The sequence below is a fragment of the Corvus kubaryi genome, unplaced genomic scaffold (assembly GCF_017639235.1).
Source record: "Corvus kubaryi isolate FWS band 111438036 unplaced genomic scaffold, C.kubaryi_AGA036_p1.0 split1-131, whole genome shotgun sequence".
NCBI classification, from domain to species: domain Eukaryota; kingdom Metazoa; phylum Chordata; class Aves; order Passeriformes; family Corvidae; genus Corvus; species Corvus kubaryi.
The window spans coordinates 22,806,336-22,950,514 of NW_024582073.1; the positions used below are offsets into that span (position 1 = coordinate 22,806,336).

General features: G+C 38.7%; 2 protein-coding genes and 1 long non-coding RNA gene across 15 annotated transcripts in view; 1 reads left to right on the plus strand and 2 right to left on the minus strand.

Annotated features, from left to right (window-relative positions):
* Positions 1 to 3,309: 3,309 nt before the first annotated feature.
* RGS12 (regulator of G protein signaling 12) lies at positions 3,310 to 94,637 on the minus strand. 9 transcript variants are annotated; one of them, XM_042053766.1, is made up of 18 exons: positions 94,545 to 94,637; positions 87,004 to 88,950; positions 72,889 to 73,008; positions 52,993 to 53,014; positions 44,587 to 44,756; positions 41,429 to 41,521; positions 40,173 to 40,316; positions 35,225 to 35,404; positions 33,825 to 33,978; positions 32,496 to 32,572; positions 30,576 to 30,776; positions 29,704 to 29,777; positions 27,375 to 27,501; positions 26,340 to 26,436; positions 24,791 to 24,852; positions 24,118 to 24,271; positions 20,911 to 21,489; positions 3,310 to 8,496 (listed from the first exon to the last, which is right to left on the minus strand). In XM_042053766.1, exons 2-18 carry the CDS (start codon positions 88,858 to 88,860, stop codon positions 8,135 to 8,137), a joined length of 4,473 nt encoding a protein of 1,490 aa, XP_041909700.1. In that variant the 5' UTR covers positions 88,861 to 88,950; positions 94,545 to 94,637; the 3' UTR covers positions 3,310 to 8,134. The 9 variants fall into 9 exon arrangements, with proteins under 9 accessions (XP_041909700.1, XP_041909709.1, XP_041909708.1 ...); XM_042053775.1 differs by having other exon boundaries at positions 20,872 to 21,489; XM_042053767.1 differs by lacking the exons at positions 3,310 to 8,496; positions 20,911 to 21,489 and adding an exon at positions 21,844 to 23,002.
* A 114-nt stretch (positions 94,638 to 94,751) lies between these two features.
* On the plus strand, positions 94,752 to 97,594 carry LOC121676819. The gene is made up of 2 exons (XR_006020622.1): positions 94,752 to 95,160; positions 95,791 to 97,594. It is a non-coding gene; the product is annotated as an uncharacterized LOC121676819 (long non-coding RNA).
* A 9,625-nt stretch (positions 97,595 to 107,219) lies between these two features.
* The window catches only part of MSANTD1 (Myb/SANT DNA binding domain containing 1), a 44,947-nt gene continuing 7,987 nt past the window's right edge, over positions 107,220 to 144,179 (minus strand). The window contains exons 1-5 of one of the 5 annotated variants that reach the window (XM_042053777.1): positions 141,978 to 142,127; positions 141,049 to 141,141; positions 127,259 to 127,523; positions 117,143 to 117,427; positions 107,220 to 108,267 (exon numbers count right to left, since the gene is read on the minus strand). In XM_042053777.1, coding sequence (XP_041909711.1) covers positions 108,027 to 108,267; positions 117,143 to 117,427; positions 127,259 to 127,512 — 780 coding nt within the window. In that variant the 5' untranslated portion in view covers positions 127,513 to 127,523; positions 141,049 to 141,141; positions 141,978 to 142,127 and the 3' untranslated portion in view covers positions 107,220 to 108,026. Of the gene's footprint in view, positions 108,268 to 117,142; positions 117,428 to 127,258; positions 127,524 to 127,641; positions 127,734 to 127,943; positions 128,149 to 141,048; positions 141,142 to 141,977; positions 142,129 to 144,179 lie in introns of those variants that run through there. The other 4 variants (XM_042053780.1, XM_042053779.1, XM_042053778.1 and 1 more) reach the window with 4 other exon arrangements.

Here is a 144,179-nt window from a genome sequence, read left to right on the forward strand (position 1 = left end):
GTGCCCTCTGCTAAACCTGTGCCCTGTGCAGGGAGTGCTCCCATCCCTCAGGGTCACTGAGGCAGCTGCCCAGGGCCAGCAGGGCTGCTTGGACACTGCATTTTGCCATATCATCGTGAGGATACTCACCCTGGATTTGTCAGTCTGTTGACCTAGCACAGTGTTTGCCTAGGCTTTCCCTGGAGTTTTTGCATCCCAAATCTAATGGCAAATCTGTAAGAGACTCCTCAAGCTTCACCCTTCAGACTCCCTGCTGCCAAGGTCTTGTTCCTATGCAGGAAAAGGACCCTTGGACCTCAGTCCCATGCCTTGGGCTGCATTTGGGAGAGCTGGTGATGGATCAGGTAGGCAGAGAGATAAGGCTGCCTCCTGGAAGCAGGGACACAGTGTCTCTTAGCAGGGCTGCCCTCTCACTGCATACAAAAGCACCACTACTGATGCCTCTGTTATCTCCCTCTGCTCTTTCCTGTCCATGGTCTCATCCTGCTGGGGACTGCTGCACATTTTTGTCCACCATATCAATAGGGATTCTGTCCCTGGCAAAACTCCAGGACCATTTTTCCTGCACTCCTAAAGGCTAGGCAGGCAGAGATGTCCCAGGAAGAACCTGGGTTCCCTTCTGGTGAGCAGTCCTCTCCCCACTGCACAAATCCTGACTTCAGAAGTGACAGTGTACCACTCACAGCCTCAAGAACAGGCTCAGGCTAAAGATTTCACAACACGGTCAATATCCCTGCTGTATTTCCTTCTCTCTCTTCTTCCCCCCTCATTTTCCTGTACCTCCAGTGCCACTCCTTGTAATTGCTGCAGAAATGTAATTGCTGCTCTGTGTAATTGCTGCTGAAATAATCTGAGCTGTCATTGACTTACATTGTTCACAGATCAGGAGGAACTGGCAGATGAGAGTCACCCCACCTAGCTTCAGGGGCCTCCTGCATATGTGTTTACATCTGAGGTAGGTATCAAGGCTCACAGATTAAGCAGTGGAGACCTCAAAAACATAGAAGTGTTAAATTTAATGTATGAGTCACCCATCCAAAAGTATGTTTCAACAGAAGGATGAAACAAATCATTCTTTATATTCATGGATGGTATTAAACAAACAATTCTTTATATCCACAAACAGTATTAATTACATCCCTAACAAATACATAAAGTAACATCCATGTTTAGGACACAAAGGCAGTTTTGGAGTAGATACCTAAAGTGAGGCAAGATCCAAATTGGTTTCTCCTAAAAGAAAAATCATGACTTTCAGATCAGCTCTGCTAATTGTATTTTGAACTAAACTGGACTTTCTTTCACAAACAGGAGGCCAAATCCTGTTGACTAAAGTGTCTAGCAAGCAAAATTACATCTTGTGACATCACAGAGTAGGTACAAGCTGATGTCATTGCAATGAATGGCAGCAGAATCTCATACCTCTTTCTCACAAGAGCATAAAAAAACAGGCAAGATGCAATGGGAGAACCAGCTTTTTCCAGGAGATGGAGGTGGTGCAAGACCAGCAGAGCTTCACCCTCCAGCACCTTCCCACAGGAGATGAACATCTGCCTCCCTTCACAATCTCACAGCAGAATGAGGTTGCAGCATGTGTTACCCTGGATTTTCTAACACAAACTTTAGTCAACACTCAAATGAGCAAGGGCAAGATTAGAGATATGCTCCCACCACCACGGATTATCTCCTGCTTGCAAACAAGTTTCAGCTAACTGCTCTGCATACAGAGGGCTGATCTCAGCCAGGCATTGCTTCATCCTGGCCATAGCACTGACTCTGGAAATTTTAAAATCATGGAAGAGGTTGAGGTTATGTAGCTGTTGGTGGTGAGGGAGTTCATGCTGTTGGTATACTGGTAAATAATGGCAAATAGCAACTGAAAAGGATGGATGTGCAAGTCTATAAATGAGGGAGAATAGTAAAGTAATAGTAATTAAATTTCTCCTCATCATATGGTTTCATCTTTCCAGAAAAGATGCAAATCATTAAGAAAGACTCCAGTTACCTCTTTCAGGAATGGGGAGAAGCATTAGTTTCATTTTTGTGCCCTGGCCTAAGAACACACCACTCCAAGAGGGATTAGCTTTACTCAGATGAATTTCTAGCTGGCCTTTCATTTTTTATCAGTCTGCTCTGGAATTGAGGTGTGAATCTGCACAATAACTGAGTTCTAGACTATTTTGAGATTGTAAGCAGATCTTTGCAGGCAAAAAATACAAATGAGGAACAGGTTGGTGTCCCCTGGCAAGGCAGACACGAAGTATTTAAGAACACATTTCCCAAACTTGGACTCCAGGACCTTCTCCAGGAAGGTGGGTGAGTGCCCTTACAGCGCCCATCCTGATACTTGCTGCAGGCTATGGGCACCTATGGAAATGCTCCAGTGGCCTTGCAGCTCTGTGTACCTGCAGGGGTGGGATTCACATTTATCACTGGAAACTGGGATGAGATTATCACAAACAGCAATAAAGTGCTGGCATGGACTTGGAAAACTTAGGTTTCATCCCACTCCGATCAGTCATTATTTTCCACTATTGGTACTTAAATTTCTGTATTCCTCTTGTTCTGTCACAGATTGTTCAAAGAACAGAGAGGGATGTGGATGAGAAGGGAACCATTGAAGGACCATTGTGGCACTGATACAGCTTAGTTTACACAGGCACTGAACCCCTGTCACCTCCTTTTCTTCCTTTCTTCCTTCCTTTTCTTTCTTTTTTCCTTCCTTTCCTTCCTTCCCTTCCTTCCTTTCTTTCTGTTTTCTTTCTTTTGTAGATAGAACATCTGTGTATTTTAGTTGTGCTAGCAGCAAGGGCAGAGCAGTTCTGATGCACTGGTCCCCTCAGACCACCACACAGAGCTAGACAACACACCAAGACTATACAGACAAGAAGCCAGAGGAGGATTACACTGTACCTGGAAAACATTTGGCTATTCAGGCTTGCAATCCCTTTGTGTTGCTAGAATAGAGCAAAAGGAAATAATTAAAGGCTAAAAAAATACCCTACTATTATTAAATTCCAGAGGATGAGCTATTTTTAAGGTATATAAATATTTGGCAAGAATTCTTTACAATCCTCATTTAAAGGAATTTCTTTATGTAGGCTAGGCTTAAGAAGATATCTTTGCAGAATCTAATAAAATGCAGGTGATTTTTATGTTGTCTCATACTTCCATTTAAACTGCAATGTCTAAATGGCAGCAGGTCCCAGAATAACTGAAAAAATATTTTTCACATCTTTTCCCTACATTGAAATTAAATATCAATGAAACATTATGAACTCTAGTGGTATAAATTACTTACTTACTACATACATAATTAATATTTTAATAAGTTTGACACACTTAAGATTCTATAAACATTATTGTGCAGTACAGGATTTCTTAATACTTTGGGGAGATAAGGGATGAGAAAGAAAACCAATGTGCATTTTCACATTAGAAAGTAACCATATAGATATTTAAAGACAAAACCACAAATAAAACAAGGATACAAATCAAATTCTGTACAGCAGCATTTTAGACTGTATAACAGAATTATCAACTGGGACAAAAAAATATTAACAATTTTCTTATCTTTCACACAAACAGTTCAGAAAGCATGTTGGTTCATGTGCAACATCTTGGATTGCTAACATTTTGAGTAATGCAGGCAAGATTTGCAGACACGTGATCATCCAGCACTTCTCAGCACATTTTTTTTTCTGAAAAAATCAAGACTAACCCGGCTAAAAGTGACAGTTGGTCTACAGAAAGGAAATATTTCAGTAAGATCAATGAAATCTTTTCCTGTATTTTAAATGGCATAGGATTAGGGGTCACAAATCTCACGCTTCTTCATCACCCCACAATGCTACGCTTGGGATGCTATTCCAAGAGTGCAAAGAGAAGCACTTGGATGTGCCACTTGTTTTTGCTGCAGGGTAAACACCCACACTATCCACAGAGCAACATTGTTGTCACACAGGTTTGCTACAATCCCACAAAGCTTGGAAATCTACCTGTTCATGCAGAAAATAGGGTCATTTCTTAACCCAAGTCACTGAGCTGTGGTGGGGAGTTGGGAGGTGCCTCGGGCCTGCAAAGGTTTTGGCTTCTCACACCCCTTGATAAGGACCTGCTGTTGTCTAACTAGGCCTTTGTCTAACTCAGTCTTTGGAAACTTTTCAAAATCTCTGAGAAATTGTGAAAAGATGCCTCCAGGTGTTTGCATCACTCTGCCACACACTCTCCCTGTCTCCCAGCTACCAACTACCTTAGGAGAGTCCATTTTAAATGACAGTATTTCAGTATTTGCTGTCGAATCTGTGTTGGAGAGGGCAGAGATGAGCTGCAACGCTGCTGCTGAGAAACAACTACTGGCAAGGATTTCAGTTTTGTGGCGAAAATCAAGCTACTTCCAAAAAATCAAAATACGCTCATAAGTCCTGGTTATCTCTGATACAACAAGACAAGGAGGCTGCCAGCTGAGCCACATCTTCTAGAAGTTTTCTGTTAAGAACATTAAATTCCAGCATCAGAAGAGAAGCAGGAATAAAGCAATTCATGCTACAGCAAAGGCATAAAGAAGCCAAAACTTGCAGGCAGAGTAGTGCCAGAAGGACACAGCATCTTTGAAGGACATTAAATAGCCCCCAGAAGACTTCCAGAGGCATGAGAAAGGACAAAACAGCCAGGTATTGGCTCCTTCCCACGGAGCAGTAAAGCTCTGCAAAGCCTCTTTGCAAAGACTGTTTATGTGTCTTCATAACCCACTAGCTCTTTGTCACACAGTCCCCCAGAGCAAACTGTGCAGCGATTTATCTTGCGTGTGTTGTATCACAAACTTGTTGACAAGGCACAAAACTACAGTAATCCTATGGGGGAAGACTCACTGCAAGTTTGCCTGTATGCAAATTTTCTATTCTTCACAAAGCCTTTAAAATTAAACCACAACAAACTGTGACTTGTGGAACCAATGAGGCTGAAACAACTACAATTGAAAATCAGATACCGTGACAACAAGTGAAATATAAGGCAACTGCTACATTAAATAAGATTTGGAATGCTGCAGGATTTTCTGAGTGTTGGGGTTGGAGTTTTTTTGTATCACTGGGTGTTACAGTTTCAAGTACTGACACAGGTCAGTAGATCTCCCTCTTCCACCCAAAAGCATGGGATGACCCCTTTTATTTATTATTAGGGATTAGGAAGACATAAGAGTAACTCTGCACAAGGGGAGTTTCAACACAGAAAAATTGGGAAAAGTAAAAGAGAAATAAAACTAGCTAGAATTCAATTATCATTTAGGAACTGCCTGGCAAGATAAAGGATCAAGCTATCAAGCAGGGCTTCAATTAGGCTGATTTTTAATAGTAAGTAGATTTGATTAATAGTGTAAATCACAGTATGAGGAGGAAACTTAAAATCATGTTATAGTGTTGAAGTCACACAGTAATTAAAACTAGACCTCATCCCTAGTAAAATACTGGGAACCATCAGCCAGAGACAGGCTGCCCACATTCCTTTTTATTAACTCCTGATTCCAGCAGGTTTAGCTTTTATATTCTGCCAGATATTGAATAGGAAAGCTAATATTATTAATTATTTCTAAGTCTAAGGAATTAATTTCCATTAGTTCTAGCTAAGAAGTCATTCTTTTAAACAATCTGCCATTAACTGGCATGATAGTGTGACATGGGGAGGAACACTTTTTCCCATGTCCCTTTGTTTACAGGATTTCCAGGCAGCATGCCAGGATTTTTCTCTATGTTAAAGAAAACTCCATTCTTTCACATCCTTCATTTTCCTGCACACAGCTTGACTCCCATGCTGTCAAATTCCCTTTGAACTCTTGATACAGTCAAATCCACTTCGTTGCACTCAGAATTTATGAACAGCACTTTTGTTTGCTTGTTTTTCTGAGCACAGCAGGTTGGGGATGGAAAACAGGAGAAGGTGGAAAAATAGCTCTTTGATTTACACCTGGCTTCTATTAGCTTCATCGGATGGCCCCTAATCTTTGCATTAGAAAGGAGTGTGAAAGTCAATCCCTCTTTCCATGGCACTCAAGGTTTTTCAGTTGTTATTGCATCTCCCCTCAGCTATCTCTTTTACCAGACAAAGAATCCTGTATTGCTCACTCCCAGTCACTTCAGTGCCCTTGCACAATATAAGATAAGCAACCCTGTTTCATCTAAAATATTGATCAGGGATTAATAAAGACTGTAATGATTGCATTTGAATTTCAAGTTTTTATCTGTCAGATGTTAGGAATTTATTTTCCAAGACACAAAAACAGTGCAAAGCATATCCCAAGTCAAAAAGCCCTCTCTTGAGTTTGGCTGTTGTAATTTTAGTTTTGATTAGAACAAAGCTATTAATTTTCCAGATGATAGGAAAAAATTATGGCCATTTATCTGTACAAAGAAATATCTGCTCAAGGGACAACTACTATCAAAATACTACAAAAAAAAGGAAAAAAGAAAAATAAGAAATAAACTCTTTAAAAATATATAAATATTTAAATATTTTCACATCACTGGGCTATATTCTGCCTGCTGTATTTTGCTATGTTCTGCCTGCTCTGTTTCTCAAATCTGTAGTATCATTACACCACCATGATTTTATCATGATTCTCAAATTAGTTTAAAGCTTGAAAGTTTTGAAAAGTACAGCTATTTTCACAGCATATACCCTCATTTGGGCCCACACCAAGTTGAGCCTAATGTTAACAAGGATTTTCCTCAATATCAAAAGCAGAATCACTTACCAGTAGAAAAACCTAAAGTATTGAAGCTGATGGGTGTTGCATCCTTTTATCTCACTGGAGTATTTGATGTAATACTTAAGCATTAAGCTTTAGGAATCTTAATTTATGATTACAAAATCATACTTACTTTCTTTCTCACCTTACACATTTGAGTTTAAGAAGCTGAGCGACAGCATCCAGTACTCTCAGCTATTTAGAAAATTCATGACTCTTGGTATACTTTAGGAGCAGAGAAAGAGTAGTTAATCAACATCTACCTTGATGCTTTAGACCTACTGCCTGTGTGGACCTGCAGTCCAGGAGATATGCAGCATGACTTTTTAAGTCTCACAGTAATTTCAAAGCAGTGAACCCCCGGAAGTCTCTCTATACCCACTCAATATGATGAGCAGATGTCCAACCCTCTCAGTTCTTCGTGTACCCTTTTGCGTGTCCAGGCTTATAACCTCCCCTGAAGAAATGGTAACGGAGGAAAAGGAGCAGGTGGCAAAAACAACATGTTCAGCAGTCTTAAATACCTTTTCTTTCTCAAAACTCTACCTAAGGCTAGAAAATTAACTGAAACTAAAATGAACAACAAGAAGAATGAGGGGCACTGAACTCTTATTGAAAGAGCAATAACCCAATTGCCTTTCCCCAAAGTTAAAAGGCACTGAGAGCAGTGATGAGGAGGGACCCAATGACCATCACACCACTGTGTCATTAGATATATATTTCTAGTATGGAAACATCACCAGTGTTGGCTATGAAAGCAGCTAATATTCTCAGCATAGGAAATTTACACTTCGGGGTTTTGGGGTGGTTTTTTTTTTCTGCTTCTTGCTGCTTGTATAACAATGGTCTTATTGCATTAGACAAGACTGAAATCCACTTGGACCTCTTCCCAAATGTTAAGAGACAGACAGGAAGATATTAAGAAAATATTCCTAATCCTTTTACACCAGTAACTGATTTCACTTACACTTCAAAAGTCTACTAAAACACAGGGAATCCTGAAGACAAGGGAAAAACATTAGATGATTAAACTGAAATTATCTCAAATAAAAGGTTTGGACAGGGGAATTTAGAGTAAGTTTGTCTTGAATAAAGACAAGAAGGGTAGGGGTGGAAATCATAATTTTAATTGCACTGTTCAGTGGAATCATCCCAGGGAAAATAATACCAAAATGAATAAAAAGCAAAACCAAATAGCTCATTACTTTCATTAGAACACTATTTTTTCATTCTAGGGCTTCCAACTCAGAAGTCATGGTTTCTAGCAGGCTCTTTGAAGGCAAGTGGATATTGAAAACCACTTATATCTTGCAGAAACATGTCTCTAAGGCATATCTCCATTGCTGCTGATGCCAAGCAAAAATACCAGACAGTTTAATTAAAAGCAGAGATTTAAACAAAAGTAGCTTTATACTGATTCTCAGTGGCCTTATTCTTCTCGCTCTTGACAGCAATCAGAGATGGAAGGTCTGAGGTCCTGTAAACTCCAGTCCTCATCCTCCCTTGGCAAGATCTCAGTTCAGAAATGTAACCTTCAAAGCTGAGGTTCCCTTCAGAATCGTCACAGGAACGTATGCCAGAGTCCTCCAGTTTGACCTCATCCACATCGATTATCCTGTTTACAGGGAGCTCCGTTCCGGGGTTCCCTCTCGCACCAGGAGGATTAAAGTTTCTGCTGGGCTTTGCTTTGTGAGAGGTCTGCTCACAAGAATTTCCTGAAGTCCCTTGTGAATCTTTTTTCTTTCTGTTTGCACCTAACAGAAAAATTAAAAACAAAAGAAAACACAAAATAGGACAGTTACATATCTTCTGGTTTTAGCAGTTTTCAAAATTGCAACCTCCTCTGAGGCCCTAATGGTAGTCAGCTGGGATATTCATCCACCAAAGAGAGTTATTGATGTACCAGGGAGTAACTAAACATTAGACCTCAAAGATAAATGTGAAATACTAATATGTATCTGTCTTAATGTAGCATTTTTCAGTGTTTTTAAAAAGACTCCATTAAAAATAACTACTTGGTATAATTTTCTACATCTCTAGAACAAAAAATTCTCACACCAGCAAACCCAAAGGTGAAGGAGGAGAATATAGACCTTCTACTGGGGCAGAATGGGAGATGTTCCTTCAGTTGAACTGGCCTTCAAGACCCTGCTGAGACAGTATTTTTACTTGGCTAGAGCTTAATTCTCTAGCAGACTAGGAAGGGATTATTTGAAGTTGCAGTTCACTGTCCTGCCACAGAGCAATCATGGGCCACAGTTTACAGGACAAGAATAAAAGAAACAATTTCACAGAATCACCATATCAGAGGATGGGTCACGTTGGAAGGGACCACAGTGCTCATCTAGTCCTACCTCCCTGCCCAAGCAGGGTCAACCCAGAGCAGATGCCACAGGATTTTGTCCAGATGGTTCGTGAATAACTCCAGTGAGGGAGACTCTACACCCTCTCTGGGCAGCCTGTCCCAGTGCTCAGAACAGTAAAGAAATTCTTCCTCATATTCAGGTGGAACTTCCTGTGCATCAGTTACTGCCCATTGCCTCGTGTTCTATTGCTTAGCACCACTGAGCAGAGTCTGGTCCATGTTCTTGACACCCTCCCTGCAGATACTGACAGACATTGATGAGGTCCCCTCTCGGTTCGAGGTGAACATGCTCAGCTCCCTCAGCTTTTCCTCAGAAGAGAGACTCTCCAGACCCTTAATAATTTCTGTCACACTCTGCTGGACCCACTCCAGGATCTCCATGTCTCTCTTGTCCTGAGGCGCCCAGAAGTGGACACAGTGCTCCAGATGATCCTCACCAGGGCTCAGCAGAGGGGCAGGATCACCTCCCTCGACCGGCTGTCACTGCTCCTCCTAACGCACCCCAGGACTCCGCTGGCCCTCTTGGCCACAAGGACACACTGCTGGCTCATGGACAGCTTGTGTCCACCAGGACCTCCAGGTCCTTATCTGCAGAGCTGCTTTCCAGCAGGTCAGCCCTAGCCTGTGCTGGTCCATGGGCTTGTTCCTCCCCAGGTTCAGGACCCTGCATTTGCCCTTGTTGAATTTCAGATGGTTCTTTTCTGCCCATCTCTCCAGCCTGTTGAGGTCCCTCTGAAGGGCTGCACAACCCTCTGAGGTTTGAGGGCTTTAAACACTCAAGAAATACCCGAGTGACCATGGGCACTTCTGAAATCACAATTGCCAGGATTCAGGCCTATTCTCTAGACTACACACTTGTCACTATCCCAAGACAACTGTAGTTTAAACCCTTGAGTTCCCAAAAGCCAGTTTTGTGTTAGGTGTGACCCTGCAAACTACAAGGAGCTTCTTGAAGCTGGCTTGCCTGTGTCAACAGCAGCAAGAAGGGAAGGATGAAGAAGGAGCTGACTTCAGGATTCGCACCACAGTTAACAACATGGGTTCTCTAGCTGAGGTTCTCCCCATAATGATATAAAGAGGGGCAACATTTTCAGAGACAGAGAACTGCTTTTAATCAAACTGAGAGCCAAGGGAAAAAAAGATAAACTTTCAAGGCACAAAAGCAGACCTGAGTAGGGGCTTCCATTTCACATATAATTCCTTATTTCCATATATCTTCTTATCCATCTTTTAAAAAATACCATCTTATCCGATATGTTTTACCCAAAACATTCTCAAATGTTGTGCCACAGTACATGCAAGTGCCTGACCAGCATGTTTAGCCACACAAATCCCATGAGACTGGTGTGGTTAAATCCCACAGCTGTCTTTCAAATCTTTTATTTGTGTTTGTTCCACATAGTGAGTGGTACATTTTTATGCAAGGGAAAGAAATTTCCATGTATAATCATCGGAATCAAGAACTTTTTGATATGGAGAATGGGGGAAATGCAAATGAAAAAGACAAAAAAAGCACTTTCAATCAAATCACTGCAGGGTCTTCTTGAGGCTTAAAGCTTTCTATTTAAGAAAAATAAGTTAAAATCCTAAGTAGTGCAATGTTTGGTGTTTCAGCTACAGCGCAGCCCCACATGAGTAATGTGGATATTTCGCATCAGTAATGCTTGCCGTTTTTTCAGTGGAATTAGATCAAACTCCAAACAAATCAGCTGAGAAGAGAGAGACAGAAAGCTTTCTCAGCCCTGTTAGCCCAGCATGACTCCAGCCTACTAAATTGCAGCTCACATTTAATGGTACTAAATTACACTTTGTGTTTAAATCTCCCTGCTGAAGCTGAACATTGGCTTAATTTTAACTGCTGCTGGCATGGCTGTGCTGCAAAATGCTGCTCCTCTGTTCTGGAACGTTTACCTTAACATGAGTGTACTGAATTGTTCTCTTGATCTCTTTAATCTACTATTCTATGCCCTTTGAAGAAGATCTGTGATTCTCCTTTCAAGTTGCTTTAAAAGAGCTACAAGTTGCTAAAATGCCTACTAATGACAAATTACCACAAATACATGGCATTGACAGAGCATGAGTCATCCAGCTGTCCTAGCATTGAGAATACCTCCTCCTATTAAATGTCATGTAAAGGAACAACTTTGATTGGGGTGGAAGGTCTCATATACGTTGACCTGAACTAGCCTGAAACACTTTCCACAGTCTAAAGACACAGCCTGCATTAACAGGGTACAAGAGATTAAAGAGCTGGAAACTCCTGCCGAGGAAGGTGCAAGTACTGCTCTCTTTATTTGGATGCTAAGCCCTTCTAGAGCTAAATATAAGAAATGCCATTAAGTCTTGGAATTATGGTGTCACTGAGTCAAAACACAAAGCAACTGCGCGTGCAAGTTGTCTTATAGGAACACAGCAAAAATAAGGTCAATGTTTGCTCTCAGGCTTCACAAGACATAAGCTCATCTGTGAACAAGAACACATCCACATTATAGACGTGTTTTTCTATTAATGTCCTTTTCAGAAGCAATCTCTCTGTAGCATCAAATAAATTACTACTAGAGGCAGGGCAGTAATAGAGAACATCTTGTCTAAAATACCAGTTCAAAAGAATATAGAATTACTAAGGGATGATACTGTGAAGATGGTTTCACTTTTCCAGTCAGGGTAGAAAAGATCTTGGCTCATCTTCACCAAACAGGAAGATGATTTCAAGAGTAGCATTACACAGAAAAAAAATATTTTAATGTAATTTTTTTCCTCTTTTTTTTAAGAAAAAGCTTTTATGAAGCAAGCTGTTCAGCAAAAATAACAGGCGAGATTCACCAAAACAGCTTGTGTATAAATGTATCCCACAAGTTTTTAAGTAGACTCAAGATCTGCATGTATTCAGTGGAGCTGTATAATGAGGTTTCAATGAAGTTTGTAACACTTTTGCACTGGTCTCCTTCTCATATTTTCTTTTTGAGTAACAACTACCTGAACACACTTAGCTGTGCAGAGCACCGTCTAAGGTGCAGAGGGCCTTCACAAGTAAAATTTCTCTTCATATATTCTCGTACTGAAGTGATGAAAACCTCCGTGGACAGCTCTGCAGATTGCTTTGTCTTGTATAAAACACATCAGGAATGTTATCACATTTTCCCAAATCTAATCTGTCAAATGTCCTATCTAACTTCAGCAGGGAAAGGAAACTACTGCTTAGGGGAGTAGTCACACAGGTGAATTTCCAGGCTGGAATACCACAATCACACCTTTTGGAAATCTCCTCCTCCCTTGCTAAGCATTCTGCACAGCTCTCAGAGAATTTTCTTGTGCATCTGATCCTGTTAATATGTTCCAGCTGGTTTAGAGATGCGAAGATGCAGGTCATCTTTTGTCCTCAAACCAGAGATCTGCTGTGTTACAGACTCACAGCCAAATGACTGCTTAGAAGGCTAACTGCCCCCGTTTGCATTTTTCCAAAGGTGACTACAATCAGGCACTGTTTTGGCTGATCTCCTGATTTCTGTTACCAATATTTCTCTTTTTCTGATATTTGGATTTTGTATATCATTCTCAAGCACTCTAAATTTAACATTATCTTTATGGAGAACTATCTTTATAGAGGAAGACAAAGGGAAATCTTCTGTATAAAAATATTCCTCAAACTTTAAGATCTAAGCAAGAGATCACAAGATATTGTCTTCCAGGTAGTTTAGGAATGAGGGAGTATTTGGCCAAATTCCAGACAAAGTCGAGGTCACAAAAAACCTGGAAGTTTCAGGAGCAGCATTAACTGCCAAATGCAGATGATAGGATCATATAACCCTAAGTTTAATGCAGATGCCTGGGGATTTAAAGGTCCACTCACAGCACCTTGCAATTATATTGTTTCTATACCATAACTGATAAATTCATTTCTTTTCACTGTGCCAAATTTAAGTTATGATTTTTTAATAAAACCTCTTCCATGCAAATTGAGTGTTTCACTTATCATTCTAACTTTGCTAAAATCATACTGTTCTTGTCAAAATCATTTACTATTTAGATGGCTTTCAGTTCTAGTGAAAGATAAGAATATCTTGATGATTTTCATACCATTGATGCCAGGCATTTGACTTCTAATGTCAGAGAGGATTAGATCTCAGTTAAAGGGAATGAGCTCCAGATTAATGATTTTGTACTGAGTTAGAGCAGGTAAGAATCTGTTTGAAGTATATCATAATACTTAGAATATAGCTCTTGTGAAAAGAAGCCAGTGAAGTTTTCAGGAGCAATTCCTGGAACTGGTGATTTACAGACATATACCACCCCCACCTGTAATCAGTCATTTCCAGTCTCCAAAGCAGCAAGGCTCTGGAGTGTGCTGTAACAGGGAAGTCTGGGCAGACACAGCCTCTGACCCCATGGAGCCTGTCCCACGGTAGTACCACACTGCCTGAAAGAGCATTTTCTTACATGAGACTGAGAAAAGGAGCTCTGTGACGGTCACTCCTGTAGTGGGTGTTCATTTCAGGGTCCTGGAAATAAATCAGTATGAGTAACTTCTTAACGTGGATGTAATCTGGCAGTTTCACTCTGGGAAAGACACTTATCCCTTCCTCTCCTAAACTGTTAGGAAATGCTACTTCTACATTTTAGCCCTCCCACACATGGATTCTTTTAAGTGGTGGATGAATGACTTCCACACTGGCTGACATACTGTTACTACTGCAAGATTTTTTTTTTTTTAAGTTATTTATGCTTCTGCAGGGGAAAAGATACTTTAAAGCTTTAGAATTCCACAGGTCAAATTTTCTTTGGCAGTTTCCTTCTTTTTATCTCTTAATTGACACAGCACTGAGGAGAAAGCAGCTTTAATAAAAGATGCCTACCTACAGTTTATGCTAAATCTTTTCAAAGGAAATTTGACTTTTATGCTGAATTTCACTTGCATGATGAAACAGCAACTGCAGCATATGCTCAGTGCCTTGAAATCTGACTCAGTAAAATGAAGGCATCGAGCTAGAAAATGGGTTATTCTGCAAAGCAGCAATGTTCTACATTACCTTTTTATTTACTTTTGTCTTGGAAATTTTGGGAATACATTTGCAGCATCAAATTTAGAAAGGGCAGATGGAAATCTTTTCATTGTACTTATCTCCAAAGCATTCACAGAAAGAACAAAGCACCAAGCATTATTCAGAAAGACAAATTTGGACTATCACATGGAAGAGGGAGCTGGTATGGCCACTGCTGCTCACCAGTGGCATATAGATGCAAAAGAGGGAACACTGCAACCTGTGTTTGCTGAGGGCAGGGACCTTTCATGCACACAGCTACAACAGCAGCTGAAGGGAACTACATACGTTATTTAAAGGCCAGGAACAGTCCAAGAATAAATTAAATGAAAAGTTCTGAATTTTGATCCAGGCAGACATGCATGCCCTCAATAACACAGTCCAATTTGCTCAAACTTTCTGTTTCTCCGCTGCTAAAACTGAAACAATTTTTGACTACTTTCCAAGCAGCAGACATGATAAAACGCCTCTGCAGCAGCCTACACATATTCAGCCCTCAGTGTGATCTTCCAGCATTTATTGTTAACCTTCGTTTTGGTTTTCCACCTCTGGTCGGCAACAGCAGGTTTAATAATTGCAGAGAGTCCTGTGTTGGGAAATAGTGGATTGAATTACTTGAATCCATTTTCATTTAATCTGCCATTCTTTATGGTATTTTTCAACTATGAAAGTCTAAAATGTGGTTTCGCAGGGCTACTGGTTACATTTCAACCAATAATTCAATGAAGTTCATTTCATCATCCAAATGCTGCCATGGGCTTGCATAGCTCTGGGTTTAGCCCATGTGCATTTGGTTCAAAGGGCAGCTGTCATTTTTCTAACATTTCATCCACTCAGTGATAAAATTTGCAGTTCTTTCGAAAATGTTTCCTGTTGCTTGTTCGAAAAAACTTTACACTTCAAATAATCATCCCCCAAGGTGTTCCTTCCTTTTGTCTACTCTAAAACGATCCTCCTTTGTTTGTTGTTGATCACAGGCATATACTACATGTAATCCTCACATTTAATCATGCTCTGAGTAAAAGAGGATTAACAGATCCCAGCCTTAGTATTTCTGGATCCTCATGAGTACTTATTTATATTGATCCAGAATCCAATTATCTTCTATAAATTTACACAGAACCAGTAAGGATGTAAGATACTGCAAGAAAACATTCTTTGTTAAAAATAGTAATTGTTGGGGAAGATGAAACAGGAAAGCCTTATAAATATGATTGCCTGACAAAAGATTTTGGGAATATGAAAACTACAGGCAACATCGAAATGAAAGCCACTTTTGAAATACCAAGTCTTAGTTACTGAACAACTGGAAAACAATGGTATGGCCGACTGAAGGTAATCCCCTCTTGATGGAACAATACCCTCTGCTTGCAGGCAGGTCCAAGGGTCAGAGCAGACCCTACTAGCTCAGCAGAAGGGGTCCAAAGAGTAGTTTTTAGAAGTTAAGATGTAACACTCTATGGTAATATAAGAACTCTTATAGGCTGTATGTAAATGCTATAGGATTTGTATCTTGTATTAGATTGGTTAGTGACAATTAGAATATTCAGTACAGAAGATGATTTATTGTATTGTAACCAGGACTTCAGACACTCTTACTACTTCTTCTTCACTCTCTTTGCTCTTACACTCTCTCTCTCTCTCTCTTACCCGCTTGCTCTCTTGCTCTCTTGGGCCTGCTCCGAGCTGAGTCTGGGCAGCTCTGAGCAGTGCCCCTATACCCACGCCCTTTGCAATAAACCATGTGTCCCAAGATCTGCCTATAGAGATCTCCCGACTGAACCTCAGAACCTACAAGTAATTTACATTATTTTTACATCTTTTAAGTCATAATCACTTCCTTTTCTTAAATTTTTATTTATGTTTTCATTCATGTGGTTATCTTGATTTACACAGGGAATGCCACTGGACTGTCTCTAAAAAATGCTACATGAATTAAGAGATTATATAAAATACTAGTTATATAAATTATATAATTTATTACAAAAACAAAGGTTTATTTTCAAATTTTGAAGATGGACATGTGATTGCTCCTAATCTCCTTAACTATCACAAACTTTTTTGCACTTGGACTTCATTACCATTAGAATTGAAAAGTTTAGTAGCCAAAAAAGTGAAAGTCACAGAAAACCCACTGTTGTTATCTGATCTCTATTCCTCAGCTCTAGGGCACTGCATCCTCTCTGGGAATGATAATAAAGAGCAGTTGGAGAATTTTTTTTTTTTTGTCTTTGGGAACAATAGCCAGTCCCAGGCTCCAAGAGATTACCCTGCATTTTATTTCTGTGTAATTAATCTTTCACAACAAAAACATCCTAGCACTGGTACTAACTATTCTATTTCTGAAAAAAATCTTTTCAACAAGAAATGAAGCAAGTTTCTTTTGAGGGTACAGTTGTATACCTATTTCAGAAACAAAGCAGTTTCTTCCAAAAAAACAGTTACATAACTTTAGACTCTCTAAATTCATTCTTTAACTTCCACAGACATTTTACTAAAGTATAATTCCAGAGAGTTAACCATGCTTTTATTTTCCCTAGCTGGCTCTCTATCTTAACCAATGACATTATATTCTTATTTAAGGGGAGTTTTGAATAAACTCTTCTTTAGATTGCATTGCTGTATCCTTAAGAAAAAAAAAAGGACCTACTAAAAAAAAAAAAAAACAAACCTTCATACTTGGTAAAGAATTAATTCCATTGACTGTAATTGTAGTGTCATTTTAAGAACAGTTCTTATCCTAGCTGAAAAAAATGCCCCAAAAACAATAGGGAATTTTTTAAGAGAAGGAAGAACAATTTGACAGACTCAAATCTACAGTCTGTGCACTTCAATCTGGATTGCTGCAAATTGTCCTACCTCAGGATGAAACGGTATTCCATGAAAAAGCCCAACTGCTATCATGACTAAATGCCCACCTACTTTGTAGTAGAGTTAACAACCATCATGATCAACTCAGACTAGTGGAATATTGCAGAATGAACAATCCAGTGCAAAGCCTGTGGCTTAACACTCACAGCTCTTGAGGAGACTAAAGGTCTGGAAGGCTGTTTTTCCCCATGACAGATATTTTGCACTTGGGTAATGCACGTGCCCAACCCCTTGGGAAAAACTGGACAACATTCAAAGTACCCAGACCATATCAGCCAATTTAAAAAAAAAGAAAATAAAAAAAAAGCGCCAAAGAGATTAAATCGGCATTTTAACACTTTCAAAAATGAATGCATCACTTCAAGCCCATCACACCACACAATAATTATTCCTTCCACAGATGGGACCACCATTATATGCAGAGACATGAAAGAATGTCTTCAGATTCCAGAAACCTCTGATTTTTAAAGTGGGAAATTTGCCAGAACTAGCAGGCTTATTCAAAATAAAGACATTTTCTCTTAATGAGTAACACAACTAGAATCAGTAATGATTCCTGTGTTGCTAACTGATTTGCTATTTACTTCACAGCTAAGTATTAATACAGCATAAAAACATTTCCTTTATTTCAGAAGGTTAAGAACTGTGTTTGCAAATTTGTTCTCAGAAGCTCAGAGTGATGCAAGCCTTATTTTGCTGCCTTCCATTGTTCACATTTGGCTTTCTAGATCGTCAAGTGAAAAAACCCTCAAGCATTACCCATGACAGGGATGGACACTGGCCTGGCTTTGCTACACCAGCAATTGCCCCTTGCAGAACATGAGGGACCCCTTCATTCCTTCCAGTCCTTTTCCCAGCATTTATAAACCCATCGCGAGCAGGGTGAGCACACGTTATTTGTCTCTGTGCCAATTTGGAACCAAGATTACAGACCTCTTCAAATTATGTGGTCATTATTTTTCTTTACATCCCAACATTTTAATTGAATAAACCAATCAGAAATGCAATTTCCATTGATAGGAGATTATGAATGAAGAACCATTAAAGCACTTAAAAAAGCAACCATTATTAATGATTTAGTCCTTTGAGATTTGATTCTTGACTGGAGAGAGTTTCCAGAAGTCTTTATTAGAATTATGTACATCATTGAACAGCCTTTCCATGCAAACTCCAATCATGAAAATAGAAAAGTTTTGCTTCAGCCCACACTTTTTCCATAAAATCACCGTTGTTTTATAGAATACAGTTCCCATTAAATAGTAGTGTGTTGTGAGAGGAGTGTAGAATGCAGTTATTCTATGCAGTAAGATTGTAGCAAAAAAGAAAGGTGTTTTATATTTGTTTTTAAATTTTTGTTATTCCTAAAAAAAAAAAAATCTGGTTTGTCAAAAAGCTAAATAAATTTAGATTTTAATTTTGCAAAATTAGTTTGATTACTTACTCTCATGGGTGACTATGACAGAATAATAAGACACAATCACCAGTGAAAGTAGGGAACACTAGTTGGAATACATGTTAATTAAAACACATTTAAAAAATATTAAATTCAATATGAAGGGTATTAGCTATTTGTTAGGAAAAAGTCTGAATAATTTTAGAAGGGGAACTGCTACAGGACTTTCAACTGCTTTATTTTCTTTCATGGAGGCCCACGAATATGTGGGAACACAGTGACTTTTGGAAAAACTGGATTTTCATCCCCCAGAACACAATGAGACCTAGTTAACAGCACTACAGGCCTCTCTGCAGGTTTTTTTTTGTTTTTTTTTTTTTAATTAGGCCTCACAGTGCTGTTATGTAGGACCCATCTCAAAGAGTGAAAAGAGTAGTGTGGTCTCCAGCACCCATCCAACCACTCATTTCTTACCCAAGACCACCACATAAAGAGGTGGTTACTTTGGTTACTCCACATCAAATGAGCTGAGATTACCAGCTCACTTCTTAAGGCCCAGGGAAGAGTTGCTTTAGTTTAAAATAAGAAGGAAAGTAATGAATACAAAGTTTAGCCCAAGAACCCAAAGACAGAAGAAGTTCTCCTTTCAGGAGTTCCTGTTGTGACTAATTCAAAAGAAATCTCCTGTCTTATCTGCCTTCTGGAGCACATGCCAATGCTATGGATTTTACATGTGACCCGTCAGCATCTCAAGACAGCGTTTGCCCTTTGATGTCTAAATTAATAACAAATCTAACGTTTGTCAGCTTTGTCTCATGGTAATTGCTAGTTCATATCTATTAATCTGTTTGTTATAAGAAGATAATTTCTTAACTTGGGACTGAAAGAATTTTTAAAACAATGAAGAAAATGAAAGCTTAAAACCAGTTTGCGTAACTAGAGCTAGAATTTATTACTCCTGAGAGAACAAAGATACAAAATACATGTGAAAACTACACAAAGATTTCTACAAAGTAAAAAGTAGAAAGTGGGAAAAGGGAAAGCTACAGCTCAGGGTTACAAAGAAACTTATGGCATGCATTAAAATATTGTAAATTCATGAAGTTTTTTTTAAGTGCAAATGGTTTTTTAACAGTTCTCACTGAAAAATATGCAAATTGATACCTATGTTGTACACTTGTCATATTATCAGAAAGACACCAACACAAATCTATGCATATATACATCAATATGTCTGAAGTACATTATGTGGTTCTGTTATTCATAGGCACTGGTTACAAGTCCATCCAATACTCAGTTTCAGAAATTAAGTGGTAGCGCTTATAGAACATTTCTCAGATACTACTAATAAAGGAATTGGCTTTTAAAATACCAAGAGGATGGAATAATTTGCATTGCCATTTATAAGCATCCAACAACCAAAGAAGTATTTACAAATCATCAGCCATACAGATAAAGAACAGTATCAAATACTCTGTGTAAAAAGATAAATAATTAAAATGTATATTCCCACATCACAAAGAAATGTGATCATACAAATATGGCACTATATGTTTGTGAAACATCAAAAATAAATGTAGCACATAGATACCTCTTCTTATATTTTACATTAAAATGCACAGTACAATGACTGTAAAATGTCAATGTCACGACACCCATTGTCTTCAAATTCTTGTTTCTGGTAATAGCAATTATTATTAGAGTCCATGTTTATAAAGAAATTCCATACTTCAGCCTTGGGCTAATATTGCTCTGTGATATTGCTAGACCATGAAACTTACACCCTAAAAAAGTTACATATTTTCTTTAAAATTATCTAATAGAAAGCTACTTGATACATGAATATTCTGGGAGAAAGTGTGATAGATGCAATCTACTCTGTGTAGCAAAGTATTGGTTAAAAAAAATAACATTTTTATTTCTAGTCACAAATATCTAATTTATTAGTGAAATATATTTTAAGTTGAGGCTTATCCATTTAAAATTTTAATCATAAACAATACTGCAATTTTCACCACATAATTAGGATTTTTGTTAAAGTACTTAGACTTCCAAACACTAATCATGTATCTCATTATGAGAAATGGATCGGAGAATCTGGAACACAACAGTGCTATGGAGCTCAAAATGCTGATACCCTGTTTTGTACTCTGAGGGTGAATGAGATAATTATAGCACGTGCATGTATTTCAAAGATTTGCCTGCATGTGGCCATTTTTGGCTACACGCTAAATCCAAACAAAAGTATATTGTTAAAGGCAACCAGAAATATTACAGTTAGAATAGACTAAGGCAATTAAAATCTTTTTTCCTGCTTTTTTTTTTTGGTAAAAAAAAAAAAAAAAAATTAAGGTGCAGAGAGAATTTTCTTTGTGGTTTTAATGGGTGCCAAATACTGATTAACAGTGCTAAGGAAAAGTAGTTTTACACAAAAGGAAACACTATTAAAATCTAGAAATACCTGAATTGGATCTTTGAAATCCAGATTTTTCCTGATTACCTGCAAAAGGAGTTGGGGGTGGATAGTTGGCTTCCGTGAGTTTACTGATGTCTGACGGTGGCGTCAGCGGGGGTGGTGGTAGCAAAGTGCTGTTAGGGCTACTAATATCTCCTTCAGCCACAAGAGTCAAGTCTGCCACATTCTCATCATCTACCATCTGAATGCCTTCGGCTTGTAACTCTCTCGACTGCCTTTTCCATACTGTGGCACTGTTCTCTGGCGCGTGCGGAACTGGAGACAACGGAGGGCTAAAAGGAACGCTGAAAGTCTTCTGACTGTGGAGTGCTGCCAAAGCAGATTTATGTTTATTTTCTGAGTAACCCATTTTCTTTACTGAATTTTCATTAAAGTTTTGCACAGACTCCTGTTTTCCACTGGGTGATGTACATCCATCATTGCCATCACTTTTTGAAACTCGCTTGCTGAGGCCTTTAGAACCTGCAGGAGTAGATGAGGATGGTTCTGGTCCAGTGGGTGGTAAACGAAGAAAGTCAGGAAGAATAAGGTCTTCTTTCCTTAGCAGTCCACGTTGGTCATCTGCTCTGTTACTTTGAGCTTTGGATATGAGTTCAAAAAATTCTATTGGGGAAAAACCCAAAATTGACAAGTTTTTGTCAGAAAGTGCAATGCCATTAAAACGTACATTTTCAGCACATTTATTTTCCATGAAGATCTTCAATTCTTTCAATGCTGCCTTGAAATAAGATCCCATGTTAATTAGGAACTTTTTCAATTGCAGCAATGTTCACTAGCATCACTATAATTAAGACCATCAGCATTGCTATTGTAAGAGTTTTGCAGTTTAGAACAGCTGCAATTCACTGAGCCTTGAACACATCTTCTATTCTACGCAGTTAATAAATCTGTACACATACACAGGATTTTTTAATTCTTTATACAAAACAAGGCTCTAGTCTTACAGACAATGGGTGCACGTTTTTATATTCTGGATGGGTCTTACCCATCTTAACTCAAAAATAGCATGCCATTTGAACATTCAAAGATTCAGAATGTTGCAAACTTCCTCGTTATATTGAGTTTCTCTCAGTGTAATTATATTTTATCACAGTTTAAATTCAATTCATGGTGTAGTTTTAAACCAGGATGTTATCATCACAGGGTATGATCAGATGATTTAAGTAACCCCATTTTACTTGGAGCTGCAATGAATCAGTAGCTTACAGGTAGTCAGTAACCATCCAAGGAGCCACTACCAAAAGCGATAGGGCAGCTTTTTAAAGAGGTTTTAACACAATTAGAAGCGATTTTCTGATCATGTTCTTAATGATATCCAATGGTTTAATATGTTTCTGTATATAAATAATACTCATAATAGATCAACACTGTTCTAAAAAGTTTCAAAACTTGGCAACAAGAAACTTATCAATTGTAAGCTAAGAATTATACCACTCCTCAAAAAAGAAGCATTGCAACAATAAACAAACTCTTTGGTACAAAACATAGACATATAAAAATATGTAATTCTTAATATAGGGTCTCTGCATGTCCTAATTTTTCAAGAGGAAAGCACTTTAACTACAGAATATTAAAAGATGCTTTAAAAGGCCATCTCCAACAGATTAATTAAAAATCAACAGTTCCAACCCAGCTTATAAATACTGTTTGAAGCAAAAGCCATTAAGAAATAAAGCAACAGAATGTTAGTATCAGTTTTAACTTAGCATAATATGAAGTCATACACTTGCACTTGTATGACCTTATTCCTAAATCCTCTACTCATACTTGGCAGGCTTTGCAATGTATTTGTAAAAATGACTTTTTAACATGCTTTTTCAAATGCCATAAAATCTGAACGTAGCCAAGATGGAAGCTTCAAAATGCTTCTTATTGCCAAAGTTTTGCAAAATGGCAGTAGGCATATTAAAACATGCAACATTTCTAAGATGTGTCATACAAAAATGTCTCTGAAATTTCAAAGTTCATAGAACAGTTGTATGTTTCTGCATTAAAAAACAGTCTACAACATTTGGTATGCATTTTCCAAACTTTGACAAATTTCACAAAACTCAAAATAAAATGTGAAAGCCTCGAATTCTGAAGTTTTCAAATTATGTTAATGTTTTACTCAGTCCTAGGAAAAAAAATGAAAGTATTAAAATGTGGAAAAACAAGTTAACAAAAGAGTAAGTAACAGAAAATAATTTAAAATGCACTAATATTTTGTAGTAAAACTTACATTAAAAAACATCTATTTTAAGCAGTAGAAGTTTTAGTCATAGCATTTTTTTGTTTTTCAGTTCTAGTCAGTGGACATTTATTCACAGATGAACATTCAGAGGAAAACATTCATTTGCTGCATAAATGTGCATAACCAGGTTTTGGATATGCATATGGGGTGATTTCAGCAGTAAATTTTAATCTGTGGGTCAAGTATGTCCTTTGATTTTTGTTTTTCTACATAGGAAAATAAGGAGGAACGTGTAGGGCTGACAGACAGGTAATCACTTCAGTTCATGTCCTAGGGCAGAGGGTGTTACACCAAGACTTCTAGTGCTACATCATTTTTATTTCTCTTTCTCCCATGGACATCTTTCTATAAGAAAGCAAGTTCTCTTATGAGATTTTTTCTGATGATATCACCAGAACTATTAATATGTAACAAAGGTAAAAATAGGACTCAGAAAATGCAAGATTACCAATGGCCTCTTTGCTTATTTCTACTTCTAAACACCTTTTCAGTGCATTTGCTGAATGCAAGTTTTCCTGTTGCCCATCACGACTCCTCCGCAGTCAGACTGCACTGCCCTGGCTGTTACAGAGTTCAGCAGAAAACTTACAAAAATTCTTACCTGAGTACATTAGGGTCTACACTACTGTGCAATGCCTGTCAGTGAGTCAAACACTTACATAAAGGTGAACAGAAAGCCAGGATTCTACACAGCTCACAAAGAGTATCCAATGGGATGTTCAGCTGCAGTTGAGTAACTAATTCCTTTTTATTTTACAGGAATTAGGTACCCCTCACTTTTGAAAATCCCATTGGGCACCTACATCTGTGTTTAGGTATTATTAAAATTTTACCTTCAACTTAAGAAAACTTGACAATTCGAACACACCAAACAAAAATGTAATGGTCACGACTATGATTTTCACAACACAGTATTAAACACATGGTACTTTATCCTACAGACACAAAATTTTTCTAAGACTACTTATGTTAATATGTAAGCTATAAAGTTCACATACCCTCTGCTTCATCCAAATTTATTTTCTGACATTTTTTTTTCCCAATCTTTGCAATAGAGTCTTCTCTCTTTGACAGCCGGACTTCCCTAGCATTTTTTCCATTTTCGCCTTTCATTTTGATAGAATTAGACTTTCCTAGAGTTCTTCCCTCTCCCTGCATTAGAAGGAAAGTTAAGGTACTACTTACATTCAGGTTCTATCATTGTATACATAAAATGGCCTAAGGGAATGAGAAAGTTATTTTGGAAACACATTTCTCTAACACCACAAAAAACGCTTAAGTTTAGTCTTGATTATGGCAAAGAACATTTGCCACAGCAGTTCCCAAAAAAGGTAGAAATAAATATAATATTCTTTACTCTGAAGAATTCACATAACACAGGGCTTTTGAACTACAGAGTAATTCAATCATTTTCAAACATAGATAAGCCAATGAGACACAAGACAACAAACACCACACAGTGAAAGAGTTAACTGATTCATCATGAAGACAAAGTTCTTCACAAATAAATGCTGTTGACAGTGGAAAAATATCGGACGAGTTACAGCTATAATCAATCTAGTTACATAGTCTGGCCGATTCAAAATCATGTGTGAATGCAGCCTTTAGTCTAGAATTCTAGAAGGAAACAGAAGATGATCTAATGGAGAAAAATCGTTGCAGAAGACTTACAGTAGATCCTTGACTTCTCGAAGTAGTTGCAGTCTGTTTTACTAATACGCCTCTTTGTTTCTCTGTAAACATTGAACATAAACATACCTTCTGTAACTACCGATTTATAACTCCCCAAAGAAGCAACATTTAAGTGACAATGACAGACACAACAGATTTTTGCTCTAAAATTGCTCTAATATGTACTCAGAAAATAAAGACTGAGCACAGTTGGTATCTCTGATACTTTTCAGTAAAAATCTACCAGAATCACCCTCCCATCTTCACATTTTCCTCATACTAACATTACTTTTAAAGTTTAAAGATGCTGAAGTTTCACTTACACACTAAATTTTCAGTTGCTTTCAATCAAATAATCGTAAAATCTGAGCTAATAATTCAGTTCGCAATTCTCAAAATTAGAATTTAAAAAAGAAAATCAGCAGAAAAGACCATTGAAAGGCCATGTTGAGTCTTTTCCAAGCTGTTTCGTGCACCAATTGTTTTGTAGACACTGTCATATCCTCCTTGCCATCTTCTAGCTAAGCAAATGGCTCAATCAAAATAAATCTGCCTACAGCAAATGTACCAACACAGAATCATAGCCCTCTTTCACTGGTACATTGCCACAGAACCAATCCACTGCCAGAATGATCCTCTATGACTTAGGCTTTTACAGTTGCTGGCAGCACACTGGATTCAGGCAATTTAGACTTTACTTGTAATTCTTAAACAAATTATCTGTGAGAGTATTTAGATGGAAAACTTGTTTCAAAATAACAGTTGCTTCTGTTGACAAATCTGATTCTCCTCAATAAATACCTCCGTCTTTATAATGCCAGTTCTCCCTCAAAGAGGATCTCTGCTCTAAGTCTGCTTAATTTAACCATATCTAATACAGTTTTTAAAATTAAGTGAGACCTAAAAAGGTCTCCTAATGAAACCAAACCTTTACTCTCAAGGCTGCTTACATTAATCTAGAGTGTTAATTATGCCAAGAGATTGTCAACTGTTTAGTTGATATATTTTTATTTTTCCAATTATGTTGCCCAAGGTAATCACAAATTTTATCCTTTTTGGCATTATTTCCAGAAATCACCACTTAAAACTGGAGAAGCAGGCTCTGCTACTTTCTCATGCTAAAGAAGGAGATTATCATAGCAGTATGTATAGCTGCTGCACAAACTGCATCTGTTTTTCTTACACAGAATGTTCCTTACTGAGTAACTGCCAAATGCACAGAAGATATTTGGCTCTTTATTCTCATTACTGGGCACTATGTTCTTAAGTCTGTGTGTGGATCTATGGCTGAATGCAAGCAAAAAATTCAAATATTACTACTGCAAAATTTCTTACAGCAACAGTAGAAGTACTTGCTATCACAGATTAAGTTAATCTTTGATCTTCAGAAACTGCACTCCTTTTTAGTTAAAAAGAATATATGCCACACGTGATGTATCTAAATTTAATCACATTTGCCTCACCTTCACATCAACAGGAAAAACTAACCAGAGTCAGGGTTTATAAATCTGACTTGGAACCATAAACAAAAGCTTTTATACTAACTTACCTCTAGCCTTTGATGGTTCTTTTGCATCTAGAACAACCCGTTGACCATCCAGATTAGATATAGGGACACCAAGATCAAGTGGTTCCTGCTCACCACTCTAAAGTCGGATCACAGTTTGTATGCAATAGAGAAAAAGCTGTTTTTAGAACAAATTTATGCAGCCTGACATTTTTGAAAGAAAACAAGCAAAGCGCTTTTTATGCTTCAGAGTAGCTTCAATATAGTCTTCTACCATTCTAAGAATGTTTACTCCATTGGTGTAAAAATACCTTGATTTCAGTGAGTGTAACCCTTTTCTGTGAGGAGAATGGTATTTGGGGGAAAAAAGATACATGGAAAAAAAAAAATCATCCAATTTGTAAGTGTGCTCAAATACTCTAGGACCATTAGTGTGTATCTTCAGAAAATCATGTTTTTCAGAGGACATGGAAGATTATTTTATATTCTAAAGTGATTGTATTTTGTTAATTTTGTAATTTTATTAAATGAAGTTACCTTTATACCAACATGTTTTTCAGTTATCTTAAAAACTTGGACTAGTTCAGCTAAGACAGCATACATACTAGAAATACCACAAAATTAACTTTACACTCCTAGGTATTCCAGCATAATAGAAAAGAGAACAGGATAGCCAAGAGTTCAGTAGTAGAGAAGCTGGATCAGTCTGCTTTCACAAAAAGTTTCTGCACGGGGATTTGCGGCAAATTTCATAATTCCCAGGATAATGGAACAAAAGCTTTAATCCAACCAACTTTCCCTGGCTAATAATGGCAGTTGAGCTCTGGAAGAAGCTAAGTTCAGGCTTGCTTGTTTAGGATGTTGGATTTATTCTGAAGCAGAATATCAAACAGATGTAGACTAAATATATGAGGTGACTACTATTAAGCATAATGGTTATGACTACAATGCATTTTATCTCAACATGTAGCTATAGATACTTTAATGCCTAATTCTCAGGAGAGGAATCATTCCAGGGACTATGATCTTCTCCAGACAGAAAATGCTGCTGCTTGAATTACATCAAAAGATACTTACTAGTCTTGCCACAAGTTCATTAAGATTTAAACCATATTTTGCAACCACAGGCCTTAAGACCTCTGTTACTGGCTTGGTGGGTTTCGCCTTCAGACCAACTGACCGATTGATTGGAACAAGGTCCAGCCTAAAACACAGTAATTGTAACATTAAGTGTGAAACATTCCAGTAAATAAAGTGTCCAAAAATATACAAAATCCAATCTACAGCAAAGTTATACCAATTCATAGTTAGTAACTAGCTGGGACTGCAGTAGCACAAATCTGTCCTAAACTGAAGCGACAAAGAATTTATTATTTTATTTTTATTTCTTTATTACTATATCTAAATTATTATTATTTATGTTTAACACAAATGAAAATTCCACTGTTTCACTTGCCAGAGCTGAGTGAAGGCATGAGCCAGTCTATTTCAGACCAATGAAAAGCATTCCACAGCACTTTCATCTTTACAGGGAGATATACTTTGACCAGTCTGGTCCAGGAGTGCTTCCAAAGTGATTCCATGCCTGACTATAGACTTGGATGCAATAAAAATATTTCTTCTCAATTCCGCAGGAGAGACTCACAACCTCTTATTCAATTACCTGAGATGGATTTGGACACGTATTTTAATTTTTACACACAGGAACAAACACAGTAGAATTGCAGATGATGCTACTTTTTTAGGGTTGGTGATGCAACATCATGGAAACTTGGTGTAAGAGAAACTTATATAGCAAAGCTGTAAAAGCAATTAACTTAGAATTTACAGGCTAATGACAGCTCTCTTCAGAGTCTATTTTGCAATTTTGCATAAATTTATTGAAACAGCAAAGAATAATGAAATAAAAAACTAAAAAAAAAAACCCTAAACCCAAACAAATAATTCATTTGCATCTATTTCTCTGCACAGAGCTGTGGCCAGCTTTGGTTTGGTGCCTTTTTTTTTTTTTTAATGCTCTTTATCCATGCCCTGAATCCTCCACAAGCCTCATTTGACTGCAATGGTACTATAGTATGAAAATAAGGACAGGCTTATTACTAACAAAACAATCAGAAGAAATGTACATCAGATATTAAAATTATCAGTAATTTTGTCAGTCTCAATTAAATATAAAACTCATGTTTTCTATAAAAAAAATTACTTATGTACAAGATGTTTAGTCATGTTGACTTTTCCCTTCCACAAGAAGCCAGAATAACTGAAACTTTGTCTTTCATATTTTCTTTGAATTCAACAGTTACTAAATTGAAATGATCCATTTAAATCATTAGCTGGTAATTGATACAGAAGTGGCAAACATTGAGGTAACTAAGTATAGCCACATAATATTTCTCCTTTGTCTGAAAGTGGTCCAAATATTTGACTATATTTGCTTACATAGCATCTACCCAGAGAAGGGAATAATGTAGAATATTTCTACATTTTAATTAACACACAAATAACATATGGTACTGCCTACTTAAAGTTCCTTTTTAACTTGGAAACTCAGCAAGCTCACACCTAATAAAAGACTGCTCAATCTCAATTTCAAAACTGAATATGTTATGCAGTATTTATTAACCTGAAGTACCTTTAAATAGAAACTAGCCCTGCTTCCTAAGGAAAAGTAATATAGAGCCAAAATGAGGAATGCCTGACAAAATAAACTTTATTCACTTCAAAAGTGCAGGTCAGTAATGTAATATATTTTACTTCATTACTTTTTCCTGAAATAATTATTTCAGAAGTTTTCATAGCATTAGTTTGGATTCATTTTGGAAAAAAATACAAACATTATTTTGAAAAAAAGTATGCTATCAAATATATTACATAAAACTAAATATATCGTGTACTGCATTATATTATACCCATACTAATACTTTAACATTGACTTGTTTAAGACTCAGGGTTCATCAGATGAACTTTATTTATACAATTAGTCTTACTGTAATTTTCCAGGTAGGCATATAATTACAGATATAACTGAATGGGAACATGTCATCAATAAATATATCCACTTAACTTTAAGACTAGGAGACTCACAGTTCAATTTCCATCCCATTCTTGTGCTACTCCAACCAACTCTTCCTGATGTGGAAGGTCCCTCTGGACCCACAGATCTGTCCAGTGCTTTCACAGCTGCCTCAGCTTGAGCTGTTTGACACCGTAGTAATATTTAAATGTCCCTAAACCAGAACACTGGCATCAAGATCCCACTTGTATCCTAAGAGCAATCCAGAAATCCCCCTCCTGCAGCTCCACAGCCTCCACAGGTAACTGGCAACATTCTTTACTGCATTTACGAAAAGTAAAATAGAAAATGGAGTGAAAAATGCCAGAGGAAGATGCTATTTTTGACTCTTACCGAAATAAAGTGCGTTTTTCTAAGCGCAGGTCCCGAGACTCCAGGATACTACTGTCTTGGTGCAATACCAGAGGCTACAGAGCACATCAGGGAGAAGAGAAGAGAGAAAATTAATTTTAAAGTATGTAAAAAAGAGCAACTGTGTTGTTAATTCTTTTTAAAATAACTCAGAATATTATTACTATAGGCTGCATGCATTCTAGTGAGCATTCATTTACAACATGGAACATGACTGAAGCACATTTTCTTTTGGCTAGGTGTGAAACAATGACCACAACTCAATTTCCACTGGAGTCAGCAGGTATTCAAGAACTTGGTTGTTTAAAACAAACCTAGATTCTTCAACTTACGTAAATTATACAAAATGGTGCATTAGAAAACACAGCCAGGTCTTTAAAAGCTTTAAAAGAAAAAGCTGGTACCTATGACCATTCATTGACTTTTGTCATCATAATCATCTAGATGGATCAAAAGCATGAATTTAAAAAAATACTTAATGCCCACAGCTTGTCTTTGAATTGGAGATATTTCTGTTGGACTAAGAGCCCTCACATACACACTGCACCATCCACACAGATTGTTGTCTTGGAAATTTTCTTCAATATTAAAACCTGTACCTCGTTTCTAGCATTAATGCATCCCATTCATCTTTGAACAACTGAATGTCACTATGGTTTCGGGCTTTAATGCAGTAGCACCTACTACCACACATTTGTTTTCTTTGTGGATAATTCCCCTTATATTAACCAGCATTGCCAACGTAAAGCTATAGGTAGAACCAGGAAATACACGTCAGTATTGAGAGAACAGAATTCCTTATTCGTAAAATGGGGATGAAAATGCTTCCAAAAAAGCCCAGGAATATACAGTACCTTATCACCTCCAACTAGAAACAGGTCCACTGCAGCTATGTTAATGCCATGTTTCTCGCAGACCCCAGAGAGCACCTCTTTGATGGAGAACCCGGATTTCACAGCCATTTTGCTCGATGAGCCATCCGGAAGGTTTACACAGCAGTACTTGGGGGATTTGTCTTTATCTGGTACAAATGCAGGCAATCTTGAGGTTTCAGACTTAAAAGAAAGAATAAGGTCAGTGCCCAATGGGAAAATTAGGACTGGGTATAAACTTTTAGAGTCTGCACAAATCAAACCAAGTCAAGAACCATACTTTCCACCATGCTTTAGAAATCCTTCCAAATACCACAAATATCAGATAAATTTAAATCCTGGGGAAAAAACATTTAGATAAAGATCACAATACTGCACAAATATAAATTTATTTCAAGAACAGATGAAATTTTATACAGCGAGTGTGTAAAACAGTTACAAAATTTACTAAAGAACTCCTAATTAAAAAGTATAAAAGTAAGTAAAATCTTATTAAACATCCAAATAGTTAAATGCCTGTGCTCAATAATGTCCTGCTGATGTAAAAATTACCATCAACACACTATGAATCAACATTTAAGTGAGGAGCAATGCCTTTAAATATCAGGTTTCTCAATCTTTCCTCTCAAAATTTCCTCTTTTAACATAATCTGAATTCTATGCACAAATACACCACTGAGAAATTAAAATTTTAAAATTATTTGCTTTGTGACCATTAATTGTTTTTATTAAAGGAAACTAGAACTACGATGTTATGGGCTAGTCACTAACCTTTATTCTAGAGTAACAGTAGAATAGAAACACTACTACTAAATATAAAAAGTATCTTTGAAAACTTAACAAAAGTCTCACTTGTAACTTAAAAGGACACTAAAAATACTGGTTTTGTCAGCCTTCTAGGGTACTCATCATGCTTTTTAACTTGGTGCTTCTCATTCAAATCACAGTAACTTTCTGACTTAAATCAAGTGGGAGTGGGAGAGAAATGAGGGGTTGTTGCTTTAGGAAGGCTTTCCATTTTCTATTTCTTAAGCCAAGACTTTCTGCAACAGAAATAAACATGACTTCACCATGCTTGTTTCTCTGATCAATATTTTTAGCATAGGCAAAATTACACAGTTATCAGTTAGTAATTAATTACACAGAATCTAGTCAATTAGAGGGATATCAAAAGCACAAACAATTTTAAAATTTCCTTTTTTAGATTCTTCCTCCATATCAACATAGCTAAAATAAACTAATACATCTATGCTTTATAAATACTGTTTTAATTTTGCATCTCACTAGTTTTACACAGTGAAGGTAGAACTTGTTGGTTAGAAATCACAGTGTCTTCACTTATTTTATTAGTGTGACAAAGTGTTTGCAACAAAATTCCCTACTTCTCAGATTTTTAGGACCAAGTTAAGTCATAATGACAAGAACACACAACTTTAAAAGAAATAAACAGAGAAGAAGCACGACAGACACTGGCACAACAAAAATCAACCTAATTCAACTTGCATCCCCCTTAATGCATAGGCCAAGAAGAGGGAAAGCTTTAACTTGTGGTTGTTCAAAACAGATTCTCCCTCTGGTAGGTGGAACACACTGTTTTTAAAGAGCTATAGTCTTTAAAAGGAAAACTTTATTCTGGTAGTTCACTGGTGCCTGAAGTTAAGACAGACAAGATGCAAAGAATATCTTTCTGTTACAAGGATAAAATAGGAACTAATATATGAATGCAACCTCTATTACATTTCTAACACTCTAAAATTGCTTAGTATTACATCTTGTGCTCCAGCTTTATCACTTAAAGACCCGTTCCCAAGGCGTTACATCAAACATCACACATCTTAGAAAATCAGTAATTCACTTTTTTATCTGTTCCCCACTTGCTCATTAGTAAGAGGCAGCCATTACCAAGTCAAGACTAGCAGTGGATGACATGGAGCCTTGTGATTCCCGTCTGTATGACAATCCATTGGACTGAAAAGAATCTGTTTGTGGAAAGAATCAGCAATCAGTAAGGAGGCTTATTTTATTATTTATTATAATACAGAAAACTATTTCAAATATTAGCTTCTCCAGTCATAAATTTTTCTTTTTTCATTAAAAGGAAAAAAAACACCTTTGTACTGTGCATGGAAGCATGGAAATCAAAGCAACTCTTGGTCAAGTATTTCTTGGTTATGCAGCCCTTGAATAAACCCACTTGTTTTTATATTAAAAAAAGAAAAATATAATCCCTTTTACTAAAAAAACTTAGTTTAGTTAATTAGATCTAACAAGATTTCAATATTTCACCTTAAAAATTATTCTACCTCTTCGGATATTTTGAAGGGAAATACATCTTTTTAAAAGCGCAAGTATGGTGTTAGAAAACTAAAATCTGAGACAACTACTAGTCACTTTCAGAAGTTTGAGCCTATAATCTCAGTAAATGCCTCTGATGTCTTTTCACGTATGAATATACTAAGAGCACTCAAAGTATCCCAATGATCAAAGATATCTTGTAGGTCTGGGCATTTACCAGAAACAAAAACTACAGTAACAAATATGGACCAAAGTTGCTACTTCACTGGAATTTCTTCATTATTTTTAACTCAATAGAATAATTTACTGCAGAACTTTCATCTCCTCTAGAGGCCATGTACAGGTGCTTTCACAAGGGAACTCTTCCCTAAATTCTCAAACACAATTAAGTAACAAAACAGCAGGTTACAAGGGCTTTCACACCTCTGACTCTCCTTTTTTCATTTTAGTCAGGGAAGGTGAAAACAGATGGTGACTCTGTTCAAAAGCGAACATACCTGTGTGTTACTGATAAAAGAAAGAAAGTAGGATAACACAGATGGAGGAATTTTTAAATAGCTGTAACTATAGCACTACTTGCTGTACTGTTCCTGGACTTCTCTGTAAAGATTTGAAATTATCTTTCTACAAAAATAGTAGCTCTCTTATTGAAAAAGCAATTACCAGCACACAGAAAGGCAGAATGTGCCAAAAAGTAGGAAAAAAGTCTTTTGGAAGTTGGTAAAAACAGATCTAAATATTGTCATAATTTCATCTGTTTACTTGTACGTCTTCCACAAAACTGCAGCAATACTAGCCATGCTGTGGCCTTCTGACTTGACAGTTCTTTTCCTCTGCTGCTCCCAAGAATGCACTCAGATAGCAACTAATCATGGTAAGACTAATCACATCTACTGCTGAAACAACCTTGAAACAAAGTGGAATGTGAACACTCACCGTTTGGATAATCACCATTTTCTCTTCTCTTCTGTGATTTTCCCAAACTCTTACTTCTTGACCATGAGAAGAATGTTCCCCTTTTTTTCTTCTCCGTGTCCTCCTCTCCTGACTCTTCATTTAAAGATCTTCCTGACTTTGATTTACCACTTAGCTATCACCAAAACACAATTAAATCACTCGTTGGATCACAGTTGTGAGTATATTGTCTAAAATAAACCTTCCCACACTTCTTCCTAAAACAAGAGTGTGATGGCCAGGTTAGCTGCCTTCTTTATCCCACGCACAAGTGTCTGTGCCAACCAGCATTCCTCCCAGTAGCAATCAAAAAAACCCAAAAAACCTCACCAGTGGCAACAAAAAGAAATACATAGATGGAAATGTGCTACTTGGTAGGGAATACAAAACAGTAGCTGGAAATGAGCCATGGAGAGCTCCAGCAAATATGAAAGAACTGTCCCCAGCTCACCAGTAACGCCTAAGTTAATGTGGAAAGGCCATTTGCCTCGCTTTTAAAACACTGAATTTCACTTTGGTATTTTTCCTAGGTTAGGCTTGAACATGAACAGCTTTTAAAGACAATGACAAAGAACTGTTTAGCATTTACAAGTATAATCAAGTATTTATTAGAGTTGAAGAATACATATGTCAGGAATGTTTGATATTAAACTAAACTTGCTTTTAACAAGGTAGTATTCTTGTTAGATTATTAGACTATTCCTTAAAATGCCACTTTTTAAAGGTTCCTAGTCATAAAAATACATAGTGACAGATGGGGTAATCTGTAGTGACTGACGTGAAAAACGAAAAGTTATAATTTACCCATACAGTTATGTAATGCTATGGTGGTATTATCTACAAGAAGAAAAAAATAAACCCTAAATAATGTCAGGAGATCAGTCAGTAAGACTACTGGTCTAATTTTTAAGCAACTGTACTTATTTAACACAGAATTATCTTAGTTTAGTAGAAGCTAAGAAATTAAAAAAGCCCTCTGCAAAAATGAGTTCATTTAGGTTAAGTCTTCTCCAAAACTTCTGATAAAATGTCTGCTCTCAACAAAGGTTAAATTATCACATCTTAACTCCCATGTTCAACCTAAATAAGCTTCTGAACTGGCACATTAAAATAACTCTTACTTTTTATTTGTACACATTTATTTAAATAATAATGAAGATTTAAAATTATATTCAGAAAGTCAGTATCTAGGAAACTGATTCAAAGGCAAGGATAAAAAAAAAAGTCTTTTCCCGAATACATAAAAATATTGCAATTGTACTTGCCAGCATCTATAACCACACATTTTAATTTTATTTTATATATTATCTTTGATTTTCTAAAGAACTTGAAAAGCATTATTTAAAAACATGGTTTTCAGATAACAGGAATGCAAAGGTCACCTTTTTTGGTGTTGACATGTTGGACTTCTCTGAACTGACGCTGTGTTTGGAAGTGGGGCTGCTGGGAACACGCTGAGGATCAGGAAGAGGACGTCCTTCCACTTCAGCTAAGATGCATTCTTGGTAAAGGGGGGATTTGAGGAAGCGAGTATAGCTATCAAACTTCATCAAGTTAAATATCTGAAATTAAAACACAGTGGATAACGGTTACATGCGCTTCAGTAACACATCAAGAACATTAAGCTACTTTGCAACAGCCAACACCCACAAATTTTAGGACATTCGGTTGTAAACAGCATAGGTACGATTTTGTTTAGAGCTGGTTAATAAATACGCTGCACCCATTTAAAGTGAAACATAATTTGACCTATTCCCTTATTACAGGTTCAGAGAAAATGTTAGGATTTGTGCAAAGTGCAAGCTAAGATGCTGTAGAGTCTCGACAACACCATCCTCTTTTACAGTATTGATGCCATTCTATGTGGAACATTTAAAACATTTTCAGAGGTTATTACACTAACACTGTATGTGACAGGATCAAGTTATACAAGTGTGTTTTAAGGTAGCTGTGAACAAGAAAAGTTTATATTCTAAAACACACAAATATGATATAATCACAATATGCGATAGTACACTATGATACAAGACACACAAAGTTAATTGCTGATGTGAGGAGAAGCTGAGAGTCCTTTACAGTATATATAATCTCCACAGAATCATAGAATCATTTAGGCAAAGACCTCTAAGATCATCGAATCCAACCATTAACCCAGAACTGCCAAGTCCACCACTAAGCCATGGTCACGTGCTCAATCATAAGGAAAAAAAACCATCAGTATCTTTGGACAATTCAATAATCAAGATGCTGTAAATCTTGAAAGAGAACAGTTTACATTAAATGACCAACATTTATCTTTATCCACAGAGGAAGAAAGCAGCTCTTTACGAGGCCTAGAGCAAATATCTGAGGCTGATTTAACCAAAGCTAAATTTATGAAAGTGAAGAAGAGTTTTTTCTTAAATGCTAAATAATGTTTGAATTTTTTGTTCCATTTTTGCAACCCTGCTGTTTTAAGTAAATCCATACTTTTACTTCTATATCTTCTGCCATGATTCACTTGATCTGAAAAAACAGTTTGAATGGCTGCTTCTCTGGACATGACAAATTCCCCACAAGCAAAGGAAGGTATGCACCGCCCAACCAGTTATGGTATTTGTTGCTGCCGGCTCCGAGGTCACCCTTCCCCCTCCCCAAGACAAGCCAGGACTTGCCTTTGCCATGTGCTCTGAACTCCTTTGTTCCAAGCGTGGGCAAAACCAAACCTAACTCAAACTCTTTAGCAGTGTCTGATTGGCCGGTCACCCCGGGTCCGCCCCTAGTCCTCCCCCTTCCCCTTCTCTGAATAAAAGAAGGGCCTGAGAGGGGACCTGCCCTCTTGGACTTTGCAATCCTTCTGCAAACATCTGCGTCTCTGTCTCTGTTTGAAAGCTTCTAATTGCAGCAATTAGGCAAACCAGAAGCTCTATTTCTCCCTCTTTGCTTCTGCTGGTGGTATCAGCTTTGCAGCTACCATTTGCCACTTTCAGAGCTACTGAAATGCTGGATTGCCCGTGCTACCTCTCTAGGCTGCCCGAGGCTTTCTGAGGCATTGAACTACGAGCCTAGCCGGTAAAAGCTGTGAGTATTCCCTCAGGTATTCCCAGAAGTATAAAGGAAAGTCCATCACTGAGACAGAGTGGTCCATTTGCAGATCAAAATCATGTTTAAGGTTGTGCAGAGATGCCCTTCTCAACTGGCTTTAGCCCAAAACTTACCTTGGAAACAGCAAGATAAAGCAGAGAGAACTTGGTCTTGCAGAGTCACAGAAACCTAAATCAAACTGAATGCCAACTTCCATGTTCTTGCCTTTCTCCTCTGTACACTTCCATTCCTGCTTAGGTGCTGCCTGTCATCTTTGTTGGGCCTTCTAATGCACTGTTTTCCACGTGGTAAGCGATGGAAAAATACTTTCGTACATGTTAGCTTTGACAGCTTAACATGATTAAATGGCTCAGTGCCAAGTCCAATGTGCCCTCAAGGCCATGACAAAGAGACAATCTAGTACCAAAGATTTCTCACTTGAAACCTTGCTCACAAAGGGGAACATCTCTCTCACACCATCCTTCTCTGACCACAGGTACACTGGCAAAATTGAAAAAGACAACAAATTTCAGAGCACATGTAATCCTTAGGCCAAGTCTCAACAGACTATTGAGTGTACACAACACACACAGCTTTGAAACAATTCTTGAGTTCTGTTGAGCTCAAAGAATACTGTGGTGTATTGCCAAAACAGTGTAAAATACAGAGGGGCAATTAAAAGAAATCAAAATGCCTCAGTGTCAAGGACTCACAGAAGCACCACTGATACAAGATTACTGGGAGAAAATGCTAAGTATAGCCTGCAGGCTCCAACACAGATGCAAAACCCAAGCTAACTGAAAAATACAAAATATTTCACCTGTCCTTGAGCTTTTTAAGAAAATGAAACTTAAAAGGTTACACTCTTCAACAAATCACAGTACTTTCAACTGAATGCATTTTGTGCCCCAAAATATAAGACATGATTCTATGGCACAGCTTACACTAATACATTAAACTTAACACAGCATCAGGATGAAAACAAAGCTTTACACAGTTGCCCATCACAGAGTCTAGCGCCATTAAGAAGATAAAATAGTTATTCCATGCTAGGCAGGAAGAATAAAGGAAAAAATTGCAGGGAAGTAAGAGACACAAGAAAAGTTATAGCAGAGATGCAGTCTGCAAATTAAATATATTTAAAACAGCAAAAGAATTACAACCTTTTAACTTTGCTGGACAAAGTGATGAGAGCGTAACTAATTTACCTTGAGCTGATTATCATCTGTCCTACTATGTTTCTAGCTCACAGTACATCCATGATTTCCTATATTTAGCATTATTATCATATTTACATGTCTTAATGACTTATGCTTATTTGGAAAAGGCTAGTAGATGATAGTTCTTGTTCTTACAAATGAGAAAAGTATCTTTTAAAAGCATAATTTGAAATTTACAGATAAACAAGAGTAGAAAAATTTACATCCATTATCAACTCTACATGAAGTACTTGATATTTTATTCTTATTTTAGTAGGTTCAAGTGAGCTACACTGTCCTCCATCCACAAACAATCATAATGCTTCTTTGTATTCAATTTATAAAAAAGAACACCCCAACTAGCTATTTTGGCTGCATCCACACTGCCATTAAAACCTCTAACAACAAGATGAAAGACAAATTTCCCAGGATATGGACAGAAAGCAACTTCCAGGATTATTCCCAGCAGGCAGTGCTTGAGAGAGAATGGTCTGAAAGTGTTTCCAAGGCACTTTCCCACACACTTCTGCAACTCCTGTGCAGACTTACAGCCAACACTCCCTATTCCCCAGCATCACAGTCATCCAACAACCACCACAGAGCAGCACCCTTGCACTCTGTGGTCAGTGTTCAAATCCAAAAAATCTTGTGAAAGACCACAAATGCAGAGCTTTTGCTTTATTAAGGTTGTGGCACTGCCATGAGTTGAACTTTGAGAGTCTGTGGGTGTATGCAGTAACTACACAACCCACAGCTCTATGTTCTCAGGGTGGTGCCATCCACCAAGACCACAAACCGACCTCCTGCAGAACCACTCACTGAATCCAAGAAATTAAGGGCCATCGAGCAGCTGATTCCCCAGCGCTGACCTCAGCCAGGCAACACACCACCAGCACCTCAGACAGGCTCCCAGGCCACATCCTTCAGCAGAAGTAATTCTCATCCAGCTTCACCTCATTTTCCAGTGGAAGGAACGGGTCTGACTGAGGGATCTGACTGAGGCACTGACAATTTGAGATAAGCAGATCAGGCACAGACAGGCCTTGTGGCTGGGACTGGACCCAGAGCAGGACTTCTCACGAGCATTATGAGCCCTCCAACTAAGGATACAGCATTTCCAAAGGGAGAAAACCTGCATCAGCCCTGTCACCTGACTCATCGGGACTCCTTGTACTCCACCAAACAAATGGGAGAGGATGCGGAGGAATTCAGGCATAGTCTCCACAACACCAGGATGACAAATGCATGAAAAAATGTCTGGGAAGCTGGTGACTGGTAATTCCCACAGAAGGCTCATCTTAGGAGGTGCATAAGGAATAGCTATAATGCTGGAAGCTGCCAGACCAGCAGTCAGCCCTACCTTTCTATCTCCACTTTGCAGGAGGACGATACTATACCCAGCTGCTCATATTGACCAAAAGCATGCGGTCTGAGATTACGTCCTAAGATTGTGACCTGGTTCATTAAAGCTATGGCCTTGATTTCAAAATTATGATCTCAAAATTACTTCTACTAATAAACTGTTAGGGTGGAAGAGTTACCAAAGAGATGACTTAGGAGAAAAAATTAGAAACTTAAATTCTACAGGAAATGTAAAGTGTATGCTGTTGTTGCATAACTGTTCTGAATATCCGTAATTATTTAAAATACATCCACTTCAGAGGTCTTCAGACTCCAACAGTTTTAAAATCTCTTTGCCTGATAGTAGTATTAAAGCATAAAAGAAGAACTCCTTTAATACAACTGACATTTTAAAAACCAAAAGTAGACACTATTTGTGCACTCAACTTCCACTAAAGAAAACCAGCCATATGCCAACACTCTATGCAATGGTGCTGCAATACATAGACTTATTTACTCGCACTAAACCCTCATTTCAGTAACAGTACTTCTCAGATTATTTTTTAGTTATATGACAATTTTCTACACACAACAGAAAAACAGTCAAGCAGCCTTTTTTCTATTCTTCTAACAGAATCTAAGGTATACAGCATGTGAAACTATTTATATAGATTATAAAGGAAACGATAACAGACGTACACAGAGCATTCATGTTTACTACAATTACCTGAAGCTGTTGTTCCTTGAACATATCTGGATGGGGAGAATTGAGAATATCATCTGCCAACTGTGCCTGGCTGTCAATATTAACTGGGGTTGTAGCTTTGCTACACAAGAACTTACTGAAGATCTCCCGAGCTCTGTAAGAAAGCTACAGAAAAGAAATGTTAAATGTATGTTGATTTTAAAACTGTATTTTTAGCTAAGCATTTCTTACACTGATATATTTCACCCAAAAATAGATAGCCACAATTCTTTAATATATGTATTCTTCATAAGTCAGCTTTTGTTAGTTTTAGGCACATAAATAGAGTTTTTCCTTTAAAATTAGAAATATTCATCAACTATTTCTTAAGCAGTAAATGTTGTCCTCCAAATAAAAATTAAAATAATCAAGCAGTGAAGCACAGCAAGTATTTTTTAAAAAGGAAAGTAGATTTTTTTAGATTTTAGACCTTTTATATAAGTTACTATTTACATAAATCCTCTAAGATTCAATTTCTAGAAGTGAGAAAAAAGTAAATATATATATGAATGTTTACAGTCACAATCACTCATTTTTAACTTGTTTACTCTGAAACACCCACATCACAAAAATAATGAAAAACCCACCAAGCTGAGCCCACAGCCCTTAAGGGTGGTGTTCAGAAAATACATTGTTTGAAGACAGAAGAAAGTAGGAGAAAAAAACCTCATTAGTAGACAAAGGAGTTAAGAGAGACTTGGAAGATTAAACTGTTTCCACCACATAAACCTGACTAGATTTGGCTGTGGTGTAGACAGAAGTGTTGCCAACCCGTACAAAGCTCAATATTCACCCAAACTGCCTGACCAATTCCCTCAAAAGAATGAGATGGAGATTCTCATAATTTGTGAACAAACGTGAGAGCACTACACTTAGAGCAGCAGATAATCTAAGTTACTTAGAAACACAATCTTGGTTCGTGGAGGCAGTCTACAAAAAAGAGTGTAAGAGGCCTCTCCTTGACACGTTCAATTAACTTGCTCTGCACTTCCATGCACTGGGCTACCACTGCTGGCCATTTCCAACATCCAGGATACCTTACCTCATTCTTACAGAGCTTCCTCTGCACTCTGCTGCAGTTCAAATACACCCAGCATCTTAAATTTAGGTCATCCAACCCTATTTTAGTGACGTCACAGTATGAAGACCAAGCACAGCTCCATTAATTTCTATAACCTTGAAGGAGTAATAATTTTTGAAGAAGCAATGCAATGTACTGGAATACAACATTGACTTACCTCTTTTTTATCGTGTGCAGGTACATGGTTAAAATATTCACAGGCCTGCCAAAACAAAATATTTTCTTCACTAAATTCTTTCCGTAGAAATTCCTAGGGGGGAAAAAAGCAAATAAATAAATGTCTCAAAGAAAAGTTACTTGCCAGCTTAAACAACATATTTATAATGCTCAGAAAGTTTGCAAAAAGGTAACTTTTCAATCAGTCTCACAGTCCAGTTTTCTTCTACAGTAAAAATCAATGTATGTCCAATACATATGTAGTGCTTCCCCTCTTTCTCGTGTTTTTTAAATGTATATAACTGAGAAGAATCCATCAAGTTACAATCAAATCATTTGCAAGTACAAAGTTTGAAATGTCATGCTAAGTAGTGCATAAACTAGTGAATAAACTTTTAATAAAAATTTAAATAATTTATAAACTACATTTAAAAATGACACTGTAAACTGTCTTTAATTGCAGTTCCACTGATGTAACAGAGCAGATGTTTATCAAGCAATGCCCATAATCAGTTCTGGATTCATTACGGTATCTCTCTGCATCACATAGCAACTACAAAAGAAAAATCTTTTATCAGTGTACGCTGATGTGGTTGCATGGTATCTCTTTGGAAAATACTCACTAAGAGGAAAAAAATATATCTCCCAGTACAATACACAATAATCAGGACATTTATATTACAGGATTCTAAAGTCCAAATGAAGACTGGTACCAATTCAGCTGGAAAACTCTACAAGCACAAACTGTCCCATATTCAAATCTGTATAATTCAATGTTCTCTCTGCATCTTAAAAGCATTTTAACCATCAGGGGAAAAATAAAGATATAAAAAAATAATTTGATCCACCACAACCTTCACTCAGTTGTCACATGGTGTATCACTGAAGCTTCCTTACAATACAAGGCAGCCTCAGAAAGCTGTGTAAGAAGAACCTCCACAGAAATAAACTTTAGCTTATTTGTGCTTTTCAGATTTACGTAGAGTTTAGGGAGTCCAGCTGTAAGAAAGCAATTGAGATAAACCAGCATACAGGGAATCTAAATGCCCAAGCAAGCTCTGAATTTAAAGCTCCTCAGAGGCATCAGCTGAGACACCAAACGCATAAAAGACAATCCAGAGAGTAGTCAGGGGACATTTCTGCATTTTACGTGTAATTACATATTAAAAGAGAATCAAATTAGTGAACAGGAACTGGAACAAAACTGCCTACTTCTCCCCTGGCACATTCCCTGTGAATCTAGAGTCCATCTCCCACTTGCTTCCTTGTGGCCACAGGATTTGGGCACAGCTGGCTGTCCAACAACACAGCTTCACCAGGAAGGCCAAGTGGTGCCCCAGCTGGAACATCAGGCTGCTCAGCAGTCACCCATGGCTGGGAAGCTGGAGAGGTTGGTCTGAATGCCTTCAGTGGGGGAACCTGCAAACAGCACTCTCACCTCCTGGCTGACTGCTCTAAGCAGCAGCTCTTATGCAAAGTGTGAGTATTTGGAAAACATGCAAAATCTCTCCTTCTTACAGAGTAATTCCTGCTCTGTGACAAAGCTGCCCTCAGGAAAGGCAGAGGCTGGATCACAAATGCACCAAGACACTTACTATGAAACCATGATTTAAATGCTGGTGCCTCAACGTTCTTGGATACTGGCAGCAATCTGTAACTGCACAGTGTTACGACAACCAGGTTGCAAATAAATCTAAGCAGTGGTTCTGGAAATCTCCTGGGCCTCAAGAAAATGGTGGTGCACACAATAAACTTTAACATTCCCTAATTGTTTTTTAAAGTGGGTATTTCTTTAACACATGCACTTTTGCAGTGTTTATAAAAAGAAGTTCTAATTAGAATAAAATGGGGGGAAAAGTAAAACTTTCAGAATATCTGAGGTTGGCTTTTGCTGAAATGAAAGTACCTTTCACCTTTTAATCTGAAAATTTATTAAAATGATATGAACTAGTTTTTACATTTTTAATGTAAGTTTTGAACTAACATGACAGTGAAAAATTAATGCAGCAATTTTCTAAGTGTACTGAACATTTACAAGTAATTAGAAAAGTCAACTGAGTTTTCAGTAGCAGGCACACAAATTATGTCATTTTTCAGACGGACTCTAATATCAGATCAGAATTTTTCCTTTCAGCCTGACAAGAAGTCTCAGTATTAAAGCAGAAATGCTAATAACTCTCAGGCTACTCTGCTAAACCAGAGAACATAATATCCAAGATGCATTATTTTGTTTTCCTCTTCTCTGTTTCCTCAAATAGATGTTCGCTGTAAATGTGGGGTTTTGGGTTCCCCTTACCAGTTAACATGAAAGTCTGTTTATTAACCATTGTGATATCTTAATACTTTTGTATCAAGCAAAAGAGTCTGAGTTACTGCAGATTCCAATAATCTACCTCTCCTACACCACAGGTTTCCTTATATTCTCATTGTGAAAATTACTTGGGCAGCACAAACTGTCCCTGTGTAACACATTCAGAATCAGCAACATACTCTCAGTGCAGCAAAGCAAAAGTATATACCCTCAGTTTCCTTGCATGCAAAATAGAGATGATGCTATTTACAGCTCCATAAATGTGCTGTGCAGAACAGTATTTATGTATTGCAAAGTATTTATGCTTTGCAAATACTCAACATCATTCCTTCATGTTGCAGCTTTAACCATATGCTACTTTTAGCTACCATAACTACTTCCAAAATGTATTTCTAAAAACCTTTTTCAGGAAAATAAGCCGCTCTATCATTGAAAAAAATCTTCTATGTCGCTTCCAACGTTTCAGTGGAGATAGATGTGAATAATGACCCATTCTTAGGAAACTACCAAAAGTACTTCCTTCTTCTTGTACAAAGGCTACAAAACGGCATTTTACAAAATGGGGAAGCTTTCTGAAATGAAAAAGACAAAGCCAAATATAGCTTCCATTTTCACCTGAACTTCTGCTGTGCAGAAATGCATGGCAATCTGTACATTACTATGAACTCTTACTCAACTGTGAACCCGTGTAAACTCAGAAACATACTCATATAACAACTGAGCATGAGTGAACTCCTCTCTCTTGTCCTGTGCATGGATAGCATCAAGAAAATAAAAGAAAATACAGGAAAATCACTGTGGCAGTATCGGGTATTTTGGAAAGCCTCTTGCTGTCCCTCAAAACTTACCGAAAAATATTTAACACCAACAGAATCCTGAAGAAGACGCTCAAAGGAAACAGCCCAGCTTGCAACTCTCCTTTCTCGCAGTCGCCGGCAGCTCTGCACACTGGGAAGGCTGGCATTGCTGCTGAGGCTGTTTTCACTGATGCAGTCCTTCAATTCAGCACTATTCAGCTCTGTTAATAAAGGAAATTAAATCTGTCAACAAAGTAGTATTCACTTTTACTCTTCAACATTGTTTACTTATCACACCTCCTGCTCAAGCTCAGTGGTGCAGGTATCTAAATATCCCTCTCCATTTTTATTAAGAGCACCTGTATAGAAAAAAAACACCCCAAACACCGCTCAAGTTTCTTCTGTTCTACTGCAAAGAAAATTAAATGAGTGTCTTAAAAGCAGTCCTCTGACAGAAGCAAAATGGGCAGGCCCAAAACAAAATCTTTTTTATTGTTCCACAAAATAAAACACATTTTCCTGTTGATATTTCTCACCCTATGGACTGCACACCTTCATAAGATTACCCAAGGTAAGTTGATGTTCAAGAACCCACCGTTCACCAGAATGTGGGCAAAAACCTACTTGGTGATAGGAGACAGCAAAATTTCATACACACTTCAACTGGTAGAGACAGAAAATCTGTGAAATTTTACATGGAAATACAAGATTCCTGTTTATACTGAAAATTTAGGAAAGGAGTCAATTGTGGAAAAGAACATTAAGGAAAATGAGCTAGTAAGGGACGCCTTCCTCATCCACAGGAAATAGAGGCATCAAACCATAGATCCTCAGTTTATCATGGTTTCTGATAAAAATAGGGATCCCTTCCAGATTCTAGCCAACATAATGGAATCATCTAGAAACCTCAAGATGAGAAATTACCAGATTCTTTAGATCTTGAAAAAACAGAAGTGATTTTGTATTCTGAAAAACAAATTACCAAGAACCCACAGAGAATTCAGGGAAACACAAAAAACTCCTTGTGTAGCAGCCTAACAATTTCAAGTATTAACCCCAGATCATCTTTGTCACATGTTAGTAAATGAAATATGCACACCCAAAAAATCTCAAAGTGACCATTTGTTCACAGAAGTAGAAAGGGGAAAGAAATGGCTGCTCTAAGTAAGAGAAGGAACTGCTTACAATAGGGTTCTATTCACTCACAGATTTGTCATTTACTTCTTGCACACCCTTTTGTAGAATGGTCCTTCCACCTCCCAGTGTACACAAATGTAAAACTGGCAATGCTGAACTCACAGCTATACACTTCACAGAGGTGATAGAAGGTTTAATTCATTGTGAAGACACAACTAAAGCCTGAGCTACCTAGTCTGATCTCCCTGCTTCAAGCAGGACATGTTGCACATAGAAAGATGCCAAACTGAGTGAGATTCTGTGATGAAGGGATGAAAAAAATCACAGACATTCAATTATTTGAAAAATTTGAAGTAACAGATGTGAGAAAATAATACCCTCAAATTAAATAGATAGTATATTCATCAATTTTATGCCAAATGAAAAAGTATGCAGCTCACTAGGAATGCAATCTGTTTGAGAAAACTGAATTCACAACCAGTCAGAAATGGACTATGCTTCACAGGGACGTTTTTATGATTTTCCTCAGTTAATCACTTGGACTAACTAAAGAAATTAGTAATTTCACCAAAAATACCCTACTTTATGAGGTATCCCAGGGTCTCCTTTTATGTTAGAAGTATTTGAAAGCACTTTGCACTTCTAAACTTCACATTACAAAACACTGCTGTTCCTCCCTGGAAGTAAGAGCTTTGGAAAAAGGCACCATTCAAAAACTGCTATAAGCATAGGAAAAAGTTATGAAGATAGTTGTAAAGACAAGAAAAAAAATTTTCTTAAAGTTCTGAAACTTCATTTTAAAATTTATTTTTAGCTCAGAAATAAGATGTAATAGTTAACTACTCTGAGTTTCTGTAAGTAAAGCTATCTTTTAAGACAAAAATAAAACAAGTAAGACAAAGACACAGAAAAAGATTAGGGAAAAACAAAATGTAACTGTATTTTCAACAAGGATAATATTTAAGGAAACTAGTAACAAAACAGGTATTTACATCATTTTCTTTGCCTAATGACCATATTAATCAAAGCTAATTGCAAACATTCAGCAAATACTGCCAAATTTTCTCATAGAAATATTCACTTTTTCCTTTAAAACATATCTAAGAGCATAACCAAGTCAACTGTTAACTTCATTAGAGAATACCTGTCACCACAGTGAAACTATTGTGAAAGAAGCTAATGTGAATCTGAAGAGAATGATATCTAAATTTATTATCTGAAGTATTTTGCTTTAACTCTGCAGGTGGATATGTTCTATTTTACAGTCCAGGATACAAACAGACACCCACTTCTTGATAGATCTGGAACAGTTTCAGATACTGCCTCACTCCTGGAGGGTTCAATCCCCAGTGTTCTCCAGTGATGAACGATGAAAATTTCCTTGTTCCTTTCAGGCGGAGTCAGAAAGCCAAACTCATCCCACATACCAAACCCCTGAAACCTACTTGACTGACAGAGAGAAATTAGGGAGCAGCCACACCAAGAGCACAACTCTCAGTCCTGGAGTCACAGTGCCTTAGGACTCAGAAGGAATTGGGAAGTGGCAGGCACAGCAATCATCAGCCAGTCAGCCTCACTTCCCTCCCAGTGGCAGGCGTTCAATTTCCCTATGGCAGCAGGGAAACCAAGCTGCAATTACAGCCTCCAGTGTTTACACCAGTGGTAACTGCTAACTACCTTTAATTGCTACCAGCTGCCTGCTCTCTCCAGCTCCTCAGAGTTACACTCCTCTAAACTACTGGGTTCTCCCTTGTCTGATACGCTGCTGACTCTGGAGATCCCATGAAAACAAATGAACCAAAATAAGACTCTATTTCCAACAACCAAAGAGCTACTGGCACAGGTTCTCCAATGTGTTAACACAGTATTAAGGGATTACTCATTCCCAGTAAACTGTCTGTTCTGCTAGATTTAATTTAGGTAATGCAGATTTTTTTCAAAAAGAACCATTATAATTTATACTTAACCCTGACGCAGCTTTGGTTTCCCTTAATGAAAAAATTCAGTCAGTTTGCTTTTAAAATCTGTAGAGCTTTCTGCTGTGGCACCTGTCAACCTGAAAACAATACAGACCAAGGTTGTTTCCCAGAAAAGGCTTGGTTATTCTAGTTTCTTTTACCACCCAGATCATCAGTTGCAATTTAAACAGTTACAGCCTAGTGCAGATATACCATTTAGAACCAGAGAAAAAGTCAGATGGAAGGAAAAAACCTCCCTGACTCTAACATTAGTACCCAATTTATCCAAATCACACTTAAATGAAGACTGTATAAGCTGTAACTCCTGCTCCACTCCTCTTTCAGAGGAATGTTTCCAGTGTAAGACTTCAGCATCAGGTTTCCCGACCCTCACAGGTCATGCATTCCTAGGTACACACAGCCCACCTTAGAAAGCAGGAATGGAGAAACTTTCCAACTGGGTCACATATTTCATCTAATGAGCCCTCTGTGATGATCATCAGAGGAAACACAGAGTCCTGACTCCCGCCTCAAACGTTCTCACCACAGGGCTGTTGTGCAAAGTGAACTACTACTCCTCCTCCTCATAAAGTATTTTAAAAAACAAAATGAGCAATTGGGAATCTCAGGATGCCAGAGGAATTTAATGTGAAAAATCCCAGCTCTGCATGGATAACATGGACAACAGCAGTGCTGTGAACTTTCCAAATGTCTGCCTTCATTTGTCGTGCCTGTCAGAACCACCAACTCATCTTGCATTACCTGTAAAAGGAGGCTCCTTGCTCAAACATTCCAAATCCCAGGGACCTAACTTTATTTTTCTTCTGCTTGAAAGCAACGATACCTAGTGAGGAAAAACTACTTTGAGTGCAAACTCATTCCGTTTCATTTATTGCCTTTTGGAAATACAGAACTGACACAGAGTGCTATCTAAAAAATCCTCAAAACCCAGTATTTTGCGCCTTTTGTGTTTACACATTCCACAGAGGGTCTTGGTTTTATTTATTTTACAAAAACAGAATTATGCAAGAAAATACAGGCATTTAATCAACTAAATTGTGAAAGTATTCAGGGTAAGATGGCTTCAGAAGTTTTGGTTTAGATAATATAATGCCATAAGCCTGAATACAATTAATGAAGGCTAATTTGTATGTATTTTGTATACATTTTTCAGCCTACAAACCAAATACTTTTTATTGTTGTGAGAAGCTAAGCATATTCCTTGTAATCATCGGAACATACAATCATATCATTAAGATATTCTAGTTAGTTAATCACCAAATACATTACCTGGATAAAGCTGATAAGAACCACTGTGGTGCCACTTAATCAAATACTTCAAGCCCTTCACTGAAAGCCATCCTTCTGAATCCATACCAAGTTCAGCTGAAATGTTCCAGAACCCATTGGGTGTAGATTAGTCTGACTGTACAGCACATTGTTCCTCTGCAATTTTGGGATGAGGGACGCTAATGCATTTCCCCACAGCAATTCCTGGTAGCCTCTAACACCATTCTAAACAAATTGATTCCTTACCCTCGTGGCTTCAAGCAGGGGGAAGCAATAGTATACTTAACACAAAGCATTATAAAGTGCTACATAAATAATTTAAAGAAAAGACCTTTTGCCACTGCTGCTAAAGGAACTTGAATTATTTATGCTACAGTGGAACACAGCTACAGTGAGCATGCACCACCAGCAGAACTGACAAATAAGTCACATACCTGTTAAAGGAAATAATCCATCTGTATCTATAGTGTAAAAAGCATAAACAGTGTTTTATTTTGTACTTAATTGCGAATTTTTTGCCTTACCTTCAGTTACTTTTTAAAATACAGTTTTACATTATTTATTACTGCAAACATCAGATTCCTTTCAAAAAAGGTCTTTAGAAACATTTTGCCTTACGAAAATTCTTTCCAAGTGATGAACATTAAAAGCAAAAATCAGCAGAAACTACAGCAAAGTAGCATCAAAAAGATGTGCATATAATACCTGTTAGGCTGAAGTATTTGGAAATAACAGACTCCAGCTTTGTGGAACTGATCTCTGCAGGGAATAGCAGGTAAGAACTGACTCGGACATTCTCACTAGCTCAGATACCTCACCCTCTCTGTCTGGGAGATGAATGATGACGGCACTTCTGTTATAGATCTTTTGACCTTAAGGTTTTCCCTTTCTAAAGTGCCATCCAGGTATAAATAGCAAAGTCAGACATTAGCTGGAGACTATTGATCATCCCCGTGACAGTTCAGATGGCACAGTGCTCAAATCATCAGGCACAGCCTGCATGCTGTGTACACACTCCCACTGCTCCCACAGGCAGCAGCAAAGGACAGTTTCTGAGGTGGGAAGAGAAACCTGCTAATTACAGGTCGCTGTAGTAACATAAAATGGTTCCTGTACTCCTAGAGCATAGGTGCTGCAGATCAGTTGATCTACAGCAGTAATCTTGCATCTAAACATTATTACAGTTTGCATTCTGATTGCCTGCAATTCATTACACAAATCAATTACAGTTAAGAGCTGCCACTGGTCAGCACGTCTAGAAACAATGCTAATTTACACGTTTCCTATCTTGAAATGCCCAAGTGCAGAGTTTTGGCAGATAGGAACAACCCGGCCTTGCACAAGCTAGGATGTAAAATATAAAATAAACAAAACAAGGGGTAGATGGTTTCCAGGGCCAGGCTCTAACATAATAAAAGCCATATGACATAAAGCTTCATTGACTTTGGAAAGAAAACATACAGAGAACTGTTGTGCCTCCCACCATACTGAAGGGATGTATATAAACATATAACTGCTTTTTACACATGAATTTTCTTCCCAAACTAAAGGTTAACAACAGTATTTATAGTATCTAGTCAATATGTACAAACACTAATATTAATTAGTAATACAAAGCAGAAGAGAAGGTTCTGGAGAGACCTCAGAGTACCTTCCAGTACCTAAAGGGGGCTAAGAAAGAGCTGGAGAGGGACTTCTGACAAGAGTATACAAAGGGTCATGGCTTTAAAATGAAGGAGGGTAGATTTAGATTAGATATAACAAATTTTTCACTGACAGTGCTGATACCACTGGAACAGGTTGCCCAGAGAAACTGTAGATGCCCCATCCCTGGAAGTGTCAAGGCCAGCTTGGATGGCAGGGGAGCTGGAACAAGTTGACCTTTATGGTCCTTCCAACCCAAATCATTCTGTGATTCTTGGATGATAAAGATTTAGTCTAGGACAGGAAGTATGCAGTGCTGTACTAATAGTTACACTGGTGAAAATTTCTTTAAACTAGACATATCCTAAAATGTCTCTGTCTGTGGATCTATTTATGTATTAGTGAGTTTAAGGAAAACTGAAAAAATTTCAGTGCTGTGACATATTCAATGAAAGTAAAAGCTAGAAAATGTAATTCACACATGAATCAGAACTTTTTACTCCATGCAGCTCAAAATGAATTAGGAATTTATTTAATTTCACTTTTTCTGGTTACAGTCTCTCTGGCTCCTATTTTTCCAACCCACTACCAGGGTATTTAAGCATTGATTCAATATTATCCAATATAGTTCAACTACCAGTTTTCACACAAATTATACCCCTTCTTAAGAACCATTTAACAATGAAAAGAGAGTTCATATTAAATTCTGAAGTAGCTGAAAAAATACAGAATACAACTCAGCAGAAAATTGCACATAGCTTCTTGGCTGCTCTTTTACCTCTGCGACCTTACACAGCCCTTAGATTTCATGAGTTCAAAAAACTGTATAGAATTAATTGTGAAAATGGTTACCTACAGATTTGGAATAACATACAAAAGTCATATTGGAAGAACTGAAAATAAGTGGAATTTTAAAATAAATTCTCAGCTGGAAGGACAAAAAGATTGAAATTATTATTGTATGAGTACTATCACAGGAATTTCAAAGTTTGGATAAGCACCAAAATAACTTTCATTAACATAGAACAAGAACCCTGAGACAAGACACAAGTACATTGCATTTTACCCAAAAAAAGATCAATCAAACTTTTGGTCCTCAGCAACTATATACACAAACAAAAAGTCTGTGGTCTGTTTTGATTTTTATATCAAGCAGGTAACGTGCAGGGGGGAAAAAAAAAAGTATTTTTCCCAGAAAAACACAGGCTACATTTTAGAAATAGAAAGTGGAACAAACACTATTATTTTCTGTTTTGTTGTTTTGTCACTTTGCAGACAAGAGAGATAGAACACAGAGTCTATCTTCTCATCCAGACAGAAGTACAGTAAAGCATTAGACTGTGTCAGCAGTAGAGAAGGAAAATGCCTGACAAAGCCACTGGAAAACGGCTCTAGCAAAAGGACCAAAACAGTAATGTTTTTCTCAAGTGCAGTTTTAGTCTTGCAAGGAATCGGAAATTAGGACATGAAGAAGTTTTGTAAACAGTATTGCTAATTTTCATTTACATTTGCATGTAATTTAAAAAAATTATCCTTAGCATTCCAAATATTTTTTCCAATTTCACTGCACTGATTACAGCAACACAGCTTGTTCCCTTTTGCCCTTTCTATTTAATAAAATTGTCTTGTAATGTTGTCAAAGAATAGCAAATGCAAAAATATGTGAGTTTCTCTGCAGGCTCAAGTGAACCAAGTCCTGACAGAGAAGACAAGGAGAAAAGCCATCTCCTGTATACCCTGAACTATAAAAATTCCTTCATTCCATTAAGGAAGCATTTTTAAACTGTTTCAATTAACTTCAAAGCTTCAGAAAAATTGTCTTCTAATGTTTAACAAAGAGTGGACATCCTTTAAAACATTAAAGGCATGTTAAAATCAAAACAAACAAGCTTATGTGCAATAAAGAGGAGTTTACTTAGAAGTACTCCAGAAGTGCAAAAGCTCCATGCTGGGATTTTACAAATATCAAATTACTTACCCCCTTCTCAAAAAGGATCACACTTAACAAAGTTCAACCTCAACAAATGTACCAACACAGCTTACAACTTAGAAGCCAGAACATCTCTTCAAAAACAAAAGAGGTATGTAAAGGACAATAAAACAGAGAATGAGATTTTATCTACCATCCAATTATACAGAAGTCTACCAGCTCTGCCTCTTCATTATTATGAATGAAGAAGCCTAGTTATAATAAAAACGTGCATATATAAATGTACCATAAAAAAATATTATGCAAATAAACCAGTGAAAGTATGTGAACATAACCCTGCAATATTTTCACTGGCACAGTTCCCAAACCAGTCGCAGAGCTCTGCACCACCTTGGACTCACATCTTGTAATATATCACATAATTTACCACATATTATGTTGCTTAATGTGGAAAATTGATTACTTTTCATTATAAAGTAAAAACAAGCTTCAGCTTACCTCCATCAGAAACAGTTGCTGACTGCAATAAGAAAGAAAAAAAGAAGTGTTACTGAAGTTTCATGGCAAGTATCAGAAATCTTTGAGCTTCACTTAGTACTGGCAGTGCTAGCTACTTTAATCATCTTACTAATAACATAATATTAGAGAGGAAATTCTAAAGAAACCAGCTGTTATTTCTCACAGGTGTTTTCTCCCCACCATGAAATTCACCCCAGGCCTTTCAACCACTACTGTCCAGGGATTTGATCCCACTAATATTTACTGGAAGATTTCTGCTGTGGCAGCTACACTGCTTCCAAAAGTCCTTGGATGGGCAGAGACAATTGGCTGGTACTTGTGAAAAAGTAGATACTTAAAACTGACCTGCAGAGACTTAAAATGAAAACAATACCTCGTGCGCTTTAATTTGCTGTAGTATCTGGAGATATGCGTCATTAAAAGGAAAATTCAGTGTTTTGTCAGTCAGGTAACTCTGAAAACTTTCCCTATCAGTCACTTGTGACTGCCACAGACACACAAGGATATTCAGAGTGTTTGCAATAAGCTAAAACTAACTTCCAGTAAGAACTCCACACCACCTCTACCTGTACTGTACATCAGATTTTCAAGGACAACTAGTATTCTAGTGAAACGTTGAAGTTTATGCACTTATCTGCCCTAAACTTCTCAACTTTGATCACAAATTACCTCAAGGCATCTAATACCTCTGTAAATCCAAGTAGTGACCATTTCCCAAATAGGTACTCCAATGCTTGAAACTTGACACTCAGCTGAGTGTAGTCTGGAGGACGAAAGCTTTTTAGAGTTCAGTTTAGGTTGATTTTTTAATGACTACTAGAAAGTATTTTTATTTCAGTTTGGGGAATCTTTTCTTGGTCATAGAAAGTGTCCTTGAACCTTTAGGGAACCTTCTAAATAGTTAAAAAGAAACTCTCTTCTTTTGTACTGTCCATTAAAAAGGCTAGGAAAGAATGCCCTACAATATCTACAACTTCTTCAAGATCGGAAATACACAGAGGAAGAAAAGCACAAATATATACACAGTTCAAGTTAAGAGCTACCTCTTCATAGTTTGTATTTTTCAGCCTTGGCAAGAAACACTCCCACTCTTCTTCAAAATCCACAAAAACCTTTAGTAATATCTTCCCCTTTCTTTCTTTCACTGCAGGCTCTCAGACTGCTGTTAACACTCTCTGAAGAACTTGTTACAAATAGTTGTGGCCTCACCATTCGCATCACCACCAGGAGAGGATCTGATCTAGTCTTTGACACAAGTATTCTGGGACTTAAAAAGTCTAAACTAACCCCTATTGACATCATTTCTCTGGTGCTAAGTTCAGATAAACACAAATACATCTCTCATGAAAAAGATTTTAAAAAAACAAAAAAAATGGTGACACTTCTTGCTTAACTGCACAAAAATAAATGCTTCTGGATCTGTGAAGCATAATAATATAATGAAAAGTATATCCAAGCATCTCCCTTTAATAGCTTTGTTTCAGGTATCAATAACGTAGTTCTGGTTACAATTCTTCAGTGGGCCTTAGGACATCTTTTCTACTTCTATTTTGCACATAAGTCTAGTGATCATGTTATGCATTCAGAAGCCATAACTTAATTCATGTTTGTAATTTAGAAAATTTAATTTGCATTACTAAAATCTGGTTTATAAATGTGATTGCTTCTAATTTCTTAGTCACATCACGGTACAGTACAGTTAGTGAATAAACAACTTCAATGTAATTTCTCAAAGAACAAAGAAAAGGATGACTCAAAGTAAAGTAATAGTATCAGTTTACACATTAGACAGAAAAAAAAAATCAAAGTACTTTCAAAATATCTATATTTTAGGAACGGTCATTTACTTTGTCAGCTTTCATTAACCTAGATTCAAACACCAAGTACAATTCTTCATGCTTTTGAAAGGTATGAAGCAAAATTAATAGGATTTTCATGATAGCAGAAAGAATATTCATACTATTTTTATCAAAAACTGGGAAGTTTACAATTACAAAATATCATTTTAAAGGGGAAATGGTGCAATTTCATAGAAAAGCTCAATCATTAATGGACAATGAGAGTTTTACCTCAATCAATTTAGCATACGTTAATGCAGTGAACTTTCTACACACCACAGGTTGGTTTTGTGTGTTTATTTGAAATGTTTTGTCTACTGCCATGTTACATTACATGTACTAGCATCTTAAAATGTCTCAAAGAAAGGCCTTAGTAGATTTTATGTTAGATCATTTTTTAAAAGCACCTATAGGAGGAAATATATTTTACATTACAGAGTCACTAAATATACCTATTGTGTCCCAAGGATTATCTGTTTATTTCTATGGATCACAGAATAAAATCTATTTTAAGAACAGTTCTTTAAATTCATCTGTGTAACTAAATCCACCTAATTCAATAAAACCACCTAGAAACTGAAGCTTGTAATTACTGTGTAAGAATTCACAGTAATATGTTCAAACTACGTTTGTGAGTACTTAGAAATCTCAGTATAAACCTGTCAGAAATTGCATGCAGTCCACATTCAGACAAAGAAGTTTCTCTTCTAAACTGTTCAGCTGAAACTTGTCTAGATTTGTCTTTGAAAAGTATAAGTTGCAAGACCAGATTTTTTTAAATACTATGATGATCTCATTTTGAAAATACACTTTATGTTGGGGGCTGTTTTTCATTCTTCAGCACTCATGTTTCCCACCACTGGAGGCTCTTCAGGACAAAATTTGATCTACTACACCTAAAAAGTTTGATTATTTGATGAAATTTAACACTACGCACATATTAAGAACCACCTATTGAAAAGCATATGTATCAGAAAGCTATAAAATTGAACAGCTCCTGTAGGTAGCCATTTCTGAAACAGGAGGAAGGACAGGACATGACTCTGTGCCAGTTAGGGCTAATGTGAAGATTTTTTAAAAAGTATTTAAGCGTTTAATTCCAAATGGCAGAACACATATGTGGTGAATGTATATATGAACTATCATCCAGAGATAAAATCTAATGGCATGAAACCATCAAATCTTTCACAACCAGATAAGAACTGAAATTAGTTCTTCAAATTGCCCCAGTTACCAAATTGGTTTAGGAAAAAGCCCATGGTATATGCCAGGAGTCTGATTTATTTAAAAAATAAATCTAATTTAGGAAAGCTAAAATGTCTTCCAGTATATGCCTTCATGGGAACTGTGCCTGCTCACATAGCTGGATTAGCAGCTGAGTTACACAGACACACACCCCCCCCGCAAAGTTGGGGGATGCAACTCTCTGCTCCAGGGACTTCAGGGCAGGATCTTGATCCTTGTGATTCAAGAGAGAAGCTCAGTGCAGGGCCAGCAAGCTGAAGACTGGCTTTCCAGCTACCATACAGCATAAAAGATCCTCTAGGTCTCTGTAAACTGGCAAATGTTTCAGCATATATTTGATAGCATAAAGTTCTGAATAAGAGAAAACATGTTAAATTTCCCTTTGCATCATCTCTCTTTGCTAGGTGGAAAAACCAGAAGGGCCTGTGAGCTTTTGATGTTGTGTTCAGGATCTGCTTGCAAAAAGTCCAAAATAATTTAATCTTATAATAATTATCAGGGAGAAAACTATTTTGTAAGTACCTAATATTTTTTCCAGAATAGAAGTAGACAACGTAGTACCTTGCACCAACAACAAGGTACAAAGGGAGAGAGGGCATAGAGGAGAATAATTCATAAGGCTGGAAGTTCATAAGGTTGGAACAGGTTATATCTTTTAGCTCTCACAGCCTGTAGCCTGCTAGATGTGTGCACCACTGCATGAAACTTGTCTGGTGACATCTTTCAGGTGACAGAAACTCTTATCCACTTAGTTCCATCTTACATGTTCCATTTCACATGGATCAGGTCCCAGGGAAGTGACTAAGTACTGTCAAATTCTGCCATAACAATATCATGCAGAAAACCAAAAAATACCCTACATTATATTATGTATGCCCAGACATTATATTGAGCAAATAAATCCATGTGTACAGACTACCCAGGTAACACAATACAAAAATGTCCTTTTACTCCACCTTGAGATTTGTCACTCAAGTTGAAGTCATGCTCAAATACTGGAGCAGAACAAAGGGAAAGAGGGGGATACTGGCAGGGGTGACACATACTGGGAAATGCCAGGCCTTAGCAACAAAATGGAGCAACATGAAATCATCTGTGCTATTACAGTGGGGGTGAGTGCCTTCCTGAGTCAAAAAAGACGTCTCTGTTTCCCACTCCTCCTAAGACACAGAGGGTAAAATCTGTAAGGAGAGTGAGGACATATTTCTCTCTCCTATTCTAACAATGACAAAATCATAGACTAAACAGAAATATCTATTCCTTTCTTGGGCATCCAGAAAGATTCAGAAGAAAAGGAATTAAAAATGACCTGTCACCTTTCTAAAGCACACTTTCTTCTAATACAGGCATCGACTTCTTGCTGCATCCAAAGAATTCTCTGACTGCTGCCAGAGTCTGTTTTTACACACTATTTTACTATAGTCCCTGTAAATAAGCCTTTCAGGTTACAATAGCACACCTATCTCCACCAACCTTCTAAACTAATTTCCTCGTATTATTTCAGTGCAGAGGATAACTCCAGGGAATCTGTTGGGTTCTGAAGATTTACAGGCTGAATACAAAGAGCCAACTTTCAAACATTCTGTCACTTGTCTCAGGAAAGCCTATCACTCAGTTGACCGTCTGCTTGCATCTAACTTTGTTCAAACTACTTCTTAAATCACCTGAAGCAACTTCTCCTTTTGCCAAGGTATGAATTATGAGCAGATCCCAAGGTCTTCAGTCACATTACTCCAAGATTTACATGATATACACATACTTTTAAATATATTACAGCATCAACATAGTTCATGGCATGAACTCCAGTGTTCTCTGGGAGGGTGATCATGTCTCAAAATCATGTCATACAAAATATGGTATGTACAGTTCTAACATTTTAAATAAAAAATAAAGCCATATTACTCATCAATTATTGCTAGATTTTCCTTCTAATAAATAATCTCAAATGTACTTCTCACCTAAAAAGTAGCATAACATTACAGGCTTTTTGTCCTCATTTCAAAATATTATTGCAATTAATTTCATGATTTAGAATTCTTTGAGAAGAGTGCCCCTTCAGAATGCCACTTAAAGGAGGACTATTACACAATTTCACTTTTCAATTCTCTACCACCAAATTGCATTTATAACAGTTAACACTTTAAAAGCATTCTGCATGTAAGAGTTCTGAAGAAAAAAATACTGTACAACTACTGTACAATAACTTTATTGAATACATTCAGTATATTTTTGTCAAATATATGAATATATTAAAACAATAAATGAAGAATAAATGATGTGACATTTGGAATTCCTTTAAGAAATAAATGTTCAACTTTTTACCTCAAACAAAACCGATCCTATCACATATAAACACAGTGCCTTAAGTGCCAAAACCATGCCTAAAATTATTTTTATAAAGATATATACAAGATATATACAGTCTTACCTAAAGATATAATATTGATATAATGGTACAGAAAGCATATACAAAATACATTGCACATAATTAAAAAATAGGCACACATCATAAACATACCGGGTTTTTAGCTTTATACATACTGGGCATAGTTCATAAATACATATCAAAAGCTCAGTGTTAGTTGGTATAACAAGATTACTTTTCTCTGAGAATAAAACCCAATGTTTTCATTTACAAAGGAATTTTAACTCAAATATTTTAAAGTAAAAAAGCTTAAAGGCTAAGCAAAAAGCATTCTGAAGCTGATACCATTCTTCTCTAATTTCTTGCCAATAACAATAGCCTATTCTAATTCCTCACTGCAACAATGCCTTGCTTTAGCTAAACATAATTCATATCACTTACCCGCTCTTCGTAAGAAACAGCAGTTATTTTTCCTAGCAGTACTCTTCCTAAATTCATCTTCACTTAATATGGAAAAAGCATTTCCTTAACACGTCGGCTTCTCAAAGATTAAACTAAAAAATTCAACGCTGTTCCATGCCTGTACATGCCAGTAAAGTTTAAAGGCATTTCGTATGAAGTTCTATTTTACTCCCTTTATGTTACCAATAGCAACAGGCCAATGCAGGAAGCTGTGGTTCGTCAGGGATTCAGATTAGATCTCAATTATCTCTCACCAGAAAAGCTTGATCATTTTATATAAATCATGCTGATTGTATTTTAGAACGTTTCCTATAACAAATCAGGAAAATAAAATGACACTGAACTGTGTTATAGTCCTGTATTCAATAAAACAGATTTCCAAGACAGTTTCCAAAAAAACACTAGTTAATCCCCTAACGTTAGTTATAGAAACATTTACATAGTAAACCACTATTTTCAGAGCTTTACATAATGCAAGCCAGAACAAAATAGGACCTCAAACGGTCCATTCTGCTTAACTTTTCAGTGGTTAACACTATAAACTGCACAAAAAAATCTGCAATACAAGGAGACTTGGCGTTATTTCATTAAACCTAGGGGTAGCCTCTTGTCACTAAAGACAAAATTCGTCTTTCAGAAACCAACTGCTGTTCTGCCCTTCCTCCCTCACGACCTGAACCTGTGCTCAGCTGATGTCAAGAGAGTACTGTGCACAGAGCCTCAGGAACAGAGAGCAAAATAGGCTCCTTGTAATGTAAGAGGGAAGTGCAATTCACTTGCCTGTGACAGCAGTGTCTTCAAGAGACTCTATATGGAAAGTACAGCATTTCAGGAAGTTTGCTGCTGTCCACAACAGTGGTAGTACCTAAAGCATTTACTGCTGACATTTTTAAAGCAATCAGAACACAATTTTCTGCTAAAAAGAAACACCAGAACTGCAAACCGGGAGTGATTAGTGGGCATTTTTATGCTAGTGGGATATCCTTAAACCCTAGGTGGACGTACTAGTAGTCATTCAGGAAAGAGGAACTTTCTCCCTTGTTTAGTGAAGCATGTGGAATCCCCCTCATGCATAAAGTTCCTAGCTTGAGCCCCTAATATACAAACAACCCTGTGAAGAAGGCAACTATTACTTGGAACTTCTTATAAAGAGAGAAAATGAGGAAAGAAAAGAGCCTTCACTCAATATTCCATGGTGAGACTGACTTGCAACAGTCAGTATGTAAAAGTCTGCACATCTTCCCATTTCTGCATTTAGGATGAAGAGACTTGGTTAACAGAAAAACTCAATCATCTCAATTTAATTTACAGTGATCAGATGAAGCCTATTTTAACTAGAATTTTCGTGGCATAAGCCAATTGCTGTGGTGGACAGTTAATTTTTTGATTGATTATTGTTTAAATAGGCACACCTCTACAGTAATGAATGTTCCTACAAGTATTTAATACCATGACAAAATGCAATGGAAACAAATGGGTGGGTAGACAGGAAGAAATGTGTTTTGAAAATTATAAATTACACCCTCCGTTACTCTAGGATTTCAGAAGCAAGTGCCCTATGACACTTGCACAGATGAACAGTTTTACTGTGTGGATAAGTACTCAAAACGTAAAACTTCAGAAAGAAAAAAATGCCAGAGCTGTTTAAATACTGCATTTTGTTTGACACTAAACTGAGTGGGATGCAGAATGTATTTTCATTGCCAATACTTTAACCAAATAGCAACACCATTACAAACAATCAGGTGCATAATAATCCTTACAATGGATGAGTAAAAACCACAAATGGATCAGAAATGCTTGAAGAACTTTCCTGGTAACACCCTTTTGGGGTAACACAAAACAGGACTTTTATGAATAGCACTTACTCAACATTCAACCTAAATCCTCTAGGAATCACCTAGAAAGACCAAAAGTACTAGTACAATTTTAACAGGTGAGAATGTTGCCCATAAGAAGGAGTAAGAGGAAAATACCCCACACGCAACAACAGGATGTAGCTGCAAGACCAGCAGCTCACTGGAGCAACTGCAGTGCTGGGAACACTGTGGGTGGGCAATGTTTTACACATTCTAGGCACTCACACTCAGCATTATAAACCTAATAATCCTTTAGTTTAAACAGACATTTAGAACTGTTGATTTTGTTTCACTGAACTAAGCATTGCACATCCATGTTTTTTCCATACAGTGACTCCACTAACACTGAAAAATAACCTCTACCAATTAGACAGCAGCAGTTAATGATCATGGCTATGAACTGTCATGTGGCACTGAAAGCTCTGTAAAAATTCATATCCCTCTACATTTTCATAGCTTATTTCAGCAGCTACAGATATAAAATCTTGTGATTTTGTGTAGCATACTTGTATATCAGGCAGGCAACTCAGAGGTCAAAGGTCAAAAGCAGAAGGAATGTTAATTTGAAAAGCTATTAATGGAAAGTGTTAAAATATGGTACAACAGCTTTAAAAGCCTTATTCAGATATACCAAAGATGACATTTGTAAACCCACATCCATCTGCTTAGAAGCTAAACTGTGGGAAGGGGTAGCGACCCCAGATAAGGTTGATCTGTTTTTCTCTCCTACCCTCCCTCCACTTCCTGCTCATATTTTCTTTTGTACATTTGTTTTCAGAGCAGAAAAAGCTGAAGAGAAAGACAGAATGACAGGGAGCCTGGATAAGTTTTAACTTGTCAAAAGATGAACAGGATTTATTATATCCCTGGCTCCTAAAAGAAGAAAACACACACAAAAACCACCAGGCAACCAGAAAGAGGCAATCCCCTGGATCAGCTCCTCGTCACACTGAGTCCTAAGCTAAATGTGACATTCGCAGAATGCACCACCAAAAATCTTAAATCTCATCAAGTACTGATTTTTTATTATGTCATATTAAAGTAACAACAACTTGCATGACAGCCACATGTTAAGAATATGATTTAGTTCACTGACCCCAGTTACTGAAATAAAAAGCAGGAGCATCAAAAAGCCTACACATAAATTAAGAAAGCTCTGCCATAAAATAAAAAGCTTTTTCCCCTAATTTTCCAAATTTTCTGTAATCTGTCTAAATATATTTTTGTCAATGATTTGTCAGCTACTCAACAATAAACAGACCCCATATGTGCTACTGATGAGAAGAGGAAAAATTCTCTCATTTAGAACATTGTGGATTCCCTCTATGAATTTTGAAATAAGAGTCCTTCCTATTCCAATGCAATATTAACAAAAATATTTTGAAGCCAAACTAGCTGGAACTTGCTCGTGTATAAATAACTGAAGTAGAAGCTGCCTTGTCAGACACTGAGACTTCCCCTACAGTAAATCCCGCGAAGCAAAGGGAAAGATGCAAACGACTGCTCCGAGTGCCATCTGCTGTCTGCGGCGCTGCTCAGACTCCTGTGCATGTTTTCAAGGGCTAAGCTCAAGGTTTGTCATCCAGAAATCCACTCTAAAAACAAGTATTTGGTTCTACAAGCCATATTTTAAACTTCGAAAAACAATTCTACAGGACTGAAAAATGAAAATAAAAAAATACAGTTTTTCAAAAATGCTTGTAAACAATTCCATTTTTATTTTCCCCTTCCGTTGATAAACATTTTAAGGCAACTGAATTCTCCCCACTAATAAAAACATGCAGAAACAGCATAACTTGAACATGCAGATAGAAGGTAACTTGCAGTCCCACAGTAAACTAAACTCCATATTAAAGAGGATATGATTAAGTGACACATCACTGAAACACATTTAGTCACTTCTGAATTTCCTACTACTGAAGATGTAGTCCCTAAAAATTAATGGATTTTGAGGAAATCAATGTAAAAGTGAGCAGGAAAACTACTATACTTCAAGTAAATAATGCATATAATATCTTCCTATGCTTTGTAATTATTTACTTTCCTCCTCATTTTAAAATATGAAAATTTTGCTGCCATACTTTTAGCATTTAAAACAATTTTATTCTGAGATATATAGACATAAAGAAAAAGACTATAATGTCAAAATTTGATGATACAGCTAGGACACTTACTTCCAAAATAAGTGTTCTCTGAGCAAGAAGCCAAAACTGATCTAAGTCTCTACACCTCAGAAATTTTGTGTTCTATAAATACCTTAAACTTATTTTCAGTTATTTTAATAACTCACACCATCTGGATTTTGTTTTATTGGATAAAAATCCAGCTGGAAGAAGAAAAATCCCTTTAGGTGCACAACTTTAAAAAAAGCACTCTAACAATTAAAAGGTAACATATCTGTAACGACATTTTTGCTTTACGGAAACACGTGCAAGTATAATAAAAATTAAGTGAAAGATTTGTAAAAAAACTTAGAGAAATATCTGTATATCTACCACACTCATTTTAAAAACAACACAATGCTGCAAAAGAATTTTAAACATGGCTATAAAAAGGGTGTATTCTTAATTTCATAACAGAGCTTATATAGAAAGTCAACTTAAATACTTATACTTACAAACTTTGTCTCTTTAAAACCTCAATGAATCCTTAGAAGCATAATTTATCATATTTCACTGCAAGATTTCTTAGCTCGGAAGACTACTCATTAAACCATATTCCTGTTTTCTGCTCGCTTTAGACAAACAAAACTTTATACTTACAGACACTTGACTATCAGTAAAAGTTTTCTCCATGTATAAATAGTTTAATATCTCATTGCTAAGAAACAGTCCCTTCAACTTTATTATTACGCTCTTTCTGAACACATATTTACTTCTTCCAGAGTCCAGTAAAAAAATGAGGCTTCTCTGTCTGTTGCCCTATCAACACCTCTCCCATTCTCCTCCCTCCCCAGCACATTCCCCGCCCTCAGTACTGGTTCTGTATCTTCTCATCAAAAGGAACAGGCAGCTTTCAAAATGGTGTTTAGGCAGGTCCTGCGTAACAATGAAGCTTCTGTAAAGACAGCAGCACTGCTGAGGAATCTGCTAATGTAAAATACATCCACTGAGGGCCTACAGGACACTGTCGTAAAGGTTTGTCCAAACTTGTTTAAGCATTGAGTCAACATCGCTTTCTCATCCAAAGTATTCTCTGTTTTTTAATACATTCCCCTTTGATGAGCATATTACCTGAATGAACTAAGTCACCAATCTCTACTAAAAATAATTAAAATATAATCTAAAAATAATTTTTAAAAAATATTGTTAGAACACGTAAGACTCACAGCAAATTTCTACCAGTTTCTGGCATGTATGTACGTGTCTCTCAGTGTGATTACAATCACATGTATGCATATTGTGCAACCTATCTCATCCTACCAAAACTCTCTGTGTTCTTGTGAGTAAGCAGAGCATTGGCATTTACAAGGAACATGTTCCAAGCAAAACATTACTCTCATAATTTTCAATACCACACCTACTCTGTATACAGACCCACAATATCTGTGCAGTTTCAGAAAGAAATGCATGCACTTTCTGCCCAACAGTAATCCTTAAATATCATTCTTCAGCAGTTCCTTGGTCCAGAGGGAAGCTGAGGATGGGGTTTTTACTGTATTTTTTAAGTTTTAGAAGTACACGTGAGATGCTTTAATGATTTAATAGTGAATAAAAAGCAGTAGTAAATAAATAAAAAGCACCTAGTAGAAGCTATAGGTGATTCCTTTTTTCCTTTCTTTTTTTCAACTTCACTGGATGGATAAATACATGAGGACAGTGAAAATTAAGTGGTACGAACTCCTATCCAAAATCCCAGCAGTTTAAGCATGAGAGAGAATCAGAAACAATTTGCAGATGCTATCGTTTGTGCCGTATGTATTCTGTGATTATGCTCTAGAAATACCAATTCAGTTCATTCAATAAAGCCTTAATTCATTCCCTAACATCAACCAGGTCTCATCACAGAGCAAATATCCCTCCTTAAATATTATTTTGTCATGTGACGTGACAAAAAGACATACCAGGTAACAGGAAGAGCAGCAAGGGAGGGCAGGAACAGAGAGGCACCAAACCAGTCACGCAGTTCCTCATTCCCACACAGGAGCTGCCTGGACAATCTCTTCTGCAGCTGCGGCAGCAGCTCTCGGCAGGGCAGCAGAGCCACCTCCCACAGCGCTGCAGCACAAACAAGGAATGCTCCCAGTGCCCAGGGCAGGCACCCAGCACCAGGAGATCCTACAGCCAGCCAGCCCTTCACAACAACCTTCCACCAAGGGAAAGGCAGCACAGCTTCCTGTGCCAAGAGGACACCCACAGTCCCACAGCCAAGCAGAAGCACTGTCCACCCTCACATCTAGGAATATGACCAGTTCAGAACATGGGTTCATCAAACTCAGTGTTGTGTTTCCAGTAGTGGCCACACATGGAAGTCTACCAGCAAGCAGCACAGGGCAACAACTCAGACATTTCCCTGATTACAGTCACCCAGACTCCCGGTATTTTTAGTTCAAGAGATTTCCTGAACCTGGCATGGCTTGTCTCCTTAATAATCCCCAGTGGCTCTCTTTCCCAAATACTTGTCCACTTTCCCTCCAGGACATGCAAATTTCTTGCATCCACAGCACTCAGTGGTGAGGCATCCCACAGACCGACTCACCTCCTACATGAACAATCGTGTTCTCCTGTTTGTTTTGCTCCTGGCTCCAGCTATCTTTAATTAATGGTACCGACTTCTTGTCCCGAAGGAGAGAGTGAGCAGTCAATCCTAACTACTTTTCCTATCCCACCCATAATTTTCCACTCTTTCTTACACCTTTCTAAATTTTTTCTTCTTCTAATATATCAGACCATTTTAAAATAAAGAGACCAGGTATGGAAAAACAAACCACAGGTGTATGCAATGGAATCATTTATTCCATAATAATCCGTAGTACAGGATTTTGCTTCATTACTACTGTACTGAGCTGTTGTTTACATGCAACTCTCCCTTATAACTCAAAGACCTCACTTCTGAGAAGAAACAGTCTGCTAAGAAACATATATATCATTTGTTATATGAAGCTAGGGCTATTTCGCCTCATTTGTATTACTTTACATCAATCTGCGTATATTTTCATCTGCCATTTTGTTGCCCATTCATTCAATCTTGTAAAAGCTGCCTTGGTCTCATCTTCAGAGACTGCTCTTGTCCTTATTACCTGGAGTAACTTCACCTCACTGCTCACCTTCTTGGGAGGAGCCTTAAAAGACGCCCTTGAATCAACAAATGTAATATAAGAAACTGCAGCAAGGATCAGCCTTAAGCAGCAAATAATTCTGCATTTTAGAAACAGACCCCAGTGCAGTAATAGTAGCATTATTCTGCCATAATGTCACATGCCTCAGACCCAGAAGATGGAACAGTTTCAGTTCAAAGAGAGTAAGCCCAATTTTAGAAAAATGCTAGGTTAGGGAGAAAGACACCCCTGAGAGGTTGCCAACCAACCAAGAACTCCACTTGTGTGAGCATGGACTGTTCTGTCACTGCTCAAGGAAACCAGAACCAAAAAATGCCAAAGCCCAGGACCTTGTAGTGCTGATCTAAGGAATACAACCCCTCTGTAGCTTCAGATGGTTACTTGAATTTGCTCACCCTGGCTGATCGTTGTAGTTCCATGAACTGCAGAGGTATTTACAGCCTGTGAATTCATCTGTGTCCCTTTAATCACACATCTTAAGAATGGCAGTACTGGCTACTACAAGGAGATTAATTTATATAGAATACAAGTTTGTCTCTAGTCCCTGAAAGCACATATCGTGTCTCTGGTTCTGTGACAGAAATGGGCTTGCGTTGGAGAGCCAAGCCTGGAGGCAGTAAGGATTGGACAGCACATGAGTGGCAGGGTCAGACAGTCTATTGATTGCCTCCTCAAAAAGAAATTTCTCCATATACTGCCAACTGCCTTTGCACATATGGGGACCTAATTCCCTACGGAATCCATCCTAGGCAACACTGTTGGTTTCTTCTCAAGCACCACAGCATGGGGTGAGCACTGCCGTGATGAGCACTGCCATATGCACCTCAAAAAAAAGTAGAGATGAGATCCAGCTCTCAGCACATTCTCTGACTACTCTGCTTTTTACATGCAAATTTACATGGCAAATTCCTCCAGAATCTGAAGAAAATAACCCAAAAGTAGGAGAAAAGAGTAAAAAAGTAGCATTACTGAAGGACAGTCATTTTACCAATTGCAGTAACAGAAAATAAATCCCATTATTCTCAGTGTCTGGGGAAAAAAATCAGTTTCACTCTGGATTGTATCTAGAAATAAGTATCTCAAATTCACAATAAAGAGGTTGCACACAACTGCTCATCTGTTGACCAACCCAGCTTTGTCAGATACTTTACAAAACACTGTGAGGAGCACAAGAACCTTCCATAAAAAAGACTATAAATGTAAACTTGAGGTACTGACAATCTTTTAAAAGTTATGGTATAGTATAAAATACCAGCAAAAGCTTAACAGTAATGCTGGTGTACAATCTGTGAAGAACAATGAAATGTATACTACTAGCATGATGTTTCCTTCTTCAAAGAGTAACAACAGATATAACTAAAGTACCTGGTAAGATCCCACATGCCAAAGTAAAAGCCTGAAGATGATCCTCTAGAGAAGGCTGGAGAGTCTAAAATTCTTAATAGGGCAGTCTGGAGATCTAAATGTGAAACCAAAGGATGCTGCTGGACAGTGTGACAGTCCGGACAGTGCAATCCCCTGCCTGCCCCCGTGTCCTGGCAGTGTTTCACTTACCAGCACAGGTGGGTGGCCACTGTGCAGCCCAGCAGGTGAACAACTCCAGCCAGGACTGTACCAGCCCAGGGTCTGAACAGAGCAGAAGAATGCCTGGCACAAACCCCAGGATGCTTTCAATGTCTTACTGATCAGCTCCGTGACCACATCAGTAATTCAAGGTAAAAACATCAATGTGTAATGTCATGACTAATTTACACTATTTAAATCTAGATATCATGGTTCAGCAAGACAGTTTGAGCCAGCATAGCAAGAGACTCTGAAATCACTAAGCACACCTCTCACTGTTCCAGAAGCTGACCCCTGGTGCAAAGGGATAAGAGGAACAAGAACCTCATCTGTGGGCACAGATCCATGAGGCTTCCAACACAGCAGCATCAGGGGCTGCTCAGTGTCAGACTTCAGAATATCCATATATGAGACTGGATTAAGCCTTTAAGAACTCATTATCAGCACGCTAAAAATACAGTACTGCCTTTTACATACAAAAATGGAGATTTTCTCATGTGTGCACTGTTTTTTCACAACTGGCCTTTCCCCCACTTTCATGAAAGCTGACAGAAAAACTGCCTATTGATTGGTTATATCTTAGATAAAAATTAGGACAAAATATTGCTAAAGATACAATACCTAAAGGGGGTACACAGTGGAACACATATATACTGGCAGCCCACAGCAAGTTTTCATAGCTTTAACAAATTGGTGAAATCTAAGACAACACTATACATTCTTTTCAAATTTTAAATTCACTATTATAAGCTGAGAAGCAAGAGGCCTCTTGACTTAAATCATGTACTTATACTCGCCATAGTGGTGATGTCGTGGCCATGGTGATGATCTAAGAACATCAGTAAAGCAACCTCTGCAGAGAGAGTTAATACTTTTTATTAGATCATATGAGAGGGTGGGAAAAGTTTGGGGCATGTTTAGATCTTCTTGTCTGATTTTCCTACTAGCTGGTCTAATAGAAGCTATTATCTCCCTGTGTAAGCTTTGTCTGATTATTTAAATCAGTCAAACAAAAACAGGTACCCACTTAAAAACTCCTTATTAAGTCAAATGAGCATTTAGGGGGTTTTGCCACCCACAGATGCCAAAGCTAATATCCAGCAGAGACATGTCATTCATTAGTATAAAAACCTCATACCAAAGAGATGTGTTGTATGCTTTCAATTTGCAGATGAAATGCAAAAAGAAGTTGATTCAGTAGAATTAACAAAACAGAAAAAAAATCAAGCATTATTATCGATAATAACACCTAATAATACTACATTGTTAATGGTTATAATTAAGATGGAACATTCTAACAAAAGTCCTCACACTGCTTTTTAAAAAGAATACATGATACATTCCAACTTTGAAAACATTACTAAACTCTAGAAATTTGATAGAACAAATGATGTTTATCCTATACAATATAGTTTTAAGGTTTCTGAAACAGGATGAGAACAAGAAGAGTTGCAACAGCCATCTTTTCTTGTCCTGATACTTAGTTAAAAGAATTAAATCATCTTTAAGTTAAAAAATTTCTCTGCATTAAATGATTATTTAAGAATACTTAAAGAACTTGACACTTGTTTCCCTAAGAGATTATATCTCTCTTTATACTACTCTGCCCTATTTTTAACCACAGAGAAATACCAAAAGTACAAGTACCAAAATGATTTTCAGGAAAAAACAGGTTTGAATGTTCCTCTTGGTGAGGAGGAACCTAATTTTTTTGTCTTCAAGAAAATACTGCAAGGTTCCCCCATTTTTACAGACTTCAAGAAAAATTAAAAGGTAAGTGGAATGGGCTACAGTTGAAAGTGTTATGGAATCTGTTTCCAAAACTGTTGATGAGTAAAAGAATTCCAATTATTGTGGCTAAGGTAAATTTTTACATAGGCAGTGTTCTACTGTCTGCGGTCTCACAGAGACACCTTTAATGTGTTTATAAATTTATAAACATCTTTTCCAGAACTGAATTGTGCAAGAGAATGAGAGTAGTGGCATTCACCTACAGGGAAGAAAAGTGGGAAGAAGAATAGGATCATGCCCTCTCATTCAGCCAAATATTAAATAATCATAAGGTCCTTGTAGCTTAAGTTACACCTTGAAAATATGAACCAGTAAATATGCTAAAAAGTAAAACTGTGGTGCAAATCACAGAATGTTAACATGGTTGTTAGTGGACACTATTTCATAACAACAAATTATTCACATAGGAAAATTTATTACTACATAAAAGATAAATCTGTTCTTAACAAAACCAGATTTCTTATAATTTAATAAAGAAAAATTTCTAAATACCTTTCTTGTGAAAAGAGCATGACTGAGGCACATACTAGACATGCTCATTTTCTGAATTCAATTTACAGGATAATTAATCACAATCAGCCCTGCTGTGAACAAGCACAATTTCCACAGTTCAGAAATAAAATTGTGCATTTTCTGTTTTGTGAGACATTTTTCCTACCACAATTACAGCATAACTGCACCATTAATTTTTCACTCTCACCCCATTTTGATCTCTGCATATTTAAAATAATCTTGTATACTAGTTCTATTATTAAAAACAGCACCTAGATATTAATCCTAAAAACTTGTCTGTTTTTTTCTATGTGTAATACAGCTTCTGCAGGTAAGAAGAAAATGCTTAAGGAGAGGCAACTCTACCATTAGTTCTAACCTTGTAAGAATTCTGTCTGTGCATGTATAGCCAGACGTAATCTAACAATTTAAAATAAAAATGACATTTTTCTGGTGAAATCATGTTTTTATTTATTAAAGTATCTATTAATATGCTGTATTCTTGGACAGATCTTTTTAAAAATAAATAAATAACAAATTTCAAAGAAATCACGCCACCTTATGGCAGCAGTCGGCAACACGGACAGCTGGTACTTCACACACTGTTCGTACTTCAATAAAAAATCCAAATACAGCCTTTTTAGACATGTAAGCAATGAACACTGTTCAGCAAATGCCCATAAAAGAAACTCCATGGAACCTACTTACACTGCTCAATTTAGAAGATTGTGGATGCCAGCAGGAAGCAAACCCACAAGCTCAGAGAAGCATATTAACTTCCAAGTTTCATGTTTGGATTATTACCTTATCCATTCTGCTAAGATAACTGGAAAGAACACAAAAGCAAGCAAGTAGCCTATACAATATGTTCATGGTCATTATTCCAAAGGTGGAGTCTCTAAGAATTTCCTGCTATTGTTATTTCCTCTTCCAGCAACCCTAAATAGATGGCCTGAAATAAACTAAACATGTACTAACAATATTGTGTTCTACTACACTTAGTGTAAGAGTACTTGGGACAAGTGCTGAAGCAGCAGTGTTAAAGTTTGAGCCAAAATTAAAATACCCCAACACCATTTTTATTTTGACATACAAAGCTTTTGAAATTCTCCTCTGGATTGCTGTTTCTCCTGGTGGATGGGATATCTAGGAGTTCATTCTCTTACAGCACGCAGAGTGAAAAAAAGATTTCAAAGTGAAAAGAAGCAGTTGTACAGAGAACAGTCCACACCCACATAGCTACATGTAGTAAGGGCACTCATCCAGATACAGATTTTAATACAGACCATTCCTTTGTCCAATTCATATTGTGACCTAGAATGAAAGTTTCCCCTTCCAAAGTAACTGCAGTAACAATGAGGATGTTGGGACACAGATCGACTCTTAATCCCTCCTGTTGGTGCTACTCTGTTTACATACAGTAACCAGTACCAACTAGGACATAATGAGAGAAAAAAGAGCTTTTTAGGCCAGTAACTATGGTATCTTTCCAAAATTAATGGAAAATTCCAAGTGCCAATTTTAATGAATATTTATGCAATGTAAAACAGCTCCAACAACAGAAATTACATTTTATTCTTGATGTTTAAAACACTCAAAACACAAGATGTGCAAAAAACCTGCAGGAAATTTCCATGTAGAAGACGGTGGAATGAACCATGTTTTTCCTGCTGCATGTGAATTACTGGCACTAGACTCTTTGGTATTCTGAGAGAATTCACTCTTACTGCAACCAGAAATTCTGTCAAAACTGGTAATATATAGCAACAAGCTTTTTCAGTTTAGAAAAATCACCATTTGCTGATTAAGAAAGATGTTGTTGGATGGTTCCCAAACCCCTTTATCCAGAAGTTCTTGTTGTGTTTAATTTATGCACTTACTTATTACTGTATTAAAGTTATGAGTGCAAAGAAATGCAAAAGTATTTCCTCTGACTAGAAAAAAAAGCAAGACACTTAAAAACTTCAGACAACATAGAAATAGACCACTATGAAAAACAGAAAAATCTAAAAACATCTGAAAAATAAATAATTACAGTTCCTACCTGCATTCCCTAAGCATGCCAGAAGTTCCTCCATATATTCTGCTCCCCAAAAATCCACTGCACTGAGCTCCCTTCTCCTTTAGTTCAGAGTCACTGAAATGCCATTCTTCCTACATTTTCCCACAGCAGAAAACTCAGAGTGTCTCCTTCTTTCCTCCTCCCATCTCAAATGCTTTTTAAACACCTCCTTCCCATTTTGAGGGCTCAGTGTGCCACATTCCCTCCCATGCTGAAGAGTGGTATATAATATGTATTCCATGGCTCTTGTGCCAAGAGCTCTGCACAGAATTTGTTTCTCCCCAGTCACCAGCCTTCCTCCAAATAAGCACAGTAAAGGGGTTAGGGAAGAATTTGTCCATTCAGCTTCACATCACTGTGGGTCAGGTTTTCCTGAGGAGGCACGCTAGGAGAGAAAATATAATGAAGCCATATGCCTACAGGTGGCTCCTACAGCAGAACAGGAGGATGGCTTTTCATTCCTTGTTTTCACCAAAACCAATATGGTTTGGCCACTCAGAGCCAGGCATCAGCTGATGTTACACCAGATGTAAAATAGCATCAAACAAACAAAACCAGAATATGATGAACATTTGATTTTTCTATGTATCATGATACATTCATTTCTAAGACATTATGAACATTTTGATCAGCAAAAGTGTATTGTTTGTATTTACACAGGACCAAGTGTGATAGGAAAAATAAAGTCAGAATTCCGCACAGAAAGAATGGACACTGCTGGCACCAATGTAACCTATTAAACAAATATTGAAAAAGACAGGTTGATACCTCAAATCTGTACTCCCCTCACAAAAATATCATATGATAGTAAGTAACTTTATTACACTAATATATTACTAACTTTCTTCCAGCAATTATCAGCTTTATCTAGTGTAAGCTCTCTAAGACTCACTTCTAAATTTTAAGTGAAAGTTAATTACCTCCAGGTCATCCAGAGAGCGAGTAATACTAAAGCGCTTAGATCTTCCAAATGATCTTCGAGCAGAAGAACGTGGGGGCGGAGCCTGATTTAATCCCATTGAATGTCCAAATTTTGCACCCTATACAAAACAGAAAATACATATTAATTTACTTCTTTAATTCTAGTACATTGCTGATCATAGTGACAACATCTGAATTTTAAAGAAATGGATTTGCAAACCTGTAACAGGACCAAAGTTTCAAAACAAGTTGGTCATTTGCCACGCCCCTGTAAAATCACATACTAAAATTCAGTAAAGTTGACTTTTCCAGTCTCAAGTCAAATATCTTAAACGTTCATCATTAAGTTACTGTATAAACATGAGTGATCAGTTAGGTTCCTAAAATGTACCCATGATATATGTCCCTAATAAAAGTAAGATGATCCTAGCTCTATACTGTCTTAACTGGAAACTATTTAACTACAAAATATTTGGGTTTTCTATAGGAAATTACCATCCTAGAAATCATCTCGCCCAGCTTCTGTTGGAATGTTTCTCCACATTTTTAAAAATCTTACTTTCACTACTCTTGTTTTAAAGCCTTGGTACTGCGAAGTCCAACTTTTTAAATCACACAGTACAAAATTGCAGGAACTTTTGTTCGGAGGAAAGCAACTATCTCACTTGGATGATCCATTACTAGAATTGGTGCTGCAGTAATTAAATCTAATGGTTTTCTCTTGTACCCATAATCATACTCTTTCTCTTTAAAAAATCACCAGATGTCAGTTAAGCTACTCAGCATGTACATATCAAGTTTATGCCAAATGGCAAAGTGTAAGCTTAAACCTAAAATTAGGCACACAGTCAGTGACTGGTGCTAAGCAGATGTACATAAACTCACTACATTACAAAAACTTGTGATTATGTGCCTGAAATTTTGGATTCCTTTCATTGTAACATTCAGTGTGAGGAAAATTCCTCCCTGTCTACTGATCCTTTTTGCTTTAGAAAATAAAAGACTTTAAATCAGAGCAAATTCCCTTCTGTTCCATGTCAGCATCTTTCTTCATTATAGTAAGCTTAAAAATATATTTATTAGTACTTTTATAATTGCTCATTTGGCAGATTTGTAATATTTATTAAATTTTCTATTTGTGTTCATTTCTTCCTTTGGGCAAGTTTCTGTGCTCTGAGTTCTGAAATATTTTGGTCTCCCTCCCTTTGATCACTCATTGGAAAGTCTATACACGTCACTTTAATCAAAAGAACAACCACAAATTTCACATCCTCATAACCTCATGCCAGCAACCACTCATACAAAGCAGAGAAGAGCAGCCAGAGCATTATACAGCCTCGGAGATGTCTGCCTGTTTGCTAATTCCCATGGAGACAACACTGTTCTATAGCAACTGGGCTCTGGCCATCACCAGTGTTATCAACAGATTCTGTTTACAAGCTCAAAGAATTGTCAAGACAAAACAGGAATCTGGATCCAAAGTATGAAGCAGGGTTCATCCCCTCAGCAGGCTTGAGAGTCCAACTTCATTCAGTGATAAAAGTGATCCATTTTTCCATGAAATCCCTTTCCCTCCCAATTTTCAATTTACTAAGGTGGTTTTTTATTGGCTGAGAATTAAATTGGGCAGGTTCTGCCAAAGAAAGCTGGAAATCTGGTAACCAAAGATTAGCTTCCAAGGTTTTAAGAGAGCATTTAAAAGAACAGTATAAACAAGCTAAGATGGCTTTTGCTAAATGATCAAATCAATGTGAAGGGAGGAAAATTGCTCTCTGTAAATGTTGACAAGGAACACCCAATAGAGTGAGGACAGTTCCTGTCTTTCTGAGCAACTTTTAAAGTCATCTGTTCATCCAGGCAGATACTGCTGAGGTGGTTCACACCTGCCTCATCCCTTACAGCCACACCAGCCTTTCCTGTCTGAATGGAAAGCTTACACCTGATGCAGTAACCTGTGCCACACAGCGAACTTCACCTCAACCCCTGACTGAATTCAGCAATATCCATTACTGTTGCTGCACAGCTGATCAAAACATGAAAAAGGTTCCTCCTGTATGAACATGTTCCTGTTAAAACATGAATATATGTGTACAGCTACTCGATTTCACCACTATTCAAGGACAAACACACTAGTTCTGCAATTTATTTTTAATCTGAGAATTTGTGATAAAACTCTCAGACTAACAACAACTCAGCAAATTAATGGCATCATTAGTGTGAGTACAACTGGTACTTTGAAACAGTTACACAGTACGGGTGCTTAATGGTCTTTGATATGCTTCTTAAAAGCAGATGCATCCCTCAGAGAACTTCATCTTCCATTGAAAATAAAATGGTGAAAGGAAAAAGATGAAAAAACTAGCAGACATATCTATTCAGAATAATGAATACAATTCACTTTTCCTTCTATTTCATCCCAAAAAAGAATATGAACTGTCCAGTATTTGTTTAAATGGGAGAGACTGACATATATGACTCTGCGAGATTAAAACAAGCACCTGGAGAACATGCACTCAAAAAATTTTTCAAACAGTAACATTACAAATTGAAGGAAGAGGAACCAACTGCCTAAAGACAAATCTAATTAGATTCCACTGAGAAGCAGATTCTAGATAAGATTAATTATCACCAGATGCCCCAGTTTGGAAGTAAACGCTGCTTACCTATTTGTGGTCAGAAGAATAACAAAGAGAAAGAGGGAGAGTGGACAAAAACCACTTGTAAATTGTGGGGTATTAGAAAAGAGAAAGTGAATTAGCATCCAATCAAGATTTTTATTTATGGTTTTTGACATTCTTATGCAAAACTGACTAGTGAGTCCTGTGTGGAACAGTAAAGATAAGAACAGGTGAAAAAAAAAGAGACCCTGAGAATAAAACAACGCTTAAGCAATGATTACAAAATATAAAAATGCACTGAGCTAACCATTTCCCCAACCCATCTGGATAACAATTGCAATTAAGAAAATGTTTTCAACTGACAAAAATCTCTTCCTTGCTCTGAAAAATCAAATTCATAATCTAGGAAATTAACGAAGGCATTACTAAAAAAACCAAAAAGACTGCAATTCACAAGTATTTAATTTCCTGGGAAGTCTCCCTTTTCATCTTTTCTTGACTCTATTCCAGACATTCAGACTATGAAGGCAGACCTCCTTCTCCAGATCAATTTAAAAAATTGCTGTGCATAAACACATGCACACAAATAAGGAAAGAATCACGTATCTTAAGCAAATAGCACCATTTTGGCACATGTTTTTCATGGGACTCTGAAGAGCTGGAAATAAAAGCATCTATGACTTGAACAGAAAACAGCCATTGAAACTAGAATGTACTAATCAGCACGGCTAAAGAAATACATGGTATTTGAGCACAGAGAGATTGTTAGTGCAATGACTGATATTAATGTCATTTTTGCAGTCCGTTAGACATAAAGAAATTATCATACTTCTAAAAGCTTTTATTAGACTATTAAACAGATATTAAAAACCACTAAATTATCCACAGACATTTCAGAACAATACATGTATGACCAACAAAATGGCCAGGTTGGAGCAACCTGGTCCAGTGGGAGGTGTCCCTGCCTTTGGCAGAGAGCTTGGAACGAGATGATCTTAAGGTCCCTTCCAACCCAAGCCACTCTCTGAAAAACATGCTGTTTCATTCTCTGTTAGCTGCCAAACTAAAACACTGAAATTTGCTGCATGAACATTAGGCTGGAGGGTTGTTTGGGTTTTTTTTAAGTACAGATTGCCTATAAGCCCTAGAATTTATTATCCTACCTTAAAGATTCTCTTCCAAAAGCAGTGTTGCTAAACCTGTAAAAGAAAACTCCAAAAGTATCTAAATAGTCAAGAGAATCTAAGAAATTCTATCAGAGAACAGAATTAGAAACTAAAGTCCACCTGACATTTCACTAAGTGCCTTCATTTTAGAAATTTTAGGAATCCAGAAGCCCCAGCTGAAAAGCACAGGAATTTGTGAAAACAAGTTGATCAGTGAGAAGCATGTGCTACAGCAATATAACCTCTCCTATTTGCAATACTGATAATTGCAACCCTGCTACTACTATCTGTCATGGTGACAGTATAAAAGAGCATATCTCTAAAAGCCTTTATCTTGTTATGATTTGGCAGATGGAGAGGAAAAACAACAAAGGATTAAAGGAATTAAAGTACTGATGCTCTTAAAAAATCCATTCCTTTTTCTACCGTTATAAAAAAGTAAAAATTAGAATGGATTGAAATACCAGGTAAATGTACAATCCTAAGAGAAAAAGGACAATTAATGTGTCTGTGTCCTTTTGTTTTTTTTAATAAATTACTAGATCACCCCTTTTTTTAGGGTAAATGGAAATGGCAAGTGCAAATATCACAAGGAGAGCACTGAAAACAGGTCACCAGGGGAGGACTGATAGAGCAGCATTTTGTGAATGTGTCCAAGTGACAACAGTTTCTGTCTGAGAACAAGAGAGGTGTAGAAGTACAAATGAGAAAGTGGAAAATGTTGTACTTCACGTATTAGCAAGGCAGAGGGAGTGAAGAAGGACGTGACTCATGTTAGACTGCACACAGACAGACAGAAAGAACAAAAAGTATCCAATATAAGATGATTTCCACAACTCTAATTATTTAACAACAGAACGAAAAGGATGGGATCTTAAAAGTATTTTTAACTGATAAACAAGTTAGGCAGCAGTTCCATATAAGATTTTCAGCAGCTGTGGCAGCTTAAGGGCTTTGCATGTACCTCTGACCACTCCTGCAAGCTCACAAATTGCAGCAGGCTGTGCCCTCATCTCCACTAACAGTAAACTAGACTTCACAAAATGAAATAATCCTGTTTCTAAGGCAGATCCACAGACAGTTATGCCAGCACAAATCATGATCTTCACTGCCAACTCCAGCCTGAGCACAACAGGAGCTCTTTCAAGCTGGAACTACCAAACAAATGCACTGCGAAACTGACAGCCAGTATGTGACTGTGACCTGGAGCCTGAGAGCACAGAAGAAAGTCGATGAAACCTTATCAATTATTCAGAACACAAAGAAACATAACACCTTTAGAAAACATCTTCAATTATCTTAAAGGAATTCCCATCTATAGCACAAGCTGTACCATGCTCCTTCATATTCCAGCAAATGCACTTATTAAGTATAATAATTTTGTAACAAATTATCATATGCAACAACGTGAAATTTCCATTTTGTGCTAAGTAGTCTTTGTGCCTCTCTACAGTTTTTGTCTGGATATTACTAATAAATTTCCTCTCTTCTGGTACCCGTTATAAAGCTGAAGGTGAAGGAAGGGGGTAGCAAGGAAGGACACAGGCAGCTATTGGAATATAAGAGACTAAGGAAGGGGAAAATGTTTGTTAGTTCAGGCATTCCTGACAACAAAAAAATACAGTGAGCTGGCAGCAGGAATCCAGAAAGGGGAGAAATGGAGAAAGAAAAAAGCTGTGAGGCTTTAGGCCAGCTTTACAACTTCCAGCAAATTTACTCTTGAGGAAACTAAAGGGACTAAATCTGATGGGACAGAGATTTTGCCTGCTCTGTGGAAGAGCAGCAAGAAGGAAAGGTAAAATATAAGGGAAGATAATCAAAAAAGTTTAAAAAGCACTGACAAGCCAGATCATCTACATTTATAGAACTATGCTTTCAAAACTGTTTCAGAACAAAAGTTAATCTCACAAGATTTGAATGAAATAGTTTTAAAAGTTTAAATGTTTGATGAAAAAAAGTGCAAGAAAGTAATTAAATGTCATGAACAAAATTCTAGGAGCTCTAAGACAAAAATATCATTACTGGTATGCACTAATCTTTAGAGAAAATGTTCTTCCTCCTGTTCAGGTGGAACAAGTACACCATCCTGCATCCTGGCCACTTAAGAGAATACAAAAGGACCATGCACATGCTAGAACGGTCACACTGCTTGCCTCAATTTAAGGAGCTCAGCTAATTAAGGAGCTCAACAGAATTTGGTATGTTCTATGTGTCACAGAACTTAATCATACTAACTATAAAATCACCAAATTTTAATTTGTCCTATTTCCACATACTGAAGCTTTGAAAAACTCTTAACTGTTTTTAGGCTTCACTCTATGGCTTTGTATGGTAAAGTGCGTAACAGTTTGGAACCCAGATACACCGACCATATAACTTGAAACTTCTGTAGATATTCAAAATTTGCCAAATTTAATCCTGGCTGTTGAGCCCCTCAGCAGAAGGGTCATTCTGAACAGGCAGTTCATCTTTTAAAAAAATGCAGGTTTAAGACTTCAGAAAGTTGCTGATTTCGACCTTTCTGAAAAGGGATGGGAAACAAGGATGCCACAGTAATGCCAATAAAGCGTACAAAGTCTCAAAACATAATGAAAGGATCACAGAAAAAAAAGCAGCTGACGCAAATATTATACTGCCATCAATATTAGTCTCAAATCCTGCTCAAATCCCCTGGGCCATGGGGTTTTATCTTCCTCTCTTGTCCATCCCACCCTAAGCATCCATTCTCCTGACTACTGACCACCCCCCTGGAGCAGTGCAGAGCAGGCCTGACCCCCCTTTGCCCCTCATCCCACCTGCCAGCATCACGTGTTCCCCACCCAAAACTGACAGTGAAACTCGCAGTTCTTGTAAAATGACGGTCTGTGCAGCCTGAGAACAGGATGGATTAACATACGGGATATGCCAGGTGAGGACTTCTCATATTCTGAAAGAGATAAAGGAATCTGGGGGGAACTGGGAAAAGAACTGGCTGTGGTCCAGTCCCCTGGCCCGTAACAGGAAGCAGTAAATCCTGGGGTACAGGTATCTGTGCTGCTGGAGAGGGCTCCAGATGCTATGGACAAAACCAGAATGAATGACACCCTTCAGGCTGCCCTGCACTGGTGCCATCATCATGGAGTGACAGCACCTCACAAAACCAGATTAGGTGACAGAGGGTTAATTAGAAAAGGTCTATCCTCATTCAAACTTTACTGTCAGCTTTTCTGCAGGCTTTAATTACACTTCAATTCCTGTAATTTTTTTTTTTTTTGGTTGGGTTACACCAGGATGACAAAGAATTCAAATGCTATATTCACCAGTCCTGATCAAAAGATTCGATGACTTTTAAGAATACTTCTTTACTGATCAGATGATAATGACACATTTCACTCCCTTCCTAACCATTATAATGGCTTAAATACCAGTTTGGCCCATGATACAATGAACAATGTAAGATCTTTCATATAAAATCCATATGGACTTTGGGAAGACACAGAAAAGAGACTGTCCTGACATGAACATCCAAGTAAGTGAAATTTAATGCTAGTCTCCTGTACTAAGGATATTAGGCATAAAACACTGACCCGTCTACACTTCAGTACTATCCTAACCCCTTTACAAGGAAAAAAAAAAAAACCAAAACAACAAAACAACCCCAATAAATGTTGATGTTGTTTATGCAGATTAAAAAGATCATTTTCCCAGTATATATATATATATACATATATATATATATATATGTTTATAGCTAGTATATTTATAACTAGATAAAAGTGTCTTATGTAAGTTGGAAGCCTGGTAGTTGGAAATTGCAGAGGAACAGAAAGAACTTACTACACTAGGGGAAAATGTGGAGAAAAATATAAATATAGACATAACAATTGGTTTCAAATCATCTTGAACATTAGGTAGGCATTAGCTGGGAACATTAATTCAGTATAGTCCAACAAACAGTAACAATCAAAACTATGACCAAAAATCATCAGAAAAGAAAAAAACATCAAGAAATAAGTCTTACGAATATATTGCCTGACCACACATTTTTAAAACTACTTGTAACTCTGGTCAACCCATCTCAAAAATAGTATTACAGCAACCAATTATATTACAATTATGGAAAAACTTTTGCATGGGAGAAGACTAAGCTGACTTCTGATTGAAAAGTAAGTGATTGGTGGTTGAGGTTTAAAACAAAAATAACATCAGTAAGAGAAAGTAGAGTAAAACTGTTAGTATTTCTCAGGACAAATATTAGCAGGTATGAAATGGAACTACAGATAAAGTACAATTATGTGGTGGTGTTTTCTTTCCACACTATTAAACTGCAGAATATATAAGTCAAGTGATATCAGGAATGCCAAAAGTACAAGTTCAGGTAAGTTTTAGCAATTCCATATTTTTTTTTTTGTTAATTAAAGACCTTTATTCCATATTTATTCCATATGGATCTATTTCTTCTCCAGTGAAGAACTGGTATTTTACAACTCCTTTTCTCCTCTAAGTCTTCTCAACTTCAAGAAATTCAGATTTCTTTTTTTTTTGTACAGGCAATAACTTTATAACCTCCCACCTCAAAGCTTTTATGTTTATAACATAAAAACTAAGCCATTTTTCATTATTTCAATTCATTCTATCCTAATTATTTTTTCCATGCCATTTTCTTTCTAGTACACAAATTTGAAATGAGGACACTTCACAAAAGTTGACATCGCTCTACAGACATTTACTGTTCAGATTTTATCTGATTTATTTTTCAGAGAAACACAGCCAGCGTTATTTGGCCTTTTTATATGCTTTAAAGATCCTAGAACCATTTAAAAAATAATTTTAGAAGATTACAATTCATATGAAAAGGCTGCATGAAATTACTAAATATTTAATTGCTTTTCATTTTCTGAAAGCAAAAATCAGAGGACCTATTTCTTCTAAATGCCTCTTTGCAGATTAATTCACACTAGCACATTCTCAGACCTAGCTTGGTGTTTGGGATTTTTCTTGAGTTCTCTTTAAGGTATATAGGTAGATCTCAAATCAGATCAAAGTCTATAATTCCAAAAGTTAACATTAAATTGTACTGTGTAAGAATAGCAATCCAGATGCCATCAATTCTGCTTCAAAAACAGCTGTGGTGGAACAATTCAAGCTAGTGAGCAAACAGAATTCTAAAAGAAAGGGAAAAAAACATGTAATTATACAACAAAAAAACAAATATGAGAATCACAAAGCTTTGCCAACATTGTCTCTGCATCTAAAATCTCTGCTTTGCAGTTAGTTCACCATCCAGTTACCAACATTAAAAAACTGCAAGACTTGGATCTGAAGCAAATTACAGATTTTCACCACCAAAAAAAAAAAAAATCATCATTTTAAACTTGAACAGCATATCTTTTTCAGTAATACTTGCTTTGGAAACAAAGACAACTCTGAAGTAGTTACAGCTAAACCTCTGATCAAAAGAGAGTAACAATAATAGTTACACAAGATATAGATTAGCAAGGACAGATGCCTTAGTGAACCCCACAGTACTTACTCCTTATCTGTCTTCTCTTCTATGAACCCCGCAGTACTTACTCCTTACCTGTCTTCTCTTCTACATTTTTACAATATTTTCAGGAGCTTAAATTAGGAAGGTTACCAAGCAGCTGATATATTTTATGGTTTAAAAAAATGCATACATATTTGCAATACTATTGTCCAGTGAGTCTTATACAATAAGATTTTCTGTTTTGTTTTCCTCTAAGATCTACAAACAGGATCCAACTACAAATTCACACTTTTCATCAGCACAAACAATAATGTGATCAAGAAAGCGTAACAAGTGTGGAACAGGAAAGGATTTCTAAAAGTCAATACCCAAAATTTTAAAAAGCTCTTTAATTACCTTTTAATAGCTTTGTCATATTCTCTTGGAATAAACCCAGTGCCCAAATGCTAGTTATATCAGGCTCAGGTTGTTAAACTTCTTTTGATCTTCAGTGTTATACTCACTCCCACAGTATTAAAACAGACTTTCTTTTTTTCAGAAGAGATGGCGAGAGGTCAATGCCTAGGATTCTGTCCTCAAGTTTAGTCCTCAAAGACTAAAATGGCTGTTATGAAGCTTTCCAGTGGAAAAATGAGTATTTTCCCAGTTAAACTTAATTTAAAACAGTAATGGGTAGACATATTTTTGGCCAGGCACTAGCCTGAAAACAGAGAGTGAGGGTTGAACAAAATCAAATGTATTATATTAATTTAGTCTAGAGGGAAAGGAATGCTTCCCTGTTCAGCAATTTCTTAAGTCCCTTGCCAATTCTAACATCCCCTGATGTTTTCATATTGCTTACGATGCTTTTCATTTGCGTCACCCAAAAATCATGCACAAGAGTGAGTAGATAAGTGACTGGAACTTAGGGGGATGCTAAAGAAGGTGGAAAGAGCAATGCAACAGCAAAGGCAGGATAGTGCAATTGGAATTACAAACAAAAAAGCAGGAATTATTCCATTCCCACAGAAACCATAATCAGGCCCTTCATGTTAGTCTCACAGACCTCAGGAGAGCACACACCTCCATCCAGCATCAATCTTAGAGCAATTTAGAAGCTTCTTGTCACCAGAAATCCTCCTTAGTTGATCTCAAATTGAAAGGTACCTTGCCTTCCATGACTTTTCAGTACATTTCAGCAACATCATCAGGCCTCTCACTACTTGTTTTCATCTAAGACCTACAGCAGACATGGATACCACCAAAAAATGCTCATTAGGTGCTTCAATAGAAATCTGTTCACGTGACACTTTTAAGAAACTCCAGAAAGGTGAGGTTCAGGAAATAATTTGAGGGGTGCACAGGGCCAGAGATATCTTCTAGTAAGTCTCAGCCAAAAGAGGTGGACTAGAACAAAAATTTCCCTGATTTAGTTCTCCTCTTACCATGCACAGAAACCATTTTAAAAGGTTTAAAAAAAACATACATATACAGCAATTGTCAAAGTATGTGTTCAGTAATTTGGGGATAATTAATGATTACAACATTTTAAAGAAAACAAAAAACCTCATGCTATCCACTAACAACAAAATGAGGCATTTTTAACTATTTTCAACTATTTACACTTACACTGAATTTTAAAATGCCTTACAGCATCATAAAGAAAATTAGTATTTTAAAAGTGAATTTGCCAATTATCACAATTCTAGTCTGTGAGCTGAAAACATCATCATTAAAGGGAAAAAAAGCTCAAAAAATGTGTTAACTTGCTTGTGACCTGAAGTCTGAAATGCCAGACTCACAAGAAGCACTTCCCAGGCTAGTTCGGAAAGTGCAATTTTAAATAGATATGTTCACTAACACTTTCTCACATCTGCTCTTGCGTGCTGTGCAATTTGCAAATGTTTTGTAAGTGCAGCTATAAAATCTGGAAGTAGTTTATGCCCATCTTACCCCCCACTAGCATTGTACAGTACAGCATATTTTTTAGAATTACACGCTGTGATCATCACTGTTTATCTGCACAGCAGCTCTGCTAGAGCAGAATTGCATCCAGGAACTCATGTGTAACGAAAATTCCAAGGAAGACAGTGTTTAACATAGAAGTACAGAGTCCACCACAAGAACCTCTAGCTTTGATAATCTTTTCTCCCTCTAGTGGCTTCTACATTCCCACTCATAGGAGGTTTTATCTTCAGTATTGATGTAAAAGACAAAAACCTACCTCAATTAAAAGCAATTTAAGGACTGTTCTGCCAAATGAAGACTTAGACTGAGCCACCAAGTTGTAAAAATATGAATGTAATCCCATGTGGCAACTTTATTCACTTTATTCCGTGACTGGAATGCGTCTGAGCAAGCTGGGTAAAATAAGTCCTTACCACTTACAAAGGTCACAGGAAGCTGAGGATGTGTAATTTTCTAGAACACAGATCTAACGCACCTGAATAATGGTTTGTAATGGGCAGTTTTACCTCCTCCCTACACACAAAGTAAAAAGAAAGTCTGAATTTCTCTCTTATGAAAACAAACTAGTGCTCTAAAATGCAAATACAAATCTTCCCTATTTCTGCAGCACCTGAAGAAGTATAGAGCTATGTTCATCAGTAATGACATCCCCTATCTTCATTACAGATTTAAGATGAGAATATTGTACAATTTCATCTCTGTGAATTACTCCAAATAACCTTTATGAGCTTTTCTCATCAGTTTCAACAGCCTTCAATAATACTGAAAAATGAAATTAAAATGCGAAAGAGGTTCTGTAGCCTCAGTGAAGAGATTAAATGCTAAAGCCATGTAGGAACATTTTAAATGCATCTTGCAAACAAATTTGTCAGTAATCAAAGAACAGAATGCCTATTTTATTATCAAATAGACTTAAAAGGGAAGACTGAGATACTTAGTGTTGGTTTATGCTGATGTGAGTGATATAGTAGGTGAAATATTATTACTCTTTACCCACACATGGAGCATCTTTCATCTTGAAGTGTAAAATTTTCTATGAGAACTTAATTATTATAATCTTGACTTCCATGAAATAAGTGTTTCTTAAAAAAATCTAATCCATATTACTATCATGGATGACACTGCAGACACAAACTTATTACAGAGACCCCTAAAGAATTTCAGCAGCATCCAATGCAGTTGGTTCAGCTTCTAATGAGCACGTGGGACCAACATCCATCATGCACCTGCACCAAGTGCGGCATATAAAGAGGCCTTTTCCTTGGTCCATCAGCAAAGAGATCATGAAGCACACAGACTTCAGGGCAGTAGATAGAATCAATTCTTAGGTGGTTTGGGTGAGAAATGTTCACAAATTTAGTGTTTCTGTTTGGCTAACTTCTGTCTGGTTTTTGAAAGTGTGAATCACCTTGTATTTAAGAACATTTGAAATTTAATTTTATTGCAGGCCTGGAAAACATTGCTGCCTGTAGCAGTGTTCACCTTAACAATACACTAATGTGTAACTATTATACATACTAGTTTATTTTATTTTCAGCACAAAAAGCATACAGTAGAACGTATGCAAAAGGTGTTTGCTTTACAGTGCAGGAAAAGCAATAAAAAATAATTTCTCTTTCCACACAAAACCCAAAATGTTCTGAAGTTCCACAGCCTAATCCCCAAAATGTCTGTGACTGATTGTCACAGCACTGCAAAGATTTAGTTTCTAACAGTATGAAACAACTAATGAACCTCTACTGTCGTCCACTTGAGCAGGGGTTGTATATTTTTAATCAGGTGAGAAAAAAACCACAGTTTTTCAAAACAGATTTGGATAGCATGATGGACATCTGAAACAATCATATAAGCAATACACAAAATTTTCACAAACAGTATTCTGTACTCTTTTTGTGTTGAAAATAAAAAAAAAACCAAACTAGTATATTTAATATATACACTAGAGTACTGGTAAGGTGAACACTAATATAAGCATGGAATGACAAAGCTTCCTGAAGACTAATTTGGAGTATAAGATTCTGTCTTTCCCTGGAGTCAGCAAACATTTCAGATACAAAACTGCTACTGATTCTTTTAGTATCAGAACAATGGCTCCACTTTACTAGAATTCCAGTTATCAACAACAGACTCCCCTGAGATTAGTTCCCTCAACAGCAAAATGTGTGTGTCACAAAGGGTATGTAATCACGCTGAATACTCCTCCCACACCTTTTTTTGTTTTTTAAGTCTCCTCACTTTGTCTAATAGTAGACAAAACAAGTAGATGGAACAGTAATTTGGAATAAAATTTGAATTACAGGCTTACTGGCAGAATGTTAGATTTGTGACCTACCACTAACAACTAGGTTTTGATGTCAGTTTTTAACACACCTTGTATTGAGAGGTTCACTGGAGTGAAGTTCTGTAATAAAACAGTCTTATTCCGTGAAAAGTGTATAATCCAGGTTTTTGACTAATTATTATACCATGTCTCTATAAAAATAGATACCACTAAAATAACATTTGCAAGCCAGCCTTCTACAAAAAGGAACCAGACTAAAGATGCAGACTGTTTCCATTCTTTTGCAGCTGAAGGTCAGAAGAAACTGAAGTTGCTAAAATGTCATGCCTCCTTTTCATTTCAGTGCCACTGCAACATTTGGAAACAATGAAGAGACAAGAAGAAAAGTGAGAAAGGCCTAACAGACAATACTTCCACCAGAAGTACAATTCCAGAGCTGCACTCAAAGAGGAATATGCAGTGCCTCTGCAAACAAGAGAGAAACATATTATTTTCTTCATCTGAAATTCTGTAATTATATAATACATGTTTAAATTTTAATATGCAAATATTACTGTGTAAAAGTACCATAGGCAGATGGGTTTGGGTGTGGGGTTTTTTGATGCTGTTAAGAACCAATACCAACATATTCTTACCTTTTTATCTTCTTTAGATTTCCTGATACTGTGCGGAGGGCCAAATTTGTTCTGAATGCAGAACATTTTCTTGGACCATTCACTTTTGTGAGATTTTAGTTGCGGCTGACCAAAGCTGCCATCGACTCTGTACCTGTCAGCTGGAATCTTGCTCATTGGAGGGGGAAGGGTCCCACAGTTAACACTCGACCAGCCGTCTGTAGAGTCAGTGTACGACTCCTGGTCACTGGCATTTCCATGCTGCCACTCTTGTAACACATGCACAGGCAACCACCTCTGATTGCCCATGCCTGCAGCGTTTTTCTTTGATGGGGGTACTGAATTTCGGGAGGAAACCAATGGAACTTCAATACGAGCAGAAGGGCTCAAATGTTTGCTTACATTTTGGGACTTATCATTCTGAATTACTTCTAAAGGGATGTTTCCCTCTTGCTCATGACAGAAGCCATTCCAATGGGAAGCAGGCTGATTTTGTCCCCTTCCTACTGGATTTTCCCATATGCTGCTAGGAATATGTTTACTTGGATTGGTCCCCAAATCAACCACCAGAACTCTATTATTCTTTTCTTCTTGGTTGAAATTTCCAATTCCACTATCACTGTTACTGCTTGTACTATTATTCTGATGAGCATCTGCATCACCATCAAGGAAAGCCCTCACACGCATTCCCTCGATCAATTCCCCCATATCCCTGTACAAGACAGAAATAAACTGCAGGACAGGTAGAGATGATGTTGGAAACTCCAGACAGCCATTTGTATCTGGATCCGCTGTACATTCCAGTCCAAAACGCCTTGCTATACCCTGGTGAACTTTATGATGAAATAATTCAGGATCCACCATAAAAACATGGCAAGATGTCCTCAGGACCCCTTCATCTTCCTGCGCCAAGCTTGCATCATCATTTGTCTGCATTGTAACTAGTCCAAAGAATCTTCTATCATCCGGGCAAACAGCACTGAATGCCAGTTTCTCTGCAGGATATTCTGCCACAACACCTGATTTGTCACTGCAGAGCTGAATACAGTCATGCATTATCTTCATCATCACCAGGGAATGGATTTTTTGCTCTGCCCGCAGACGTCTCATGCACCCACGAATGGCCTGCAAACTCTCAGTTTCCAGATTCGAGGTTGTTGAAGGAAGTTCAATGGAGCCTAAGTAACCCACAATCATGGCAACGTTCAAAATGCTTGCATCTAATCCAAAGTCTTCCGCACTCTCCAGTCCAATTCTAAAAACTGAATCATCATTCAGAACTTTGGCTATTTCTTCTTTTGACAGTAGGTTTGGATTGCTTACACTTTCATTGCCAGTTTCAGATTTAACAGCAGCAGAAACTGAAAATGATCTTTGTTTTGGTGCAGAATTATCTGAGTTACCAGCACAAAGAGCAGGATTCTCAAAGATCATGTTGAAAATGCCACCAGACTGCATTTCTTCAACAACTTTCTCTGCTCTGTTTATACCCAGAGCTTTAGAGTCAGGTTTGGGTTTCAGCCACCCCTTCCCATCATAAAAACCAACCTCTTCATCACTTGAACATGAATCCATATGACTCATCCCTTCAGCAATGACCATGTGCAGGACTCCAGAACATTTCCCTATAAGTTTCACTACATCTTCATGGGAGGCTTTTTTCACATTGATTTCATTAACCGCAAATATCTGATCTCCTGCTTTAAGTCCAACGTAATCTGCAGGGCTTCCTTTCATCACACAACTGAGAACACAAGGAGCTTGTCCAGAAAGGGTAAACCCATAACCTGCTCTTCCTCGAGCAACTTCCACACTTCTTATCCGTGGAGGAGCGTGCATGTTGAGTCGACGTTTGACCGTTTCTCCTGGTCTATACATTTTGGATTTTTTTCCTAAAACAGGAAAATTTTTATTTAGTCCAGTTTTTTGTCATGTTTCAAGAGTATCACTCCTTCATCTGATGAAGCTCTAAAGAAAGAAAGAAAAAAAAGACATTATAATTCTCATTGTATTTCAGTCTTTTTAGTACCCAGTATTCCCTTTACTGTTCAGAAAAATTGCTAGTGAACTCTACCACAAGCTATTGCCAGAGAATTAACGAAACACAGGAAACAGTTTGAAAAGAACAGGTACCACAGTCTTAATTTTACTGATAAGAAAGGAGTTACAAATGCAAATAAAGTGTCTCTCTAAAATAACAACGTGACAAAATGGCAAAGAACAGAATCCAAGTCTTTTGATGTACAGCCAGTGTTTTTTATACTAAGCATGTTATGTTTTCCCCAACTCCCCCACATTACCTACTATTCAGTTACCTTTTGGCATACTGCACCATTGTAAAATGCACCACTCCATTTCACAGCACAGAGAAAATCTTTAATTAAGCTCATCCATCCTTTCCCAGCAAAATAAAAATGAGAGCTTGTGCCCATCTACTCAGCTACACTTCACCCCCTTTACACTCAGTGTACAGAAACAGGTACCACATGTATCATGTAAAATAGATTAATTACCCCTACAGTTGCCTGTATCTCTCCACTGACTGTAAAAGCAGCTTAAAATAAGTATCTCCAACTTCCTTACATACATTTCACTTACATATGCAATGACAAATGGGCATTCAGTCATGTATCAGACCAAAGGGATCCAAGATCAGATTAACTGTTACACCCATCAATTAATCTACTCAAAACAATTTGTCAGATAGAAAACACTGTAAAAATGCATTTCAGACCATCCTTCCAACATCCATGTGTTTTAGTTTATCTTAAAAATTTTAAAAAAAAGAGGAGTGAAAAAGACACATGCTGCCAGTATTAATCTAGCCATGACTTTACAATTAACATATAACAGCTTTATATGAACAGCAAGAAATAGAATATTTCACTGCATTTTGGTGTCAGCACTGTAGTCTGGATGTATTGTTCTAAATATACTCAGGCAAATTCCATTGTTTTAAAGAGGTTTCCCCCACTAAGCAGGTTAAAATGCATGAAAATGGCTCACACAAATAAAAGAAATTACAACTTTTTCAACTTTTGCAACTATCCCCTTCTTGCATGATATGAACCCTCCCTTCCGTATGTCTGGAGGATGACTGACAGAAATAACCATGGGACTGCAGCTACAAAAAGTTGCAATAAACTCCATCTGAGCAAGTGAGAACTAATCTGACAATAATTACTCTGAGTTAGTCCACAGGCTTATCTTTAATTCAGTCACACTGTAACATACTTGAAGTGTGTAAGGTACTTGAAACCAAGTATCTTGCATAGATGGGGAAAATGCAGGCAACATTTTAGATAAATACATTCCCATAAACATAAATATACATACACACAGAGACAACACATTTCTTTATCATATCTAAAGTGCTAAATTAGTGGCGTCCCACCCACTACTCACATGGAAGAAAAATGACCAAGAAATCCTACTGACATTGCTCTCAGCTACAGAAATAACAAAAAACACCACACTCAGAATGTGATTAAATCCACAGCACACTACTTCCACAGTATTTCTGCCTGGGTTAGAACAAACAAGGCAATTACTTCAAAAGTTTTACCAATTAAAAACCAAACCAAAACTCAAATACAATTTAGGATGATAATCTTAACTACATACAAGCTCTTCGATTACCAAATTTAAGAAACTACTGCTGTTTCTCAAATATTCTGCTAAATACACAACTGCAGGATGTAATTCCCACAGGACCCTTCCAAACCCAAAATAGGACAGATTTCAAGATGCCAGAAGACATCCAGTTGGCTTTACTTTTTGGGGTTTAGTTTTTATTTTTTTGAACAAAGGGACATCAGGTTTTTATGTCTCCATGGTGCAGCTGTGACTATTCAGTGTAATATGGTTTTTGCAAATTGTTTTAATATAGCAATTATCCAGCTTCATTAACGATAGTTTTCCTATAATTTGAGAAAAAAAAAAAAAAAAACAACTTGGCTTTAAGAAGTAATGAAACTTCACACTTAACCTTTGAATGGAAATCATAATATAGGAAGTGCTTTGCAAACATTTAACCAAACTTAACTCTTACATTGCTGTAAGAAACCCCCATCAACTTGCATCCAGTCTCATATCTTAAACGTAGTTTGACCCTTTCCTGATGGGGCTAAACTTGGGAACCAAGAGGTCACTGTGCATTCAGCTATCTCTAATTAGGTCTGGTATTTTTTGAAAATAATCTTTAAATATTTCAAGATATAGTTCTCTAACAAAAAAAATTTGAACCAACAAATGCCCAACAGTACATAAAAACCTGCTACCTATAAGCATGAATATATACATCTTTTAACTTGCCTTATAGTAAATATTTCTGTTCTCAGCTGTCTGGAGAATAGCCTAATGTGACCCCCAGTACCCTCCAAAATGCTGCTGTTAACCTGGTCATATTATAAAGCCTTGTACTATCTGGCACCTAAAACTGTGCTACTAGCTTGCAAGAGGAAAGGAAACAATTGAGAGTAGGAGATGATAAATAATCTCATTTTAAAAATATAATAAAAAAGCAGTTGTTACTAAAAAAATTGAGATTCAATATTGTAATATTGAAGTGGCTGGTAAGAAAAACAGATTTTTTCCAGCTATCTCTCTAATCTATAGAAGAGGCAAATCCCAATGCTGTCTTACCTCACAATTCCACATTTGCTAAGAGAGGTTTCTTTTTAACTCTATTGACAAGTCAATTTACCTACTTGCCTTCCTAACCTATGACCCTTACACATCAAGCATTTATTTTAGATGATAACCACTGATAATGAAACATCATTCAAAACCCAGACAATTATAAAAAAAACCCACAGGCCGCTAACATGTTACTTTTCTCTAATAATGATTTCCAGAGGTGTGAAGGCTTTCAGCTGTTACAATATATTGTAAACATTTGTAGGTGTAAAGTTAGGAAATAATTCAACATTAAAGGGTTTTTGCAATTAATGTGTCTATACACTAAAAAACCCAAAACAAACAAAAAAATACCAACCAAAGAAAAACTGTATTACTTCACTAAAAAAGTCACCTCTTCCCTCCCTCAGTACCTGAACATTACTGTACAATTTTTATGCTAATTACACCCATGTCAAACAACAGTTCACTAAATTTATCTAGGAAACTTCAAGACAAAGGACAAATGTATCTCTTCTGCAAGAACGCTCAGCATCCAACTATGTTTTACTGCAACAATGGCATGGAAATGGAAAAAATATGAAAACAGTGTTTCTCACAAGCAGAGATTAGTTGACTGTCAAACTGTTAACAGACTAGTCCAAAACTAAATTATCAAGTTATCTAATTGCTAACTTTTCTTCTAATTTCTTTGCAGATTTGAAGCCTGGATCTAAAGAGACATGACACAGAAGGGGCACAAACTTACACAGTCCCAACGTAATCATGTCTGAATATCCTTTTCCTGAAATAAATTACCAAATGTGTAGCATATCCAGTGAAACAAAAACATAATTTCACTTACATTGATATAAAGCTTTGTAGCTTTATAACTACAAAATATTTCACAGAACATTTCAGGCAAAAACACTAATACATACACATTAAGAGTTGTTCAAGTATAGGAAACAACATAATTTGCCCATACACATCAGCTTTGACACAGAACTGCAAAACAGAGCAAAACATTCAAGTTTTCTGCCAGCAAACATTCTGGTCTACCATTTGAATCAATTATTTGTGGGGTCTAAACCACCAAAAATACTAGTTATGGTTGAATTGTACTGTATCCCACAAACACTGCATTTCTGTATGCAATGTCTTTACATATCCATGCTAGCTTTTCATGTCATTTTCAAACCCTCTACTCCAAAGAAAATAACATGTATTTGCTTACTTTCAAGGGAGAGAGGTGGTTTGTTTCCTGCTTCTGCTCTTGTTATCTCATAGCAACAAAAAGAACTGAAACAGGAGGCACACTCCTGCTATAGTCTATGTTAAACTGTAACTTAGCAGTTACAGAGGGCAGCGAGGGAGCCAGTGAAGTTCAGGAGTACCTGACTGACCACCACTACCTTCCAAAAAGCCTCTGGAAATGAGCTGGTACTTGGCACTACAGGATCCATGTTAATGTGGAGAGAGACAGCAGAGAACTGTCTGGTTTCATTCTGTCTGGCTTCATTTTGTTTTTCAATACTGGGACTGTAAGAGAATAAAGTATGCAAAGTGGAAGTGCATAGAAGAAAGAGAGACGGTTCCCTCATTCCTCACACAGGTCTTACAGTAATGCAGAAGACTTTTCAGCATGGATGCCAGTTGTTGAGGCAGAACTGATGCCAAGTCCCTACAAAGCTCAAATGAAGTTATAACATTTGAATTCCACTAACTATTCAAATGTGGTACACGTTAATAGACAAGTTACACAAGAAATGTAACAGCACAACCTGTAGAAGACAGCTACCGGTTGTTTGAGAACTTGGGCAGGACAATGTCTTAATAAGAAAATCTCATCAGCATTTCACAATTGGCAAGACAGATCATTATGTTTCCTTTAGGGGCACCTAGTGTGATCATTCAAAAAATACCGACTGTAATTAGTAACAGCAGGCTAAAAAATCGTTCTTAATAAAAAGTCTTCTTCCAATGAAGACAGTGTACGAAGTGCAAGGAACACAAACAGGACTCTTGCTGTTTTGTCTGACAAGACTCATGCGAGTAAGGACAAAGTTTTCTAAAGCTAAGTTTTCTAGTCATGCGTCTACATTCAGACTAATTTATTTGCTGTATTTAAGAAGGTGGAAAGGCTTTGTTGGCAGTTAGGCACTTCCCCCCCCCTTCTTTACTTGCACATTCGCTCCAGAACTGTTGGGACGCCGCACAGAAGGGCGGCACTTGGGGCGGCAGCAGCGACACCCAGGCGGGATGGGCTCAGGGACAGCCGGGAGGGCTCGGGGCGCTTTGCCGGGGCAGCAGGACGGGCACGGCGGGCTCGCTGCATCTCTGTTCAGCCACTCTCGCAGCCGAGCTACCGCTGCCCCGCTCCCGGGCAGGCTCCCGGCACTGCCCTCGGCGGGTGCGGGGACATCCCGCGGGGACCGGGGGCGACCCGGGGGGCGGCGGAGCGGAGGGGCGGGCGGTGCGTCCGCCCCAGGAGCAGCGCCCCGCGGGGTTACCCATTAACTGCCCGGCTCCCGGGGCAGCCGCTTCCCGGGGGGTGGAGCTGCGGGGAGGGGAGAAGCGGCACCTGAGCCCGCAGGGACGATTTGAAAAATCAAGCGGTAAAAGACAGGAGGGCACGGAACGCCCGCGACCCCCCCGGCGGGCGGACCCGCCGCCCCCTCCGCGCTGCGCGCCGGGGGTCGCGGGCAGCGCCGCAGCCCGAGGGGCGCCCACAGGGGCGGTCAGGGGCTCCCGTCTGCCCCCCCCTCCCCTCGGCCCCCACCGTCGCGCTCCCCTCCCCCCTGGGCCCCCCTCCCGCCGTCCATCTGCCGTCCGCGCTCCTCCCGCCGCATCCCAGCGGGGTCCCGGGCCGGGCGCTCGGCGGCGAGGGGGATGGGAGAGCCGGGCGGGCTGCGGTGGGCGCTGCCCCGCTCGGACCCACTCACCTCTGTCCCCCGGGACTCCCGGCTACTCCGCCGAGGCAGCGGCTGCCCCGGTCACCGGGGAGACGCGCCGGGCTCGGCCGCACGGCCCTGCGGCCACTGGCTGCCCGGCGCTGTCAGTCACCGCGCTCGCCCGGCGGGGTGGCGGTCGGGTTCCCGGACAGAGAAAGGGGAGAGACAATACCCCGCGCCGAAGGACTACAGCTCCCGGCGTGCCCTGCGAGCGGCCAGCTCGCTCCGGCCGTGGGGAGCGGGCCGCGCGGGGCACGACGGGGCGCGTAGTTCGCAGGTCTCCCCGAGCCGCCTCGCCTCGCCCTGGGCTCCGGCGGGGCGGGCAGTGCGCAGGCGCGGGTTGGCGGCGGCCGTTCGAACGGGGCTGGGAGCGGCCCCGGGCCGGGAGCGGGACCCGGGCTCGGCCTCGCACCGCAGGCACGGCGCGTCCGGCCCCGCGGAGCCGGGGAAACAGAGCGGAGCCCGGCCCCACCCGGACGGTGTGAGGGGAGGGACTGACAGCCCGCGGCTCGGGAGCGCAGGTGGCTCAGGGAGGCGCTCGGAGGTGCCTTAGACAGGTGTGCCGCACCTTTGAAGCCTGGGAATAAAGTGAGACAGACCGGGCAAGGTAAAGGTACAAGAGGGAGGGAGCAGGGTGGCACTGCCTTTTATCCGGGGAGGCTGAGAAGGTAGGTGAGGCACTTGGTAGTAATTAAGCACCTAAAGGGCAAAGCGTGTGTGCGGAGGGGGAGTTTTGCCGCCGGGATGGAGCAGGGCACAGACAGAAAGTGCTAAAAGTACACCGGAGACAGCTCTTCCCTTCAAGAGGGCAACTGGTAGCCCTTATTTAAAATACGAGAAATAGGAAGAGGGGGGGAAAAGGTTAACAGCAGTTAAGAAATTTGTAAGGAATATGAGTTAGAAAAAGGGAAGAATTAACCAAATCTCTAAGATTTTTGTGATCTTAGCAGAAGAATGGGATCTTTAGTTGTTAACATGTACGTGTTGAAATACTTTGTATGTAGGGTATTTCATTTCATTTCTCTGTGTATGGGAAAACCAACACTGAACCTACCAGAACGAGGTGAAGGAGAATTCTTACCTTTTTCTGAGTTTTTGTTGGTTTTTTTTCCCAGTCTCCAGAGCCGGATATCTATCCCCCAACTCGCTGTTATGTCCATAAGATAACTTACAAATTGTAATACTGTGGCTTAATGGTTTAATTTCAGTAATTTGTCTAATTGTTAATCCAATCTAGGAAATCGTTTCTTAATAATTCCTTCCTGAGCTGAAATGCTTACAGTATACCAGCATCTTCAGGAAAAACACAAACACAGGGCAAAGGAAAAAGCTCTTTGGAAAAACAGAGGATCCTGCTCCTGTACTCTGGACTTCACCTTCTCATTCTGCTGGTTTTTTCTTTGTCAATCCCTCCCAAGGAGATTTCTTCCAATCTAAGACATTTCCAATTGACATAGATCCTAGTTTTGCTATCTCTTTCATCCAGTTTTATGGGAAAAGCTTCTGAAAGGAAAAATAACCAAATAAAATAAGCATTTATATCTTTTTCTCATCCTCACAGAAGACGTCATGGCAGATCAGTGTAAGACTTCCGAAATTCTTTAGCTATCCTGTGTCCTATAAAAGTAATTATTAATTCCTTAAGGAGGATAAAAATTCAAAACATAAGGAAGAAAATTGAGGGGTTGATTTTAAACCCCACAGTTGATTCTTTCAGGTGAGGTACAGAATTTTTAAAAATACTCTAGAGATTTAAATTTGCCCAGACAAGCTATAATTCTGTATCCTTTTGACTGGGAAGGTGTCACAGGCAAAGAATTGCATTCCACAAATCAAAGGTGTTGGTTTGGGCTGCCATCCCTTAATAGCCCAATTATTTCCAGCTTCCACATAAGGTTGTCAAGACTTTGTCTTTTGCCACTACTTCTGTTGCTGTGTTACCCAAACGGGTCTAGCACTGACTTGCACAACCTCCTTGCCTACAGAATGGAAAATTGATCAACCACATATTTCAGTCTGACCTTGTAAACAGCTGTAACTGAAGAAAATCTCTTGGAAAGTGACAAGTAAAGTGGAATTTCAAGCGTCCCACAGAGGTATCTGCAGGTCCTCCACTGCGTCTTTATGGAGTTAATACAGAGAAATTATGCTTTATTTTGTTTCAAAGAGGACAGATGCTAAAAAGTGCCATCAGCATCTGCTAACTATAAACTAATTATTCCATGGCAGTGTCAGATTACCCCTTCCAAATATACTGAACCTGTTGTATTTGTGATAACCAACAGAATTGCTTGCACTTCTGTAATAGCACAGGAGCATGTAATTAGTCTGGCTTCACAGAAGGCTATTTTGTACTACAGCAGAATTTCCTATGTCAGTAACACTCAGGAACGAAGAAGTGAAGACTGACATGCCAACAGGTGTGCTCACACACTCTACTTGCAGTCAGAAAAATCCAACTTGTCCAGAATGAATTTAGTGCTTTGCTTCAGTGCTTTCGGAAATGGTGATTAAGACTTCATGTTATAATCTGGAGCAAGGTGATTAATGGCCCCTCAAAAATCCACACAAGGTCTCAGCTGTAACTTACTGTTTTCACTACTGTTGGAGACAATAAAGGAAGAAAGAGTGTGAAACAAAGTGATAAGGATTTGTGGCTTTGGGGTGGAAAAGCTTTGGTTTATAAGCCTAAGTAGCTTAATGTTGGGCATGCAGACATCTCAATCACACCGAGGGTGGCTGTCACAAAACAGCTTGTCAGGTTTCATCTGGAGAGGTTTACAATGCATCCTTTAATGGAGTGTGATTATTGCTGTCACAAACACCAGATGAGAAGTCAGAAAATAAACATAGTCCAGCATCTGATGCAAAGTCTGTGGTTTTAATTGCCATTGTTTAATTACCTTAGTTAAAGAAATGGAAGTGTTGGTTGTTCCAAAAAGGTTTTTAGACATACAGAAAAATCCTCACATAAATACTACTTTTATCATTTAATGTTTTCAACCTGTTTAAAATAATAAAATTGTACATGATTGTCAGTATCGAATGCTTGTTCACTTTACAAACATGATTCCAGCTTTCCCAGCTTGACTTTGTTCTGAACAGCAAGGAAGATTATGTATCATATACATTGTAGTTAGCTTGTGTTGGCCAGTTAATAAGTAGTTGGGAGCAAAATCATCATTATAGGACTTATTTTTTAATTCCGAGAGCTTGTCTGCCTTCTGTTAACCATCCAGTTCAAAGGGTCAGCAAAGATCATGTTTTTTTGAGGACAGTATGAACACACAGCCATCAGGATCTACCTTGGTTTACTAGTTCATCTAATATCTAGAAATGCTTTTCCCTTTATTTTGAACATAGTTTTCTACCTGGTGTGAGACAGTCTTGGCAGTGGGAAATGGAAGAAAATATTTTTGTATAAATGCATTTTGGTTTGGATGATGGTGTTTCCCACCTTCGCATGCAGATGTACAAAAAACCCTTACAAGGAGCTGTGAAGTAGTAGATATAAAGGAGGGTGGATACTGATCCTGTTAAATCTTGACTGACCAGTAGAGGACATATCCTCCCAAATCCTATTTAGGGTTAAAAGGATTGATCCTTGTGCATCTACTTGGCTTTGTAATTGTGTCCTTACCTACTATGACATTTAAACATTTAGTTATATAGTTTTTGTGTTGAAAGGTTCTTTTGTGCACTTAAATATGTGAATGCTGCCACTTGCAAAATTGAAGGGTCAGATGGTAAACTGTCTGGAACATTTTTGGTGTGTGAAAACAGGCACAACCAGGTCATGGTCCTGACTGTGCCTTTGGAAAGCACCACAATATCAATATAATTATTTAATATCCTAAGAAAATTAATTCCCCTACAATAGAATGTGCGGTATTTATTTTCCCAAATTCCATTCAAATTAAGAAATTTTTGTAATCAAAAACTAAAAACACAAATTATTGTTCATTGGTGTCAATTTTTCTTTCCTTAACTATGGCTACAGGTTGTTGAAGCTTATGTCATGTTAAAACTTCAGTGCTGATGAACAACCCCAATATATAGAACCAAAACCTCTGCTAAAACATCTACTTCAAGGACACAAGCATACTTAATACATTTCTGTCAAGAACTGGAAACTCAGGAATTTTGAGTATCACAACCTGAGTTTGGCCTTACTTGTATCAGTGGAAGCACAGAAACCTCCACCCACTACTTCTTGTGGGCAAAGTTTCCTCAGTTCCTGATAAATGCCTTGCTGAGCCTAAATGAGTGTAAATTTATTTCGTATCATATCATGGACACCTTCTAATTGTTAAAACACATACACCAAAATGAAAAAAATTTCTAGTGTATTTCTTTCCCTTTTTTTTTTTCTCTAAAGGGATTGTTGGTTTTGTTTGTTTATTTGATCTTTAAGCCTTGAAGCTTTAATTTTCTAATTCAAAATTGCCTGACTAATTAACCTGGTCTGGCTTTGTGGCTCCATTGAAGCTGTGTCTCTTGTCCCACTGGGATCATTTAAGTAGAGTGTCCCATTGGGCTTAAAAATGTGTATCATCTAGCAGCTGAATTTACATGTTCTGAAGAAGTACTATGTATTTTTGGTGCTGTAAGGGAAAGGGATATCTCAGGGAGGTATTCCTTGTGCCTTCAAGTACCATGCCAAAAACGTCATTATTGTCTTATTTTGCAATACTCACAGAGCAAGCCAACTATCCGTGAATCTAAACAGCAAGCTAAATTAGGATCATTCATTATATTTTCCAGTGTTCTGTTCCTATGTCCCTCTCTTTTCCTCTTTGAAGTCATTTCCAGTGTGGCTCACAGGTTCACACACCGTACAAGGGTGACACATCAGGAATCTGCTGGCTGAGTTATCGCTAAGCACATGTCCTAAGTGATGAGGTACAAATGTCAGTCTGAAAATGCCCCTCATATCCCTAAACCTCAGGAAAAACATGCTGAGAGTTCTCCATATTCACATACAATTCCATGAAAAGAAACTGAGTGAAAATAAGAGCCTGAGGCACAGAAGAGGTGACATGAGTAATAGATAGAGAAATTGACTTTGCATATTCCTATTTAACATAATTCCCTTGATAAAAGACCCTGGCTCCAGGACAAGCTAGGCAGCATTAAAGTGAGGAGGAGGGATGCTCTACTCTCAGCAGTTAACCCAGGAACCAGAGAACACATTTCACCTTGCTCCAGTTGGTATGTGACAAAGTCAAGTCCAAGCATTTTTCCATTTCTGCATCCAAGCTTTTTACCTCCAAACTTTGGAGAAGACAGAAAGTCCTTTTGCAACAAGTTCAGTCTGTCTTTACGATACCAGCCAGAGACACAGCTCTGCTTGTGGTAATCTGTTCTCCTGAAGTTCAGCTGACAAGGCATGGCATGACTGCAGTAACACTTAGGTCCACCTTAGCAAAGGTGCTTTCAGTACAAACAGCACCGATTCCTCATAACACAGAATGACAGGATTCTGCCCCAGCTCTCAAATCTGCTTTAGCTCAGACTGACTTCATCTTCCCCCACCTCATTACTAGATTCTGAATGACTTTTAAAGTTAGAAGAGACTTGCTCATTCCAGATAAAAACCATCATGATTATTAGTATAACTTCATCAATTAAAACTCATACAAAATGCACTGAGATATACTTACATAAAAGAGGATTATTTTTTTTGTGCTCCACCAAAACTTTGGTTTCATCTAAGACTAGACTTGCAGTTATTCTAAATGACCTTCTGAAGTAGAAGTTCATTTATTAAGAGTCATTTTGGCCTTGACAGCATGTGTGGAATTCTTCTCAGTACCTTCACCATCGCTTCTTAAGTTTCTCTCAGAACTAGGTTAAGGTCTTGCCTCCTACTAAAATTTCAGTGCCATGGTAAAAGTTGAATGTTGATGGATTATTTATTTGAACATGTGGCAGCCTACTTCCTCTTTCACCTTTTTAAGGATACAACATCTGTGGTGACTTGCATGAGCCAGGTGATCCAGGCAGTTCCTGCTGAAGTCCTGGTGATTATGGCTGGTCTTCCATAAGCATTCTTACATTCTTTCCTTGATAACTGGCATCCTCCAAGTTATTGCCTAGCATAACATCCTAATTTCATCTGAAATAGAAAATTAGCCTACGATTTCTTTCATAAGGTATATTTTTCTTGATAGTGTACTTCAGCCACATACCTTACACATCAAATGCACTTCCTTTTCATTTGGAGTGGGCAAGACAAAATCACAAGATTTTGCTGTGTCTCCAGCTAAGAGACTCAGAGGCGCAGTTGTACCTGGAGACTGATGGCTGCCTATAAGAATTATCAGAGAGTCATTTTCTTCTAGTGCTGATGAACACTGCAGCAGTGTTGAGGCAGTTCAAACTTTCCCCAGGCACCCTGCTGTTCCTGGTGTTTCAGCACAGGGCTGTCAGCTGAAGATGCTGGTATCCTTCTGCAAGCAAACCATGATGCATGTGGGATGTTGCATGGAGTTCATTGCATGAATGAACACATACAGATAATCTTACAGAAGCAAAGTCTGCTTAAGAGTAAAGTTCTTCCATGTACACAGTATAGCATTTTTAACCAGCTTCTTAAAATAAGGCCACAGATTATTCTCATGAGAATGCACAAACCAAATCACAAGAACTTCTTGGCAGCAAGGAGACACAAACCAAGTGCATAATTTCTGGTATAATCTGTAGTATGCCATTTTAACTGGTGAAATTCAGTCTCATTTTTTAGTTTATGTTAACCAATGTGAACTAGATCTAAAATATGCTTAACTCCTTGAATAGATGATCTGTAGATGTAAACCCTATGTGGACAGTTAGTTTTGTTAAAGATTTATCACTGGGGTATTTAATCTTCATTTAGTGAAGTTCCAAGTTAAATGAAAAGGAAAGACATAAAACCTTATTCATGTAAGTTTAAAGGAAGCATAGGCATTATAGTTAACTTAAGTTCATGCAGGCAAGGTTTTAGGCGTTCATGAAAGAGATTGCATTTGATCTGATTATATTGAATTAAAGATAAATTATATTTAAACCTCTAGGGAGAAGAATGAGGATCATGGAGAGTTTTTAAAGTAGTTTTAATTAATTTTCTAAATATGTTTACTTTGCAGTTCATAGAAAATTGATATTCTCTAGCTTCCTTTAGTGAAACAAGCCTTCCTCAAGCTGTGATAAGTGCTTCTCAACATTTAAATCTGTTGGAAATTTTATACCTTTAATGGTATGCACCAATTCTTTTTTTTCCTTGCAATGCATAGCAATCCAGAACTTACCCCTAAGGTAACAACATACAATCAAGAATGTTAGCTCGCTCCAAATTCAGTTGGGATAGATTCCCTGGGAAGCTTCCATGGAAGATGAAGGAACTTGTGAGTGCTGTCAGTTTTTCAAGGACACTCTCCTGAAAGCACAGAACCAGTTCATGCCCTTTAAAGGTAAGGAAAGTAGGTGGAATAAGAAACTCTCTGGGCTTAAATGTGAGCTTCTGAGTCTGCTCAAAACCAAAAGAGAAGCGTATCAGAGATGGAAAACCCATTGAGAACTACAAGGGCGTTGCCAGGGTGTGCAGATGCAGTTAGAAAAGCAAAAGCTCAGCTCAAATTGAAATTGGCCAGAAAGGTCAAAAAAGACAAGAAAGGGTTCTTCGGGTACATAAACAACAAGCAGAAGGAAATACTGGCCCACCGTTAAGCAGCAGAGATGAATTAATCACCCACAATGCTGTAAAGGTGGAGATTCTCACCACACTCTTCACCTCTGTCTTCACCAGTACTGTTGGGCTACAGGTCCTGGGATCAAAAACCCAGGTTTATAAAAACACAGACAAACACTGTCAGTGAAAAAAGAGGTGATCTGTGAACTGTTACAGGAGCCTGACCCCTACGAATTGATGGGTCCTGATGTTACACGCTCAAGGGTTTTAAGAGAGCTGGCTGATGTCATTCCAAGGATGCTCTCCATAATCCTGAAGAAGTTGTGGAGATCAGAGGACATCCCAGAAGACTGGAAGAAGGCTAATGTCACCCCATCAACAAGAGGGCTTAAAGGATGATCCAGGAAATTACAGGCCTGTCAGTTTTACTCCACTCCCTGGGAAAGTTGGGGAACAAATTCTCCTGGGGGCTATCACAAGTCAAATGAAGCACATGATTGGGAAAAGCCAGCAGAGATTCACCAAAGGCAAGTCATGCTTGAGAAACGTGATCACCTTCTGACAACACAATGACCTGCTCAGTTGATGTAGGGTTAGCAATGGATGTTGACTCAAGGCTTTTGATATGTTTTCCCAGAGCCTCCTCCTAAAGAAATGGATGCACTAGGAATGCATTAGGATCTAGACAAGTGGTCCATGCAGTGGATGGGGAACTGGCTGCTCAGACACAGCCAGAGGATGGTGGTAAATAGCTCCTTTTCAAACTGGCAGCCTGTGACAAGTAGGGTCCCCCAGGGATTGATATTGGGCCCATGTCTGTTTATTTTCTTCATAAGTGATCTGGAGGATGGGATCAAGTGTATCCTGATGAAGTTTGTTGATAATACCAAGCTGAGGGGGAAAGTGGACCCTTTGGAAGGGAGAACCACCCTGCAGGAAGACCTGGATAGGCTGGAAGAGTGGGCTGACAAGGACTTTGTGAAGTTCCACAAGGACAAGAATTTGCACCTGGGGAAAATACAGTCCAGGAGTGCAGCACAGGTTGGGATCTATCTGGCTGGGGAGCAGCTCTGTGGCGAGGGAGCTGGTAGACAACAAGCTCAGTATGAGTGACCAGGGTGCTGCTGCTGCAGCAAAGAAAGCCAAGAAAGGCTGGACCAGGGTCCCTTCCAACCTCGTACTATGTGATACTAGGATCAGACTGAGATCTTACAGCCTAATTAGAGGTAGTAATTAGTCAGCCCTAGATAACTGGATGTCACTCAGTGTGGATGATTGATCTGTTTTTTAAAGAACATACCTGAAATCATTCACCCTTATTACGAATGTGGTTCAAGAGACACCTTAAAATAAGCTGTAGCAGAATGAAAAATTTCCAGCCAGAAAAATTATGCATAGGAAGAAAATTTCACATCCAAAATGGCAAAGTATTTCAAATGTTTCTGTTAAACACTAAAAAAGATCAACACAAAAGTTTAATGATGTAGTCTCAAGCTTGCAGACACAGGAAGCATGCTACCATAAAATCAGGGGAAATAGATTAGCAATCTAGAGACCAGATGGTTAGTATTTACTTGCTGACATAACACCACCAAATGCTCCTAAATTTCTTTTTTAAATTTGTCTTTCACATTACATTATCAGCATAGGAACTGATCTTGCAAACATACACATAAAGATTTCAATATATTTATTCATTTGAGTAGTCCCATTGACTTTAGAACAAGAGACTATTCACAGAACCAGGCTGTCAACTTAGGGTGAGTCTACAGAGTTGTAAACCATTTGCCTACACCAGACTGGGCAGGCTAAGTCTGGAAAAAATATTAAAATCCTGTATACATGTTTTTGTTCTGGTTTTGTTCTTTGCAAGAGAGAGCAGTTTATGGAGAATATGATAAAAGACATTCCCCATCCATAAATATATCTCCTGCTTTGGTGGATAACTGTTAAACTTGGCAGGGCCTGAAATAAACTGAAGTCTTAAAATGCTTCTCCAATTTGAAGTCAAGGAGTAAAAAAAAAAAAAAAATTACAAATATTTTTACCCAGCAAATTGTTAATACCAGCATAAGGAAATGTTGTTTAATTACAGCAGGATACCCCTACAAATTACTTAACTTCTCTCCTTTGTGAAAAATGTCCTTGCTTCTAAATATTTGTTCAGAGATGTATTTGCCTCTGGTGAGAAAAAAATGTCACCCCTTGCTCTACACTGTAACTTATCCGTCTATTCAAAATACACAGAATTTCACTAGTGTTAGCTTTTCATACTCTTTCTCCTTCAGCTTTATGCTTTTTCTTTAATTTTCACTTTCTAAAGTGTTGTGTTCTCTCATCCCTGTCATTACTGGGGTTTTTTTGGAGGCATTTACATTGCCCCTTTGCCCAACATATTTTTCCCCATCTTCCATCAAAATCTGCTTCTCAATTACTTGCATGTTTCTTAATATCTCCTTTTCTCATCTGCCTCCTCAGGTTCCTTTTCCTTTATTTTTCCATCACTTACAAAGTCACCTGCCTTCAGGCAGTGTATTTCCTCCTCTATTTAATTTTTCCATTTGCACCATCTGTGTGTGTATATGTAGTACAACCACTTCATTTGGTGAAAGTGATATCAAACTGAGTTGACCCCATTACTGCCTGAAAAATAAGAAATTGATTTTCCTATGCTACAGTTTCTTTGTTGATCACACTTCTAGAAGCCATGAGGGAGTGCCTTTAATGTCCTAGTTAAAATTATAAACTTGGGTAACCCCTCATGTGGTCCCCTTGAATACTTATTATACTCAACTCCGTACTCATACAGACACAGAAGCAGTGTCTCTGTTTTGCAAAGCCAGGAATCCTACCAAGAATTTTAATTCTAGGCAGGTCTTTCAAGTTATAATTTGTCTAAATATCACAAACATTCAAATATCTGTACCTGCAGCTAACTGTCACATACAGATGAAAAAGCTGTGAGTACCTTAACCAAAAGAAATCCCCACAAAAAACATTCAACCTATTTTTTTAAGTTAATGTTCAGTCTTTACAGGAACAAAAGAAACAAGAGCAAAAAGAAACTATGGGTAGGTAGGAAATTTTCAACCTGTTGTCAAAAAGCATTAGAAAAATTCTGTCATACATGAAACTAGTAATATTTGTCTACAGCTTTGCTGTGTTCACTCTCTAGGCAAAAACAGGGCTAGAACACAGGTAATCTGCAAGGATGGGAATAAAGCCTTTTGTTAAAGAGATGATGATGTAAAATTGAACTTCTAAATGAAACTACTAATAGTGACATTTTATACAGAAAAAAAAATCTTACAACTACCAGAAAACATCATTTCTTTTAATGCAGTTATGTAAGACAACGTTCAGAGTCTCATCTCGAATGCTTGTATCATTCTGGTCACTCCCCTTTAAAATAGATGAACTCAAAAGAGCAAAATTAGCAGAACAGTCATCAAAATCCTACCTTATAAAAGAGTATTATCCATCAGAAGAGTTGTATGGAACACAACCTCTGGCTCTCAAGAGTAAATGCTACATAAAGCAGCAAAATCAATGTTGATACAAGCAGAAGTTGGTATAAATTAATCAGGAATAATCCTAGAGGCAATCTTATAAACTGTAATATAAATCTTATATTACTGTCTGTAATGCAGATCTTCATATAATTCTGAGGACAAAACACCTAACTGATTTTAAGATACAGGTCCACACATTTACAAAAGGGAATGTATGACATGGTTCCTTGTGGTAGCAGACAAGGAATAAGAACGTTTTCTCCATTCTTGTGTTCCTACAGATTTGGAGCTGTAATAACATGAAAGGAGAGGGGCTACCTACTCAACAGTACAAAGTTCAGCTGTGCTGCCATTGTTATTGCTCATTAATTGGATTTAATTGCTCTATGATTTAAGTAGATAGTAAATACTATTAATTCCTGTGGAGTCAGGGGCAAGTTTCTTCCTATCTTCCTGTAAGCAAGTTAAAGTGTCAGGAAGCATGGAATATGTAGCTTACCTGAATCTGTGACAGACCTACATTTGAAATGCATTAAACTATCTTTGCAGAATCAGACACTTGACATTTTTCCAATCATGCAATCACTGTAGTAAAGAAGGGGTGAGGGAAAGTTACTTCACTTCTATTTCAGCAGCCACCATTTTCTCCAAGTTCAGTCTCCTACTACATTTGCCTTATCCTGTTTTCATTTATTAAACTCTGTAGGAACGGGCCACATTTATATATTTAATAATTATTAATCTTCATACCTGCAGGATCTTCTAAGAAATATTTCCACATATTATTAATTTGCTTGGTGAGTATAACCTTTATCCTGTTCAGCAAGCATAATTAGAGATTGATTTGTTATGTCTGGGTTTTATAATATATTAGCTCACCTTTGCAGAGGCAACAACACATTAAATAATATAGGAGAATGCAAACACCTTCAAAGACAAAGTTTCAAGAGGGGACATTGTTCAATAGCGAGAATGGAAAAGGCCTGAGTTTCTTGTACTAATTCTATAGTTTCTATACTGAAATTCAACCTTTGCTCTTGCCTGTACAGTAAAACCGGCAGAAATACGTTTTTTAAGGAGAACACAAAAGGAAATGGCATATAGGAAATTCTGCTGGCCAATTTTCGAATTTAAGTGAAAGATTATTTCAATGGCATGATTCATGGAGGAGCCAAACGCGTGCTGGTGCTTCATCTCAGCTCCCTGGGTAAAATCCTCTGTGCCTGCGGCTCCCTCGTGTGGTGCATCCCTGTCCATCTGCCTGACAGAGCCCCATCAAACATAAACTGCTCCCCCAGAGCCGTGCCCCCGGCAAATACTGCTGGGGAGCTGCTCAGTGTTCGCCGTGACTTCCAGTTCTACGTGCTGGGCATCAGCCCAGCGGATCTTTACACTGCAATTAGTAACTGTGAACCTCTCACTGCGGTTATCATTCCCAGTATCCTCTGCTGTCCCAAAGCATACTATCTGCCCAGCAATAACCAGTAAGTTTCTTCTTTTTCTTTATTTCATTTGATAGACATTATATATATGTATATACACACAGTACAATACTTTTGTGATAGAGAATAAATGAAAGTTTTCATTGCTGGTTGTTTGTTAAGTCAACAGATTCCAGTTAATAAAGAAAAAAAATTAGACGTTTAATATTAAAAGCAACTTCAAGTATCTTCTATACATTTTAGTATTCAGTATATAGTAAGGTGGTTGGGGGGGGGGGTTCTTTTTATATCAAAAGATGTATTTGAATAGACTAGTTTTACCGTTATAATTTAGAGTACTATTCATATCAGGCATGGAGTTTAAAATTATGTATCTCATGGTCCCAACTAGCTCTTCACAAGAACCATAGGTCACTTATACAATCAGGCAGATGTTTCAAAACAGGGTTTAATCATCAGCAAAGTCAAGGTGCAATAACCATGTTTAGAAATGCACTATTTCATTCTCCTAAAACAGATTAAGCTGCAGTCCTTGATGTGAAGCAAATGCAACACCACTGTTTGCAAAACAATACCTGACGTAGGCATAAATAGTACTTCAGTTCCCCGAGCTATTTATCCCTTAACCTTTCTGTATAAAAATAATTCAACTTAGGCATATATTGCACTAATTTTATCATACTGGATAGCTCTCGCCCTGCATTATCTGTTTTCTTTGCTGAACTAGGATTACACTAGGGTTTGGATTTCCATGGAAAACCTGGGAATATGGCAACAGACACACATATGGTGTGCAATAAATGGTTATCTATAATAGCAATAGTAATCTCAGAGGCATTCACAAAGGAACCTACACATTAGACTTGGAGATCATTTTCTCCAGTAGATTCATCATTCTCTCCTGTAATTGTAAGCTTTGAACTTGAATGATGTTCTGCTGATCCAGAATCCTGCGCACTTCTCTACAGGTTTCTTCCATAGCTCTACTCAACTTCTTTTGTTCTTCCAACATGGCTTCCATTAATTTTAGCTTCTTCTTTTGGAAACTGCAGTTTTGCATTTTTCTTTTCTTAACTGGTCTTTCTTCAGCTCTGAAATGTGAATATTAATGTTAAAAATTAAACTCATATTTATAAAAAAAGGACCCAAAATTCTATAGCATATTCTTGGGCAAGCTACAACCTAGTCATATTTTTAAAGCCCTGTGTTCTCCAATAAATTCCCTCTCAAGTTTGTGCCAAAACATAAGTATTTAATGTATTATTGCACAGTGTTACAGATTGTAAATAAAAAATAAAGAAGAAAAAGAGATTTTACATCTCATTGTTTTTAGTAAGAATTTTCCCCTGCAGAATACCAGGCTTTTATTTTTTTTTTATCTTGACAAGTCTTACACATTGAATTTATACACTGTTTTGGGAGAGACATTTTGGCTTATCTGGCCATTGAAACTCCAATTTTAAAGCTGCTATAACCATCCCAATCCAGACAAAGTGCTGCATGGTTACATGTGGTGGTATCTTACAGCTTGTTTTATAAAGCTTTGCATCAGTAAGGCTGGTCCCACTCCAGATACGAGTCTCAGGGTCTGTTGTCCTTGCACCAAGACACAGCAGTGACACTGACCACTCTTTTTTTCATATTCCATCTCAAAACATTATAAACAACATAAAAGCTGGAAAGGACAGAAAAATACCTGGGGGTGCTGGTTGACAGTGTCTGAACATGAGCCAGGTGTGCCCAGGTGGCCAAGAAGGCCAAGGGCACCTGGCTGGATCAGCAATAGTGTGACCAGCAGGACCAGGGCAGTGACTGTCACCCATACTCAGCACTGGTGAGGCCACACCTCGAATACTCTGTCAATTTTTAGGCCCCTCACTACAAGAAAAACATTGAGGGGCTGGAGCATGTCCAGAGAAAGGCAACAGACATCCTCATCTGAAATATGCAGAACTGCCATGTGGAATTTGAGGGATATTTTAAGAGTTTCCTGTATGCTTTATCATGCTGGGTTTCTGTTTTGGAAGAGAGATAAACATGGCAACAGAGACAGTGCTCTCAAGGTGTAAAGTTCACATGGCTGTTCTAACTTGGGGTGACAGTGCAACACAGTCGAAGTAACCCCACATGGCATACAAGTGAGAACACACACACACAGAGATCTGTGCCTCTTAACCTGCAACCTAAGAAGGAATCATGATAAAATATGAAAGAGGAAGAAGGGCATGTAGAAGGCATATGTGTAAGTGTACTGCACATCTGAGAAACCTCCAGTTAGAGCTGGATAACTCCTTTCCTAACTTCAAGTGAGAGTCCATGTCTTCATTTACACTTTTTGTAACTCCAGACTGGAGTCCCCAACATCAAAGTTACCTGATGATGTATCTCAAAGTCCCTTGACACAAACAGCAATCTCAGTCGTGTTCTGCCAAATGCAGTATCCTTTCTAGGTGAAATGCCATAATGAGATAGTACAGTTGTGACTAGTATGCCATGTCAACATGCTGCAGATTTTAAGACATCCTTGAATAAGGATAACTTGAACTCTTGCAGAATGGGTTTTTATTAATGTGAGGAAGGATAGTGGGGGTGAGGTCACTCAGCTGTGGCAGATTTGTATCATAATTTGCTTCATGTTCTTATCCTACTTGACAGGCTTTGTGCAGCAGCAACTGTGACATTCAGGTCTTTCAGCAGGAGAAACAATCCTTAGCACCTGAAAGGCTTAATGCAAATATAAGAAAAAGACACAAGCCCCTTGACATTTAAGCGTGCAGTGACCCAAAAAGGGTGAGATCTATGGAAATAAACAAGTAGATTAAATTAAATGCTATTGAATCCATAGAGAAAAAAACAAACAATCTTCCTTCATGTACATTAACAGGGTGAACAAAGACCATTGACTTTCAGAATGCCCAAGACTTTAAAGTTACCTGTACAACTCAAAGAACTTCATCAACATTATACTGGCACAATGGTGCTATGGCAAATGAGAAGTCATCAACTTTATGCTAAATAAAACTTTGGAAGGTATACAATAAACTCAGCTTTGCAGGTTCTATATAGCACATTTGATTTAGAGCATCAAATAAACGTGAATAAAATAAATACATGTGGCTCTGCTCAAACTGTGGGTCAAGCTTGCTGCTGATCACCAAAATCATCACAGTCTCACAATCTTGTGAGAATGGGTCTTGGCTGATGCTAAATTCTGTTTGTTCCCATTAACTCTAAGGGCCAGAATTTTACTTCAAATGTGGTCCTCAAAGAGGTCAAGCCAGTGGAAAAGATCTACAGCAGTCTAAAGGACAACACTGAATCGGTTATTCCAAGGTTCCCATCACTGCACTCACATTCACAAAGAATGCACGCTTTCTGGTAGGCAGAGCAAGAAACTTTCTGAAATTGTGGTATTATTTTAGCCAAAGTCACATTTTGAATTTAAACTTGTCTTCACAGAGGATTTAAATGTTGAAAACTTGATGATTCTCTATTCTCTTTCCCATACAGTGTTAGAAAGCAGCTGTGGTAAGATCTCTTGCCTGAAACCAGTAAGAACTCACTCCACAAGAGGGCTTGTGTGTTGTCAAAGTAAGCACTGGTGAGAATGGTCCTTAGTAAGGCATGAGAGAGAAAATCTGAGGCTTGTCAATGGTGCTGAGATACACTGAGTATTGTGTGTCTTTCTTGGTAACAGTAACCACCATTTGGGTTTTAATTTCAACTAAGACAACAACAACAACAAAAAAAACCATAAAAAACTCAGATGGAGTGATTTAGATTGAAAGATCTAAAATAAGCCTCATGTTTAGGAGAAAAGAATCTTTGAAGTGTTTTCCTAGAGTCTGTAAAGGATTTACCTGTTTTTCAGTTAAATCCATCAAAAGACTGTAAGACATGAAACCATACCTCCAAGACAGTAACTGCCTTGCACAGCTCCAGAGAGAAAAAAGCAGCAAATTTTTACTGTCAGCACTATCTGCAGTCTGCTAGTAACTAAAAAAGTATTCACTGAAGAGTGCTAGCTCAGAATTGTGTTTCAGCACAGAGAAGTGCCCCCAAAGCAACAACACAAGGATTCTTCAAGGTCTCCCAAGTACTCTCTACATTTGTTCACAGTAACAAACACAACTTGGTAATTAGCCTTCATTGAAAAGAAAGATTTATTTCAGAAATTTTCAGAAACCCCTAGCTTTGGTGATGGTCCCAATCTCCTTTTCTCTCCACTGACTGACAGTGAAAGGGTTCTGTGGTCACCCACAAGTTTGCAATAAGGACCTGGCACTTACAATCCTCTCCTCTTGCAGAATAGGTCCTGAAAGGGAGCTCTTGAGAATGGGTCTACAAAAGAAGGCTCTAAAGAATCTAATTTACGAGCAAAGAACACTCGCAACATGAAATAATGTAAAATGTCCAGTGATGCCTGAAGGAGTTATTTGAATACTGAAGTGTTTCCTCAGATACTGAGACATCTTTCTTGAGAAGTTCTAGGTGTCCTAGAGACCCCTCTCTGTCAATAACTTTCATAACAACGTCATATATACAAAAGAGGGAAGCAGGGATAGGAATATGGGTTCAGCACCAAGTAACCCGACCAGCATCACTATTCTCAAACGGTTTCAGCTAGGAGCATGTCTAGTTTGCCAATGTATAGGCACAAGTGTAAGAAACGACTGACAATTGCTGTAGCATCAATCAGCTCCTGTTGCCCATTCTCCATGTTGCATTCCTGTGCAGCCAACACCTCTGTGACAACAGGGGTGCAACAGATCCTGACAGCATCCACAACCTGCCCAAGAAGCACCTCCCTCTTTGCCAAGCCTAGTCTCTGAAGGTAGATTTTGAGGAAAATACAATTTTCTGCTGGGCTTCCAGTGTCTGTGGCAGGGAACCTACAAGAGACTGGCACTGGTATTCCCCTGACCACATGAACAAAGTGTGGAAGACCTCTGGCATTGGAACCATGTTTCAAGCAGAACCTCACAAAGATAATTCCATGCTATGCTCTAAAACAGACACGCAGAGTTCCAAGGAAGCAAACCAAGGGAAAGAAATTGCTCCATCTCATCTAAGAGACTGAGCAGAAAGGACAGTGTGTAATGGACATGAGGGGGAACAAAGCAAAACCTCCAGATAGAATCAGGCAACATAACAGGCAAGTCTCAACTGCATTTGCTGTCTGCCTACCTAATATAAATTTAATTCACTGTTCAATTAAAAGTTCCTTGATTGATTGCTTACACTTATCCAATACACCTTGTTTCAGGGACCTGTGTGAATATTTAATGAAGCAGGAGTTGAATACAAAGAGTTCTCTGTTTATCAAAATCTATTATCTCCACAAAACCCTAACAATAATTCCTAATTTCTGACTACTTCACAGCAAACAGGTCTCCAGAACCATCAGTTCCTGGAATTTATGGCTTTCAACACCAAACAGCTGTTTCTTGCTGTTTTGCTTTTTAGCATTTTTAGCTACATACAAATCCAAGCAGACCTCCATAACCCATGTCTTTATGAAAAATAAATTAACAATGATCTGGAAATAAACAATATTAATATTAGAGATGATACAAAGATCTTCAGAGCATAAGGACTGAGGATGGGGCAACTTGGATCTTCTGGTAAACTAGGCTCATTCAAGCATTCAGATGCATTCAGGAATTAACAAGGCTCATCCTTGAAGTAAAGCACAGAAAAGAATCACAAAAATAGCTTGGAGCCTGGGCAAAGCACCTTGCTAGGATAACAAGTCTGCATAATGAGCTAAGATGCACTACATAATGCACATAGCCTAAAGCTCAAACTTCTTTGTAGATGATGCCCATTCAGATTTAAATAGCCGTGGCATAATTTTAGAAATAGTAAAGGCTTTGCCAAAGCTGTTGTTTCCCAAATTAGCATCATCACCGAGTTTTAATGCACTTCTTTTAATTCATATCTTGGCTAATTCATGTTACCAATTCTCACTCTTTCTCCCTGTGTAAACCTTCTGGACCAAATTAATTAATCTACATTTAAAAATTTAAAAATACTAAAGACAGTGCAATCATGGCACACAACCACCTTGCCAGAAAGCAAAAAACACTGAAAGGTTCTCCGATATGCTGAAAAGAAAGGTAAGGGGAAGTAACATCTGAAAGTTTCATTCACTAAATTCAGATTAGAAAAAAGAGACTGTTTTAGACAAGGGCTTGCTTATCATGAGAAAGAAGGGAAGAGTGAATTCTCCATCTTCTGAATTTATCAGATCTAGACCAGACATTCAGCAAAACATTTCCCAGAATCAAACAAATCATAGAAACAAAGTAGTGGAGGACAGCAGAGACAGGGGGCTCCTGAGTGCAGCAGTGCCCTGCTGAGGGAAGGATGTGACAGAACCCTCTCCATAACATTTCTGGGTTCTGCATCAGAATAACCAAATTCAAATGGTATCTAACAGGAAGTCAGACTAGATGACACAGTGGTTTTATTATGGTCTTTTAATCTATGACAGTAACTCTTTCACCCCCATTTTCAGTACAATAGAAATGGCAGAACACATAATCTCTGAACCATTTTCACAGTCCGTACAATTATGTTCTGTCATTACTTTACAGTGAAAACAACGACCATAAATTAATCCACAGGGTGAATAAACACCGATTTTAATTACATAAAAAGTCACTTAGAGTGGTGTCAGGAATTTGGATTTTAAAAGTTTAAGCTGCAGTACAAGACTCCACCACATTGCATTATATTTTGTTACCATAATAGAAAAATTCTATTATTGTCAGATGTTTTGTACAGTACAATAGTGTTAGTGTTAGAACAATACTAAACAAATAGCAGGTGCCCCTTTAAAGGGATTCCAAATGTTTTTCTCATCTACACATTTGAAACAAAAATTAAAATTAATTTTATCTCACATTAATTTTATTATCACGAACTAGCAAAATTTGGGTTTTGTAAGAACGTCCCAAACTCAAAGAAATGCAAAGAAAACCAGTTTCAACTATTTTTAGCTCAACAATATGTATGTACTGATTGAAGTAGAAAACTTGACATTTTTTGCTATCATGAAAGCTAAACATTCAATTGAATTTTTTTTTAAGTTACAATTTATATAGCCAAGTAGCCTCCTGCTATGTTCAAAGATACTTTGGAAAACATAAAGCTGACACTCTAAAGCTGTGTTGGAGAGTTTAAAGGAATAACAGGAAAGTTTTCAGAAGTTTATAAGTTACTTAGAAAGAACTACTTTTGAAAGTTTTCTTCACTATCCATTGTTGCCATAACATTAGGATTTTTATTAAGGAAGAAAAAAGTCCCGTGGTGTAAGTTGTAAAATGTACAGCTGCAAAACACATCTGTATTTTACATATAGACGTGCGTGTATTTTTCAAAATAGGTTTCAAAGTAATTGTTTTGCATAACAGTAAAGTACAAAAATAGGGAAATTGAGGACCTAAAATGTTCTTTTGATTTCAATTCCCGGAATTGTCTTTAGTTCCTTTTTTGTACCTGTTGGATCAACTGTCTACTGTTTAGAGGCAAGAGATTTGATAAAAAAGCCAAGGTGGTCCCAAACTTTTTATGCTAATTCTTTTCTCTCTTGTTGGCTATTTCAAAGTGTTTTTCAAATACAGGATGACACACTAATTGCTTAAGCTGAAAATTGCTTCCTCAGTTCATAATTTTCCACTAGTAACTCTAAAAGAATTAACTTCCTTGTCTAACCATGGCAGCTCTAAGTGATTTTAACCCATCTGGTATCATTAGCAAGCACTGTATTTTCTTCTGGCTAAGAAAGGGTTCCCTACTCTGCTCTCATTCATCAGGCTAAATTAAACAGATGAAAGCTGGACAAGCTTTTCAAACCCCCTGTGACTATTGGAATAACACTTTTTCTCCTTCCAGACACATACCCCATTATCACAAGTGCCTTCTAATTTTTAATCCAATCACGATGCTCACCTGTAATATTACACTGATCTCTCATGTGGTATCTACTGCTCAACTTCTCCTTTTTTAAAAAACGGGACTATTTTAACTTGCAAATGTGTACCTACCTTGCTGTTAAATTATATGCACAATATTCTATTGCACAAAATTCTTTCGTAGTGGAGACTGCGAGAGCATGGCTGCATTCCTAAATTATGGAGGTCCCACCACCCTGAGAACTGCCCTGCCCTTCCCTCCAGCTCCCAGACCATCCTGAGCCAGCCAGTGCAGCCACTCCCAGCAGGCAACAGCAGCATTGCAAGGACTGAGTGCCATTACCTGCCCCAGACTTGCAGCCAGCTGAAAGCCAGCCTGTGCCATTAGAGGCTTGATTTAAATGTGCTGCAGTTTCTAAATTTAGCCAAGTAAAGTTAAAATACTTTTTACTAGAAGAGGTTAGGTAATTCCCTTCGACAAAGTTTAAAAAAATAAACTACCGAATGTGAAGCTGACTAAAGTGCATCATAGCCCAAACTTTCCAGAGCTGATCACTATAGAAATAATTTGGTTTGAGTGATTTAAGTCCACTTTAGCTGTAAATGAAAGCATCTACCTGAGAGTGGGGGTCCACCTGCAAACTGTGGCACAACTGATGTGGGTTTGGGGTTGATTGACTTCTGTGAGGGTTGTCCATGTTCTGTAGTGAAACCGGGTGTGGTGACCTCTGTCCTTCCTTATGGTACAAAATCTGTGTTGTCCTGGAATTGTCCCTAAGCTGAAAAATCTTAACATCCTGCATCTTTAAAAAAACCGATGTTATCAATTAGTCAAGTGAATAAACTCCGCAACGTTTGTGGAAATGTGACCTTCTAATTAAATATTAAATAATGTTATTGTAAATCAAATTGGAAATGAAGTTATTGCACCTGAAACATGACTGTGGAGTCTGCAAATCTTAAAGTCAATGAGTTTGTGTATCAGGAATATCAACTACTTACAATGAACTAGGATGAAAAAAAATCATTGCTTGTGAACACTAAGGTTGCTATAGTTCAAAAGTTACACATCCTAATAAATATTCAGCTGCCAAAAAAAAAAAAAAAGTTTTTAAAAATAATCAGCTATTCAAGGACTATTTGCTTGAATGATTGAATGAATTTACCCTAGTTTCAATCATCCAAGAGTGGGTCTGGAACTAATAATTCAAACTTGTTTGGTTGGTTCTTCTTCCAGCTCAGCATCTTTACAGTTGCATGACTGACAGGTAATTTTACTGTTACAGTTAAAGCCTCACAGACTCATGATAAGGATCTCTAGGATCAACTTTTTTCCTGCCAGAAAACTGTAATCAACTCTTATTTCACACCACTCTGGATGAAAAATAAGACCAGTAAAGTCTAAAACTTGTACCAAGAGTACAACCCTGCCTTTTGTTAAGAAAGCTGCCTTCCAGGGAACTCAAATCATATTAAAAACAAAAGAATCACATGTTTGCATCTCAAAGTAGCATTTACTCTGAAAAAAATTACATTCTCAATAGTATTTAAAATGTTGCAATGTACTTTCAAACTGCATTAGCAGCTTCTCAGTGTCTATAGAAATATTTATTTTGCATCTTTTCACCATTTTAATAATAACTGAAGCCAGAGAAATTTCATACTCGTATCAAAAGCAGAACTAGAGCAAGCCAAAAATCATCTAAGCAGTATGTTATATCTCTGATTGCACCGCGGGACTCTCTTGAACATGCCTGTACTGCTTTTATGAACACTCTCCCTGATGTGAGCCGTGACATGCATGCTGAGTTTTGGCAATAATATACAACTTTTTGTCCAGATCTCCTACTCCCTTCCAGTCTTTCATAAAGGAATAAAGAAAATGGCCTAATTCAGCAAAGTGGCTGAGATTGGGGAACAGATCTCATTTGCGATTTACAGAAAAAATACAAGAGCTGCTAGAGAAAAATGTGTGAGGGTGTTCCCTTTACACAGCAAATTCGGTTCATTCTGTAGAACACTAAAAAGAGGGGAAAATAGATGCTACCTCAGCTTGTAGGAAAGTAAGCTTGATGAGCTCTCTGAATGTTCATCTTCAAAGCATTCTTCCCTTCCTTCATATGTAAACTGGTTATATGGCAAATACAGAGGTGTAGACTTAGCTGATGGAGACTGTGAGGCCTCTGTCTGTGATGTAGAAGGACCTGGTTGCTGATTTTCATGCATTTTCACATCGCTGTGGTCTGTCACTTTGGATAAGATCCTATCAATGGTTTTGTAGTAAGGCCAGTCAGGTGCCACAGTTTCACTGTCAGTCATGCATTTTAATTTCCTGTAAGAAAAGGCACAAAACATTAAAGCTTGTTTTCCTATAAAAAGTACTTTTCATACAGATGTATCTCAAAACATTTGTTCTGGTCACATTTAGGAGTTGAACTGAATGCTTTTAATGAGAATAAAATTAGACACTTTTCTTCTTTAACCTCCAGTGAAGAAGCCCTTCAGGTTCTTTTCCTAGGTTTGACTTGTGATAAAAAGTTGCATGTAAACCCCAAATGAAATTCAGTACAAATAAAGAACATTACAACTTCTAATGGAAACAGGGTTGGTGGTTGAATAATTTTCTTCCCCTTACAGAATACCCAACCAACCAATCTGACAGCAGCCCCTGACAACAGGAGTAGGCAACACACCACAGCCTTTACCAAACTGTGGGCAGCCCTGTCCTTCCATGCTTTGAAGAAAGAGTATCTATTTCCTATAATGAATACAAGTGGCTATAAATATAATGCATATCCTTTTTCTAGTATTGCCTAAAAGCCCTGAATTGCCTTGGTAAACATCCTCGTAACAACCATAGATACAGATGTCTGTTCATTTGTTACAGAATAAAGATCCGTGTAAGCAAAAGTACAGAATTTCATTAATTTACCAAAAAAAAAAAATAAATAAAAGAGAGCGAGAACACCAACTAATACAGTTAATGATGCATTAGAAACAGCATGCACAAAAACATTACAGTGGACTATCAACCATGACCTTGTCTTTCACATGTATCTTACTATGAGATTTATTTTTCAGTCTGCAGACAAGTTCACTGCTATCCCAGTTGGTACCCACTGTTACTTTATTTTCTTTTACTGAGAAATATAAAATGAGGTATATAGACGAAGTATACATCTCAAAGAAATTCCAGAGCACAACTAGAGTCCCAAACTTTCATTTCATTTGCCTTTCCCAGTTCAGATCTTGTTACTCTAAATCAAACGGCAGGAAGGGAACACAACAGGAAAGGCAAGACCAATGACAAATGCTCCATTTTCATAAACCAGATTTCATTCAAATCAACAAAAAGCTGAACCAACTGTGATTCTCACAGCTAGAGGTTTGCATTTGCAGGAAATAAAAAAAAATTTAATAAAAAAAAGGATAAAAACTATTCCTGGACACCTGGCCCACCCTCTTTTTCTTGAAGCCTTTCAGGTTTTTCCTTCTCAGAATCCATCTTGCCCCCACCAGTCCTGCAAGGGATAGAATTAAATAACATGTAAACATGGAAAAAATGGTGCCAGACTTAAAAGTGAGAACTTGAAGTTCTCCCTTTTAAACCACTCTCAGCTTAGAGTAAGGGGAAATCCACTAGTGAGAAAAGAAGGCAGTAAGATTGCTTAGATTTTAAAGCCATTTGAGGATTCTTTTTTCCTTGTCCTTGTAAGGTCTGATGAGCTTTTCCAGCTATTTAGAAATGCACATCATAGTCCTGCAAAGCAAAGCCTCACAGCCATCCATACTTTTATGCCCTCTATGCATTCAAAATTTTAATTTCATACATATTTCACAACCTACTGCTGTGATTTCATAGAGAATATCAAGCACAGCCTACAAATACATGCATATCCATCCAGCACAAACAGAAAATAGCTAAATACAGGCCTGACAACAACCATCAATTAATATAAATTATTTTTAGTTCAATTGTTTAGGCCATTTGCATGAAAAACATATCAATTATGCCACTATAAGCTAGTAGCCAAGCCTACATGCCACATTCGCTTGCCTGTGTTGAAACCCCCAATGTGTTCAGGCTATGGAGTTTAAAACTGAATTGCAATTACGCAGTGCTTTCACCATGGTCAGTCATCCCCACGGGTGAGATGGCAAAAGCCAGGGGTGAGCACATCTCAGCCACTGCCAAGTCCAGCAGCTGCATTAAGACTTCTTGGGACATGGTTTGAGCCTTCAGGACTGCAAAACATTATGTCAAAAAGGACAGGACAAGCTTAGAGCTGATACTCTGCTGACTCTGCTCAGGGGACAGGCTTGTATCTAGCCTAATGTCAGCCAGGAGCCCCAGGTCCCCATCAGCAGAGCTGCTGCCCAGCCAGGCCGTCCCCTGCCTGTACCAGTGCAGGGCATTCGGCCATCCCAGGGGGAGGACTTTGCATTTGTCCTCGTTGAATTTGATGGCATCCCTGTCAGCCCATTTCTGAAGCCTGTCTAGGTCCCTCTGAGTGTCAGTCCTGCCCTTGCAGGTGCAGACTGCAGCCCCCCGGTTTGGCATCATCTGCAAAATAGTGAACATGCACTCCATCTTCTCCTTTGGATTGTTGGTATTAAACAGTTCCAAATCGCTGCAGTCCTCCACTGGGAATGAGCCTCTAGGCAGAATACAATCCACCAACAACTACTCTCTGTGCCCAGAGATCCAGACAGTTTTCTACCCAGCTGGTAGTCCTTCCATCTGGAGTATAACATGCCAGCAGGGACACAAGCATGTTCTTGGAGACGGTGTCAAAAGGGTTTGTACTGTCAAGCTAGACAATACATTGCTCTACCCTTATCCACAGATCTAGTGTTTTAAAAACAGAAACCAAGCAGGTCACTCTGGTAAATTCAGTGCTGGTAAATCCATTCTGGCTACTCCCAGTCACCATCTTTTTCTTTACATGACTGGAAATTGCTTCCAAGACTGTTTGCTCAATGATCTTCCAAGGAGTTGAAGGGAAGAACATTTAATTCCTGTTCCTGCCTTTTCTGAAGATTCAACAGCCTTTCTTCAGTCCCCAGGAACCTCCCTCAATCTTCACAAACTTTCAGAGATCATTCCTGACTCAGTCCTTTTCTACCACTGGTATTTCTGATAACTCTGCTGCAGGCACACATGATTGAGACATCTGGGCAGTTTATCTGAAATAAAGATATCAAGTATCCTCAGCCTTATTATCTGCATCTGCTTTCATTAAATCACCCACCCCTGTGGTGATTTTTGGGGCAACCCAGGTCTAAATACAGGCTGGGGGATGAAGAAATTGAGAGCAGTCCTACAGGGAAGGAGTTAGGGGTGCTGGTGGATGAGAGGCTGGACATGAGCCAGCAATGTGCTTGTAGCTCACAGAGCCAACATTATCCTGGGCTGCAGCAAAAGCAGCATGGGCAGCAGGCTGGGGGAGGGGATTCTGCCCCTCTGCTCTCCTGAAACCTGGAGGCTACAAAAATACTCAGAGGGCTGGAGCAGCTCTGCCATGGAGACAGGCTGAGAGAGCTGGGATTGTTCAGCCTGGAAAAGAGAAAGGTCCAGGAACACCTTATTGTAGATTCAGACTAGATATAAGGAAGAAAATTGTAGTAAGGGTGATGAGCCACTGAAACAGGTTGCCCCGGGAAGCTGTGAATGCCCCATCCTGGCAGTGTTCAAGGCCAGTTTGGATGGGGCTTTGAGCAACCTGGTTTAGTGAAGGTGTCCCTGCCCATGGGAGGGGGTTGGAACGAGATGGTCTTTAAAGGTCCCTTTTAACCCGAACCATTCTGTGATTCAATGGAAAGGTTCAGGCACAGGCATTTTGCCTGAGTAGGTCGGTACCCTTTTTTTGTTGTTTGAGCTCAGCTGTGTACCTAGACCCCCTTTTTTACAGAACTATGACAATTTTGAAGGAAGAGCTGTTGTTTATTGTCTGCTCACAGAGCTGTAGAGTTGCAGTTACATAAACCCAGGTTCTCTGGCTCTCAATACACTGAATGGATACGAATTCTTCTACTTCTGACTGCCTACCATAGCTCTGAGCTAAATAAAAGGGATCTCTACCAGGAGGTAGACAAGAGAACTGTGTTAGCTTAAAAGCAGCACCAGCAGCAATCATCTACCTGTACGGAGTCTGGCTCACACACACAGAAAAAAGGATGAAACAGAGGAAGAGATGAGAAGATAAGGGGAAAGGGAGTGTCAGTCCTTTGGAAGAGAAGTAGAAATGCTGCAGGTGGAGGTAAATAGGGAGAACAGTCACTGCAATAGTGGTGATGTTTGAACTTTCTGGTAAAACAAACCAAATAGCTGCCTTCATAATACTAATGTCAAGTTCCAGGATTTACTGACTTTTAAGTATATTTTCTACAACTGCCAGAAGTCCAGAAAACCTAGTGAGACAGTTGAGAGCCTTTGCCTGCATTGAGGTAAATGTAACCCTGGAAAAACTGGAGTCTGAAGCAGAGATTAATTTACTGCCCTCAGTCATTAGCATAACTCATCACAGCAATCTTGCTTCCAAAAGATAAGAGTTGGGGTTTTGTTTGTTTTAATGAAACATGAGGATATTAAAAGAAACAGGACAATATGAAGGCTGGAATGCAATAGTCCAGAAACGAGAGAGCAAGATGAGCCAAACATTAACACTTTGAAACTGGGCAAATCACTGCCTGATTGAGCAAGCCAGGCAGAAAAAATGAGGTAAGAAACACCGGGAAGCGAGAAAGTCAGCAGAGCTTGCAAAACAAATTCACACTGAGTTTATCTAGGCTTGTTGCTGTTTCATGAGGCTCTATTAAAATCCAGCTGAGAGCAAAGGCAACTGAGAACTTTCTCCAAAAACTCAGGGATCAAAGTCAGATTTCCAGTGGACAAATACCCAAAGCATGCCAACCCAGTTAATTTGAAAGGTGATTGCTTGTCTTATTCCAGAGAAGTGAATAAATTAATGGACTTGGATATCCCACTGCCAAAATGCTCCACTGAATAGACTGAGACAACTGTTGAGTCATATGTGCTGCCACTGACCTTTTTTCAGACTTTATTCTCTGTGCCTATTAATCCACCTCCTAAAACAAAATTATTACAATATTATGTTCTAAAGAGTTGGGAGTTTTTAAATCATCATTATTTAGTCAGCAAAAAGCAAGCAATCTATAACTTGCTTCATTTTTTTAGGCTTTGCTCAAAGCAGTATTGCTTTTTTATTATTATTGCAGCATTTGATATTACTACTTGCCTTAAGGGATGGATACAAGATCCATCTCCTGGGGTTTCTAGGAAAAGCTTTCAAAATAAATAATAAATAGCAACTGTTTATGAACCAATCAATGGTGAGGAAAAGAAAGATGATGAAAGTACAATACTAGGTTGTGCATCTGCCATAAATTATTGAATTAAAGCGAAAGATAGTAAAATATTCAAATTCAACTTTTTACAGTAATTTGGCTACACTCATATTTTATCATTTGCTGTAACAGAGGTCAAATATTCCAGTTGCATAATGTCATAGAGTATAGCAACGGATTACACAAGCAGAAATGTTTAATTGCTGTCATGTACACATGAAAATAAAAAATTAGACTACTCTTTCATTCAAATCATGAGACTGATTCAAATTTACCAATCATTAACATTAATTGACTGCAATTCAAATCAAAGAGCAACAGCTGCATCCTGTTTTCTAGGCTTTGGGGAGGGTGATGTTTTTGAAAATAATAAATTTGCATTCACACAGTTCTTATTTTTAAACATCAGAAGGAATCAGTCAAAACTGTGGACCACTGTGCAAGCTGTGCAAACCCTGCTTCCTTTTTATCAGCCAGAGTGTATTGTGTCAGTGGCAGTGTTATAACAGCAGTTACAGAGCCCTGTTCCACAGTGAGATCAGCACATTAGCAGTGACAGGACAGAGCTTCCTTTTAGAAGGAATAATTACAGGTTCACATGAGCTGATAGCCCCGAATAGGCTGCATAACAGAAAGAACTGGGTACATACTCTAAGGCATGCTAAAGCTCAAGAGCTGGCACACTAATCTCAGGAAAACTTTTGATGACCAGCACATCTGAAAGCTTAACTTTGAATTCCAGGAAGCTTGACTCAGCCCTTCCTTCTTCCAAGATGGATAAATGGGGAGGTTCATGCAGCTCACCACACAGGTATCTTTGAAGTGGAACATTAAAAACCTGGTGGCTGATCTATCCATAGCAGATATTTCAGATTTTACAGCAATGCCTAAAAGCAGAACTTTACTCAAATACACCTTTAGAAAGGGTTTTCCTTGCACCTATGGTGGTGTGGAGAATTTTCCACCCAGTCAATTTCCACAGTGGATGAAATGGTCCCTTAATATACTGAGACTCCAGTAAGAATTACTTCAGGTCATGATATATTTTTCCCTGATTAGTTTCCTCCAAATGCACTTGGACTACAGTAATGCAGAGGAATACAGGAACCACTGCCAGAGCAGTCCATCATCTCACTCTCTTCTGACAAAGGTCAGTGCTAAATACTTCAAGAATGATTTTGACAGACAGCTTTTGAGGGCACATTCACCCATAAAAGCACATGATTATTTTTCCATCAACAGCCAGTAATATCCTGAAACCCACTGTCTTTCGTAACTCTACCTAATTGGAAGACAAACATCTGTTTGTTTTATATAATTATTAAATTATTTTTATTTAATAAATCTAATCTTTAGTAAAAAAAAATAATAATAATAATACTAAAACAACCTGCTGCTCTCTTCTTGTCAATGGTTTTCAGTGGCAATGAGTTCCACATGCTTACTATGCAGTGCAATACAGATTTATATGACTTTAACTACTTTTACATTTCTTGCCTTGCAATTCTTATAAATAACTTCTTGTATTATGGCAAAAAAATCTGCTTTACATCCTGAAAAATAGTGCATATTTTTATGCACCTCTAAAACTCCTTAAGCATTCACAAACTTTTCCACTTCTCTTACTAAAGAAAGCTTTCCACATCTTAGCCTAACTGTTCTCTAAGCTTCTTCTCATTCTCTTGTCACCTTGCTGAAATGTAGGGCAGGCAGAAATAAACACAAGAATTCAAGGAGGAAATAATGAGATGAAATAGATTTCTGTATGGCATTTTAACACCTGAAAAATGCTTTCACCTCAGATGTGGAGGAAAGGGATATGATCACCCTAAAATTGCTTTTGTGATAGATACTCATGCACAATGAGCTACACCTGAAGTAACTTTACCTGGCAGCACGAGACCCCAAGTGGGATCCAAACACACCCAGAACCAGGGTGAATACCTGGGGTGGGAGCCCCTTCTGAGCCACTGTACACACCCATGTAGGTTGCACTTGCTGCAATAATTATTGGCCAAGAAACACTCATTCCCTACTTGTGCGTATGTGTTTGTCTGGCTTGGACACCTTCTACTCATCATGAATGTCTTTCACTGAGCAGAATAAAGAAAACAGCATTTATTCAACTGTCTCTTAGAATGCCATGGGATCCTCAAACTGGAGAGCACCATTATAAACATGTTCACTGCTTTCTATTTCAGATCATTGTATGTTTCAGATCATCCATATCTGTTTAAACAGATGTCCCAGGATAAGACATGCCAGTGATAGCACTTTTAAAACTGAACTTGGTTAAAAAGACATGTAGAAATATTTAAGTACTGCTTTTTCCTTTTATAGTAAAAATGTGCTTATTTTTCATCAGTATATGTATGTGTAGTAACTTGTAGGACAGAGGTTTTATGTTCCTTTATGAAACTGTGGCACAGAGCTAAATAATATCATCTGATTAAATATTTTAATGCAGTTTATTTCTGACTGTTAAAGGAAGAGTAGGGGCCACTCCACCTCTGCAGCACTGTTAGGAGTTGCCCAAAGAAGTAAAGGATCCTGAAATGGGGGAAGAAATAAGCACTCAAGTGCAGAACACCCGCCCTCCCTCCTGCTACTGGTGCCATGTTCTCCCATGTCACACTTACTAACCCAACAAAATCATTACAAATCATTATTATCTCAAAATAGAGTGTTTTCCTACTCTAAGGATCTTCTTTTCCAGTTTGTGCCACAGATGGTGCCCAGAAATACAGTGATGTGAAGCATCTTCCTCAAGTGTCCTGCAAGTACCTGAACATGGATTAAAAACTCGGCTGCCTCACAGCAAAGCCAGCAGTCAGTAGCCACTCACATCATTTACAGTTTCACCACAACCTTCCTTATTCTCACACACCACCAAAAAGTACCCAGAAAACTAGAAATTAAAGTAATAGCTTCTGCTTGTCCCTGTTCTCCATACCAGCTCACCTTGACAGCAAAGCACACAGGCGTGTTAACAAACAATAAGAAGATGCATTTCATAAGCCAGAGCACAAAATGAAACAGCTCTCTGACAGCACAAGGCAGTTTTTAACTCTCCTAAATTAGCATCTCAATCAATAAGCAGGGAGCTGCAATACACTGCAAAATAGAAAAGCAGAGTGACAACATGCAACAGAAGCAATCTTAGAAGTTCACAGAAATAGAAGGATATTTCTTTAAAGTACACTTTCTCACACACACACAGTGCACGTATGCGAGTGATTTTATTTCTTCCCTTCCCCCAATGCAACTTTAAAGTAAAAACATTATTTAGAAAAAAAAAAATGAGACTCTCTGATTGATGACAACACTGTAAATTTAGAACAAAGACTGACAGAAATAACCTATTCCACTTGGCAATTACGGCACTTAACTATCGTGCAGCGTTGCCGCTACAGACACCTGTAAAATCTCAGTGCCGCGAGATGCAATTCCCAGCAGGGAAGACTGCAGATTTAGCAGACTAAGCAAAAGCCTGGTAGCCAGCAACTCCCGACTTCTAAATCTGCATCTGAGTGTGAATTGCTCGGTGATGCTGGAGAAAAATTTATCTTACTTCCAGCTTTCTCATCTACAGTCTGGGTGAAGAAAACTGTAGGGATTACAGCAGGGTTGGTAAAACATTTTGGAGATGTTAGCATTTACTACGAAACATCAGGTTTAGTATTATGGCAAATGATGTTAAACATTATGCTTGTGGATCATAGAAATGTAGAAGGACATTCAAAGTTAAGGGGTTTACAGGATTTTCCCTAGTTTTCTATTTGATGAGTAGTCTCTGCATTAAATACAGTAAGGGTGCCTTACAGAAAAGCGAGCAGTTTTAACATGGTTGCCTGCTGTAATAACCTTTTTTATTATTAATATGAGCTTTGAGGAGAGATTAAATAAAAGAATCACATATTTGATTTTCTTGCATTACAAGCACATAGCTCAAATCACCACTCAGGATTTCCAGTATGAGGCAGTTTGTGCTTCGCAGAGATAAGAATTAAGAAAAAAAAAAAAAGATATGGGAATATTTCTGTTAAGTTCTAATTATTTTTCTCCCTGCAAACAACAAATGCACAAATGCCTCACATTTTCTGAAGCCAACTTCCCCTCCTGACTGCTTGCCTGTTCTTTATCATCCCCTTGTAGACACCTCCGCCCTCCCCCCGACTCCTTTGGAGCAGTATTGACGGTGCACATTGATTCTCTCTGCAGATATAATAGTTCTTTCACTGATGCTGCTTATAATTATAGCAATGTGTGTCACTCAGTAATAAGACATTCAATTATTCTTGGCCCCGTGAAGTGTAACCCTTCAACTCATGAGACCAAAATCTAGGAGCATCAGCCCCCCCAAACATTATTCTGTTCTAGTTTGGTTTTTTTTTTTAACTTTGCCTTGCAATTCCGATCCTCAGTGGCCACTTGAAACTGCAGGAGTTTCACTGCAAGGAACTGGCTGCCAAGCTAACACAATCAGTCCCCTCAGCAAAGAGCAAAAAAAAATAAATCTCTTTTCCCCATTAAATACATTTCCATCCCTCTGCATCATAACAACGCCAGCTAATTTTAAAGAAACAAAGTTGTCCCAGAGTTTGACATGAAATGGGGGGGGGGAAATTAACAATGACGTAACAGCACTGGCAAGAGAGAATTTTAAAAGCGATATGAACAATCTTTAATCTTTTATCGACAGATTTCCTCTAGGAGACTTCTTTCTGAAAGGCAAAAATCACTGCGCCATCCCTGCTAAAATCTTTTAAAATAAAAAGAATTAACTGAAGCTTACCTGTACTGGAATGTCATATTTGTAATTTTTATCTTTATTTCCTCTCCGTGGCGAATTTCTCCAGTCATTTCAAAGAGTTTGTTAGCCATTTTCTCATAAACTTTGGCATTCCTTTTAGTTTGTTTCAGCTCATCAAAAAATTCTTCCCAAACCAGCATTAAACCTCTCATTTCTGCATCAGTCCAGTTTCTGGCCCTCCTGTGTTTCTCAGTCTGAGAAGAGACAATGTAACTGGGAATTTCTGCTGCAGCCATTGCTGACTGACCTAAAAGGGTTTTAAAAGAGGACACTTAATATAGATTGAGTTTTTAGTTTAGGTTTTTTGTAGTGCAAGACATGCATATGTGGATAAAGAATTTGAATGACAACAGAACATATGAAACCTTTTTGCAACAGCTTGAAGCTTGAGTGCACAAAATGGGGCCTACATCTGACAGGCAGGAATTTAGTTAAAAGCTTTTAAACAGAGAAACGTCATTTTGATGTCACGTTTCCATAGCAACAGAGCAACTGCATAAGCTACAACAACAAAAACCTTTTAACTGAAAGCCAAAGAATCAGGACAAAGTTGACAGGCCATCAATATTAAAGCTTTTAAACACTTTAGGTTTAACAAAAAAAAAGATCTATGCAGCCTTTGAGAAGCTACTTTTAAGTTTCTACTTCTTTTTTAGCTTTCCCTTACCTTTTAGGCAGACAATCTGCTAGCAGGGGGTCATGGTCGCCTGAACGAGCTTTTAAGTTGTGCCTTGACAGACTCTCTAGGAGGTTGCAAGGACTGAGGCCATGTACACAAAAAAAAAAAGCTTTTTTTTGCAAAGATATTCTGCAAAAAGAATCAGCCAGCTTTATGAAAACTATACATCTCTAAGCTAATAAATGTTTAAGCAGGCAGGCTCATTAAAAAGGAACCTGCATCTGGGCTTTAGAATATGCAAAAAATAGTATTTAAGTGTTTATGTAAAGAGAAATATATACAAAATTTCAATATAAAGCCACTTTTTTTTTTTTCCCCGAGATGTTTTGCTGCTGATAAGCACACACTGCAGTCCTGTCAGTATGAATTTGCCTTTGTAGGTATGTATTACTGTATGTGTATTTTGTATTCCTAGTAATTTAGATGCTATTTATGCAGCCTGTGTTCTGCCTTAGGACTGCAGCAGAAGCATTTCACCTGCTTTATGGGCAACCTAAAAGGATTATTCAATGAGTTAAAAAAAGGCTGCAAGATGCTTAGAACTGTGAATAAATTGCTTTGCTGTAAAACAAGCATTTTGAGCTGGTTTTTATACGGAGCTAAATTGTGCCAGCAGTTATATCAGAGAAGCAGGGCTTATTCATTGTATTGAACACTGCAATACAAGCAGTGGGCCAAATCCTGCCCGACTTACACTCCTGCAATCTGACAATAATCTTCCACAAAAGAGTGAGATGCAGGAACTGCATTAATTCCAGCACTACGACCAGCTAAAGAGAAAGATGTTCATTCCCTACAGTCCCAATAGAATCGTGTTATGTAAAATATAAATAAATAATCCACGGACCTTTCTCATTGTTATTTTTCTGTTTCAGCATATAACAGCAATAACGACCTCACTGCAGGGCATTTCCTGAAGATTAATGGCAGGCAGGGGTTAATGGCCTGAGGCTCACCCAGTCAGTCGTTAATCCCCAGGAAATGTTCTGTGCCTCAATCCTTAATGCTTAAGTATCCTATAAATTGTAAGTCTTCTCATAACCACATCCTTGATCTTAACAATAGTTTAAAAACGCACGGCTTGGTTTGCATCCTGGAGATGGCAAAGAGAGCACACAATGTTCCTAAAAGGTACACTAGTGACATTTGTGGTACCATTGTCTTCTTTCTATTTTATTTATTCTACTGCATATTACAAAAGGCACAACAGCATACCACAGAACAAGGTGGGGGGGTAGGGGGTAGAATTACATATACTGTACATAGGAATTTCCACTGATCCAACCCTGAACATGTCTCTATCAGAAATATACCTGCTGAGTCACTGCCTTCCTAAGGGAAAAAAAAAAAGGAGAGAAATAAAGAAAAAATCCCCTAGCTTCCAAATAACTGCTTTTAACTACTAATATGACAGCCTAGCAACTATTACCTTTAAAAATGTGTAAATAGCAGCATATGTTGTGATGATGATCTTGCATGGTTTGTCTCTTGGGTGGCCAGCTGGGAGATGTCACATGATCAGGGGACAGATGGTGGTCAGAAGAGGATCAGCTGATGACACATTCATTTTATTAATTTATTGTTTTGTTTTGAAATTCCCATCACTTAACCTTGGGCTTCAGGCAGCTCTGTTAATAAAACCGTACCAACCTCGGCTGCCTGTGGTCGCAGCCAGTGGCTGGGGATCACCAGGACAAGTTTAAGGAAGCAACGCAGAGTCCAAGAGGAAAATACCATCGCTCTTGGTCTGACTTGGAACGAACACACACTACTGCAAAGCCAGGCTTGCTTTTCAACCTTTAATCATCCATTAAAAGTTTATTTTTCTCCTCCAGACTTTAAACCACCTACATTGTGAAAATGCCAATTAACACCACTATGAAACCCATAGCATGGTACACACAGCTTGTCAAAACCCAAAGATATGTGTGGTCTCTGCTTTAAGGATATTTTTAATCCAGTTTCAAGTACAACAACCAGGACAGGATGGGTGAAAACCTTTCCAGCTGCACCAAGTTTTTTCTGTTATAGTCCACAACTTTTCCTTCCCCTCTCCATCCACATATGCTTGGCACATGTGCGGCTGCTCTTTGTGCTCCATGCTGGCCCCCAGACCCTGGGATCCTGCAGAAGAGGGGCGGTTGTTTCTCTGTGAAATTCAGATCTCAACTTTTCTATATGCTGTTTCCTATTAGTGTACTTGACAGATTGATATAGTGGTATAGTGCTATTTAACATCTGTTAAATAAAAGAAATGCTTTCTAATAATACCTCCCTTATTCCCCTCCTCTCAGCACCTGAAGGGAATCTAAGTTTCAAGGACTCAGGTTCTACCCCCTCCTCTAAAAAAGTCATTGATAATAATTATGGAGACGCCACATGCCTCCTCTGCCTCGCCAAAGCAGGTGTGCCAAGTGGTTGATAAAGTGACTGTTTTCCTACGTGGATCTGAAAGCAAGAGTAGTTTTATTATCCCCAAATAATTCCTGCAGTCTTTAACAGAGCCAGGGTAGGGAAAATACACCTCTCCAGGCTGCGCCTCTCTCTGTTGATGTTCTGCAGATTTGTCCAGTCCCTAGGAGTCACTGAGTCCCTGAGTTGGGACAAACAGCTAAGACCAGGACCAGCAAACCTTTTAGGGGAAGAGCAGCTCTGTGGCAGCAATAGCAGTCGGTGCCCAGGCAGGGCACTGGGAGGAGAAGCTCTGTTAGCATTCAGCTGCTTCTTGCCCCTCTCAAGTTAGATACCAGTCAAGATTTGTCATCTACCTCGAAGACTGGCTGGTCACCAAACCCAGAATAACTGCTGACATGACAAGCTGCAGCTCTGCCAGACTGAAGGCACTGATACCCCTCCTGCACTCCCCTCCAACTCCTGATGGCAGAGTCCTCCAGCAGAAGCCTCCTCCAGACTGAGAACCAACCTGGCACTGAGCAACCCAAAAGCAACTGAAGCTGCAGCTGTTCTCATCAATAAAATAAGGATATAAGGATATAAAATAAGGTCTTGGAAAACACTGATATATATAACAGAGCTACTGAGTACACCTTTGTACATGACTTCCCTCTGTAGGAGAAAGTTGTTCTCCTCCACTCTCCTGCTCACCCCAGTCCCTCCTCTGATAGGCAATGCTTGAGAATCTCACTCATGCCTTTCCTCTCACTGCACACCAGCTCAGAGGAACATGAATTTAATGATCCTCTTGCAAATCTGTTCTTCGTATCATCTGTCTAAACACCCTACCTTTTTTGCAGTCATTATATATCAGCTTGAATAATAGCTCTCACAGCTGTTCCACCTTTCATGGTGATCTCTAAAGATAACAAACCTCAAACAGGGTAGAAGGGTTTATAATTTGCAGATGTGATCTAATGAAGTTTCCCTATAAATGCTGCTATCACAGAGTTCAGACAACTCCATTAATCCTTACATATCTGTTGACTCTACCTCCGGTGATCTGTGCTAACTAACTGTGTATACAGCCTTCAGCTTTGCAAGAGTGGGCTAATGCATGCCAAATAAAAGTCCCTTTAGCCAAGTTTTAGGGAATGGTGTTTTCCCCTGTGCCTGCAGGGAAAAACGGCTTCAGTCACTCAAGCACCAGAGCCCAGCCCACAAACTGTGAGCCACTACATCGTGATTACAGAGGAGCATGTCCGATCCTGCTGCTGGGGAGTGTGGTAGAAGTCAGGCAGAAACTTCTGGGCAAAGCAGAGTTTATTCCACTAGGACACAAGAAATTTCTGCAACTTCCCCTAAATGTATTTCTGTGTCTGAAATCTACATGGGAGCTGTCTACAGAGATGCTGACACACAGGTCGCTACCTATTGGGATTTTTTGAAATGGAAGAACATTAACTTTGGTTCAGGAGAGTCTTGCTACCAACTGGAGAAAACACCCTTTTAGGCACAAATTTGGAGCAGTGAGACCGGGAGGAGAAGTTTCCTGCTGAAGGAGCATCACCCCTCGAAGACACAGGTCCAACTCAACAACATGTGGGTACCTCAGTAGACTATTTTGTAATGTCTTGATTACATAAAACTAAAAAAACACACAAAACCCCACCAACAAAAAAAGCTGCTTTCACACTTTCTGTTCGGGGCAAGCTGTTAAAAGCGAGATCATCCAAAGAACAGGCTGGTCTTGCAATCCTCTGGTCTGGCCCACCAGGAGCTTAACACATGGGGGTAATAACAAATCTTGAAACTGGATCGTGACTGCAGAGCATGTGTTCATTCTCTGGGGATTTCAGTGCAGACACACCTTGATAACTGTGCTTTAAAAGGTACAATACTATGTATGAGTTTGTCTAGAAACAACACATTTGGAGTTTGCATGACAGTGGGATAATATGTTGTAAGTTCAGAAAGGCTGCGTGTGTTGCAAGGCTGTCTCCTGCCCCACATTTTGCCATCCACTGAGCTAAAAGGCCCACTTTCTAAAGCCTTACTGAAAATTATGTGTTTAGTATCTCTGATAGCTGCCTACTGCAATTTGCAAAGATGGTTAAATGCAATGCAGGTCCCCTGTACACTGGAGAGACACTGTCCCTGAGATACTGGAGAGCAGCAACTGTGGAAAAGGACCTGGGAGTCCTGGTCAACAGCAAGTTGCATATGAGTCAGCAGTGCCCTGGAGCCAGGAGGCACATCCATGTCCTAGGGTGCATCCTTGTGGATCCCTTCCAACTCAGAATCCTCTATGAGAGAAGAAATACTCTGTGAAATACTCTATGAGAGAGGAAATATTCTTCCACTACTGCTGAAAAGCTTGGCCAGAGAAGACAGGCTGGGACAGGTGATCAGGAGGAGAAGCTGCCTTTTTTCTCCTCCATTAAACCAACAATGAATCTGCTGTGCTCAGGAGAGTGCTGGGAACGAGGAGCTCACCCAGAAGTAGGGAAACACCTTGCAGGCAGTGGTGCCTGACTTAGGAACTCCACTAAGGTCCATGCACTGTTCAGTCTGCCAGTCTCCTTGGGTGGTGGAGTCATGGGGGTTTGTAAAGGCTCAGAAGCGAGAGAAAACCATAAGGCTGTGAACACAGAGCCATCAGGTCAGTGTTGTAGAGCTGCACACAGACACAGCTCGTGCCTTCCTACTGCCTGTGAGGGAATTTTAACAACACAGCAGCATTTGCAAAGGAAGCCCAAAGCTATCCAAACTGCAGGAGGGTCTATTACAAATACAGAACAACAACAAAAAAAAATTATTCAGGCTGAGGAAAAACAGTAGGTGTCTTGAGATACATAAAAAAAGGGCAGTCCCTTTCCTCAGAGGGCCTGCAACTTAACTGGGACATGCCACAAGGGAAACACATGAGAGACCAGAAGGGACAAGTGACAGCAACACATCACTGAGCAAAGGACATTGCATGGTTGGATAGCTTTTATGTACACCTAAAATAATATCACCTGCACAGAAGTCTGACAACAGAAATGGGTGCTGTGGTGGAGGCTGGCTGAAGGGAAGCCATCCTGGCTGATGTGGGGCAGAGAAGATTTTGATATGACAACACTTAGAACAAAACCAAGAAAAACAAAGGTTTCCATACAAAAGCCGTGCTACAGGGCTGTCTGAGTGAAAGGTCTCCCTGATGGTGGAGCAGGGCACTGGGCAGCCCAGGAGGACTGTATTCTGGGAAGGTGCAGGTGAGCTGGAGAAAGGTGGAGAGGTTTTTTATTTCATTTTGCAAGAAACATCCCACTTAAATTTCACTGTATTCAGAACATTTCCCAAAAGCATTTTGATCTTGCTGAACTGGCAGATTCTGACCAAAAATATCTCCTTTGCCTATTTTAGTAGTAACCATGGAAGCCAGCTTTGCACCGACATTCAGTTGGAGAGAGGATGGCGAGAGACAGCGAGGTGAATGCAGACAAGCTGGGAAATGAGGCTTCAGCAGTTTTTGTGGTCAGATCAGGAAGCATTAGCAGGCAAGGGGGAGAACTGGAATTACGTGGGGCTTTAGAAGAAGGAGCTCATGAACTGCAGGGAACCCAGAGAATTCACTGTTTGGAGAAACCAGGTACAGGCTGGTATGTTGATAGTAATTAGATTAAAATTAAAATACTGAGGGTTTTTTTTTAATTACTTGATTTTTTTTTAAGTTTAGCAGAAACACAGACATTCATGCTACAGACCCTAGTTTAGCATATTGGAGGGGGGAAAAAAATCCCTTATGTCCAGAAGGTACAAATAATCACTGCCCAAACGTCTGGCACTTAGAATATTATGCAGGCAGGATGCCAAACTAGATGGACTTTGAGTCACACATGTTCCTAAATTTTCAAGCATACAGGAAGAGACTGGCCATACTATTAAAAATTTAGTTATATCATATTGAAAACAAAGCACTTCAGTTCTGCGTGCGTCATACTCACAGTTCAATTTATAACAAATAGAGAATTTCCTAGATTTCCTTACTCTTAAGAAATAATTTGCAAGTCCTTAGCATATGGAACAACTCTGCAGTACGTAGTATCAGACATACTCCTTTTCTGGCAGGCAAGCAACAAATCATATTAAAATGAAAATCACTCTGTTCCCAGTGAATGGTTTCCCAAATTCCACTTGAAAGAAATTATTTTGGCCCTGCTTACTTACTGGGGTTAGTCAGTAAGTCCTCCTGCTCTTGTTTGGTTTTTAGCACATTTGAGCAAGTTACATGCTGAAAAGTGTCTAATTCATTAAAAACTGCTGCTACGATGCTATGCAAATATTGCTCTTCCAGAAGCAAATTCCTCTGAGAACCTGTTCTAAACACTTCGCTTTAGACATAAACCATGAGTTAATCCAGTTTAGATTTGAGATGTATCACAAAAGAAGAAAAATAATCCCTGGTGTGCACAAGTCTGCCCTGTGCCTTGTGCTGAGTGACATTCCCGTGACTCAGCAGGGCAGGAAGGAAAAGCCATGTCACCAAAAAATAGATGACGGCAGCTGCTTTGATCGGCTGCTGCTGCTGCTGCACACAGCATCGTTTGTGCCCCAGCAAGAATTAATGCTGCTGGTGTCACCCCTTGCTAACTGCAGCGAGAGCAGCAGTGGTATTCAAGTAAATGCCAGGAGGAGGTTATTGATTCATCGATCCTTAGCGAGGAGCCATCCCCCAGGCTCGAGCAGAGAGGGAGCCAAGCGCAGGGAGCGCGGCGCTGGCGCGGGGCTCCAGCTCAGCAGATTTGCGCAGCGTTGTGGTAGCAGGCATTAGAGCTGCGTTGAATAAGTGGCTTCAAGCTCGCTGTTCTTCCAGAAAGAAGAGCGGTGTGGGCCCTTTTCCAGCAACCTCAGAGGAACTGCAGCGCAAGTTGCTGGCAATTCGCTGCCAGAAGCCCGGCCTCGCTGCTCAGAGCCTGCTACTGGCTTGGCAGCCGGCTGCATCCACCTCCCAGCTGTTTGCATCCCCACACTGTCTCTCCCTGGGTCCCTGCCAAGGCTGGCAATAGACGTGGGAAGGCCGGACCAGCCCCAGTCATCCCTGCCCTCAGCCGCGCTCCAGGTGCGCCCAGCAACTCCCGGGGAACCCCTCACACCGGCTCATCTCCGTGGGGGACAGTGGTGGGATTAACTCCTGCTGTTCTGCAGTTCAATCACACACAGGTTCTCAAAATAAAAAGCATTAAAATCCAAAGATGGATTTTGCCATCTTTCTCCACTTTGCCAAGTGGAGAAAGACTGGAGCTTCTCTATCTTGCACTTCTGCTTGGGGACCCCAGCCTACCCCCAGCTGCAGCCCTTTCCCCTCACAAGGGTTCACTCAGCTCTTTTGCCCCTCAGAGGAAAATTTAAAGATTTAAAAAAAAAGTATTTCAGATAAAATATTTAGGGCACTGGAGATTTTCATATCAGTTCATAAAAGATTTAAATACTAAAATGTAAATGGTGTTTTGGGTATTACTGCGAGGCAGCCTCAGGAATGGAAATTCAAGAGAAGTGTTGCAACCTATAAAGTTCAGACAGTACTCTTAAAAGTATTCTTAAAAGCCTGCCTCATCTGAGAGCTGCCAAAAAGGTAAGTAAAACCAAATTCACCAGCACCCTCATGCTGTGATAGCAAATGAGCTTATCTACTTAAGTGGTTGGTAATGGAATTTGAGACCACAAAAGAGGCAGATGCCATTTCTGGGATGGGCTGACAGCAGCATCACCCCTCCCACAGCATCCATGTCCTTACACTGGAAGCATATACATCTTCCAGGGGACTGTACTACACTTTATTCCCAATGCCATGCTCAAAGTGTTTCAGGGGAGTTAAAGTTCCCCTGAGAGCTACTGATAGGGCCCGTGAAGTCCTGTGTGGTCTGTGTTTGTAAATCCTTCCCCCAAAAGGATGACTTCTACATTTGTGCAGATGATCCACACAAATTCTTCAGGTACCACAACACTGGGTAGCATCTCCAAGACAAAGACAGGATTGGGAACTTAAGCATCAGCTCTGAAGTTTTGTGACAGGCAGGAGGATGACCCATCTCAACGTAGAAAGGTTTATTGCAATGTGCATGTGTAACATTGCCCCTTTTAACACAGTGGGTTGCAGTATTTGGGGTCCTGTGATCCCTCTTGGTTAAAGGATACAGTCTTGTTCCCTCGTCATCCCAGGGACAGCCAGGAGGGGTCATCTACCCCTCTCACATCCAAGTGTGCCCCTCCAGCCAGCCTTCTGCCTCAGGACCCAACATCTCCCCTCACTGCCTTCATCATAAATTGCTGTTCATCATCAATTCCTCGGTTTCTTCCAGCTGTTTTCCCCTCCCACTGGCTCTCTGCTGTTTATCACACACTACTCTGCTCCAAACACTCTCCACCCACCAGGGTTCAGTTTATATTCCAGCCTTAGCATGCTACTTTGATCCAGCCATTATCTTCCATTGTTCTGGTCAAAACTAAACCCAGGAGCGTGTCCTCGCTTCCTCTCTTGGCTGCAGTGCAGTGCTGCCAGCAAACCCATGAGCCCACAGACCAAGGACACATTTCCAAGCTGGCACAGGAGCATTCTGGCCAGCCTCAGGAAGCCTGTCTGCCTCCTTTCTTTCATAACTTCCCCTGAACTAATACACATCCACAAACCACATTTGGATACAAACTTCTCCAGGTCCAAGGCCAGCTGTCCAGTACCACCAGTGGTTTTCAAATCCTGCCTGGTGCTTTTCATTCAAGGTGGCATTCAGTGTTGTAGCCCAGAGGATGTGCCCCAAGTGTAGGTCTGTGAGGGGGAAACAGCATCATTTGCTTGGCTATAAATACCCACTGCAATGTGGTTATTCATAGAATCATAGAATACCTCAAGTGGGAAAGGACCCATCAGGTTCTTCAACTCCCTGCTACTCACAGGACTACCAAAAACAGAACCGTATAACCAAGAGCATTGTCCAGACACTCCTTGAACTCAGCCAGGTCTAGTGCCATGACCACTTCCCCAGGAGCTTGTTCAGTGACTGAGCACCCTCTCAGTGAAGAATCCCTTTCTAATGTCCAATCTGGACTTCCCCTGATGCAGATTTGGATGCAAGCAAAGCTAAGACTACACCAAAAGGAGTGGCAGAGTACCTGCCACCATCCATTTCTCAGCTGAGTCAATCATGCAAGTGCAATCAACAAGATTAATTTAAATTATGGATTAACTGGCCTCAGTTCACCTGTGGCAGATTAGAAGCACTCAAATGACTTCTTTTTGGCAGAAAAGCTGCCTCCAGTAGGTCAGCAAAGATTATCCTGAAGAGTAACTAAACAGAGGAGCTACGGACCAGATTTTCAGTACTGGAGAGCTGAACCTATTTCTAGCCCAACTGCACAGAGGACCAGGCAGATGCAGCTTAAATAAGAAACCTAACCAAGATGTTTGAGGGGGAAGTGCAGACCTGAAGTGTATGGAACCTAAAACCACACAGATGCAGGAGACATGCAGCATGAAGATGCAAGTACCGACAAGCTGTCTCAAGGGAGTCCGTGGCAGATGTGAATGGCACCAGGGAATTCTTATTTGTTTCATCCCTGAACATTCAGTTGATAGATTTCTACATAGCCAGAAGGATCCCCGTGTTCTTAGCAAATCTTCAATTGCTCAAAAGGTTGGGATTCTTTAATTATAAAATACAGCTTTAATGACTGTAGGACAAGGGACCTAAACAAAGAAACAAGGCACCACCATCTGACTGCAGAGAAGGAAGACTAAACAGTTTACAGAAAGCCAAACCAGTTCACAGCACAGTGTCTCATTCTCTTTTAGTGGCCAGTATTTTCCATTTTCTGTGCAAACAGAAGGACACGGTGTGGTTCTCAGGGGAGGCACTCTTGTGCAACTGCTATTAGAGGCAATTGGCCAACTCCAAAGGACTTAAAAGTCAGCCCTCTTCTCCCTCGGCCTCACTCCCCTTATTCTAAAAACTACTTGGACTGGCTTTAGCTCCTGTTCTGCTGTGGTTTTAAAAGAGCTCTACAGCCTGATTCACAAACCATGCCAAGCAAGGGCAGAAAAAGTACAAGTGCCTCTTGTCACCAGCCATACAGATGAAAATATTCCCCATGCTGACTTTAATGCCCTGTCACAATATCCCAGTGGCTGAAGCCACTCAAGCAGACCAAAAATGCATCACAGGCAGCAGTCTTAAAACATTCAATGCTCATGTCATTGTGTTCTCCATTTGCACCCTCTTTCCTCTCTGCACACTGCACTTCATGATAACTGGACAGATTATATTAAAACTCATGCCTACTCTGTCAAATGATTTCTCATCATGTCTCAGCAGGAGCTAATTGAAGATTAAACTAATCATTCCTTGAGGCCTCTTCTGGAGTGTTTTATCACTTTTTGCGAATCCATTAAGGAGAACTTCAGTGAAGTGCTGATCTGGCAAGACCACTGAACACACAAGCTGGAGTGACTGGACAACCCAACACACATGTGAGAAACAAGGACTTCAGACATGCTCTGTAAATGAGACAAGACAAACCTTTTTCCATTCCTTCTGGCTGTAAAAACCAGCCGAGCAAAATGGTGATAAGTGTTTTCCAAAATACCATCCTGCCTTCCTGAAAGCAAAGGAGCAAGTCTGACAAGAGCTGCTTGATGTCACACTAAATATTCCCTTGGAATTCTCTGATCTTCTCTGCCTCCTGAAATCTGGAGAATACCACAAGCAGCCACCAGTTACCAGCCACTGTAACTTGTGTTGATCCCTGCTTTAACCTGCTTCCACAATAGCCAAATTCTTTCATCGACCGATCTGTAGCTTCATCCCTGACCTCTGATCCGCCCAGCACCTCTCTGGGTATTGTACACAGCTATCAGATAACAGCAATTGACATGCAGGCTTCCTCCAGCCTCGGGGTAAAAGCCATAACCACTGGGGCATGGCAGACCCCCAGATGAAAAAATTAATGTACTTTTTCTGCAGTGCCTTGCAGGGTTAAAGGAGTCATTTAACCAGAGATGAAAGCTGAAAGAAAGGTCCAAAAAGCTTTTCTTGTTTTGAAGCAACAGAAAACACCCACTGGAATGGCAGAACCAGATGCTTCACTTAGTAATAAAATTCATGGTCCCAAAAGCAGGATCCAACTTACACTTACTAGTGTTTGGTTTGAAAGAAATGCACATTTTCAAGCCTCTTCTACTGTAAAAGCAGAAGAGAACCCTGAATATTGGTAACCACAACTATCAGGATTATTTTGAGAGTCTTTTCTAAATCTCATTTCGGTAAATGTTTTAGAAACATTATTGTGCTATATTCTACTCTGCCTCCCTGTGTTGTTTTTATTTTACAAATGAGAACTCCTTAAGGCAGGCATCACATACAAGTTCCCATCTAAGCATTTAAAATACTACAGGCAGTGTGAGTTATCAGTCAAGTTTCTGGAATCACTCTCACTTTTAAGATAATTTAGATGGCTCTCAATACTTTCAATGTGCTACAATATGGGAAAGCAAGATCAGCTTTGGTTCAGATTATCAACATAATATGATTGCAGTACACTCAGAAATGGTAAAAAAAAAAAATCAACTCTCTTTCATTCCCAATTGCTCAATTCAGTATGAAACCACAGTAAAACTGTAAGCAAATCTTGTGAATAAGGTTCTCATTTACACTTGACAGAGAGCCAACATCTGTATTGCTATTTATTTATACACACACACATATAAATACACACCGTTTTTATATTTTCATATATATACACATGCACATTATTTTACCTGGTTACTTTCTAAAAGTAACTATTCCAACGTAAGTCTTGGAAGAGGAGAAGAAAGAACAGCTGAAGGAAGACTGGGCCGTAGCCTCACTGTAGCGCCCAGGGAAATCTCTACATGCACATTAAACCTCAGAAAGTGGAAGAGCATTGAATTTTCCCTCCAAAAATTCAGAAATGCATTGCATGTCCTTACAGACAGCACCATCTCAGGCAAAACCAAGACTTCTAAAAATCAAAAACCATGCTTGGATGCCACAATTTCTTTCCAGTGCTCTGTAGTGTTACATAAGAATCACCAAAAACCAGAAATTACTTTGCCTGTCTTTAAACCAGTATTCTCATTAGGGAATTCTGCAGGTAAAAGGTTGGGGAAATGGTTAAGTCCAATATGGAGCTGCAAGAAGGCATGTCCCCCATGAGGCACAAAAAGTTGCTGAACTCTTAAAACCATGAAAAAAAATATTAAAAGTCAACACATTTTAAAATACACCCCTTCAGCCTACTGGCTAAAAGCTCTGAAATGGTCCATCCACAGAGCACCCTCAGAGCCAGTGCATCAGAAGGAATCAAATGGTTCAAGGATAAAGCACCGACCACTTAAACCCTCTGAAAACACAGGTCAGCGATCACCACAGAGAGCAGGTGTCACGTCGGGGGCTCCTCTGCCCAGAAGGTACCAACCTGTGAAGTGACTCCCTACAGGGGACTGAAACAGTGACCAACTTGACCTCCTCTGGCTGAAGAGAAGACAATGCAGCACCTTCTACACACTCAGAAGTTGCAGCCCTGAACCACTAGGCTCCATTCCCTTCCCAGCTTTTCAGAGGAGCAGAAGGAAAGCACAGGCTCAACGCACAAACCCACACTTTTATCAGAGTTTTATGGTGTGGAAGAAAAGCTTCAGTACCTGCTGTCCTAGGAACAGAAGATCCTCCATGAGCTTTAAAGTCAGTGCAGGCCTCCTCACAGCAGATCACCGACCCAGAGCTGAACTTCGCATCTGGGGAGAGAGAGTTTGGCAGGACAAGGCACCATGTGGGGAGGGGAATGAGGACACATTTCGTACCAACCCAGGAGGAAGGTCGCCCAGGCTCTGCCAGGGGTATCTTGAGAAGGTCTAGCGAGGTGGGTTTGGTTTAGTTGTCAAACTCTAGCCTTTCGGACTGCACCAACAAATGCCTTCCCCATGCTATACAGTCCAGCATAAATAACCTGAATCGGCCCATAAGCCTTCAACAACCTCATTCCTGCGTGCTGAAAGCTGCTCACTTTAAGCCTAAAGAATATGACAGACATTCTTATCTGCACATCTTACCACTGCCAGCAAAAGGTATCTCTTTAAAAGACATTCCAATCTCACCCAGGGCACCAGCAAGTATAATTTTTCCCAAATTTTCTCATCTGCCCAATTTTTCCATTAGCAACTTAACACTCAGTGCTCAGCCTGCTGTCCTTCAGAGGATCACAAATCTTTCTTTAACATATGGTGGGTGCTGAAGGTAGTGTATCTCTATTTTACACAAGAAGGCAGAGACAAGCAAAGGGGAAAAATTTCTAAAGCCAGTAAATGACTGTGAAACTGAAATAATTTTCAAAAGAGAATTGGACACTCCAGAGCTGAAGTTAACCTTGCATGTCCTTCAGTGACATCTCACAATGAAATGTCCTCCATTCACTTCAGGCAAGGTTCTCAAAGCCACACAGGGATCTGAAGGGCATCACAAAAGGAAATTCCAAGTCTAAAATGCGGAGCTAAATGAGCCATAACTTCTCCCCTCCTCCAACCTAACAGTCCACAGGAGCCCACTTTTTCACCAAAAGAAGGTTTTGGGGTACCTCAGGTTTTCTTTCCTCCATGTTGAGATCCAAACATTGTGGCCAAGCTGAACCTCTCAGCACTGATGCCTCTGAAGCCCCCTGGGGACTGGGGAGTCGTGGGCACAACCAGCACTCCTCAGCTGGCTCTGATGCCGGTGTGAGGGAGCAGCCACCCTGAGTTCCATTTAAAGACTTGGCTGGAGGAAGAGGGTGTGGCTGGGGTGGCACCAAAATAGCACCTGCTACCAGGCCAAGGTGGTTGCAACTTCTCCCTGTGGATAGAGGCCCTGGGCTTGGACTCTGCCTCCAGGGCTGGTTTTGATTTTTATCCAGAGATGTTCTAATGCAAATTATATAGTGAGCAGCCTTGGGAATGCCGCCAGGTACCTGCTCCCCACCTCCCTTTAGGTAGGCAGCAGTCAGGCCCCCACTTGCTTCTCCTCTCCGGGTCTGCGAATCCTTCTCTGCACCGTGGCACAACTTCAATAGGAAGGGCTGAGAGGTTGCCTACAGCCTGGGAAGGGACAAGCAGATTTGAATATCCCTTGGGAGAAGGAGGACCCAAACCCAAGTTCGACCACTTCTGAGATGAGTATTAAAACCATTAAGTTATTATATGAAAACCACCACACCAATCATTTGTATCTTAAGCAGCAAGTGCAAGGCTGTGAGCTGAGACCTCAGCAACAGGGGCAGGTTTGACTCACCTGGCCAGGTTTGGAGCTTGCAGAGTGTGGGAGCAGCTTGAGGGATGCAGCGTGAGAGCTGCCATGGGGATACAGGTGGGAAAAGGGTCTCCAGGAGTCTGAGCAGATACCAAGGAAAGGACTGCAGAGGAAACTGTATCTTGCAAATAACTCCTCTTGAAATCACCAGATACACATCTGTTCCCACCATGTGAAGTCCTAACCTTACTTTAGGGTTAAAATGTCAAACTAAAATCTCTATTATTACCACCAATGTGCTTTTACCTTGAATTTTTAAGCATTTGTTTAAGCTGAGGTTAAAAAGAGTCTGGGCTCCTTGACTGCTAAGCAGATCATAAAACTCTCTGGAGTACAATAGGCTATAGAAATTTTCTATGGTTTTCCCAGTGATTGCGTGCCTAGTTAGCTTCCTTCACCTTCTTCATCCTCAAAAGATGCTTAGCTGCAAAAGTTTAACTAAAGGCGTTTCCTAAAGGAATTTTTAGAGTAGCTGTTAGCCAATGTGTTTTTATCACAACCCAACAGAATAAAGTATGAGCTAGCTACATTTTATTGTTAGGGAAAAGGTTTTAATTAAAGAGCAAGTCTACACATGTGTTTTTAAATACCATGAGCCTGATTTTCTTCAAATTCATTGTTTCTTCCAATTCTTGAAATATGCATTTGAAAGAAGAAAAGGGCAGGCAGCACTATTTGGAAGTTGCAAAAAAGTATTTTGAGAAAATAAATACATTTTAATCTCACAGAAACAGACTAACCATAAAAATAGGAGGTACGAGGTACAGAAGTGGCACTTTTTGACAAAACAGAGGAGGTATCCCTCTAAATAGGAATAGATGAATAGGCGGAATAAATGGAAATATTTACAATTCATTTTAGATATTTAGCAAGATAATTTTGTAGGGAGATGTGTGCAGGACCTCCAGAATTTGTTTCAGGCCCATTCAGAAATAAAATCTTACACAAGACTTTGATTTAGATTTCAGACTCATCTCGGTGACACAGTCATTAGTTTATCCAGCAGCATTAAAAGTGAACACCAAGTGCCCTAAACTTCCTCCCACAGAATAAGAAAGGGAGAGGTAAAATTCACTGTCATTCCACGCTGATGATTTTTAGACAGAATTTCCCACTCACCTTAGCAAGGTGATAATTAAAAAATCTCTGCCAAGGAACACAACCTCCTCACCGGACCCCCGCAGCTCTGAACACACCTGCTGCTGGAATTTGATATCCTGGATCTAGAGCATCACAAAGTGTTAGGGAGTCTTGTGTTAGGAAAAAGTACACAGTTGCACAGAGATTAAATTCCTTGGAGTTCCTTCTTTTTTTTTTCTAAGGAAAAGGAAGAGAGAATCTTGCATTTTCCTAAGTCTGAATGTACGGACACAAACACAGCTTATGGTCCTTCCAGCCAAGCACCTGATGGCTACAGAAGAAATACCACACAGTTGTGTCTCCACTGACCTGCTACAGCTGTTTTTTCAGTATTTGCAGTGGTGTGGGAGCATTA

Bases quoted from the DNA above. Each gene is read 5' to 3' on its own strand.
- RGS12 (XM_042053775.1), bottom strand. From the start codon at position 88,860: ATGTATAGACCAGGAGAAACGGTCAAACGTCGACTCAACATGCACGCT. The intron at 41,522-44,586 runs GTAAGTTTTGAG...TTTCCCCCCTAG, and splicing joins TTGGTGTTAAATATTTTTCG to GAATTTCTACGGAAAGAATT. The intron at 29,778-30,575 runs GTACTGTATATT...TGTGCTCTGTAG, and splicing joins TTCTAGTTGGAGGTGATAAG to CCTCTGGTATTGCACCAAGA.